Raw genomic sequence first — 110,929 nt, forward strand, 5'->3', positions numbered from 1 at the left:
ATTATTACAATATTTTAATAACAAGGGCATGGTTAGCCTTAAGCAGTCGCAACCAAACAGTCCAGCCTCCGTAGGTCTGTATTCCGTAGCTACAGCGTTGCTGACAGCCCCCGGGGGAGCTCCTGGTGCAGAACGGCAGCGTCCCGCCCCATGACGCTCGCCTCCATCTCTCCTCCCCACCAGAGCCTGGGGCGAGGAAGGGCCCAGCCCCCCAGACCCGCACCTCTGCGCGTTAACCATGCAGGACCGAGAACGAAAAGAAGGCTTTCCTCTTAGGACAAACAGCAACGCGGAAGGCAGAAGAGAGAGAGGTGGAAGGAGACTCCACCGCTTAGCGCCCTCCCTCCGCGCCCGCAGCTGCGCAGGGACGGCCCCCGAGCGCGCAGGGGACAGAGGATGCGCCGAGGACCGGGAGCCGGGGATGGGGAGGCGAGCGGGAGTGAAGGGAAGCGGCCTAATCACCAGTCCCCCGGGCCCGAGGAACCCTCCAGCCGCGCTTGCTGCCCAGGGTACTCCGTTCCGGAGTGATGACGAGTCCCCGGCTCCACACGACCGTGGCACCCCGGGTCCCCTCTGCGCGCGGGGAGTTGGGGGTCGGGAATGGCCGAGCCGGCGAACGGCCGAGAACCAACACTCGGCGGCGCCCACCCGCGCGGCCAGGAGGGATCCGGGGGCGGCGCACGGCGCCGATGGCGCTCGCGGCGAGATGGATGCTCCAAAGCCGGCATCACTCCCGGCTCAGCACAGCATCCCCAGGCCAAGCTGCTGCCAGAGCCCACTCCTGGGAGTCCGGACAGGGAAGGGTCTCTTCTGGGTCATCCCCAAACCCCGGTGGGCCAGCCCCAACAAGTCCCAGCCTCCGGAGGCTGGGCGGGGCGCCGGGACCCCGGGGATCCGCACCTGTAGGGCCAACAAAACCCCCGGAAAGCCCCCTCCTTGCTGCCTTCGCCGTCTCTCCCGTTCCCCCTGACTCCCCGAGTTCTCCCCCGGGGCGGCGAGAGTGGAGGTCGCCTCGGCCCCGAGTACCCGCGATCGGTGCAGGTGTGAGCACATCCGAACAAAGCCCACGCCCAGATGTGTCCGCGGGGACCCGGACGCGCACTCGCCGGTGCGCGCCCGCCCGGCACCTGCGCTCCTCGTCCCGCCGGCACCGTGGCGTGGCACCTCGCGCCCTCCGTGTGCCCGCCCGGCAACCCGCGGTGCCGGGCCCCAGCAGCCAGGCCCAGGGTGGCCCAGACCACCCAGGGACCTCAGGCAGGGCTTCCCGGAAAGCGCGGGCGCGGATGCAGAAGTTGGCCACAGACCGGAGGAGGTGAAGGGCCCGCCCGCGCCGGCCAGTGCTGCCGCATTTCAGTGTGCCCCCGCCCGGGCGCCGGTCCCCCTCCTCCAGCTTGGCGCCCGCGGGCGCGTCCCAGGCCTGAGGGGAGAAAGGGAGTTGGCGACCAGGTTCGCCCTGCCGAAGAGAGAGTGGCGCGGGGCTGCCATCCCGGAGGGCGCTCTGCGGATCCCCGGACCCACGTCCGAGTGACAACACAGCAGCCCCCCGCACCCTCCTCCGCTCCAGCCGTCGCCCCCGAGCAGGACTGAGTGTCACCACCGGACGCTCACTGAGCTACTCACGTTCTTCCGCCGCGCCCACCGCTGCTGAGCCCCCGGAACCCTGGAGCGCGGAGGTCGTCCGTTCCCGACAGAGCTGTAGCCTCCCGCCGCCCCGCACTGTCCCCTGCGCCGCGCGTCTGGAGCTCCGACTGCGGCGCGCGTCCGTCCGCGACCCGGGCGAAGCAGGGCTGGCCCCGCGTCGGCGCGCGCCCCCGCCGCTCCCGCCCCTGCGCCCCCGCCCCGCGCCGGGCTCTTCCCCTTGCCGCTAGCTTTCGCGTCCTACCCCCGCCCCGCACTCCTCCCCCGCCCTTCCCCGGCTGGCCCAGCCCCTCCCGCCCCTGCGGCCGTGGCGGCGGCGGCGAATGGGCTCATGCCGCCGGCGCCTCGGGGACTGGGTGGCCCCCTCACCTGGGATTCCGCGCCGCCGCCGACCCACGTCACCCTGCCAGAGTGTTCCGCGGCGGTTGTCGGGGTCGGGGGCGCGGAGGGCGGGAGCGTTCCGGGGACGAGGGTGGCAGGGATTTGGCTACAAAAGACGTTCCAGAAAACAGGAGGTTTTTTTAAATGCGACTCTCAAGGGCTTAGGTTTCTGTCCGAGGTCTGTGACCTTTCCATTTTCTTCTTTTAAAGCATTTAATTTCTTCGAAACTCACCAGTTAGATGGGTGAGACTGGTGGGCTTGGGGGGAAGGGTCATTTTTATTTTTATTTTTTTATCTGTATTTATTTACTTTGCAGCTGTTACTTTCAAACAGCCCCCAAAAAGGGAGCCTTTGGCGTAAGGTAGATGCTGTCTATTCGCGGTAGGAATTGGGTCTTCTGGTCCCAGAGAACTTCAGATTTGCTTATTTCCAGATCTGGGAGTATTTTGGAGGGCTATTTGTAAGGTAAAAAGAGAATTAAGGTTTTCTAAATGTGTTGTATTTTAGCAAACACACTGCGGGTTCATAGTCCAGGGTCCAGAGGCCCCTCTACACTGTGTCCTAGGTGGTGACAAGATTCTAAATTTGGCGCTCAGGGTCCTCAGTAATCCCCAGTCTGCGGCCTGAGCTCTGAAAGCTTCCTCCCAAACGCCTGGTATCACAAGCTTGCCTGACCTGTTACTGCGGGGTCCAGCTCTCACTGGGCTCTGCTGGAGAACCGAGTTTCCTTCAATTCTCTAGTTCCATTCAAGAAAACACCGATGATGGGGCGCCTGGGTGGCTCAGTCCTTAAGTATCTGCCTTCAGCTCAGGTCATGATCCCAGGATCCTGGGATCCAGCCCCATGTCTGTTTCCCCACAGGCCTGCTTCTCCTTCTCCCACTCCTTCTGATTACGTTCCCTCTCCCTCTGTGTCTCTCTCTGTCAAATAAACAAATAAAAATCTTTTAAAAAGAGAGAGAGAGAAAGAAAACATTGGTGGAGCCCCTCCTCCCTGCTCCCCACCCCCAGGCTCCAGGCCCCCGAGCTAGGGCTCAGATTCTGGAACTAAAAGGCACCGGGGCATCCTTCCAATCCCTGCCCACTCCTCTGCTGGGGTTTTAAGGCTCTAACTTCAGTTCGAAATTGACACTTGAACCCACAGCACCACACACACAGGTGAGCAGCCTTCTTTTCTTTCCCCTCCTGCCACCCTCTCCTCCTGCCTCCATATGTGCTCAGCCCCACAATACCTCTTATCCTTGAAAGCACGGTTCCTGAAACAGTATTCTCACTTGTGGCCACTGGGTCTTTGCTCAGCCCCACCCCTCTTCAGAGCCTGGTCTTTATCCCACCACCTGAGTACTTCTCACTTCTCAATGAATTCTCCAAATTTCCTTCAGAAAGACCTTTCAAAAAAAAAAAAAAAAAAAAAAAAAAAAAAAAAAAAAAAAAAAAAAAGGAGGAGGAAAGAAAAGAAAAGAGAAAGAAAAGGAAAAAAGAATGTGATTTTATGATACCCTTATGTCAAAGTTTGGCCTGGCTCTCTGTTGCCTATAAATTAAATTCCAGATCTCCTGGAGTGCTCCTTCATGATCTGCCCTAACTTACATCTCCATCATCTAATGAGAAGAATTGCCGAAACTCTAAGCCCCTGCACATGAGATTCCTCCTATCTAGAATATTCCTCCATCTTTTCTTCACCTAGCAAACTCTCATTCATCCCTCGGAGTTCATTCATCCCTTGCTCAGTTGTTACTTCTTCTGTGAAGTCTTTCCTGAGTCCCCGTGTGTTTTACTGTAAAAGTACCTGTTATGGGGCGCCTGGGTGGCTCAGTTGGTTAAGCGACTGCCTTTGGCTCAGGTCATGATCCTGAAGTCCCGGGATCCAGTCCTGCATCGAGTTCCTGGCTCAGGAGGGAGTATGCTTCTGCCTCTGGTCCTCTCCCTTCTCGTGTTCTCTCTCTCCCTCACTCTTTCTCTCAAATAAATAAATAAATAAAATCTTAAAAAAAAAAAACAAGTACCTGTCACATTGTTATGTCTGCACGTTTGACTATACAAAATTTCACTTTCTAGAGGACAGTTTGTAATTTACAATTGTGTGAACTTATTCCCTACCAGTACAAATGGAGTCACAGATAATCCTCATAATTCAACTCTCACTGCCTCATCATTCCCACCTGTGCAAAGGACTTCAAGATTCCTCAACCCCCTCCTGACCCCAGTAATTGCTGAGAGTCCTGGGGTTTCCTGCATCTTCCTCTGCCTTGTGCCTTCATGTCCCAAGGGGTCCCCTTCAACCCAGCCACCGTGAGACTGATTTCCTGCTGACATTCCTTTCCAGGGCAGTGTGAAGTGGGAAAATGGCACTCTGCTCTCTTTGGTTCTTGCCCTAGTTTTGTGTAGCAATTTGTCCCATGAGCACTAAAGCAGGACTACCTGGGTCCCCCAGTGTTACAATCTCATAAGGAACTATCCTTAAACAGCAACACCGACTTCTGTGTGGAATCATTCTTTTCCTTCTGGCCTCAGCCCTGTGCACCAGGGTGACATAGACACTGAGCAGTTCTGGTGAGGTCTGGGTCAGTCCTGATTACCTTCGGGGTTGGGGCTGGGGGGCGGAACACAGAGGTACTCAGGATTCTAGAAGGAATATGTAGGGAGGAGGCTCAGGCAAGTGACAACTTCTCCAGGTATGCTTTCCCTTATCTCTACAGGGAAACGGACAATACTGAAGGCCCAGAATTATAAGGGTCAGTTTAAAACAGTGCAGAGTCTGGAACATAGCAGGTACTCAACAGATTCTAGTTTGAAAAGCAATTGTTTCATCAGATCTCTGTCAAATGAGTACACGCTATTAATAATAAAAAAAAAAAGAGGAAAACAGCTCTGAGGGAAATGGGAACAGAGAACACTGAAAATTAAGATAAACAATTTTGGTACGACATATGGCTTGTAATAATGTAAAATTAGTATATAGTTAGGGTTTTTTTTGAGGGGGGGAGCATGAGGTGGGTGAGGGGTAGAGGGAGAGGAAGAGAAAGAATCTTAAGCAGACTCCACACAAAGTTTGGAGCCGGACACGGGGCTCGATCTTATAACCCTGATATCACAGCCTGAGCTGAAATCAAGAGTCGGGTGCTTAATGGGCTGAACCACCCATGCGCCCCAAAAACTAGCATATAGCTTTAATTTCCAGCGTATTACTTCAGCTGCCTTGCAGCCCTCCATTGCTGGGGATTAGTCCCCTGGGAGGATGAGCGACAGGGAGAAGGGAACAGCTGCGGCACGAGGAGCTGAAACGAAGAAAGCGGGAGGGGCAAGAGGACTGATGTGAAAAAGGATTAGAAGGATGCCTGAGTGGGCAAAAGGACTACCCATTCGGTTTGCCTGGCGATGCATGAGGCATTCTGATTTGGCCCCATGTTACCAGGGATATGAACAACACACCTCCTTACCTTAACTGCCATCCCCGAGTCCATCCCTAAGCCTTACGCTGCCCTCTGTCCTCCACTTCACTCCATCCTCCAACTGGGCAAGGGCTGAAAAAACGTCTCTTTTTCCTCACTGCTGGAAAGTAACAGAATTTTCCATTTGCCTGAAACTATTGTAAGCACTTTACATTTATTAGCTCACTTAATCCCATGGCCATCCCATGCAGTGAGATTTTAGAAGTTGAAGAAGGGGGTCAGTAACCTGCAGAGGGCACATGGCTAGGGGCAGAGCTGGGACGTCAGCCGGGGCACTCTGGACCCCGAGTCCTGGTCTTAGCCCCTGCTGTCTGCGGCCTCTCAGCGACAGCACACTAAAAGTTTGTGTTGATGGATGCTTCCGAATTTCACTGCATGGAAGCAGGGACATCAGAAAGTCACGGAGCCCCCCAGTGGTACCAGCAGTGAACATGCATCTGGCCTTTCTCCTTTTCACCCTCCGCAGTCCTGCTTCTCTTCCTTGGAATTCTCCCACTCTTTTCCTCTTGCCCTTTTTCTTTCTCTCCTTTTATTTGCCCTCCTAATTTTCCTTCCAGGCTTCAGGCCTGCCTGGGGAGGCCGCGCCATGGGCCTGCCCTAACCCCCAAGCTCTGCCCCCTTGAACCCAACAGGGGGCCAGCCCTGCCAGGACAGAGTTTTGTGCATCTGGGAGGGATTCCCTCCCCCCCTGGTTTGTTTTCACACTGAGCAGTGAAGGAGTTAGGCTGAGAGAGAATGAGTGCTCATTTTTACCTATGTCATTTTATGAGTCTAGGGACAACCAAGACCACTTCTCTGACTCCTGGAGAACTCAAGAGGACAGCTGGCCACACTCTAGGGAAGAAAGCATGGAACACTAGCGGTAGGATAACCAGGTTGTTGGCTACAAGAGAGCCTGGCACCAGTGTCATCTTTGTCTTCATATTCTGTGGCTGTGCAACACTCATTGGGGTTCTAACCGGGATGTGGTGAATTGGGCAATTTATAAAGCCCTTCTATTTGAAAAGGTGCTATAATCCAATATGGTCAGAAAGCACAGTTGCAAGGGTGGGCGGCTTCTAAGATGGCACCCGGGGAGCCTCTCTTCCTTATATGCAAGTCCTGTGTTGTCCCCTCCCTTGAATGTAGTTGACAACTAGAGACTCACCTCTAATGAACATAATATGGCAAAAGCAGTGGGATGTCACTCCTGATTTTAGGTTACAAAAAGACTGAGGCTCCTTCTCTCCTGCCATGTTGTTCTTCCACTTGCTCTCTGGGAGGGAAGCTGGAGCCGGCTTCTGTGTTGCGAGCTGCCCCGTGAGAGACCACAGGCAGGGAACCGAGGGAGGCTTCTGGCCAACAGCTTATGACAAGCTGAGCTGTGCCACACCAGTGTGAGTGCACATGGAAGCCAGGTGCCCCCCATCAAGCTGTGGGGTGACTCCAGTCCAGGCCTAGTGAGAGGTCCTGAGCCAGAAGCCTGGGAGACTATAAGTGTTTCTAGTTAATAAGCTATCGATTCATCACTATTATGATTGTTTTCAAGTGCATTTCAGAACTCTGAATTCACCTCTGACCGCGCAAATCATGACTATTTTCTGGACGGGAGAGGGCCAGATGAACAAATGGTATTTGGCATAAGTTGTGGATATGGTCTGAGTAAAGAAGCAGCTGTGGAAGACACATGAGACGGCAGCATGACTTGTCCAAGGTTAACCCCGATGGTCCCACACCCCAGAGCCTCGCTTAGCTCCTACAGCCAAGCCCAGGGTCTGCCATCCACTGTGCCCACCTAGAGCTGCGCCTTCCTCCTCCTGGATGCCAGCCACAGCCTCAGCTGGGCCACACCTCTTGCAGCCTCGTAGCAGGTGACTCTTACCCACCATGGATAATAATAGAATGTGCGGTTATGGATGAAACATAATGAAGAAGACGTTGTGCAGTTTCATGCATCGCCTACCCAGTGAGCAGTAGACAGTCTCCACAGGTGCAATATACCAGTGGCTGTCATGCCATCCCTCACTATCTGCCACATCACCACAGAATTCTGTGTGAGTGCCTGGTGCCACTTGGGCACGTGTCGAAAGAGATGTGCCACCCAGTCTTTGCCTGGTGCTTAGCAACACAGTCCCCCTACACCTATCTAAAGAATGTAATGCTCCAGCAGTTGGAGGAAAATGTGACCTTCATGGCTGCCATATGCGGATTTCTTCTCTGGAAGCTTGTGAGTCACTAGGACCTTCTGCTTGGCTCAACCCACCCCCATGGTTAGGGAACCAACTTGGAAAAAGGAGGAACATTTTTAGTCATAATAAGTGTGTTCCTTGGAGCCAACTTCTCCATCTGTCAGTTTCTATCTATAAGAACGTACATAGGTTCTGGGGAATGGATGTCAGACTACCAGCCAAGGTCAATGTGCAATCAGCCGTTGTACATGGGGTCATTAGGGACAGCAAACTGTTGCTCTGGAAAACGGAGATACTGAGAAACACTCTTGGTATGTGCCCTTCATTGCTGGCTTAAGAGGTAAAAGATGACACGTACAATCAAGATAAATTCACTGCAGAGAAATGAAATGTCTTCAGAAATTATCCTCTGGGGTCTAAATGAATGGTTGATCCAAAGGCTTTCTTATTTGGTGTTTCAGTTGAATTTTTTCAGGAAGAAAAAAAGGGGTAAGGTAATAGACACATTGTATGTCCACTTATATTTTCTTTTAGGGCTTGATTTAAATTTTACTTTAAGGTCTTCTAATGTTTTTAAACACCAGATATCCACAGGACATAAGCTCATTCAGTAGCACCCTACTCTGGGCCTTGTGCTTTAGAAGGCCTTGCTCTGGCCGAGCCGCACCCATGTCATCCCGTCCTTCCCCTGACCACATCTGGGGATCCAGGATCCCTGAATCTCCTCAGGGCCTGAGAGGATCTCCTCTTCATGCTCCTGACAAAGGACTGCTCTGCTGTTGGGTAAAATTGCATGGCTGAAGAGTATACATCACAAAAATTGTCATTACAAGGAAAAAACAAATTGTAACTATGTGTCCTGATGGATGTTAACTAGACTTACTGTGGTGACCATTTCACAATATGCAAATATTGAATCATTATACCATACACCTAAGCTAGTACGTTACATGTCAATTATATCTCAGTGAAAAAAAGTAACTGTGTGGAGTGATGGATAAGGATAGGGATCACTACCTTATTGTGGTGACCACGTCACAACAGATGTCATGTAGCAAAACATCTCATTGTACACCTTAAACAGACATGATGTTATATGCCCAACATATCTTCATAAAGCTGGAAAACAGTAACAAAAACGAAAAAAACCGCTGCAAGTCTGATAAGCGGCTGATACCATGGTGTGGACAGAACATGGCCACAAGGATTGGATGTTCACCTAAGTCTGCTTGAGGCCCTTGAAGGTTTATGGCTAAGCCAGAGATGGGCCATGGGCTGGGGTCTGGGGCTTTTCTCGCCACCACATTCTGACACAGAATTACAAGGACTCTAAATTCAAATGTGGATGTCGAGATCTTTATGACAGCATCTTTGTCAAGACAGGAAGACAGAACATATCTTATTTACATGTATATGCGTACCTGCAATTATATTTTCCCCAAACACCCCTCCCCCATTCATTGGGGAAAAGCCTAAAAGAATCTATTTCTACTGTATTGGATATAGTGGTGTATTAAAACATATTGTCAGGGGCGCCTGGGTGGCTCAGTGGGTTAAGCCTCTGCCTTCGGCTCAGGTCATGATCTCAGGGTCGTGGGATCAAGCCCCGCATTGGGGGCATGGTGGGGGGGGGTTTCTGCTCAGCAGGGAGCCTGATTCCCCTCTCTGCCTGCTGCTCTGCCTACTTGTGATCTCTCTCTCTCTGTATCAAATAAATAAATAAAATCTTTAAAAAAAAGAAAAAATGGTTAAAAATTAAAAAAAAAACCACATTGTTAGAATAATAAGGTTACTTCTGCATTTAAGTGATTTTGGTTTAGTAATCGTTCATGCTTAAGTGGATCTAATCTTAATTTTTTTTTTCATGGTCGGGGAGAGGAGAAGAGAGGCAGAATTATTGGTACAATAAAATTTTCTTGATTTGACTAATTTTTTAAAGATTTTATTTATTGACTTGACAGAGAGAAACCACAAATAGGCAGAGGCAGGCAGAGAGAGAGGGGGAAGCAGACAGCCTGCTGAGCAGAGAGCCCTATGTGGGGCTCAGTGTGGGGCTTGATCCCAAGACCCTGAGATCACGACCTGAGCCGAAGGCAGACATTCAACCATCTGAGCCACCCAGGCACCCCTTGAATTGACTAATTTGATATAGGTCCAGAAAGTGCTTTCCTACTGTTCTTCCCTAGTTTGAAAAACTTGCTGCGTTTTCAGCCAAAACCTGCACTTAATGATAAATGTGTTTTTGCCCCTCAATGTTTTGATTATTCAGTTGGTTCCTTGTCCGGGACTATTGGTTTCTTGTTGTTGTTGTTTTTTCTTGTTTTATTTGAGCTGTTTTCATTTACTAAGAGTTTCTTGGAGATAGGAAGAGGTGGTTAAAATCAAATCACTTTACTCTCTGCTTCATTCCACTTGCTAAAATTATAGGACCTTTATATTAATAATTTACCACCTTATGGGTATAACACAACATGAAACTATCATGTTAGAGTTTAAAATATAATAAGACTGAGGAATGAGGAACATATTTATAAGCAATACTCTAAATAAAAATAGTGGAGCACAAAATGATATGTGCACATTTACAGCAACTCTAAAAAGCATACAAGAGAAAGATCATATGCACTATGCTAAGTTATGTTAAGGTGTCAGAATTATGGGGGATTTTTAAAATTAGGTTTAATAAGGTTTGACCAGACTTATCTTTCCAATAAATATTTTTATTTGAAATCTCGGTCTCTTCTCCAAGGCAGTAAGGAAGAAGTAACATTTTCACTATTTGCAGATGACATGATACTATATATAGAAACCCTCAGGACTCCACCCAAAACCTACCAGAACTGATAAATGAATTCAGTAAGGTTGCAGGATACGAAATCAATATAGAGACATCTATTGCATTTCTATACACTAATATTGAAGCAGCAGAAAGAGAAATTTAAAAAACCAATCCCATTTACGATTGCACCAAAAACAATAAAATACCTAGGAATAAACTTGACCAACATGGTGAGAGATCTATACCATGAAAGATCTAAAACACTGATGAAAGAAGTTGAAGAGGACACAAAGAAATGGAAAGGCATTCCACGCTCATGTATTGGAAAAACAAATATTGTTAAAATGTCTATATTACCCAAAGCAGTCTACACATTTAATGTAATCTCTGTCAAAATATGACCAGCATTCTTCATAGAACTAGAACAAACAATCCTAACACTTGTATAGAACCACAAAAGATCCTGAATTGCCAAGACAATCTTGAAAAAGAAAAACGAAACAGCAGATATCACTGTTCTAGACTTTGAGTTACATTATAACCGCAGTAAGTTATATTGTAAGCTGTAGTAATCAAAACAGTATGGTACTGGTACAAAAATAGACACATAGATCAATGTAACAGAATAGAAGACCCAGAAATAAACCCACAATGATATGGTCAATTAATCTTTGACAAAGGAGGAAAGAATATGCAACAGGAAAAAGACAGTCTCTTCACCAACTGTGTTGGGAAAACTGGACAGCTATATGTAAAAGAATGAAACTGGACCACTTTCTTTCACCACACACAAAAATAAACTCAACACGGATTAAGGACCTGAAACCATAAAAATCCCACAAGAGAGCATAGGCTGTAATTTCTCTGACATTTATCATAGCAACATCTTTCTAGATATGTCTCCTGAGGCAAGGAAAATAAAAGCAAAAATAAACTCTTGGGACTAAATCAAAATAAAAGGCTTCTACACAATGAAGGAAACAATCAACAAAACTAGAAGGCAACCTAATGGAATGAGAGAAAATATTTGCAAATGAGATGTCTGCTAAAGAGTTAATACCCCAAATATGTAAAGAACTTACATGACTCAACACCCAAAAACTAAAAAATCCAACTAAGAAACAGGCAGAAGACATGAACAGACGTTTCTCCAAAGAAGATATCCAGATGGACAACTGACACATAAAAAGATGTTCCTTACCACTTAACCATCAGGGAAATGCAAATCAAAACTATGAAGAGATTTCACTTCACACCTGTCAGAATGGCTAAAATCAAGAATACAAGAAACAGCAGGTGTTGGTAAGGATGTGGAGAAAGGGGAGCCCTCTTGCACTGTTGGCAGGAAGGCAAACTGGTGCAACCATTGTGGAAAACAGCATGGAGGTCCCTCAAAAAGTTAAAAATAGAACTATCCAGTAATCCCATTACTGGGTATTTACCCAAAGAATACAAAAACGCTAGTTCAAAGGGACATATGTACCCCTATGTTTATAGCAGCCTTATTTAAAATACCCAAGATATGAAATCAGCCCCAGTGTCCACTGATTGAAGAATGGATAAGGAAGATGTGAACTAGATATGTGTGTGTGTGTGTGTGTGTGTGTGTGTGTGTGTGTGAATATTATTCAACCATGAAAAAGAATGAACTCTTGCCATTTGCAACAAGTTGGAGCTAGAGAGTATAATACTACGCAAAATAAGTCAGAGAAAGACAAATATCATATTATTTCACTCACATGTAGAATTTAAGAAATGAAACAAGAGAGCAAAGGGAAAAAACAAGAAACCAACTCTTAAATATAGACGACAAACACATGGTTACCAGAGGGGAGTTGTGTGGGACAATTGGTGAAATAGGTGAAGGGGATTAATTAAACAGAATTAATTAAACTGAATATTAAACTTATCTTAATGAACATTGGGTAATACATGGAACTGTGACTCACTATACTGTACACTGGAAACTAATATAACACTGTGTGTTAACTATCGTGGAACTAAATATTTTTTAAATGTCAGTCAATGAAAAAGAAAAAACAAACCTTGGTCTCTTTTCTCATTTTTCTTTTCCTTCCCTTCTTTCCTGTCATGCCCTAGACCAAACAGTGGCTCCTGGGCATTTCTTGTCCTTGACACTGAAACTCAGAGCCAAGGCAGCTTATGTTCTTACTCCAAAGCCCAGGGACAGTGTGTCCTATGAATGTGTGCCCTGAGGTGAGAGGGGCCTCTGCATTCTGGTGATCTTTGAAAGACGGTCCCAGAATAGAACTCACCACAATCATCTGACCCTATACTACAGGAGGCACACATTGGTGAGGCACACTAGATGCTTGCCTAAAGAACTCTGGACATTTGGCCCTCTAGTGATTGTCTTTGGAAATGTGTGGTATTTTGAAATGGAAAAACCTAAAGGCAGAAACAAGAAACTACATGTGCTGAGTACTTTGATATGCTTTTGTTCATCACTGCATGCTTCTGTGTAAACGCATACAAATTCTATGTGATAGAGAACGTGTATCTGATCAAAAAGCAGATGAATGGATAAAGAAGATGTAGTGTGTGTGTGTGTGTGTGTGTGTGTGTGTGTGTGTGTATAATGGAATATTATGCAGCCATCAAAACTGAAATCTTGCCATTTGCAAAGACATGAATAGAACCAGAGGGTATTATGGTAAGCAAAATAAGTCAGTCAGAGAAAGATGATTATCATATGATCTCATTGATATGAGGAATTTGAGAAACAAGATAGAGGATCATAGGGGGAGGGAGGGGAAAATGAAACAAGATGAAACCAGAGAGGGAGACAGACATAAGAGACTCTCAATCTCAGGAAACAAACTGAGGGTTGCGGGAGGGGAGGAAGGTAGGAGTGATGAGGTGGTTGGGTGATGGACATTGGGGAGGGCACGTGCTACGGTGAGCACTATGAATTGTGTAAGACTGATGAATCACAGACCTGTACCCCCGAAACAAATAATACATTACATGTTAATTAAAAAAAAGAGACATTAAAAAAAAGGCAGTATGACTGAGGATTAATTTGCTTAAATGTCCAGTTAGATTTTTGTCAACTAAGATAGGTGTTCAATGTCATGGATACCATTTTGTTTGAATTAAATAAACAAATCCTCACAATCGTATGATTTTCCATTGTCAATTTGGTCTTAACAGGTGATAACACTGAGCCTTGGAAGAGTTAATAACTTCCTGAAAGGTCATGTATTTGAACTTGCTTGTTTTGTTCCAGAGGCTCAGTTATTTCCACCACAGTGTTAGTAAAGAAATTACTACTATAAAATTAAACATATACATATATCCCAGAAGTCACCTGTTTTCCATATAATAGAAATCACATAATTTATAGACATAACAGAATGCTTGTATTACATATATAAAAAACTGAAACTATATACAAACCTACTCATGCATTGGCCCAGGAATACAGTTTCAAAAGAGACAGCCCACTGGGAAAACCATTGATAAAACTACAAAGTTTCCCAAAGTGACTGCTTTGGTACTTTGCTGTTTTCTTCACTCTGCCTGTTTTATTATAGTGTGTTGACTATAGCTGGCACATACTCGATGTTTAATAAATATTCGCTCAATAAACAAAGGAACCATCAGCACAGAGAACTTATGGCCTCTGGAAGTGTGGTGTGTATGTGCCAAGGGCAGGAGGAGTGTAGAATGTAAGGAACAATGAGGACACTCTGCTAAATAACAGTAAGTTTAAAAACATGTTAAGGGGGCATCTGGGTGGCTTAGTCAGTAAAGCGTCTGCCTTTTCGCTCAGGTCATGATCCCAGGGTCCTGGGATCGAGTCCCACATCGTCAGGCTCTCTGCTCATCAGGGAGTCTTCTTCTCCCTCTGCCCTTCCTCCCATGGCTTGAGCTCTCTCTTGCTCTCATATAAGTAAATAAAATCTTAAAAAAAAAAAAATTAAGTACAAAGGAAGGACAAAAAAACAAGAAACGAAACAAAACATCTTTCCTCAGGTACAGAGGAAGTTGAAACCTCCGGGCCTGGGACAACAAAAATCAGCGTAGTCTCTGGAAACTGTTCCTTCCCTGCCTGCCACAATTCCTGCCCTGTAAGCTGGACTAAACTCCTTCTACGTGTCTTGAAGGAGTCGTCTCTGCGTAAAGGGAGTAGACTCCCCGGTCGGGATCTGAGATGGGAACACCAGGAAGGCCCGTGCTGCATTTCTTCAAGGCTACGTGGTTTCATTTGCACAGTCACTAATTACTGCAACCGAACGGAACTCTAACATGCGGAATATCTTAAAGTATATTTTTCAGTAAAAATAAAACAAGTAGGGTCTACAGTTTTCATGCTTGTTATTTTATTTTGTTATTTTACTTTTTCTTTTTTAAAGATTTATTGATTTATTTGCGAGAGAGAGAGCAGGGGGAGGGGCAGAGGGAGAGGGAGAATGTGAAGCAGACTCCCTGCTGAGCATGGAGCCTGACCAGGGACTCGATCTCATGACCATGAGATCACAACTCGAGCTGAAACCAGGAGTCAGATGCCTAAACGACTGTGCCACGCACATGTCCCTGTTGTTTTAAAATTAATTTCAGAAATTTGTTTAAAATCATTTGGTAGCAAATCACAGGCAATGTGATGATTCATGAGCAACAAGAGAATTTATATCCTCCATTTTTATCCCCGAAGTATGATACTAAGTATAATAGTATTAATGTGTTTAGCAAAGCAACATATGATACAACTTAGCAGAATAATAAAAGATAGTGCAGAAAAATAAAGAGAAGTCCTATCAAGGGATTCCAACATCCTTACAAGGATTGGAGGGGAAGAGTGTTGTACAACTTCTACCTATGACATTGTGTTTGAGAAACACACACTTTGATGTTAAAACTACATATTTCAGAAAAAATGTTCAATTTAATGTACTTTCCCTCAGTACCTTAATTTCCCAGAACACAAAAATAATAGCAGTTACCCACTAAGCACCTGCTCTATTCAGGCACTTTGATTTACATTGTTCTTAGTGCTCACAACACTCTGCATTTTTCAGGTGAGGAAACTGAAATGGAGGTTAAGGAACTTGGCTAAGGCCTCATGAGGAACCCATTTAAGTTTCAGTAAAGACCTTCATCTTGGGCTGCCCGATGGGGTGATGGGGTGGCTCCATCACTTAGTGATCTGACTCTTGGATCTCAGCTCAGGTCTTGATCTCAGTGTTGTGAGTTCAAGCCCTGCATGGGGCTCCACACTGGGCGTGGAGCCCATGTACATACATACATATGAACATAAAAAAAATACCTTCATCTTAACAAAAAACCTATGAACCTCCCGTGGGCTAGAACCAGGGACTTCGGAGAAACTAGATGGAAATCTGGACATTGCACCAACCTTATTCCAGTGGTATACTTCCAAAGTGTGTAGGATATCACTCACTGTATTTTTTTTTTCTGACATCCAGATCTTCCTAGAATCTTCTAGGACAAATTCCTTAATATACTGAAATCTCATTAAGAGGTAAAAGAGGTACCTGGGTGGCTCAGTCAGTTAAGCGTCCAATTCCTGATTTCAGCTCAGGTCATGATCTCAGGGTGATGAAATCGAGCCCTGCATCGGGCTCCCTCTCAGCAGGGAGTCTGCTTGAGGATTCTCTCTCCCTCCCCCCCACCCCTCTCCCTGCCACCCCTGTGCTCTCACTCTTTCTCTAAAATAAATAAATAAATCTTTTAAAAAAATAAGAGAGTTAACGATGCAAAAGGACACTTAACAAATGTCATTTAGATGATGAGGTGTTCCCATTTTAGAAAAATAAAAGCAAATCTCACAGAAATACAACTCTTGGATGCGCAATACTAGAAAAAGATACAAGTCACTGCCACAACTAAAGCCTATTAATTGCATCTAATCTCCCCACCCCCAGCCATTATTTTCGAAGCAGTGGAAAGAATCTTGGGCTGGGAATCCACTGGCTCAAACCAGCATATTTAACAGGGTGAGGTCATACAAGCCTTTGGATTTGTTGGTCATGTGCCTTTCATATATTCCTTGTGCGGTGACAATGCTGGCCTTGCCAAACCCACAGGACAGGTGTTAGAAAAAAATGAACTCTATTTGAAGGTGTTTGGGGGAAGTATATAAATATATATGCTATATGCCATATACATACATATATATATGCTGTATGCAACTATAAATAAATGCGTACAAATGTGTTACTATAGTTATTAATTCATTGAAGGTACAGAGCTCCTCACCCATAAATTTGCCAAAGTGAGAGGTATCTTTAAGCAGGTAGGTGGCCTTCTTTCCGGGTTAGGGGACAGTGATGAGGTAGAGAGAGATGGTTTTAGGATGAGCAGATACGGATCAGAAAGGTGTAGATAAAAGCTCACATTTTAAACAAACAAACAAAAAAAACCTCTTTTCATTTGTGCCCAGAAGGGTTTTCTTTGAGTCCCTGTAAAGAGACGAGGCTCCAGACAGCAGAAGCAATGTTTACCTCAGGCTGTAGGTGAGAGGAAATGACAGGCTTTGTAATCTGTGCGATTTCTATTGTCTAGAAAGGGTCTGCTCACCCTGAGGAAAATGATGCCAGTCACGAATCTACCTACCAGCACAGGGAACAGCCCCATTTTCAGCTTTTAAAAGTAAACTATCTCAGAAAGTACTTTTAAAAGCATTTTCATGGGGCACCTGGGTGACTCAGTGGGTTAAAGCCTCTGCCTTCAGCTCAGGTCATGATCCCAGGGTCCTGGGATCGAGCCCCACATCAGGCTCTCTTCTTAGCGGGGATCCTGCTTCCTCCTCTCCCTCTGCCGGCTTCTCTGCCTACTTGTGATTTTGTCAAATAAATAAATAAAATCTTAAAAAAAAAAGTCTTTTTCATTTCCCCCAACTCCCCATAATGATTTAAGGCAGGTAATTTGGTTAAGCCTAACTTAAGAAAAATATTAAGGCCCTTGTAAGAGAACCACATGGTAAGTTGAGTTGGCAATGCATAATACAATTAGTTGAGAAAAAAGAGAGCTATGTTTTTTCAATTATGTTACCCATGAGAATTTTCCTTCCTTTTTCTTTCATGCTTGAAACAGACGCACGTCAGAGCTTTATTTACATGTTTTAAGATGTGATCAGATTTCTGCAGATATTATCAGATGAATCCAGGACATACATGATACTAGTTTTTAAAAAATATAACTCTGGCTGTGAAAATTATTCTAAAGAGAGCTGGAGTTGAGCTGATGATCCTGTTTGTGATGAGCTGGGTGGGACAGAGCGCAGTTTTCCGCACACGATTGCCAACATATGGGACACCAAGTCTGAAGTTCAGGACATCGCCACTTATCCAAGCTCACAAAATAAGAATGATAGTAAGCCTGTATTACAAAATTCTACACTAAGCTTCATCAAAACCTCTGAGGCATGAATTTCCTTCTTCTGTATGCATACATAAGCAATTATTTGCATTAACATGGCCAATATTTCTACAGTTTTTGAGAGTCAGCAAGGGGCACTTTTCACATAATTCAAAACAGGAATTGGATGCCTGAGGGCATGTTTAGATATGTATGGATTATTTGTAGCCTGATACCAAAGGTGCATTCAAAATTAGCAGAATAACAGCACCTGTGATTTACAAGAATGTGGCTTTAATGATTGAGACACAGAAAAAAAATAATGATTTTTAAGTGGTTAATTCCAGTATTACTTTTGAAACTTGTGTTTTTAAGAACAAATTCAAAAGGCAAGGAGAGGTGTAGAGTTACACTTGTTTTACCTACCATTTTCAAATCGAGTCTTTTAAGAATTCTTTAGATTGTTCATGCATGTTCAAACACAAAAGCACAACAGCTGTTACCCTAGAACCTTTGTTTTTAAACATGTGGTCCAATTGTACAAAACATAAGAATGATAAGACACTTTCTTTGGCAAGATTCATTCCTATATGAATCCCAAGGATTGTGTATCTTGGAATAGAACATTTGGTGATTTTTGTTTTTTTTTTCTTTTTAGTACTCTGTTCTGTTTGGTCAAGGTGTGGGTTATTTTTAATTGCATTCACAGTTCTTTCTAAATTATTTTCAAAAGCAATTTAATTAAAATGCTGCATTAAATACGATTTTGGAGCAAGGTATGTTGGAAATACAATGTGATGTAATTAACATAAGCTAAGATGACATAGCCTTCCTTTCTTCTCAGATAATTGGATGGACTTTGGGATCGCTGTTAATCATGTTGTCTTTTACAAATTGTCAGTAGTTGTATATGATAAAAGAAAGAGTGCTACCAAGTAGTAAATGTCATACTACTTTATTCTTCTATAAGATAGTACATTTATCTTGGTTTGATCCTTGAAAATTGCTTAAATAATACAAAGCAGGCATTTCAATGTGATGTGCTTTTGATTAGAATATGTGAAAGGATATTACAGCATTTATTTAAAACATAACTTTTAAAAGACTACCACCCACGTTCACACTATGATCTTTAATTTCCCGTTGGTAATGAGAAGGTTACTTGCTTTTCTTCGGGGAAGGATACAGAGACTGAACTTAGCAGCAGTCAAGAAATGGAAGACTTTTTTCACCATCACATCATCTCATGCTAGTCTAAACAGCACTGATCTCATAAGCTCATGATGTTGGCCTTTGGATGGCCATAAATGTCAGCTACAATTATTACTGGAACTCTCAACCATTTTGGACCATGTAAATTGTTCATAGTAATCTGACTGAAATCTTTAAAATATATCTCAACTCTGTATTGTCTAGAGGTGGGAAATTAATCTGAATTAAATTAATGATTTTTATCATGAAGTCAACATTCCAGTTAGTGCTTTATTTTCAACAAATTACCCAAACTAATAATACCTCTCTGTGGGGTATGATGAATTTCAACCCACTTGCCTCAGCTGAATAAAGGTTGTAATGAACAAGGCGATCATTGTGACTTCTGAGAGACACATTTATCAAACCCTTGGACCAGCACATGCAAACCATTTAGTCCAGGGACATCTGTACTCTGTGAATCTTTTTGGGTGGTGGATAGCTCCTGCCAGGAATAGAACAAACTGTGCTTTAATGTGACCTCCCTCCTTCCTATTTCCTAGTTCTGAAATGAGCAACTGCCACAGATTTGGTCCAAAAAAGTGAGATTAAGTGAACAGTTCAGTTGTAATTAAACTTGCCCCTCCCCCCAAAAAAGAAGGGGAGCAATGAACACAACAAGAATTCCTGTTGGGATAAACTGAAAATGGCATTTTGCAAATGGTGTAGGCATCTTAACTCTGGTCCAAGTAGATCCTCAATTTCTTGTGGAAGAAATTCCTTATTTGTGTTTTGTGGATAAGCAGCTCATGGTTTCTGAAAGGAGCAATGTTAGTATTTTGGGCGGGAGTTCATTATGAGGGGCTTTCCTGTGTGCTGGGTCTACTGGATGACATTCACCATCTCTGACTCCCGGGGTACCAAATGCTGATGGATAAAATACTTAGAAATAAATTTAACAAAAGAAGTGCAAGATGTGTATACTGAAAACTATAAAACATTGCTGAGAAAAAGTGCTTTGAATATCAAATAAACAGAGAGAGAGAGAGTTCATGTTCATCATATGCCTTCAAGGACCGATACCACTCAAAGACTCAATAGTAAAATATCAGTTCTCTCAACTTTATATAGTCAATGTAGTCCCTATCACATTCTTGTGTGTGTGTGTGTGTGTGTGTGTGTGTATAAACAAGCTGACTGTAAAATTTATAAGGAAATGCAAAGGAACCAAAAATGCCAAAATAATTTTCAAAAAGAACAAATTGTTAGAATTATATTCCAGACAATCTCTCCTTACTCCCTTACATTTTCAGGGATATGGGTAATCCCACTCCTAGCAGAGAATCACTATGGTAATAAACAAGGAGATACAAGAACTGTGCACGTGATTTGATGTTGGGCTCACACATCTTCACTGACTAAACCCAAGAGGTTAGATTCTGTTTAGTAAATGGGAGTATGAAGTCACTGCAACATTTCAGGAAAGGACATTCTAGGAAAGAGGGATGGAGAGTTGTGGTTAAAAAAAATGGAGCCATCTTAGCTCTCCCACTTCCTAGCTGTGATGTGTTGCCAACTTTAGGGAGGGATAATGATGATCTTCACCTCACATGCTCACTGGAAGGGTACAGAGTGCGGACACGTGTACTTGCTCAGCTCGGTTCCTGGTCAGCAAGCCCTCAAATGTTCCAGCTGTGAGGCATAAAGTTAGAAAAGTGGGAGTTTATGCATTTAACGGAGGTCATTCACAAGGACCAAGAATCTGTCAGAACAATATCCATTGGAAGAAACAAAGGTAAATTAGGGCAGTTTCAGAAAAAAATAAAATAAAAAATTAAGGCAAATGGCAATTTTCTATCACCAGAAACATGTCTTATTTGTTGTCCTGTAAACTGGTAGAGAAAAAATTAGAGTGTATTTTCATAAACCCACAGGGCATGACATAAGCATTCATATTTATTATTTTGTGCCATATTTTATTTACTTTTTAGACAGCGCAGAGCCCAACCGGGGGCTTGATCTCATGACCCTGAGATCACAACATGAGCCAAAATCAAGAATCTGCTTAACTGACTTAACTGAGCACCCCAATTTTATGCCATATTTAAATTCATGATGGACTCCTGTTTAAATTCGTACAATTCAGAAACTCTACACTTGACGGTTCACAACTGCTTAGCCTATGTCAAAATGTTTTGTTCCATTAACTATGAATTCAGTTCAGGAATCCACAATGAATACATATGGAAACATGGAAAGTGTGCGCTCTTATTCCTGAATTCTTTATCTAAAAACAAATGTATTGCATATCTAACATGCTTTTCTTTTCTAAAATAGCTTATAATTCATGTATTTACTGATTGAGATTGAACTCTAAGCCAATTAACACATTTAATCAGATATAAATTCAAAATAAAATGCTGAAATGTCATTCAGTAACTGCTAAGTTACTCAGTGCCTGCCAACAAAAAAATATCATCTGATCCAGAATCCAGGGTCTGACATTTTCTAAATCAACAAAATTCCTAGAGCTCTAAATACCTTTATGCCAAAATAATACAGTAATAATGTGTGATATTTAATACATATACATGTTGTTGCACAATTAATATTAGACACTTTAAAATAGATGTTCACTATCCAAAGATAATAACCCAGAACTATCACAATCATGCATTACCAGTAAGACCATTAATACTGCAATTATTTTTCACAATTTACCACACCCTGTCCATATTTCATGGGCAAGGTCATTGTGACATTACTAGTTTGATAATTCACAAACTGGAAAATCATGTTATCAGAATTGCAATCACTCTATGTATGTATTTCTATATACTAGGACCAATTAGAAAGTGAAATTAAAAAGAAAAATCAGTTCCATTCACAACTGCATCAAAATGGATAAAATACTTAGAAATAAATTTAACAAAAGGAGTGCAAGATGTGTATACTGAAAACTGTAAAACATTGTTGAGAAGAAGTGTTTTGAATATCCAAATAAACAGAGAGAGTTCATGTTCATCATATGCCTTCAAGGACCGATACCACTCAAAGACTCAATAGTAAAATGTCAGTTCTCTCAACTTTATATAGTCAATGTAGTCCTTATCACATTCTTGTGTGTGTGTGTGTGTGTATAAACAAGCTGACTGTAAAATTTATAAGGAAATGCAAAGGAACCAAAAGTGCCAAAATAATTTTCAAAAAGAACAAATTGTTAGAATTATACTCCGCCTTCAAAACTTGTTATATGTCTATGGTAATAAGAACTGTGAGGTACCGGTACAGGAACAGCACACAGATTAATGGAACCGCGTGGAGTCCAGAAGCAGACTCATGAATGTAAGACAACAGATTTCTGACAAACGTACATTTGCAATTCAGTGGTGAGGGGATTTTTTTTTTTTTTTTTCAAAAAATGATGTTGGGACAACTGGATGCCCCTACACACACACACACACACACACACACACAGAGTATTCTTACAATTCCCTAAGAGGCGGCAAATAAATCAAAAGAAAAATGGGCAAAAGATTTGAACATTTTAACCAAAGAACGTCTTCAAATAGCTTGTAGGCACCTGTAAGATGCTCACCATCCACAGTCATTAGAAGACTGCCCATTAAAACCGCCGTGGAATAGCACCACCGATCCCCTAGGATGGTGGTCATCAGACAGACAGACAACACCCAGGTCTGGTAAACGCATGGAGAAACTGAACTCTCCTGCAGTGCTGATGGCGGATGTAAAGTGGTCCAGACATTCTGGAGAACGGCTTGGCTGTTTCCTGAGAAGTTAAACACACTTACCATACAACAGCAGCAGTTACATTTCCGGATACTTGTTCGTGAAAAATGACAATGTATGTCTTCAGGGAGGTTTGTCTGTGAATTTCAGAGGAGCATTACTCATCACAGGTAAATACTGAAGACAGCTCCTATGGTCATCAGCTTGTGAAGGGATGAACAAATGTGGTATGTCCATACAATGGACTACCACTCAACAGTGAGGAGGAGCCAACGACTGACATGTGCCACAACCTGGACAAATCTCAGAAACAGGAGAAGTGAGAGAAGCCAGAGTCAAAAGATCACTGCTGCTCGATTCCAGGTGTATGTAATATGTAGAAATGGTAACTCTCAACTGGCAGATAAGTAGTTGTCTGGGGCTGGGGACAGAAGCAGGGAATGACTATAAACAAGCATGAGGAAACTTTCGGGGGAGGGGGGAATGATGGAACTGCCCTAGAATTGGAGTATGGTGATGGTTACATAACTAGTATAAACCTACTAAAAGTTATTGGATTGTACAGTTACAACGGGTGACTTCTGGTATGAAAATTATACTTCAACACACTGTAAAAAATAAAGGGAAAAGAGACACAGCAAGTAAAATAAGAATTGATCTTCAAATACGGGTGATGTAAAGGGTGAAATCCATCGTGGAATAAAGATGGCAGTCAATATATGTCTGTATAATGGATAACTTTTGTCCCTGGATAACTGGGAGAGTAAAAAGAAAAACTTAAAAATATTTATAATTTTCTTTTTTATTTCGTTATTTAACTTTCTAAATGCCTTGATTTCCTTAGGTGGAAAACAGGAATAATAGTAGTCCAAGGATAGTATAAGGATTCACAGGCATAGAATGAAGCCTACTGAGATGACGAACATAGAGCTTTCATTGTAGTGGTTAGTATATAACTCCTAGGTATTAGCTATTAGCAATCATAAAAACATTCAGTATTTAAGTTTCCTCTATAGGTGTGAAAATACTGAACAAAACACATCTATGTTTCTCTAATTCCACAGCTTTGAAATTTCCCTAAATGTAAAAACAGAACCACAATTAAATCAACTTTGTCGAAGTTAGTTGTAATAAAATTATTGATACTGGATAAATGTTGGTGCTTCAATCCGATTTTAAAAAATCAATCCATTTTCAAGGCACATATTAACATATTTTAAATATATAAAATGGTTACAAAGGAAAAAATCTATTGGCATGAATGAAAACTAGCTGTTTTAAATATAAAAGTTTATCAAGAAGCATAAACTGTTTGCTAAAGACATCAGTTAAATCTTATACAATGAACAAAGAAGAAAAAAATACCCTTTTTATTTCGTGTATCTTATTTGACCAGTTTACTTTTATAAACTACTACAGAATTATAGGGTTTGAAGGAAACTAAAGAGGTCATTTATCTATCTTCAAGAATTTTCTCTCATAAAGAACTTACCCTACTTTAAGAAGAGTGCAATGAAGAATCCATTACCTACTTCGTAGCAAGCGCTCATCTTTCAGAAGTGTTCTTTGCTTCTGTTCTGGAAAGAAATCCACTTTGCTTTTGGAGCATGGAAAGTACTGGTTTCATTATAAAACGACGGTTATTCCAGGTGAATTACACAGTTCTTCAGATAATGAGGTTCAAGTAAAAATGGGGACAAGAATAACTGAACACTGGTACACCATTGAGCTGGGTGTTCTGGGTTCACCCTTTGACAGCGGAAAGAGCTGATGGAACAGGGACGGGGACATGGGGCCATACTCAAGTGCCATGCCATGTACTTTAGGAGAGCAGCAGTGGCCAGAGTACACTGGTCAATTCTGCACTGTTCAGAAGGAAATGATCAGCCAAGTGAGAACAAGGACAGAGAGTTAACTTTGCGGTGGAACGGAGGAGCTGCAGCACGTTAGGGAAGACTGACCTTGTGACAGGTGCCGATATGGTAACTACACACTACTTTTATTGTGCTTGAAATGGTTTATCACAAGCAAAATACTTCTGGGTACTCATTCTGACTGCCAATTATTTGTACTTTTCTAACAGGCAGTTCTAGTTGCATAAAAATATGCAATATTTGTGGACTATTTGACAGTATCTTTAGAAACCACTGGTATTTTCATATTTACTTACATTATGTCAAAACCATGTCATTTGGAGTTTACAGACCTGTATTTTTAGTCATTACTCTTAGTCACATCATTAGCACTGACACTTGTTAATATTCAACACTGTGCCTAGAATTATTTCTAAAGCACAGCAGGTTTGGTAAAAACTTTTAGGATCCTGGCTGCTTCAGTATCAGCCACTCCCTGGAAGGGGAAAGCGGAGGCAACTGTTGGTAGCAGCTAACGGGGAAGCTCCGAGGGAACCCATCTACCCCATCACTGAAACAAAGTTGTGAGATCTCCCTCCCTCCCCTCAGACTGCAAGCTTTTTGTGACTTTCTTCCCTCTCAGAAGATTCCTCTGACATCTTTCTCTTGGGTACAAGGTGTGTGGGAGGAGAAAAGGCTCATAGGGTAATTTTAGCCCAGGCCGTGTTTTCTCCCCGCTCTGGGGGAAATCCCATGCAGCCCATATGCCTCTAGGGACAACTCTATCGCAGGTACTATTTTTAATAAAGAATACTATCTGCGGCGAGAAGAGAACTGAAACATGGCCAGCATACCCTTTATCACAGAAGTAAGAATTTTCAGACACTCCAAAAGGCCTGAGCATCAAAACAATTTTTATTCCATTTTTTTATATAACTGATGAGTTGGGAGAATTTACTACATTTCTGAAACAGACGTTTTTCCCTCTTTGCTTCTTTGAAAAGAGTAGATATTCTACCAGTTTAACACTGGTAGACTAAACACTCATTTTCACATCTCTTCCAATCTTGTGCTTGTACATCGGCAGAATCTGGATTGTCATAAAAGAGTAAATAACATTTTCAAGCTAGCTTTTCTCATTTTATAAACGAAATACCCAAAGCCCAGAGAGGCTGTCGCTCTCCTGGTCACATAGAGGACTTTGCATCAGAGGTCAGATTGGCATCCAGACTCTTAGCTCCCCCCAGCGCTCTGAACCATGCCTCACAGCCTCTATGAATTCACGTTCTGAAGAAGCAATGGAATCATCCAGCAGTGGGGTTTGGGTTTAGCTTTAGCTGGTATGTACAAAACAAAAGGCATTTACCTTTTCTCCTTTTCCTTGACAAATCTACACGTGATGTAAGGATTTACACAGCAGATAGGTAACAAAGCAAAGATGAATGTGGTTGGCATAAACCATGATCTGGGTTGGCATATATACAACCTCCATGAAATCCAAACTGGTTAAAGAAGTTAATCAGATGAAACAAAACTTATTTTTCTAAGCACACTGTTGGCAGGTATATTCAAATGCTTATGAGATAGGAAGCTACATTTCGTATGAACAGTAAAAAAAAACTTTTAAAAAACGACATTAGCCTTTTAACAGTATATTATTTCAATAGTTTATTTTTGTTAATGATAGAGATATCTTCTCAGTAAATTCAAATAATTAATTTTTTAACAGTGAATGATAAGCTAGAGCTAGAAAAGTTAACACCCAGAATTATCTTGAAATTTCAGAGGGAAAAGTGGTTGACTGGAGCTTCACCTATCTTTGTGAACCAACTGATGTTGACTGAAATGAACGTATTTTGAACAGAACTTTATCTGATTCCTTCATATTTCAAATGTAAAAGCCCTCTGACACAGAAAATTCTATTTTTATGTATCTGTTTATATGATAATCCAGTAAAAGTCAACATTTGGATCCTAGACTATACCTTGTGAAAATGTAAGTGATGGAAATTTAAGAAGAAATTAGATTTTCCCCATGGCAGTAAATCAGTATCAAATATATTCCACATGATTATGGTGACTGAAGCAAAAATACCGAGTATAGGACGATGATAGTTCTTGTTTGGCACATATATTAATGAATTCTCAAATATCAAACAATAGAACAGCAGTATTTACTAAAACCAACTAGCACAATAATAAAGACTCCTAGAGCACTGTCATTCACATCATAAAAACCTAATTCCCATATGAATTCTGAAACCCAGCATGCCCTCTGTACCATGCAAGCTGGTCCAAGCACGTACTGTTCCAGGATTTGCTAGTACTTCTAAGTCAACTCATGCTGAATCCCGTCAATTCCTTACGGAACTTATTGATCTGATCAGGCCCTCGCTTATGAAAATATATACATACCCTTATCACAATTTTGAAAAGAATGGAAGGCCTTCATACATGTCAGTTTTTAGTTTTATCCAATCATTAATTTTCTGCAGAGTTGTTTTTTCTTGAGTTAGTATTTTTGCAAGTTTTTTCATTTTTTCTTCATTTCTTTCTATGTACTTCAACCCTTCCAGCTGCAGCTGATTGAGCTTTTCATTTCGGCTTTCATCCAGAGGTATGTTTTCACACATCACAGGATTAAATCTAAAATAGGTGTCAGGAGGTAACAGACCATCAAGCATTACATGAACTTCTGTTGAAACAAAGAGAGAGAGAACAGGGTAGTTAAGAAAATTGATTTATTCTGCAATGATCTAATTTTATCCTTATTTAAAATTATCTTCTTTGAGGGCAAATTACAAAGCTTTATTTCATCATGCCAGCCAATTAACAGTCGGTCCAAGGATTCCATACTAATGACTGTAACTACAAAATGAAATTCATCTCCCAGGATCATTCATGTAACTCTGCTAATTAGATTACTAGCTCCTCTGTTCTCTTTTCTCCGTTTCTGGTCATACTGTTAGCCACTGCTGAAATGCCTTTACAACTTTCCTTTTACTGTTTTATGATTTTTGGTATCGTCTTTACTGAGGTATAATTTGCATACAAAATTCACCAATCTAAAGTGTATAATTTGAGAAGTTCTGAGAAATGTGTATCTTTGTGTAATCACACCAGTTATGACAGAACATTTCTATCACCCCAAAAAAGTTCCTTCATGCCTTTTTGCACTTCTTCCTCTTCTTACTCTTTGCCTTTTCTAGAATTTCATATAAACAGAATCAGAAGTATATAGCTAGCTCTTCTGGGACTAGCTTCTTTTACTTAGCAATATTCTTTTGAAATCCACCCCTGTCACAGTATGTATCAGCTCCTTCCCTTTTAATTGGTGGGTAGAATTCCACTGCACAGACACATCACAATTTGTTCTTTCCAGTTCTGGTTCTCTTCAGTTTTTAGCTAGTAGGAGTAATTCTGCTGTAAGCATTTACATGAAGTCTTCCTGTGGATAACAGATTCTACTTCTCTTGAGAGAATACTTTGCAATGAGACTGCTGGGTCATATGGTAAAAGCATGTTTATCTTTTTTAACTGAAGTATAGCAGGCACACAATGTTACATGTTGATCTTCTGAAGAACTGTAACATTGTTTTCCAGATGGCTGTACCATTCTGCATTCCAACCATTAATATATCAGAGTCCCACTGTTCTACATCTTTGTCAAAACAGTATTGTCAGCCTTAATTTTAGCCATTCTAGAGGATGTGTAGTTTTACTTTTTACCTTGTAGTTTTACTTTTCATTTCTAATGATTAATGGTGTGAAGTCTTTTATGTACCTTTTAGTCATCTGCATATCTTCTTCAATGAAGTATCTGTTCAAATATTTTGCCCATTTTTTAGTGAATTTATTTATTTAAGATTCTATTTATTTATTTGACAGACAGAGATCACAAGTAGGCAGAGAGGCAGGCAGAGAGAGAGGGGGAAGCAGGATCCCTGCTGAGCACAGAGCCCGATGCGGGGCTCGAGCCCCGGACCCCAAGATCATGACCTGAGCCTGGAGGCCTTAACCCACTGAGCCACTCAGGTGCCCCTGAATTTATGTATTTCTTATATAAATATTGTGGGAATTCTCTATATGGTTTGGATCTGCTTATATATTTGGTTCTGGTAATAGGTCAGATACGTTTTGCTAGTATTTTATTTCGGCCTATGGCTTTTCATTTCACTAAAACTGTCTTCTGAAGAGCAAAATCTGTACCCTGGTAAAGTCTAATTTATCTATTTTTTCTTTTTTGGTTCATGCTTTTTGTGTTCTATCTAAAAAATCTTTACCTAACCCAAGTCATTAATATTTTCTCAGGGTATTCTTCTGGAAGTTTAACAGTTTTAACTCTTTAAGTCTATGATCCATTTCAGATTAATTTTTGTATATGGTGTGAAGGGTCAAGGCTCACTTTTTGAATATGGTTACTTCATTGTCCCTGTACTATTGGTTGGAAAGACTATCCCTTCCCACTGAATTACCTTGTCAAAAATCTTTTGAGATTACATGTATGGATCAATTTCTGTACTATTAGGCAGCACTGATCTATAGGTCTATCTTTATGCAAATACCACAGTCCTTTGCTTACAGCAGTTTTATAGTCTCGAGATTAGAAAGTGTAAATCCTCTAATTTTGTTCTTTTTCAAAATTGTTTTGGTTCTTACAGGTCCTTTGCATATCCATATAAACTTTACAGTCATCTTGTTAAATCTCTACCCCCAGAAAAAGGCTATCTGGATTTTTACAGCAATTCCATGGTGTATACAGGTCAATTTGCGGTGTGCCACTAAAACACCACTAGATTTCCAATTCATGAGCATGGTATATCTACTGATTTATTCAGAACTTCTTTAATTTCTTCCAGGAATGTTTTGCAGTTTTTACTGTTCGGGTCTTGCATATACTTTAAAACAAGTAATTCCTTCAAGTGTTTAACATTCTTGTGCTATTATAAATAATATTTATCTTTGTATATATTTAATTTTAATTTCCAACTGCTAGTATTCAGAAATACAATTGAGTTTTACTGACTCTGTATTCTCCAACTTTGTTGAACTCACTTGTTAGTTCTAGGAGCCTTTTAATAGATTGTCAACATAGACAATGGTGTTATCTATAAATATTTACTTCCCTTCTAATCTAGCTGCCTTTTATTTCCTATACTGGATATACTGGAAAGAATCTCTAGAACAATGCTGACTGGAAATGATGAGACACATATTACTCTGCTTCTGATCTTAACACAGAAAGTTTTCCGTCTTTCATCATCAAATATGATGCCAGCTCTAGGAGTTTTGTTTGTTTGTTTGAATAGATGCCCTCTGTTGGGCTAAGGAAGTCCCTTCTGTTCCTAACTTACTATGAGTTTTCATCTGTCAGATGTCTTTTTCTTCATCTATTGATGTCACAAAATTTTCATTTCTTGTCTTAAATTAACATGTAAATTTCATTAATTTTTAGTACATTAAACCAATCCTGTATTCTTGGGATGAATCCTACTTGGTTATACTCTGTTCTCCTTTTAATAGATTGCTGAATTCAATTTATTAGTATATTTTAAGGATTTCAGCATGGGGAGACTAATAGGGAATTGCTATTTTTATAATTTTTTTTTCTCCTCTGGTTCTGGTGTCAGGGTAATACTGGCCTGATAGAATGACCGGGGACGTATTTACCCTTCTATTTTCTGCAAGTTTTTATGAAGAATTGCTGTTAATCTTATCAGCTGTATTTTCCATTTCAAACAGTGTATTTTTTACCTCTAGAAGTTTGATTTGGGCCTCTCGTATCATTCATTTCTCTCCTTATCATATTCCAGTCTTCCTCCAGCCCAGTAAACATGCAAAGTATGTTTTTAATAGTTACTGTAAGACCTTTGCTAATTGCCTATCATCTGTTTCATAGCTAGGTCTGTTCCCACTGACTGGGTTTTCTCCTGGTGAAGGGTGTCTTTTCTTGCTTCTTTGTATGCCTGGTCATTTTGTACTGGACACCAAACATTGTGAATTTTTGTTTTTTTTCTGTGCTGGAATTTGCTGTATCCCTTATAATCTTGACTTTATTCTAACAATGGATGCTGTTAACTGGATTCAATTCCATCTATTTGAGGGCTGCTTTTAAGCAGTGTGAGAGTGGATCCTAAGCAGCCCTCACTCTGGAACTAATCTGATGCTGCCACTGAGACAATACTCTTTTTGAGAACTCCTCTGCACATCTCGTGTATTACCAGGTCCTTGTAACCTACTTGATAAAAACCTGAGCTACTTTGGCTCCTGTGTGAGCTCCAAGAAGAGCTGTGTCTAATTCTTCCTGGTGGTTCTTGGCCCTGCTTTGGGGAGCTTCCTCACATGCATGTACATATCAGTACTCCAGGGGACTCCCCTGCATATCTTTGGAGCACTCTCTCTGTGAAGCTGCCTCCTCTGTAGTATTTTGCCCATAAATTTGAGTTTCCTGGGCCTCCATGAACTCCAACTCTGTATCCTATCCGCTTTTTTTGGGTCCACCCCTTCTTTGCTATCACCTAGAAACCTTTTTTTCAGGTAGCAAGCAGGGCAATTGCAGGGATTACTTCATTTATTTTCCTTCTCGCAGAGATCACGAACCCATGGAACCTCATCTAATGGCTGAAAGCCACTGTTCTATTGTTTGCTAATGGTTTCAGGTGGGAGAGATATATGGCCTCTATTATTTTATCAAGGTCAGAAGTAGCAGTCTTAACCCTCTTTTAAAATCTCTAAACCCTATTATCCTTTAAGACCTATATCAAGTCTACTTTGGTGTTTTGTTTTGTTTTTAAGATTTTTGTACACTTGACAGAAAAAAAGAGGGGGAGAGCACAAGCAAGGGGAGCAGCAGGCAGAGGAGAAGGAGAAGGCTCCCTGCTCAGCAGGGAGCCCAACCCAGGGCTTGATCCTAGGACCCTGGGATCATGACCTGAGCTGAAGGCAGATGCTTAACCGACTGAGTCACCCAGGTGCCCCTAGTCTATTTACAATAACCTAGTTTCATTTTCTTATTCCTCCTCTTAATTCATAATCTTAATAATCTGCAACTCTTCACCATTTATTTAGCAACCGATAATGCATCAGATCGAGCTAAATGAAATTACAGTTTTTATGGGTCAACAACCATCTAGTATCAGCAATTGCATGTGTTTCACTCAAGTTCTTCATTAAGAAGGGTGTTAAGTTATGGAAACAGCATTACTTGTTTCTTGAAAAATTTTAAATTAGCCCATCAGATGATGTGCAGCAGAGACATACAAGCATTTTGAGACTGGCTGATTAAAGCTTTCTTTTTCTCAGCAGATTGCTTAAAGTAAGAATACTGTACAGATCTAGAAATATGCTTTTCAAAAAAACTTTTGAAAAGATTTTATTTATTTACTTGAGAGAGAGAGCATGAGCAGGGTGAGGGGCAGAAGGAGAAGCAGACTCCCTCGCTGAGCAGGGAGCCCAATGCAGGGCTCGATCCTAGGGCTCCAGAATTGACTGGGAGCCATCCAGCTGCCCCTAGAAATATGCTTCCTGGTAACGATGGTGTTAATTCCACAGTTTAATGAAAAATAGTAAGAAATTTTCTTTTACAATTTTTTTTTTTTTTAAGAGAGAGAGAGAGCATGAACAAGTGGGGAAGAGGCAGAGGGAGAGAGAATCTTAAAGCAGGCTCCTTGTTCGGTGGGCTCAGTATCATGACCCTGAGATCATGACCTGAGCTGAAATCAAGAGTCAAATGATTAACTGACTGAACCACCCAGGTGGCCCTCTTTTCCTCTTTTTAAGTCACAGATGAAACACTACTCAATTTTAACTATTCATTTGCATGTACATAAAAATATGCCTCATGTATCACAGAATCAATGTCACATCATCTTTAAGAAAACTGTTTTATGATGCCATAGGCATTTACTTCACGGCAGACATTCAGAAGTTTAGTATTCTAGTTTAAGTCAAATGCATTTGTGCTGTGATCTAATAAAATAAAAATGTGATGGAAAAATAAGAAAGAAAAAAGAGTACTTTGTTGATTTTGACAACAAAACTTCAGATAGTGAAAAATCCAGTATACAAGCTTCTTTTGGGTTGTCACTTACTAGATAAAAGTCCTCAGTGGGGAGTTTAAGACTCTCATGTGGACTAAAGACTAGGCTAGTAACACAATGATATGAAAAGAATGAGATTCAGAAGCAAGGGGTTGGTAAGTGGTAACAATTCTTCTTAAGAACAGAGTAACAGATTTCACATAAGACTTAAAGTAACAAAATAAGCAGTCTAGACTTCAAGGCCAAAACTAGAAATTGGATAAATACTCATTGACTGCGTACTATGTGCAGGCAGCACAGTCAACACAGGTAACTGGACAGCCTCCCACCTTACATTCTCGTGGAATAGAGAGAGTAAGAAACGAAACAAGCCAATGTGTGATACATAGCCATGTGGTGAGAGAACTGCTCTAAAAAAAAAAAAAAAAAAAAAAAAAAAAAAAAAGAGGAAGAAGCAGGGTAAGAGGGTAGAATGACGTAGTGAGGGGGACAGAAAGGAATCAGGAAAGGTCTTTCTGAGAAAGTGACATCTGAGCAGAGGCCTGAATGAAAAAGCGGAGTGAATCAAGTATGAACCTGAGGGAAGAAGACCTCACACTGAGAGGGCACAGCAACCGCAGAGGGCCCAAGGCAAGAGACTTCTGAACCAGACTGAGGGCCACCTGGTAGCGGGGACACGTGTGAGGAATGGGGGAGGAGATGTATTCAAAGGCTAGGTCTCAAAGGGCCTACTAAATTTCAGTGAATGATTTTGTTCTACATGTGATGGGAAGCCTAGAGGCTCTGAGCAGGATAAAGACAAGACCTGATGTATATTTTAAGTCTCCAACTGAACCTTTGTGCTGATCAGCTGTAGAAACTTTTCCAACTGTACACCTAGGCACGGGAGTACTAGCGCATAGAGGAAGAAAAGTCTCTGTTCAGGGGTCCCTTAGAAGGAATGAGTGAGGAGACATGAAAACAACAAAAGATTTGCTCCCCTCTGCTTCCTGAGCCCCCTAGACAAACATAACATATTCTTTTGTAGGCAGCATCAGCATAAGCTACCAAACACTGAACTCTGGAAGTTAAAGTGTTTTAAGGAGGCAAATAGACGGACTGACCTTCTGTATCTGTGGCACTGTTGATAACATTAGACAGTTTGGTCTTCAAGCTTGTGTATGTCACAGAGTTCCTCACATCACTCTCGTAACGCCCAGTGCCCAGGGACACTATGCACTCCAACGGGACGTCGGGCCAAAGACACTTACACTCGTGCATTGCTAGTGCCGAAGGGTTATTCAGAAGCAAACCTCCATCCTGCAAAATGTAAGTCAAGAAAATACAGTGCAGAACTCTTTTTTTTTTTTTTAATAACTTTATTTTTTATAAACATATATATATATTTTTTTTTCCCCCAGGGGTACAGGTCTGTGAATCTCCACGTTTACAAACTTCACAGCACTCACCATAGCACATACCCTACCCAATGTCCATAACGCCCCCCCCACAGTGCAGAACTCTTAAAGTGAAATTCTATTTTGTAAATATGAAGGCAAAAATTGTATTTTAAAAAGGCTGAAATGTACTCAACAAGGAGAGCTTAACAATGTAGTAAATTGAAAAAATGATTTGAAGACAAGAAGTTCCCTTAAAGTGAATTTCTTTTATATACTATAGCTTAAAAAAAGTATACTATGGGAGGACGCCTGGGTGGCTCAGTGGGTTAAGCCTCTGCCTTCGGCTCAGGTCATGATCTCAGGGTCCTGGGATCGAGGCCCGCATCACGCTCTCTGCTCAGTGGGGAGCCTGCTTTCTCCTCTCTCTCTCTATGCCTGCCTCTCTGCATACTTGTGATCTCAATCTCTCTGTTTCAAATAAATAAATAAAATCTTTAAAAAAAAAAGTATACTGTGGGGAAAAAAAAGTGTACTGTGAAAGCTCACTGACCTCATTAAGATCTCTTTTCCTATTATGGAAATTATTTTAACTTCTTTGATTGCTTTGGATATTCTTCTCAAAACTACTAAAATGAACAAAGTTATTTTTAAAAGATATTATCCTTGCTTAGTGGTTACTATAGATTCTATATAAAACCTAACAGAACTGTGGTTCTACCAAACAATTAAAACTAGCTCTCCATTCACAAGTCAAACATAACCAGATAATTCAACAAATTTAACTGCAACTTTATCAACAATACAATTTCAAATTATCGCATTCATTATAATGCAGATATAATCTAAATGAAGTAGGCAAACTTCGTATTTCCAAGCATTTATTATAAACAGTAACTTATTTTGAAGACTTCAGGAGGAAAGAAGAGTAAAACATGCAGACAAATACTGCTAAACTGTAGCAGAATAAAAGCACATAACTAGCCTTACACTGCTGGGATAAACCTCACTTGGTATTAGCACAGCCATTCAATCTTGAAAAGCTACAAACTGCTAGAACTTACTCCTTCTAAAAAGTCCAAAAGCCAAAGTTATCATATGCCTATGGCATTCAACCTCAATGTGTAGCTTTATGATACCTCCGGGCTAACAGAGATACAAAGGGCTGTGTGGATTCTCAGAGAAACTATTTTGTCACATGTCTTCATTGCTTGCTCTATTCTCCATTTTTGGGTGGGTTGTTTGCTGCCATCTCCAATCTAACCTCCACCTTCCCCTGAAGTGCGATCTCCATTGCTCTCTAACTACAACTCTTCAAAAGAATGTGGTTCCTGTTTCCATGTTTGTGACTTTCATGAGAAAAGCTATTCTTTCAAAAGACAACTCTTGTCAATGGGGGCCCATTTATTGATAGGTCCACCGTATTTCAGGTCTTTAGTTCTTTTCATGAAGTCCCTTTGTGGCTGAGATAGGCGTAAGTTGGGATGGTCTCTGAGACCTAGAAGACTGCACACAGCTGGCCTGTGACTGGCCGCAGGCCTGAGATACCCAGGGAGTCCTGGGTTCACGTCATCTGCCGCCTGACTGGCAGTAGGTGTCCCTTGTCTAGACTCAGTAAGAGGGAAATCTGTATCAGAAGCAGAATGACGACACAGCAGCACACATGCTAGCATTATACTTCATACTTCTCTTTATTAGATCCAATAGACTTAATTTTCAGTGTGCATCTTAGTAAAACAGCTAAATGCCACAGTAATAGAGTTCTATCACTCCTCAACTTAAAGTAGCATGGCAGAGGATACAACAACGATCAGAATCCTAAACTAAGAACACATCACAGTGCAAGTTAACACTGTGAGAAGTGAAGCTTCCCTGACACCTAGCAGACAATTTCATTTCTTTTTTGTTTTTTAAAAGATTTTATTTATTTATTTGACAGAGATCACAAGTAGGCAGAGAGGGAGGCAGAGAGAGAGGAGGAAGCAGGCTCCCTGCTGAGCAGAGCCCGATGCGGGGCTCGATCCCAGGACCCTGGCATCATGACCTGAGCCGAAGGCAGAGGCTTTAACCACTGAGCCACCCAGGCGCCCCCTCAGCAGACAATTTCAGTTCATTCATTAAAAACTTAAATGTCCATCTACTCAATGGCAGGCCGAAGAGCAGGCAATGACTACGGCTTTAGGGACCGCGATCCTTGTGCGCTGAGCTTGAGGCAGACGGACTGAGACTGCATCTGCTGGAAATGATCACTGGGGAGTGTGGGCTGTTCTTTAGTGTTTTCAGAGGTACCAGGACCACTCTCCTCAGAAAACCAATAGAGGTTAAACCCATGTCATTCAAAATTCCACTGTCCTTCTGTTCAATTCAATAATGCCATTCCAATCGCTGAGCTTCCTTGCCACCAACAAGTCATCTTCAAAAACCATTCTTCTATCTACTCCCCAGGGTTACACATTAACTCTTGTTATCAAGATGCATGGAATCATACAGTATGTAGTCTTCTGAATTTGGTTTCTTTCACCTAGAATAATGATGCTTCTGAGATCCATCCAGGTCATTGGACAGCCCAGTAATTCACTCCTTTTTATTGCTGAGTAATATTTAATTACGTGGATGTATCAGTTTATCATTCACTAGTTGAAAGGAACTATTTTTAAATTCTGTTATTTTTATGTATCTGTTTAAAGTCTTACATGGGCTATTTGTACTGTTTAACTATGTAAAACCCTACTAGGATTCCTTGAATGTAGGTAGTAATAATTATTTTCTAAAGGCTTCTAATTTAATTTTAATTTAATCCTTCCAACTTTATCTTTTGTTTTCAATTAACAGGACATTAGAATGATACCCATCACATAATAGAGGTATCATTTAATTTCTAATTCAGCGAGAGTTGCCACTTTTAAAGCTTTCATCTTAAAAAAATCTTTTTTAACATTTTACTTTTAAGTAATCTCTGCATCCAATGCAGGGCTTGAACCCAGAGTCCCATGTTCCCCTAACTCAGCCAGCCACGCACCCAAAACTACTTGTATCTTAAATTCCATACTTGTACTCTATATAATAACGTTCAGACATCCTGCTATTTTAGATGGAACACTGTTACACTATTTTATAGAAAAGCCTATCAAGAAGTATCAGCAGAGTCAAACAGGGAAGAAAAAATAAGATAAGGGCAAAAGAAGTTTAGCAAGAATTGAGAATAGTAAAATCACTCCCAAGTTAAAAAGCTGTCAGGTTTCCAATGGTTTTAATAGCCATGGCAGTAAATTCCTGTTCCTTAAACTTTACTGCTTTCCATCAAGTATGGAAGTTAAGATTTTTGGTGCTCACTCTGGTGTGTGGAGAGGCACACTGTCCCTGGAGCTCCCTTCCACTTAGTCCACTCCTGTCCAGGCCTCTCCTATCAGGAAGTCATCAGTGTAGTGGTACGGCCGTGGTGTTCCCTTCACACAGTGTTCATATTCGCTATCTACTTAGTGTGTATTCCGTTTTGCCAGGCCCACTGCTAGATACTGTGGTAAAACAAACTTAAAAAATGAACTAATTGAATAATTTGCTATTTACTTCTCAGAGGTAAACACAGAATTGTGTTTTAATAGCAGTACATTACACATGTACTTAATAGCCTAAAATTTGGATACTTTTGGTTGCTTTTAATGTTTATTTCATCATTTCAAATCACAGAGTACCTACCAGAGAAAATAACCCTTGCACAGCGTGAACTTCTCCTAATGCTCTCATTCCAGTTATGACTTTAAAAAATTCTTTTTTTTTTAAAATGGTAAAATGTACAAAACATAAAATTGGTCCTTTTAAGCATTTTTAAGGTCACAATTCAGTGGCATTAATTACATTCAGAATGTTTTACAACCATAGCCTTTATTTCCAAAACGTTTTTATCACCCTAATCCCGTTTCCATCCTACCAAACTATTCATTCTTTAGATCTCAACTGGTGTGAAATGTCTTTGTAAAGCCAATTCTGAGAGTAAGCCACATCTTCTGTACTACTTCTTAACCCTATGCATATTTTCATTACTGAATTTATTTTTTCAAGATTTTATTTAAATTCAAGTTAGTTCCCATATAGTATAGTATTAAGTTCAGGAGTACAATTAAGTGATTCATCAGTTCATGTAATACTCAGCACCCATCACCAATGCCCTCCTTAATACCCATCACCCAGTTAGCCCATTCTCCGCCCACCTCCCCTTAATCACCCCTCAGTTTGTTCTCTATAGTAGGAATCTCTTATGTTTTGTCTCTCTTCTTATTTTATTTTTCCTTCCCTCCCCCTATGTTCATCTGTTTTGTTTCTTAAAATTCCATATCGAGTGAAATCATATGGTCTTTGTCTTTCTCTGATTTGTTTCACTTAGCATAATACCCTCTAATTCTAGCCATGTTGTTGCAAATGGCAAGATGTCATTCTTTCTGGGGTGCCTGGGTGGCTCAATGGGTTAGGCCTCTACCTTCAGCTCAGATCATAATCCCAGGGTCCTGGGATCCAGCCCCACATCAGGCTCTCTGCTCAGTGGGGAGCCTGCTTCCCCTCTCTCTCTGCCTGCTTCTCTGCCCAGTTGTGATCTCTTTCTCTCTCTCAAATAAAGAAATGAAATCTTAAAAAAAAAAAGAGATGTCATTCATTCTGATGGCTGAGTAATATTCCATCGTGTGTGTGTGTGCGCGCGCGCATGCGTGCACACTGCATGCACACACACACACACATAAACACACCACATTTTATTTATCCATTCACCTGTTGATGGACTTCTGGGCTCTTTCTGTATTTTGGCTACTGTGGATACTGATGATACGAACACTGGGATGAAATGTGCCCCTTTGGGATCATTGTTTGTATCCTTTAGATAAATACCTAGTAGTGCAACTGCTGGGTCAAAGAGTAGTTTTATTTTTAACTCCTTAAGGAGCCTCCATATTACTGAATTTATCATCTTACTATATAACTCTGCTTATATTCTTCTAGTTTTAGGTATTTGAGGGTAGGACCCAAGAAACACAAAAAATAAGCTGGCACTTATTAAAACCTTTATATTCCTCCCAGTTAACACTGCCTCGTACTGAGCAAGCAGTCACTACATTTTTGACCAGCTATACTAAAAATTAATAGTTGTGGCCTGGCAAAGGCATCATTTGCCAGGTGCTAGCCAGGTTCTTTCTACTGGAAACACTATTTATCTGGAACGTTTATATGAAATATAATTCCTCTTAGGTTAATGTTTTCTGAGTTCTGGATATAACCTTTCAAAATGTAAATAAGGCCTAGGAAAAATAATAGATGAGAATCTGTCATCAAAACCTTTAGTGCAGGGGACGCCTGGGTGGCTCAGTGGGCTGGGGCCTCTGCCTTCGGCTCGGGTCATGGTCCCGGGGACTTGGGATCAAGCCCCGCATCGGGCTCTCTGCTCAGCGGGCGGCCTGCTTCCTCCTCTCTCTCTCTGCCTGCCTCTCTGCCTACTTGTGATTTGGGGTCGAGCCCCGCATCGGGCTCTCTGCTCGGCAGGGAGCCTGCTTCCTCCTCTCTCTCTCTGCCTACTTGTGATCTGTCGAGTAAATAAATAAAATCTTTAAAAAAAAAAAAAACTTTAGTGCAAATTAATTTATCAGGCTCTTTCTCCAAAGGCAGAGAATGAATGATTTACTTTTGGAGGTGGAGATGGAAAAATATCAGAGAGAAGGGACATGCATATGTCCAAACTCATCAAACTGTATACATCAAATATGCCCAGTTTTTGGTATATCAATTATGTATCAATGAAACTATTAAAAAGAGAAAGAAGGATTAATTTTGTGTAAAACGTACTATTTCAAGATAAACATGATGCTATTTGGGCAGGGGGGAAGAAGTAATACCTGGAAAGCTACTCGAAAAAAAATTCTTCTCACTTTACAATTTTCTAGGACATGTAATAAACCTGGTGAATACTGTAATAACGTTCTTCTCTTTATAGGCAAAGGCAAATGAGATCTACACGTCTACCTTCTCACACCTCTTAATTATGGCACTGCTTTCAGTAACTGCTCAGAGTATTAGTCTAAATTTATGCTCTACATGGTTCCAAGAGAATGTGAAGTAACTCACGTTAAAACATATGTCAGACATGACAGTTATGAAGAGATTTTAAAAATCAGTCTCAAAATAACTCAATATAATTATTCAAAGAGCTTAAGAGGATTATAATAAGTAAGTACCATATTTTAGTTTTAAACTTCTTAACAATTTCTGAAGGGTTGGAAAGGAATTTCACTCGAGTATTTTTCTGTTTAAGCAATCAAGATCATTCACATGTTAGAATATCCTAATCAATCTTTCACAGCGTCTTGTGAGTAGAAAAATATCCTATTTCTTCCTCATGTTTGTAAGAGAACATGCAGTAAGAAAAATATTCTTAAAAATAAGATTTGCTTAGAATCTAGATTTCATGTGAGTATTAATTAGATGTACAAATCCTCCTGAAATCCCTGATTTACATAAAAGTATATTCTTTTACATAAACTTTATATAGTAAATTATTTTAATCTGTAGCTCAAACCTAAACTCAGAGATTATGGTCATCAATATAAAAATGGCTAAGCATGAAAAGAAGTATCACTAGTCTAAATGAAACGGAAAAAGAACCACAGAATTACTTTGGTTTGTTATTATGTACTGAATTAAACTTTAGAACTATTTCTACTTAGAGAAAGAAGAGAAAGCAAATGAAGTAACTAACTTCTTTTGAAGTCTGGGAGCATATGGTCTTAAAATACAGTAACTTATCATTTGAGACTTTCATTAATACTTGGCATAACTGCAATTCTGTAGCATAACAACCACCTTAAAGATATGTTATAAATCTTTAACTACTATTTTGAATACACTATCTAAATTATTTCTCCATTTACAACCTGGTAAGAATAAGAATATGCAGAAATTTTTGTTAAAAACAGGAAGGTACAGAGAGGAGTCAAGATGGCGGAGAAGTAGCAGCTGAGACTACTTCAGGTTGCGGGAGATCAGCTAGATAGCTTATCTAAAGATTGCAAATACCTACAAATCCAACGGGAGATCGAAGAGAAGAAGAACAGCAATTCTAGAAACAGAAAATCAACCACTTTCTGAAAGGTAGGACTGGCGGAGAAGTGAATCCAAAGCAAAGGAAGATAGATGGCGGGGGGAGGGGCCGGCTCCCGGCAAGCGGCGGAGCAACGGAGCACAAAATCAGGACTTTTAAAAGTCTGTTCCGCTGAGGGACATCGCTCCAGAGGCTTAACGGGGTGAAGCCCACGCGGGGTCAGTGTGGCCTCAGGTCCCGCAGGGACAGAAGGATCGGGGGTGGCTGAGTGTCGCAGAGCTTGCAGGTATTAGAACGGGGAAGCTGGCCACAGAGACAGAGCCGAGGAGTGACTCTCAGCTCGGGGTTACCTTGAACCGGTCGCAAGCTCGGTCAGCTCGGAGCGTGGCCAGAGGCCAGGGTGACGGGAGTAATTGGGCGCTGTTCTCTGAGGGTGCACTGAGGAGTGGGGCCCCGGGCTCTCGGCTCCTCCGGGCCGGAGACTGGGCGGCCGCCATCTTCATTCCCGTCCTCCGGAACTCTACGGAAAGCGCTCAGGGAACAAAAGCTCCCGAAAGCAAACCCAAGCGGATTACTCAGCCCGGCCCCTGGTAAGGGTGGTGCAACTCCGCCTGGGGCAAAGACACTTGAGAATCACTACAACAGGCCCCTCCCCCAGAAGATCAACAAGAAACCCAGCCAGGACCAAGTTCACTTACGAGGAGTGCAGTTTCAATACCAAGGAGAGCAGCGGAATTCCAGAGGAGGAGAAAGCAAAGCACGGAACTCATGGCTTTCTCCCCATGATTCTTTAGCCTTGCAGTTAATTTAATTATTTTTTTTTTCAATTTTTTTTCTCTTCTTCTGCTAAATTTTTTAAACTTTTACCCTTTTCTTTTTTAACGTTTTTTAACTAGTTTATCTAATATATATATATTTTTTTCCTTTTTATATTTTTTCATTATTGGTTTTCTTATTTGTTTCTTTTTTCTTTTTTTTTTCTTTCTGAGCCTCTTTTTATCCCCCCCCCCCCCCGATTTGGGATGTCTTCTGATTTGGCTAAAGCATATTTTCCTGGGGTTGTTGCCACATTTTAGTATTTTACTTGTTCCTTCATATACTCTTATCTGGACAAAATGACAAGGCGGAAAAATTCACCACAAAAAAAAGAACAAGAGGCAGTACCAAAGGCTAGGGACCTAATCAATACAGACATTGGTAATATGTCAGATCTAGAGTTCAGAATGACGATTCTCAAGGTTCTAACCGGGCTCGAAAAAGGCATGGAAGATATTAGAGAAACCCTCTCGGCAGATATAAAAGCCCTTTCTGGAGAAATAAAAGAACTAAAATCTAACCAAGTTGAAATCAAAAAAGCTCTTAATGAGATGCAATCAAAAATGGAGGCTTTCACTGCTAGGATAAATGAGGCAGAAGAAAGAATTAGCGATATAGAAGACCAAATGACAGAGAATAAAGAAGCTGAGCAAAAGAGGGACAAACAGCTCCTGGACCACGAGGGCAGAATTCGAGAGATAAGTGACACCATAAGACGAAACAACATTAGAATAATTGGGATTCCAGAAGAAGAAGAAAGAGAGAGGGGAGCAGAAGGTATATTGGAGAGAATTATTGGAGAGAATTTCCCCAATATGGCAAAGGGAACAAGCAGCAAAATCCAGGAGGTTCAGAGAACCCCTCCTCAAAATCAATAAGAATAGGTCCACACCCTGTAACCTAATAGTAAAATTTACAAGTCTTAGTGACAAAGAGAAAATCCTGAAAGCAGCCCGGGAGAAGAAGTCTGTAACATACAATGGTAAAAATATTAGACTGGCAGCAGACTTATCCACAGAGACCTGGCAGGCCAGAAAGAGCTGGCATGATATATTCAGAGTACTAAACGAGAAAAACATGCAGCCAAGAATACTATATCCAGCTACGCTATCATTGAAAATAGAAGGAGAGATGAAAAGCTTCCAGGACAAACAAAAACTGAAAGAATTTGCAAACACCAAGCCAGCTCTACAGGAAATATTGAAAGGGGTCCTCTAAGCAAAGAGAGACCCTAAAAGTAGTAGATCAGAAAGGAACAGAAACAATATATAATAACAGTCACCTTACAGGCAATACAATGGCACTAAATTCATATATCTCAATAGTTACCCTGAATGTTAATGGACTAAATGCCCCAATCAAAAGACACAGGGTATCAGAATGGATAAAAAAACAAAACCCATCTATATGTTGCCTACAAGAAACTCATTTTAAACCCGAAGACACCTTCAGATTTAAAGTGAGGGGGTGGAAAAGAATTTACCATGCTAATGGACATCAGAGGAAAGCAGGAGTGGCAATCCTTATATCAGATCAATTAGATTTTAAGCCAAAGACTATATAAGAGATGAGGAAGGACACTATATCATACTCAAAGGATCTGTCCAACAAGAAGATCTAACAATTGTAAATATCTATGCCCCTAACGTGGGAGCAGCCAACTATATAAACCAATTAACAACAAAATCAAAGAAACACATCAACAATCATACAATAATAGTAGGGGACTTTAACACTCCCCTCACTGAAATGGACAGATCACCCAAGCAAAAGATCAACAAGGAATTAAAGTCCTTAAAAGACACACTGGACCAGATGGACATCACAGATATATTCAGAACATTTCATCCCAAAGCAACAGAATACACATTCTTCTCTAGTGCACATGGAACATTCTCCAGAATAGATCACATCCTTGGTCCTAAATCAGGTCTCAACCGGTATCAAAAGATTGGGATCATTCACTGCATATTTTCAGACCACAATGCTCTGAAGCTAGAACTCAATCACAAGAGGAAATTTGGAAAGAACCCAAATACATGGAGACTAAACAGCATCCTTCTAAAGAATGAATGGGTCAACCAGGAAATTAAAGAAGAATTGAAAAAATTCATGGAAACAAATGATAATGAAAATACAATGGTTCAAAAACTGTGGGACACAACAAAGGCAGTTCTGAGAGGAAAATATATAGCGGTACAAGCCTTTCTCAAGAAACAAGAAAGGTCTCAGGTACACAACCTAACCCTACACCTAATGGAGCTGGAGAAAGAACAAGAAAGAAACCCTAAATCCAGCAGGAGAAGAGAAATCATAAAGATCAGAGCAGAAATCAATGAAATAGAATCCCAAAAAACAATAGAACAAATCAACGAAACTAGGAGCTGGTTTTTTGAAAGAATTAATAAGATTGATAAACCCCTGACCAGACTTATCAAAAAGAAAAGAGAAAGGACCCAAATAAATAAAATCATGAATGAAAGAAGAGAGATCACAACTAACACCAAAGAAATACAGACAATTATAAGAACATATTATGAGCAACTCTATGCCAACAAATTTGACAATCTGGAAGAAATGGATGCATTCCTAGAGACATATAAACTACCACAACTGAACCAGGAAGAAATAGAAAGCCTGAACAGACCCATAATCAGTAAGGAGATTGAAACAGTCATCAAAAACCTCCAAACAAACAAAAGCCCAGGGCCAGATGGCTTTCCGGGGGAATTCTACCAAACATTTAAAGAAGAACTAATTCCTATTCTCCTGAAACTGTTCCAAAAAATAGAAATGGAAGGAAAACTTCCAAACTCATTTTATGAGGCCAGCATCACCTTGACTGCAAAACCAGACAAGGATCCCATCAAAAAAGAGAACTACAGACCAATATCCTTGATGAACAAAGATGCAAAAATTCTCACCAAAATACTAGCCAATAGGATTCAACAGTACATTAAAAAGATTATTCACCACGACCAAGTGGGATTTATTCCAGGGCTGCAAGGTTGGTTCAACATCCGCAAATCAATCAATGTGATACAACACATTAATAAAAGAAAGAACAGGAACCATATGATACTCTCCATAGATGCTGAAAAAGCCTTTGACAAAGTACAGCATCCCTTCCTGATCAAGACTCTTCAAAGTGTAGGGATAGAGGGCACATACCTCAATATTATCAAAGCCATCTATGAAAAATCCATTGCAAATATCATTCTCAATGGAGAAAAACTGAAAGCTTTTCCTCTAAGGTCAGGAACACGGCAGGGATGTCCGTTATCACCACTGCTATTCAACATAGTATTAGAAGTCCTAGCCTCAGCAATCAGACAACAAAAAGAAATTAAAGGCATCCAAATCGGCAAAGAAGAAGTCAAACTATCACTCTTCGCAGATGATATGATACTATATGTGGAAAACCCAAAAGACTCCACTCCAAAACTGCTAGAACTTGTACAGGAATTCAGTAAAGTGTCAGGATATAAAATCAATGCACAGAAATCAGTCGCATTTCTCTACACCAACAACAAGACAGAAGAAAGAGAAATTAAGGAGTCCATCCCATTTACAATTGCACCCAAAACTATAAGATACCTAGGAATAAACCTAACCAAAGAGACTAAGAATCTATACACAGAAAACTATAAAGTACTCATGAAAGAAATTGAGGAAGACACAAAGAAATGGAAAAATGTTCCATGCTCCTGGATTGGAAGAATAAATATTGTGAAAATGTCTATGCTACCTAAAGCAATCTACACATTTCATGCAATTCCTATCAAAGTACCATCCATTTTTTTCAAAGAAATGGAACAAATAATCCTATAATTTATATGGAACCAGAAAAGACCGCGAATAGCCAAAGGAATATTGAAAAAGAAAGCCAAAGTTGGTGGCATCACAATTCCGGACTTCAAGCTCTATTACAAAGCTGTCATCATCAAGATGGCATGGTACTGGCACAAAAACAGACACATAGATCAATGGAACAGAATAGAGAGCCCAGAAATAGACCCTCAACTCTATGGTCAATTAATCTTCGACAAAGCAGGAAAGAATGTCCAATGGAAAAAAGACAGCCTCTTCAATAAATGGTGTTGGGAAAATTGGACAGCCGCATGCAGAAAAATGAAATTGGATCATTTCCTTACACCACACACGAAAATAAACTCAAAATGGATGAAGGCCCTCAATGTGAGAAAGGAATCCATCAAAATCCTTGAGGAGAACACAGGCAGCAACCTCTTCCACCTCAGCCACAGCAACATCTTCCTAGGAACATCGCCAAAGGCAAGGGAAGCAAGGGCAAAAATGAACTATTGGGATTTTATCAAGATCAAAAGCTTTTGCACAGCAAAGGAAACAGTTCACAAAACCAAAAGACAACTGACAGAATGGGAGAAGATATTTGCAAACGACATATCAGATAAAGGGCTAGTGTCCAGAATCTATAAAGAACTTAGCAAACTCAAACTCAAAGAACAAATAATCCAATCAAGAAATGGGCAGAAGACATGAACAGACATTTCTGCAAAGAAGACATCCAGATGGCCAACAGACACATGAAAAAGTGCTCCATATCACTCGGCATCAGGGAAATACAAATCAAAACCACAATGAGATACCACCTCACACCAGTCAGAATGGCTAAAATTAACAAGTCAGGAAATGACAGATGCTGGCGAGGATGCGGAGAAAGGGGAACCCTCCTACACTGTTGGTGGGAATGCAAGCTGGTGCAACCACTCTGGAAAACAGCATGGAGGTTCCTCAAAATGTTGAAAATAGAACTACCCTAATACCCAGCAATTGCACTGCTGGGTATTTACCCTAAAGATACAAACGTAGTGATCCGAAGGGGCACGTGCACCCGAATGTTTATAGCAGCAATGTCTACAATAGCCAAACTTTGGAAAGAACCTTGATGTCCATCAACAGACGAATGGATAAAGAAGACGTGGTATATATACACAATGGAATACCATGCAGCCATCAAAAGAAATGAAATCTTGCCATTTGCGACGACGTGGATGGAACTAGAGGGTATCATGCTTAGCGAAATAAGTTAATCGGAGAAAGACAATTATCATATGATCTCCCTGATATGAGGGAGAGGAGATGCAACATGGGGGGTTAAGGGGGTAGGAGAAGAGTAAATGAAGCAAAATGGGATTGGGAGGGAGATAAACCATAAGTGACTCTTAATCTCACAAAACAAACTGAGGGTTGCTGGGGGGAGGGGGCTTGGGAGGGGGGGTGGGGTTATGGACATTGGGGAGGGTATGTGTTATGGTGAGTGCTGTGAAGTGTGTAAACCTGGCGATTCACAGACCTGTACCCCTGGTGGGAAAAAAAATATGTTTATAACAAATAAAATTAAAAACAAAACAAAACAAAACAGGAAGGTACATTTTAAAATAAAAATTTTAATTTGACCAGTAAGTCTTGAGATCTATGTCAGGAAAAACTCTACAGCTAGCACTTTCTGCCTTGAGTAGGTGGAAGAAAGAAGAGAAAGGCGAGAAGGGGAAGTGCCTTACATAATTGAACAATGACTGATCTGACAAAGTAAGAAATGGTCTGAATTGACTCCAAAGACAAAAGGAAACCTAGGTTAATCTCATGACTACAAAGATTATGATATTACTTCTAGGAATACAGAAAAAATGGGATAGATGCCCATAATATTTAAAAATAAGTCTAACATACAAGAAAAAATATAGGAGACAATAAAAGTGATAGAGTGTTTTAGCTATTACAATACCGACACATGTGAAGTATATAACTGATACGTAGTTCATATAGAAGATCTATGTATGAGCTTTTGAATGACATCTGAAAATCACTGCCAAAATAGTTTCCTTCTCAACATATATTTAAATACCAAACAGAGCACAAATACCTCACCGACTAGAGAGGACAGTTAAGGTTAATAGCTATATTGCATGGACTGATTTTAAGTGGGACAGCATTATAAAAATTAAGCATCTATAAAAACGTACACTCTAGAAGTATCAGGTCAAAAGCTTCAATGACTTTTTTATCATTTACTGTAAAGTTATGAGTTAACATTTCATAATGGAAAAACTTGACCGACAAAAATTTTTATGATAAATAAGTATACATAACAAAAAAGGAATAAACTGCCAGAAATAATATTCAACTTTATGTATCATTTAGCCATAAACTTAGAAGCAGTATAATTATAGGTAGCATCCCAAGCCTGTCCCTTAACAGCCATGATCCTATTCTAGTTATTTAACCTTTCTCAAGACTCCAATACCTCATTTGTAAAAGTGGGAATAACTCTATCTGATTTGTAAGCAGTGATGATTAAATGAGACAATGCATACAAAGGACTGTATAAGTGTCCAGTACAGAGCTAACTTAATGAGTGTTTACTGTGATTATTTTCTTATATCATCTCCTTCAAAATATGTCCACCCCAACTGTCAAACAGATTGCATTCTGTGTTTTCAAGGGCCGTGTTTTAATTTTTATTGCATTTGGACTTCCAATCCTACATACTATGTTTTCCATCAATAAAATCATAGTTAGGTATGAATCACATTATATAAAATACAAAAATAATCTTTACAGAAGGCTTGTTAATTTAAGAAAAACGACAAATAAAAACATTTGTATGGGACATCTTTTGCCACATGTAAACAAGAAGAAAATCTCGGTTGCTCCCTCTGTGACATTTAATGATTGCTGATTCTTTAATCACAAACTTTCAAAAGGTAGGTAACAGTCAACTTACCTGGTGAAGATCATTTCCCAATGCATACTCTGCAAAGTAGCCGGGAGCAGCAGATGAGGCTCTAATGGCCTGCCACATTTTATACTGACAGCCTCCCAAGTAGTGCGAGTTGATTCCAGGAAAATGACCATAGTTTCTGAACACAAAAGCTTTTGGCGTTATCCCTCTGTTTACTATGGTACTTACTGCAGCTACCTAGTAAAGTAAAAAGTGAACAATGCCCATTGTCAACAGCAGTATTTGGGATCTATAAAAAACTAAATATTGTTTAGTAGTGTGAGCCAACAATCTACAGCTACCCATCAAGATAAATGTAACATAAACAGGATGTTAAGTAAAGGGAATGAGATTTAACTAGGTATTTCTTTACAGGACAGTAGATATAAGGACTGAGACAACTTTGAGAAACAGACGGTAAGACAACAATAAAGAAGACATTATTGACTACATGATTTGAGTAGCCATTTAAAAAGACATTAGGAAGACATACATTTGCAAATCTTTATGTAATAATCGATGCAAGAGTAGTAGCAATGAATACAAACTACTCAGAGAAGAATAAATATACTACTTTCCTAGTATCATTTACAAATGAGTCTTTGCTTCTGTTCTCTTTGAAAACATTATGCCTTTAGTAACTGAATCTAACAAACAAACTCCAAGGCTTTCTTATCATAGTTAATAACTGGCAGCTGGGTAATTTTTTATTAAAATAACTAATATTGACCACCTTGGGTCTCAGACTTTATCGATGTCAGCCGAATTAATGTAAAGTGTGCTGTACTGGTTAATGACCTGCAACGTAAACTTAAAGAAGCTGAAAGGTATGGAGGAGGCCAAAGTTACTGGGGTTCTGTGTTGAGCCCTGCCAGGGGCTTGTCAGCTCTGCTGTTTAATAAACCAAAGGAGATATCCCCAGACCCTGTGAGTGGTCAGAGTGTCAATAGGCCACCATGGTAAGAGCTGGTCAAACACCAAAATCCAGGGGGTCTCTCTATTAACTGGACTATAGACAGGCAGAATTAAGAATCATGTGGAAAACATGATAAACCCATTCATAACGAGTGAATTACTCTTTGAGGGGGCTAAAGTTCCCTTACCCCTAATTTATCTAGTCTTTTATTTAAAGTTGGCCACTCCCATGAATGAAAAACAAACAGCTCTGAAGATACAGGGGAACAAACAAGCACCACAGAGTACATCCTGGGATCTTCTCTGAAGTGTGCATCTCATTAGCATGGCCTCCAAGGCCCTGCTGGTCTGATTCACCTGCCACTTCAGTCCCATTTTGCATGCCGCCCTTGAATGCTGGGCTCTGGTCTCCTGGGGCGCTCAGTTCCTGTGCCTCTCCCTGCCTCCTCCCTCACAGGTCCTTCCCTTTGCCAGTACTGCTCCTACTCTTTGGCCTGCACACTGAGATCTCAAACCTCCTTTCCTCAGAATAGCCTTCCCTCCTGTCCCTGTAAATATATGCTTTCAGAGAACTGTTTTTGTACTCCATAGCATTTATTTCAGCAAAACTGTATTTCGTTTGTGTGATTACCTGACAGATGCCTACTTTGCCCTACTGGACTCTAAACTCCATGTCTGCATTTACAAAGGTCTCCAGAGTGCCTGGCACAGTGTTGACACATGGGGTTCAGAATTAATATCTAAAGAATGAATGAAATCTGAACAAGCAAGAGTGAAAGAGAAATAAAAGGAGCCTTATTTGATCTTTCAAGGTTACAGCTTATCATCCAAGAATAAATACAAGCTACAGGGGATTCTGAAGTCTGTAAATGTTATTCCTTAATCAAGTAACAAGTATTATTAAGGAACACAGAACTCAAGCAATACTCTGATTACTGGGTTTCAAACAAAATAAATAAAAAGAGAAGCCATATAAGACACATTCTAGTGGCATTAACATTTTTAAAATTGGGATTCCTTTTATCGTTAATCTAATATATTCACAGGCACATAAAATTTCTTTTAAAAAAGTCTGGGGGAAGAAAAGCTGTAATTTTTCTTGTGTCACTGGATTTGATTAACCTTATGATAAAATAATTCTTCCTTGGTTTTAGTCCTAGTCTTTCATGTTCTTAAACTTTAGTTACACTTTTACTGGATATAGGAAGAGGTCAAATGACCACATCTTACATCTTCATAAAATAGCCCAAAAAGTAAGGAATCAATAAAATCTATTAAAAGAGGTTCCTAAGAAATGTATCTCTTAGAATAAGTGCTTTCACCTGACCTTCAATTCCAAGTTGGGATTATATTTAAGACTCCAAACTTACCTTAGGACATGTAGGATTTCTTGCTGTTTCAATCATTAATGAGGATCCCATTCTATCCCTTTATTAAAGAAGGAAAATGAAAGTACATCAAAATGACTGTATCTCCTAACATTGGGGAACATACAATATTCAAATACTGTTTGCTCAGGGTTTTGTTCAAAGTACTATGAATGACAAAAAAAGAAATATAAAAATCTCCTCTAGGTGCCTGATAGTACAATTAATGCACAAAAAGCAATAGAGAGTTGAGGTGCAGCTTGAGAAGGACACCAAAAGATGACAAGGCAACACATTCAACCCTGTCTGGGGAGTAAAGAAAGGCACTGAGGCAGAATAAACTGCTGTTTTCAGGGTCCTCCTGAGGGATAAAGGAGCTGTGTTGAGATAAAACTACAGAAGTATGTAGACTAGTAACAGAGTAATCTAAAAACCACATCAGGACATTTAGACTTCAAACTTGCTCTAGCAACACAGAGCCAATTGTCACTCCTACAAAATGCTTTTTAAATCATTGGCGCTGGGCTCTGAATTAACTGCAACATTACAGATCTTGTCCTTGGGCAGCAATTTCCACAATTCCATCATAAGGGAGTTTTGTTCCAGAGCAGATTTTTTTCCTGACTTAAAAGTATGTGTCTTTGGGTGCCTGGGTGGCTCAGTGGGTTAAGCCTCTGCCTTCGGCTCAGGTCATGATCCCAGGGTCCTGGGATCAAGTCCCACATCCAGCTCTCTGCTCAGCAGGGAGCCTGCTTCCTCCTCTCTCTCTCTCTCTCTCTCTGTCTGCTTCTCTGCCTACTTGTATCTCTGTCAGATAAATAAAATCTTTAAAAAAATGTGTATTTTCCCCTGTACTGGATATAAGGACTATGGTTTTTTTTTTTTTTTTTTTTTACCAACTTGCCTCAATAAGAAAAACCATGTTTCTAGTGACTTTTTGTCAAACAATATTCATGATTCTCGAATAGTGTATTAGTGAATTTCACATACCAGTAGAATGTAAAAATTAGGCGATGATCTACCCTTTATTGTATTTCATAAATATCAATGTAAAATACTTTCTAAATCTTTAAAAAAGGTATGTATGGAAATGTATACAGTCTAGAAAAAGACTAGAAGACTATACATCGATTGCAAAGTCCACAGCTCTGAATAAGACTGTGGGTAATTTTAAAGGCTTCAATATGTATTTTTGGAAAGTGAGTATTTACAGTATTCTGGAAACAATGTTTAAAAATCATTAATGTTTTAGAAGAATATCTGTTAATGACTTGAAAGAGACTAATACATTAAGTAAAAACAACAGGTGTGTGTCTATGTATAATACGGTCTCAATTTTTTAAAAAGGCAATTGCAATTTCTACATGCAAATCTCACACAGGAACTTAAAAAAAATGACTGGAATTATACACCAAAATATTAACAATGATCAACTCTAATTACTGGGATCAATAATTTAATATTATTTCTAATTTTCTGTCATTTTTCAAATAATATGCAAATATTATTTATAGAATCAAACATTAAAAAAAAAACAACTAGTAACTTACTTAAGAATATTTTCCCATGTTTGACTGTCATAAAATGCATGGCTCCAGCTCATTTTGACTGTTCCAACAATGACATTTTGTGAAAACACATCAGATCCTAATTTTCGGTAAAGTTCCTCACATTCATCCAAAGGCATATGAAACAATCCCAGCATGAATGCTAATATAGCACCTGAAAGAAGGAATGCTTGGTTTTTACCAGTGTCGACATTGCAGTACTTATAAGACTTTCCAAGTCACAGACCTGGTTAAAATTCTAGCTCTGATCTGTACCACCTGGGGACCAACTATGTAACCTCTAAGAGCCCAATTTTTTCATCTCTAAAATAAAGATAATAAATAAATTTATGTTCTTATATAGGAAACACATGTAAAGGGCTTTAACTGGCCTCAATAAGGACTAAATAAACGTTAACCAATGATTATCAGGATTAATTTTTAAGATATAGGATTTTTTTTTTTACATCAAACTAAGTAACACATAGTTTAGATACCATGGTCAATGACGTTATTTCTAACATTAATAAATTCCTTAGTTTTAGTCACAGAATACAGTATATTTGACAACTTACCAATTCACTAAAATAACTACTCCTTTGAGTTGGTCCGGGGAACTAAAATAATTAAAGAAATTAGGTCTCTGGGATAGCCTTTTAAATAGCTGATTTCATGTCCTGGCTACACTTGGTAGGACACACTGCCACCTAGTGTACCTAACTGGTCTAACCCTGAACTAAGGAGAAATGTAGGGGAGAAAAGCTTTGCTGATGGGGGGAGGGGGGCAAAGATCTATACAGCATCAGGGCTTACTCTGAGATTGCCCACAAAGGAAAAACAGGAACTCATTATCGTAATGTATTTTAAATATTGTATGTATTTTATTATACTCAGTCTTATTCTAATAAAAGAAAACAGCTTAGGTTTTAAAATAAATTGAACGGCATTACTAATTTATAACAGAAATTACTTTTTTCAATTTGCAGAAAATCCCTAATTAACACAAGAAATAACTTGCCAAAAAACTAACTGCCTTTTAAGTAGAGCTACTATAAAGATAAGCAGATGGGGTGCCTGGGTGGTAGAGTTATTAAGTGTCTGCCTTTGGCTTGGGTCATGATCCCACCATCCTGGGATCGAGTTCCACAGCGGGCTCCCTGCTCAATGGGAAGCCTGCTTCTCCTTCTCCCACTCCCCCTGCTTGTGTTCTCTGTCAAATAAATAAATAAAATCTTCAAAAAAATTATGTTAAACACATAGATTCTCACATTTACCGATTTAAATTCTGGCTTTAAACAATCAAGAAATATAAGAAGCAATTTCCTGGGCATCTGGGTGGCTCAGAATATTAAACGTCCAATTCCTGGCGAGGCTCAGGTCCTGAACTAAGGGTCAAAAGGGTGAAGCCTTGCCTCAGGCTCCACGCTGAGCAGGAAGCCTGCTTAAGTTTGTCCCTCTGTCCCTCACCCCTACTTGCACAGGACCCGCGCTCTCTTGCAAAAACAAAACAAAACAGAACAACAAATAAACACCACCTCTGAATGGTAACTTATTACCACAAACATTTTATAAAGTTCATTAGGCCAATCAAAGGATTATTCTTCAACAAAACATAAAATACCCATCACTTCTGAGAATGACCATCATTTTAAATGCACACTGCAGGGACACAGGGCTTCTGTTTAACAATAATTACCCGTGCTCACACCACAGATGTAATCAAAGAGCTGATGAACTGGCTTCTGAGTAAGTTCAACCAATTTTCGCAGTGTCTGAAGGGCAACCACACCCCTACAGAAAAAAAAAAAGAAAAATGAAAATTCCCGTTTCAAGGAAATTAAGTCTTGAATAAAACAAGCCCACAAGTTGCTTTTCTAGCTTATATGCTAACAGGGAAACTGATAATATAAATTAATGTCAGTAAAAATGGCCTGTTTTTAAGATCACTTTCGAAACTCCAGTAGCTAAATAATGGAATAAAACCTGTGTCACAGCAGCAAATTTTAATTTATACTAGTATCTCTCTGAACATGACTGTAAAGATGAGAATGTAAGATGTTCTTTTAAACACCCCAGACTGTGGAAAATACTTAAAACCTGCACTCACCAGTTCTGGAACACTGTATATTAGTTTCTTCTCTCTGCAGTAGAAGTTGTTTGCCTATGCTTCTACACATTTTTGTTTTCTGCATTTCACTAGTCATACTTTCAAGCTTTTAATTATTCATCTTTTAAAACTTCCAACAACTTCAAGACAATGCCCTGCCATTAGTACTACTTTATGCAGCTGACTTTGCTCACTTTTGGATCTTAGCCAAAGGCAGAAAAGAGCTTAATGATGAATGTGGAAAATGAAAAGAGGCCAGGAGGTATATGCCAATTCAGGATGTGTGTAACATGTGGACAATTCTTAATGCTGGGAGAATATACAGAAACAATGAAATGGTCTAAACCCAATACAAGATGTGGGGCAGAAGGGTCCTGGCTATAGTTAGGCATCACCAAATACAACCTAGAGTGTCAAAGTGTGCTTTGATACTGCTAAAAGGAAATCACCAGAAAATACTCTAATATTAAAGTAGGAAACCAAAAACGCTGATTTTTTTTTTTATTTTAAGAAGTAATGTCGCTTTGAAGAGAGGTAGTAAAAGATGAGGAGATGGCTTATCAAAGAGATACACTATGAAATCAAAGTGAGACATGAAGAATTAGAGATAATCCCGGATAAATATACTTAACAATGTGACCTCCATTATCTTATAAGAAAGAAATAAAAAAGGCACATACATACTCATGCAAGAAAAAAAAATCTGAAGAAATAAGTCAAAATATTAAAAATCTGGTAATTGTGAGCTATATTTTTTGGTTTGCTTTTCTTTATATTTCTTTTTTTTCTCCTCCAAGTTTTACTTGTATAATCAGGTAGAAAACTATTTTAAAATGCTGTATTTACAAATCAATTCACGTCATATTTAGAAATAAATACACTGGCCAGATTGATTCTCTCTGCCTAACACTATACGGGGCTTTCATACACAAAAGCAATAGAAGTGGGGCACCTGGGTGGCTCAGTGGGTTAGGCCTCTGCCTTTGGCTCAGGTCATGATCTCAGGGTCCTGGGATCGGGCTCTCTGCTCAGAAAGGAGCCTGCTTCCCCCTTTCTCTTTGCCTGCCTCTCTGCCTACTTGTGATCTCTGTCTGTCAAATAAATAAATTAAATCTTTTAAAATAAAAAATTTTTCTAAAAAAAGCAATAAAAGGTATGGGTTCTTTTTCTCCCAAGCCCTTGTATCTTACTCCTCTCAGCACAAACTTACCATCCTGGCTGCATTCTCAAGTTCTCCTCAAGCAAGGTTTCTCAGTTTAGCAAGAGGGACATTTCAGGCTGGAAAACTCTTTGCTGTAGGGCTATCCTGTGCATTGTAGGGTTTCAGCATTAATTGCCCTCTTCTCACTAAACACAAAGTGGCAGTCCCCTAGCTCCAACAACCAAGAATGCCTCCAGACACTGAACTATGTCCTCTAGATAGCAAAATCGCCTCCAATGGAGAACTGCTAATCTACACCTCCCTTCATCCTAACTCACCTTTATATCTTCCCAAATGTCTTCACTCTAATTTCCTCCCTGGATGACTAACAAAACTCCTATTCTCTAAAATCAAATATTTACTGGTCCCAAAGCTCTTTTCAAAATATTCATCACTCTAAATAGATAGCTGAAGTTCCTGACTGTTCCTTCAGAATTCTACTCAAAAAGAAGTCACAGTCACAGGTGGTTGCCAAAAGGGGTGGGTGGGTGGGGTTGACAAAATGGGTGAAGAGATCAGAAGGTATAAACATCCAGTTACACAATAAATAATACAATAAATGCATCCAGGGGATATAAGGTACAACGTGCTAACATAGTTAATAATACTGTACTGCATACCTGAAAGTTACTAAAAGAGTTAATCTCAAATGTTCTCAACTCCAGAAAAAAAGTTATTAACTCTGTGTGGTGACGGATGTTAACTAGACTTATTGTGATCATTCTACAAAATAAACAGGTATCAAATCATTGTGTTGTATATCTGAAACTAATACACCAAGTCGGTATCTCAGTATTTTTTTAAAATGAAAAAAAAGTCATAATCATAATCATGCTCTAAAATAATCATGATCATTCTCTAAAACAGCACTTACTCTTTGCCACTTTGTTTTTTTCTTCATAGCACCCCTTACTATTCAATAATACATTTTTGCTTTTCTATTTGTTCTCCTTCCTCTGGAATACTAGTACCATGAAGACTTAGATTTTGTCTGTTTTGCTTACTGATTCCTGGATCCAAATCAGTGTTAAGAACAGTGTTAAGAACAGTTGACTCAATGAATGAAACCAACTTTTCCATCTGTCCTGATTTTTTTTTTTTTTTTTTTTTTATTTGACAGATCACAAGTAGGCAGAGAGGCAGGCAGAGAGAGACAGGAGGAGGAGGCAGGCTACCTGCTGAGCAGAGAGCCCAATGCGGGACTCGATCCCAGGACCCTGAGATCATGACCTGAGCTGAAGGCAGAAGCTTTAACCACTGAGCCACACAGGCGCCCCTCCATCTGTCCTGATCTTAATGGCAGAGAGGACTGGCTTCTTCCTGCTCCTCAGTGAAATTCCTTACTCACTGAACTCCCACTCTCCTTACTTCCCATCACTTTTAACCAATTCTATAAACTAGAATGATTCTAATTCATTACCACTTCATCTATCGTATGAATGATGTTCACCTTCTTCAGTTATTTCACTTCCATAAGAAACATCCAAAAATTATTCTGAAACTTTTCTTTTCTCAATCAACTCAATCTTCATTTGCCGAATTAGCACTTCTATACTGCTATGTGAAGCCTTCTATTCAGCATGTTCAAAAACAGAACTGTCTTTCTCAATACCAATCACCTCCTCCCATTTCCCTGCAGTTCTGCCCCAGGCATCCATGGGGTCTCCATTTAGGAGTGCTCTCGATTTCCTTCTATATCCAATTCCCCTTTTCTTCAAAGTTTTCTTGCATATTTTTCCTCCCTCCTGCTTCCCACGGCTACCATCTGAAGGCATTATTTTATTGTCCTCCGCCTAGATGGTTAAATAGCTTTTTCCCTTATCACTCACACCATTACTGATACTGGTGTCAAAACGAAAAGAATCTGGCTGACATAGAGGAGCTCAGAATTTAACAAAACAATAAGCACAGTACTTGGACATACAAGATAGTAATTGGCAAAGCAGGTGTATCAGAGAATGTAATCAGAGAGATAAAGTAATCAAAGAACAACAGGCAGGGCATGTACTATCAATTTCAGAGATGAGAGCAGAGATGGCAGGAAACCTGAACCCAAGCTAGAATATCTGGTGTTGGGGGCGGGGAGGCTAACACCAAAGGATCTAACCAACAAGCAGTAAGAGGAACTCAACAAACTAATCAGAAGCAGCACGGATGAACTGCCAGAAGCAAGAATGGAGTCCGATGGCAAAATTACCTCCTTTGGAGCTAAGAATGCACTAAATATCTCTAGTGTGGCACCAGAACTGGCATCTGCAGCTGAGAACGTGGGGACTCAGAAAGTTACTGATATAGACTCCTTTTATAGCAATCTCTTTATTAAGTGACTAGCTGACTGATAAACACCAGTAAGATAAATATAATTAAAGAAAGCTAATGTTACAAAACATTGCCTAGATTTTTTAAGTCATGGTTGATATACTGTCCTAAACTAACAAGAAGGTCTGAAGAGACCAAACTGAAATAAATACTAGGTCAAATTAAAATAAAAGCAAATTCAGGTATATGCTGAAGAAGCCCTTGGGGCACCTGAGTGGCTCAGCTGGTTAAGCAGCTGACTCTATTTTCCTTCAGGTCATGATCTCAGGGTCCTGGGAATGAGCCCCTATATCTGGCTCCACGCTGAGCATGGCTCCTGCTTGAGGTTCTCTCCCTCCCTTTCCCTCTGCCCCTTCCCCCACTCATGCTCACTCTAAATGAAATTAAAAAAAAAAAAAAAACCAAAAAAAAAAAAAAAAAAACCAAGAAGCTCTCAAATGGAAAAAGTAATAAATTAAGAAAAACTATTTCATGTTTTATTTTAAACATTTGGTTTTACAATGATATAGCTACTATTCTTACACAGAATCAATTAAAAAAAATTTCTGGCTGAACTGGATCTATAGGATTTAAAAAATCATTTTTCTAGCTTTACCTTGTTCCTCCACCATCAATTGTAAGAATTCGGATTCCTCTTCCTTTCACGGGATCCACATAGCCAATTAAGGCCAAAATTTCTCTAACTGCAGCCTGAAGAGTTTCATCCTTAATTTGTCTCAATCTTAATAAATATGGAATAATTTTTTCCTGTATTGAGAAAAAAAAGTATTTTATTGCTTTTGTCAAATGAAGAGTGAAACTGTATGATTCCAACATATGTAGACCACATATAATCACAATGCCAGGGTTTATTACTTTCTTAATAATCTTAAATGACATTACTTTTTAACATATAAATGTCAATTAGTATTTAAAATATATTTCTTCTAATATCTAGGTTAAGAATTAACCTCAGTACAAATATTTTCTTTAAAAGATAAAATGCTTAATAATTAGAAAATATATAATTTGTTTAACAGAAATTTACAAAGTATTGTTACAACAAAAGGTTAACATTATAAATTGTATAAACTATTTTCTCCAAATCCTAGAGATAAACTTCTTCATAGTAATTACTGGAAGTTGAACTTGTTATTAAAAAAAAACATAAACCATCTTGTGAATATAGGATATAAGGGTAGCTCATAGTGAAATATAAACAAATGTCAATACCTATAACTAAGGCAGAAGGCAAAAGCTGACGATTACAATAAATAATCCAAATTCGTTACATTTAAGTAATTTGTTTAAACAAAACTAGGACTCTGAGATTCTATGTGTTTAATTTCATATTGGTGACCAGAGGCAAGAGCTTAACTTCTAGGGTTCTACACTGAGTTTATCAGAGAATCTCTAGGTTCTGTGCACAAAAGCACCTTATCCGGTCAGAAGCCCAGGCTTAAGGGAATCTGAGACTAGCAACTAAACTTGTGCTATGTAATCTTCCTTCAATAAATTAAAAAAATAATCCAAATGTATCACTCATTTTGTTTCTTTTTTATGATTATGATAAATCAATGTGAAGTAATATTGTTCTAAATTCTTTTTCAGTTGCTTTTTTGCCCTGGCTAATGTTGAGCTTTAAGGTCCCACAAGAAGAGTCTGAACAACGGTGGGCATGGGAATATAAATTTCCATTTCTGGTTAGAACAGTCTCTTTCCAAGAACTGGAAAACTTTAATAAAAGACAAAAGAAGTTCTATCTGTTCAAAAGCATCAGAGGGCTCCTGAAGCAATGAGAACAGGAGGGGTAAGAATCTGGAGAGAGAAGTGCTAAGAAGTGAGCTCAGGACGCCTGGGTGGCTCAGTTAGTTAAGTGTCTGCCTTTGGCATAGGTCAAGACCCCAGGGTCCTGGGATCAAGCCCCATCTCAGGCCCCCTTCTCAGTAGGGAGTCTGCTTCTCCCACCTGCTGGTGGGCACATGTGCATGCGTAACTCTCTTTCTCCAATAAATAAATAAAAGATGAATTCTTTTAAAAAATAAGTGATCTCATAAACTATAGCTTGTCTTCCCTTGAGGCTTTTGCTTATTTGGGGAAGAAACAGAAGACTGAAAAACTGGGACTGGTTCAGACAGAGGGCCAGCAGAGTTAAAAGGTAACTCCAAGAGTGGGAAAATACATTTACAAAAAATACATAGTTATTGTATATTACTATTATATATAATATTATTTGTAATATATGCCATATATAAAAAACTTTTATAATATATAAAGAAATTCTTCAAGTCAGTAAGAAAAAGTTGGTCAACCCAAAGGAAAAATGAGTAAGATGTGGAAAAGGCACTTCACAAAAGGTAAGCACACAAATGGCCAATAAGCACTGGAAAAGATGCTAAACTTCACAGTTACCAGAGAAATGCAAACTAAAGCCACAATTCAGTATCACTAAACATCCAACACAATGGCTAAAATAAAGACGATAAAGTTTTGGAGAAGAAGTAGAACCACCAGAAGATCGATACAATTTTGGCGGAAGTATAAGTTGGTATAACACTTTGCAAAACTATTTGGCAGAATCTACTAGAGATGAAAATAGGCATACTTCATAACCAAGACCACTATTCTTGGATATACACTCCCAAAGAAATAAAGACCTGTGTTTCCCAAAAGATACATCCCGGAAACACTATTCCTGAATACTCCCAGACTGGAAACTATCCCAATGTCCATCAGCAGTAAAATGGATACATGGTCCTATATTCATACCACAGAATCCATCACAATGTGAATGTTTCATAGCCATACTCCACCTTGAAGGTTCTCAAAAATAACGTCAAGTGAAAAAAACAGATATAAAAGAGCACAAGCTGTACCACTCCATTTATAGAACATGCAGAGAAAGGCACAACTAACCTAGAGTGCTAAAAATCAGGTAGTGGTCAATCTTTTTGGAGACAGTGATTGGAACGGGGCATAAAGAGATGAGGGTTATACAGATGTTTTCAATTTTTGAAAATTCATGGAGCTGTATGCTTACATATACTTTTCTGCCCATGATACTTTTCTAAGAAGTTAGTTATATGAATGAATTTTGGGCCCCTACCAAACAAAGCGGAGATCAATTCAGCTTTCAAAAGAAGAGAGAAGGGAGGAAAAAAATGATCAAAATACGATTTATGAAAACCTAGGGAGTCCACAATGATAGTTTAAAGAAATGCCAAAAATTTCCTGTCACCAATGGGGCAGCTTTAAAGCATCTCTTTACTTTGAAAATTGGTGACTAAGTAAAAGGAAACTAAGCATTTTTCTTGCTTATCCTGTAAAACTGCTCTTTGAGAGTAACCAAATAGCTCTAGCTAGTAAAGGAAAGCTCTACTTTTACAGACGAATGTCAATTACAATGCAGAAGGAGTGGCAGAATTAGAAATTTATCATTTTGCAACCCTAATGAAATGACTAGTTCTGGATTAGGTTAATGGCTGATGGGATTATGATTCTAGCCTAAATGTCCAATGAGAAGATCAGACTGTCATCTCCCTAATCCAGTGGCCAACATATACGTGTTCTGGTATGATGGAAGATGAGACACATGGCAACATATACAATGTGCTCTAACAAAAAGTTTAACTTAACCAAGTCTTTATGTTTATATTCCAGTATTCAGCAAATACAAAGGAACAAGGAATACATCAAATAACACCAATGAGGAGGAAGCCCCATAAAAATTCACTACGTAATCCTTGAGGAGAACACAGGCAGCAACCTCTTCCACCTCAGCCGCAGCAACATCTTCCTAGGAACATCGCCAAAGGCAAGGGAAGCAAGGGCAAAAATGAACTATTGGGATTTCATCAAGATCAAAAGCTTTTGCACAGCAAAGGAAACAGTTCACAAAACCAAAAGACAACTGACAGAATGGGAGAAGATATTTGCAAACGACATATCAGATAAAGGGCTAGTGTCCAGAATCTATAAAGAACTTAGCAAACTCAACACCCAAAGAACAAATAATCCAATCAAGAAATGGGCAGAAGACATGAACAGACATTTCTCCAAAGAAGACATCCAGATGGCCAACAGACACATGAAAAAATGCTCTACATCACTCGGCATCAGGGAAATACAAATCAAAACCACAATGAGATACCACCTCACACCAGTCAGAATGGCTAAAATTAACAAGTCAGGAAATGACAGATGCTGGCGAGGATGCGGAGAAAGGGGAACCCTCCTACACTGTTGGTGGGAATGCAAGCTGGTGCAGCCACTCTGGAAAACAGCATGGAGGTTCCTCAAAATGTTGAAAATAGAACTACCCTATGACCCAGCAATTGCACTACTGGGTATTTACCCTAAAGATACAAACATAGTGATCCGAAGGGGCATGTGCACCTGAATGTTTATAGCAGCAATGTCTACAATAGCCAAACTATGGAAAGAACCTAGATGTCCATCAACAGATGAATGGATAAAGAAGATGTGGTATATATACACAATGGAATACCATGCAGCCATCAAAAGAAATGAAATCTTGCCATTTGTGATGACATGGATGGAACTAGAGGGTATCGTGCTTAGTGAAAAAAGTCAGTTGGAGAAAGACAACTATCACATGATCTCCCTGATATGAGGAAGTGGAGATGCAACATGGGGGGTTTGGGGGGTAGAAAAATAAATGAAACAAGATGGGATTGGGAGGGAGACAAACCATAAGTGACTCTTAATCTCATAAAACAGAGGGTTGCTGGGGGGGAGGGGGGTTGGGAGAGGGGGGTGGGGTTATGGACATTGGGGAGGGTGAGTGCTGTGAAGTGTGTAAACCTGGCGATTCACAGACCTGTACTCCTGGGGATAAAATTACATTATATGTTTATAAAAAAAATAATAATAAATAAAAAAATTAAAAAAAATTTCACAAAGTGAGCCATTCTACAAGACAATCATTTGGACCCAATCAGTTATACAAAAAGCATTTTCGACTTGGGTATACGATGAGATGACAATTTATTGATACAAAGAGGTGTACATTACAAACTGAAAAAAAGAAAATAACAGACTATAAAGCAGTACATATAGAATGCCTTTACTTTGGTATATTATATATATGCACAGAACAATTTCTAGAGAAATACTGCAGCAGACATTACTAATGTTCACCAATATCCAATTTGCTTTTCCTCTCAGGCACACGAAGGCAGTACTTGGGCAGGATAAGTAACTCATGAGTAGAAGAAACCTGTGGCACTTTCTGCTGAAATACTCTTACTCCACTAGAGTGAGATCATGGAGGACACGTATGGAAACATACAAGAACAAGATCAAAGTAGCCACCTCACAGAGGGTCGCTGTCCTGGAGAGTCACCCAATGCCCAGGTGACTGCACAAGGGACAAATAAGCCTCTGTTGCGTTAAGTCACTGAGGTTTTGATACTATTTATTAGAGTTTAACTTGGCTTAATCTGATACAGACACTAATACATTTACAGTGATAATCTCTGGGTAGTAGAAATAAATATGTTATTCTTATTTTCTTATTTTTGTTTTTATTTTTAAAAAATTTTTACAAAGTTTATGCTGCCCCTTTTTTAAATAATAAAAAGTTACTTTTTTATTAAAAAAATAATGAAAGGAGAATGCTTTCACCAACAATGAAGAAACCAAAAAGGGCAATTTCCTAGATGTGGCTGCCATGAATGCAGAACATCACAAACACACACACACACACACACGGTAACTAATCTACCAAAAATAATTCACTCTCATTTGGCCACCATAAATATGATATACAAAAAAGTAAAATTCATATAAATGTTTTAGAACAAACAATTCTAGCATTTTTCAAAAGCTCAGTTCTTTTGAATAATTAAAACTTCATTGGAAAGTTCACATGAGACTGTGCATGTGAACATGTCTTAATTTATCCAGTTCATTCTTTTTGAGATGCTTCTTATTTAGGGACGTGGTTAAGAACTTTTTACAGACTATCCAGATTTTCAATCATACTTGATTGGAATAGACATTCCTACAACACACTACTCCTTGGTATTGAAGGGTCCTTAGATGTGAGATCAGTAATGCAAAATAAAAGCGCCCTCAAAGTTTCTAATAGCATGACTATTCATAATAGACTAAAACTGAAAAGTACCCAACAATTCATCAGTAGTACAATAAATAAGTTGTGATACATTCACACCATGGAATATGAAAGCAACAAGAATGAATGTTCTACAACAATGAGAACGATTACTACCAACATGATGAATGAAAAAACCCAATCACAATAGTTTATATAAGGTATAAAAAAACCCCTAAACTAATCTAAACTACTTTGGGGAAACTGTGATTGAAGGGGGCATAAAGGAGGCTTGTGAAGTCCTGGTAAATTCTGTTCTTCATCTGAGTGCCAGTTACATGGATGCCTTTAGTTTGTGAAAAATTCACTGAACTTGATTCCAATAACTGCAGGTTGTACTGTACTGCAATAAAACATTTTTTTAAAGTTCTTTAAAGTATGCAAGTCTATTTTAAATCTTTGCTTCAGTATATCCCTGAAATAGTAAATGGACTTAAAAGCTATCTACCTTTGGAAAAATCTGTCTTTTAGATAAGAGATTAAATAGCCATGAAAGATAATCCCCAGTTCTATGAACATGAAATTCTGAAGTTTAGCTTTATAATGTATGAATTATACAATATGAAACTATAGGAGGCTACCTTATATAAGGACTGAGGTAACTCTTCAGCAAAATGGTTGTCAAAAATTGGAATATGAACTAAGTTAACTTAGACTTTTCTGAATGGCGAGTTAAAAACAAGCATTAACAGATCTCTAAACAAATGTTAACAATATCCGTTCATTATATATTTGTAAACAGGTGATTAAATATTACAAATAATTAGTAGTGCAATGGAAAGAGACTCAAGCACATCATTCATATTTTATAGTATTTCTCCGAAAATAGTCTGTTTAAATGGGTCTAAATTACCTTCACTATTTTATATGTGAAAAAATTGAGGTGAAGAAAAGCTAATCATTTTATTAATATAATTATTAATCCAATTATCATTAAGATAATTAAAATGAAGACTTGCAAATACAAAAAGATCAAGAAGTAAAAATTACCTATGGTTTTACTTATGAATTACATCTCCCATCTTAAAAGAGTAGCTATATAGTATCAACACATTTAAGAAAAATTTGGCAACTATTTTGTAATTCAGTGAACACACTGAGACTTATTTTCTATTTTAAACATTTAATCTCAAAGTATAGATAGTAGTACCAACAGCATAATTTATCATCACAGAATAAGAGAATATTTAAGCATAATATATATAATAGAATAAGTGGGCCAATTACTGACTCTATGACACATCATGTATATAATAAAAACCTAAAAATAGTTAAATTTAAAAAATGAAAGGTACTGCCTTCTCCATTTCAGAAAGTGTGTTAGTATTTTTATTCCAAGACAAAACCAAATAAATAAATTAGAATTACCTTGACAGCCACTCCTTTTCCTTCAGGAAATTCTAGAAGATGAAAAGTCAGTTCTTCAACCCTGTTAATGCAGAGCTTTGGGTCAGTTGTTCTTCTCAACGCCTGTACTAATGCCCGGGTTCTGTTATCAATACTCACTCTTGCAATAATCTACAAAGACATATTAAAATATATATGATTAGAATGTGAAACTTCTCTAGTAATACCAACACGTGATTAAGGTTTCTTAGGTCCCATAGGGAAATGGAATTTACACATTTGACAAAAGTTAAAAGGTCAAGCAACACTGATAACGACTTGCCTTTTCTCGCTGAAGAGATAACCGCTTTTTCTCCTCTCCATTTTTGTCTTTGCTGACAGGCTGCTCAGCTTTAACAGCCTCTTCCTGATCTTCTGGCTGACTCTTTGAATCATACTTTAATTTAGGGACAAGTCCACCAATATAACCACCTACTAAAGCTTGGACACCTTCGGTGGGACGAGAAAGAAAGTTAGCAATACTCTGTTTAGTAGAAACTGGAAGAGCCTCAGGAGTCCCGCTGGCACTTGCAGACTTGTCCACAGAATATAAAGAAGATTCTGAATCTCGCTTATCAGTCAGGATGCCAGGGTCTGGAGAGCTCGATTTCTCTTCTTCGACCTTTTTATCTTCAAGTTTGTCCTGGAAATGTTTATTTTCCTTTCTTTGAGACATTCTTTCCTCACGTCTGAAGTATGAATTAATATGATTTGATAAAAAGTAGAATGACTCTCCAAATCTTGTGGTTAAACTACTTGTGTGACGAAAAAGACTTTGTTTACCTATATCTTCATCTTTACCTAGACTATGACTTTCTGAAAAAGAACTCTTCTCTACTGATTTGTCACTGTATTTTTTCAGAGATTTGATGGCTTGTTTAATGCCTGTCTGTTTTAACCAACCACTATCTGATACTTTTCTTAATATGCGAGAACTTGGCTTAAATTGAGCTAAACGTGAGATCATTTCATTCTGAGTGCCAAAAACAGCCTTTGAAACAGAGTTCAAAGTACTTTTAATACGGGACATACGAATGCTCACTTTTGTAAGTCCCTTGGGAGTAGAAGTGCTAAGTTTCAAAATTCCAATCTGTAAACCATGGTTGCTTGGAGAGTAACAGTGCTTGCTCCAAGAATGGGCATCACTTTTGGTCAATTTACATCTTATTTTGCTTGTATGAAAACCTCTTTGTAGACTGGCGTGGCTTACCCTCCAGTAATGTTTAGGTGAGTATAAGAAATGCAGCTGCTTGCTTCTCTGCTTCCCACAAAGACTTCTTGCATTACTAAGGAGGTAAATATAATATATATCTATAGTCAAATTAATAGACATAACTTAAAAATCATTTATTTTCTATATGTTAGGATTTTCACTTCATTCCTGAATGCTTCATTTAAGAAATGCCATAATTCATGGTCTTACCTGAAATAGCAAGAAAAAAAAATTAGGATACAAGGTAAAATTGAAACTGGGTTTAAGATAAAATACTTCTCTACTTGAACTAAACTCAGCAGCTTGTCTCCAAAGAAGATAGAATAATGTATTTCCATTAGAGATACTGCAGATCTCCCTTTTAAGCTCACAGAAGAAAATTCATTTTTCAGTACAGAATTTAGTGAAAAAAAAAAAAAAGTTATAGGATGTTTCATAAGAACTAATTTAAGAAAGCTACCAAATACATAAGTTTTCCTACAACACATAACTGAATATGCAATTTAGATACTATGCTGTTCTTCTTCTCTGTCAAAGTCTGGACTAGTTTATGTGACACCAGACTTTGAAGTCTTTGTAGAGTCAAGTCTTACACCACCTTGTTCATTGCAAACCATTTATAGAATATTTAACCTACATGGACATGGTACTAGATGCTGAAACCACAAAGACAAACACAATATGAAGGAACTTTCAGTCTAAGGCTACAGAAAGCCATGCAAAAAAACATTTCACTAGCTAGTTGTGTTTATTAAATTAAAGGTCCGACTACAAGAAGCTATGTGCCACATCTAACAGACAAGGGGATCATAACCACAATGTAAGATGAATGCAATTAAAAAAAGAAAGATTCAGCTGACAGAAAAATAGACAAAGGACATTAGCAGGCCAGTTAATGTAGAATAAGAAGAAATACAAACAGTAAAATTATGAAAATACCCTTCACCACATCAAAGAAAAATACTAATTAAAACATGTTTTGTTTTTACAATAGGTGATAATGTAAATGGTTGATAATATTCAGTATTAATAATAGGCTGGAGAAATGGGACACATAGGGTTATCTGACAATATCCAATGAAATCTTAAATACCTTAAATACTATCTATCACAATCTTAAAGGCATATTTTTTGATCAGCAATTTCACTATTAAAACTCTATTAAGAATCCTACAGAAATACTTGTATAAGACTGCAGAAGTATATATACCCATTCCCTAATGCATTGACTGAAATAATGAAACAATGAAAAACAACTCTAAAGGTCTTCTAGAAAGGAATGGCTCAATAAACTATGGCATATATAAACTGCAGAATGGGTTACCATATAGTATTCTGCAGCAGTTAAAGAAACTAGATGATCTGCCCATCCTTCATATACACTACAGTAAAAAAGGCCAGCGGCTATAATACATACACTATACACATGTGGAGATACAAAAACGTTAGGTAATGAAAGAGAAAAACCTATATGTGCAGTTTAAATGTGAGGCTGTCCACATGTGGCACATGCATGCGTGCACGCACACACACACACACACACACACACGCAGATTCCGAAAGGGTAAGCACTAGTTTGTTTATTCTTGTGAACCAAGGAGTGGGATCAAAAGAGAACAAGGAGAGGGACTTTTTCTTTTTCCTTTTGTATTATCTGTATTTTCTACAATGAGCAAATAGTACCTTTGTAATTAAAAGCAAACAGAAAAAAGAAAAAAAGCAAATGGTTTTAGAACACTTTAACAGTGCCATGAGAATGGTCAGAGCAGATATCCAAGTAAGTTCAAAAGATAATAAAAAGACACTAAAAACTGGACAAAGTTAAAAAGGAACTCATTAAGTAGAAAGCTGAGAACAGGAGAGAATTTTATATAATAGGAAAAAATACAAAGACAAAAAAAGCATTTAAGAAAGCATAAACAATATGAACAAAAAATGCAAGCAGTCTAGTTTCGCTCCAGGACCTAGAAAGAGTAATGAGAATAATGAGGGACAAGTAGATGATACTGCAAAGATGGTTTTGGGGTCAGATTATGAAGGCTCTTACAAATCTCGCCAAAGAAAATAAAGATCAGACTGTCAATGAAGTATTTTAAGTAAAGGAGTGACACTAGAAAGAGGATTCAGCAGACCTCTGACAGAATGGAACAGACAAGACTGAGAAAGATAGAAACCCAGAACCCACTGTAAATGTTCAGATTACAGTCTGAACTAAAAGCTTTGTAAATCGCATGTATATATATGATTTCAAAATTCCAATTTTACAGAGAGACAGAGAGAAAAGAAACCAACACATCTACCTTCCCGGCTTTTTTGATATCCAGGATTTATGGCCAATGAATAAGTTGAATTAACATAAAAGCCCCACAATCCCCAAACCAGAAATACTTGATAAAATACAATTAAAGTACCTGTGAATAAAAAGCCATGCTCAAAACTAGTAATGGACTCCTACAAGTCAACCAAAAAAAAATCAAATAACCCAATTAAAAAAACTGGCAAAGAACTTGAGTAGAAATTTCTCCAGAGAGGATATACAAATGGCCAACAAGCATATGAAAAGATGCTCAACATCACTGAATCATCAGAAAAATGAGAATCAAAACCAAATGAGATATCATTCCAGACTCATTAGGAAGGCTGTGATTAAAAACAAACAGAAAGGGACACCTGGGTGGCTCAGTTGGTTAAGCAGCTGCCTTCGGCTCAGGTCATGATCCCAGGGCCCTGGGTTCAAGTCCTGCATCGGGCTCCTTGCTCACAGGGAGCCTGTTTCTCTCTCTGCCTCTGCCTGCCACTCTGTCTGCTTGTGCTCTTTCTCTCTGAGAAATAAATAAAATCTTTAAAACAAAAAACAAAAAACAAACAGAAAATAACAAGTGTTGACAGAGATATGGAGAAGTTAGAACCCTTGTGCACCGTTGCTGGGACTGTAAAATGGAGCAGCTGCTGCAGAAAATAGTATTGTGGTTCCTCAAAAATATTAAAAATAGAAATACCATAGGATCTAGCAACCCTACTTCTGGGTATATATCCAAAGGAATTGAAAGCAGGGTCTCAAAGAAGCATCTGCACACTTGTGTTCATAGCAGTACACAATACCAGCGGTGGAAACAACTCAAATGTCCGTGGACAGATAAACAAAATGTATTTACCTACAATGGAATATTATTCAGCCTTTAAAAGGATGGAAAACCTGTCACATGTTACAACAGGGATGAACTCTTGAGGATATTATTTTAAGTAAAATAAGCCAGTCACAAAAGGACAAATACTGTGTGATTCCACTTACACAAAGTATCTAGAGTATTCAAAGTCACTGCTATAGAAAGCAGAATGATGATTTCTAGAAACTGGAGAATGGGGCAAAAGGAGTGTTTAATGGGCACAGTTTTAGTTCCCTAAGATGAAAAAGTACTGGAGATGTTTTAGAACAATGTGAATGTACTTAATGCCACTGAACCACATACTTAAACATGGTAAAGATGATAAATGTTATAATACTTGGTTTTTATTACAGTTAAAAAAAACCCAATAGTGGTAAATCCATAGTTGAGAAATCACAAGCCCGAGATCTTTTTCAGTCACATTGCTTGAATGGTGCACAGACCCCAAGCAAATGAAAACCAGTCAGAGGTGGTGAACCCCAAGGAGTTTCAGTAGAATCAACTAAAAGTACCATTAAAGGGGGCACTTGGGTGGCTCAGTCCATCAAGCTTCTGACTGTTGGTTTCAGCTCAAGTCTTGATGTCAGGATGTGAGACAGAGTCCCATCTCTGGCCGCACAGTGAGCTGGGAGTCTACTTGAGATTCTCTCTCCCCCTCTCTCTGATCCTCCCTCGTTCTCACGCATGTGTGCTCAAGCTTGTGCTCTCTCTCTCACAAATAAGTAAGTCTTTAAACAACAACAAACTACCATGAAAGGATATTTCCAAAACTCAGGGCAAACGGGCTATTTTACTTGACATGATCAAGAGAACGGAGTTGACATTTTACTGGAGACCTCAAATAAGTAACAAAGCAAATTATTAAAATCTGGGAAAAAAGCATTCAAGGCAAAGGAAAAAGCAATGAAAGTGTTGGAGACAGTAATGAGCTCTGTCTACTCAAGACTAAAAGAACCACCAGGTGGCTGAAAGTAAGTAAACACGGAAAATGCTGGAAAAATGGGCCCAATAGTCAAGCAGAAGACAGAGCTATAAAAGTAATGGGTCTCTATTGTTTCTTTCCAATGACATAACTCTCATAACCAATTATGAATACACCTAACAAGACACTGAGATACAGTATATAAAGCAAAAAAAAAAAAAGAGGAATTATGGAAAGACTAGACAATTTCATGACAATATTTTAATACACCTCTTACAAACTACAATTACCAAGCAAAAATCAATAAACACAGAACTATCAACAAAATCAACAAGCTTAGTTTTGCTATTTCCAAATCACAACACTGGTAAATGCAGATAAAAATTTTGAGAGTAAATTCTGCTGGAGACTACAAAAAGATAAACAGAAGTATGTCAAGTGGCAGGTGCCATCACCTACTGAGGAAAGAGCAGGGAAGACTAGGGTACCAACTATTAGGGTAGTATAAGTACACTGGAGAAATAAATAGAATAGGGAGGTATAGACCAACCTCTAGGGAATACAACTGTGTTTTAACTGGAGGAAAATAAGGGAACTGCTAGCTGGAGGCTCAGCTGAGGATAAAAGAATGAATCTACATAGGACTTCCCTAAGGTATTCCAATAATGCAGGCATAAAGTGACAAGGGTTTGAATTAGGCACTGGTACTGTACTAGAGAAAGGATTACTTTGAGCCCCACTTTGAAAGTGGGGAAATAGCAAAACACAGGACTTGGTAACAGGCAAGAATGAATGGGGTGAGGAGAAGATGTCAAAACAACTCAAGTGTTTTTACTCAGAGATACATAGAGAATACCACTTGCGAAAACGAGATGACTGGGGGGACCAATTTAATATGAAAGAAAAATCTCTTGGGTGAGCTAACATGGGACATTCAAATGTATGATAGGAACACAGGCTGTGGTTTAAGTCTGGAGATACCAGCACAGTGACAACTAAAAACCCAAGACTGGATTTACCAGGAAAAAAAAAAAAGTTTATAGTAATAATTCCTGAGAATTGGGGGATCACAGATCCTCTTCCTTGAGAAATGATTATTTGCATACACACACACACACACACACACACACACACACTATATTTTCCATAACATTTCAAGAGTCATGGACCTACTAAAGTATTTAGATTTGAAATTTTGAAACTCTGTTTTCTTTAGAAAGAAGAACAGGGTAGAGCCTTGACTGACATCAAGAGTTAGGAAGAAGTCTTTCCAGAAACAAAAAAGCACAGGTGAAAAGATATCCTGAAAAAATCAGGGTCATGGAAACCAATACAACAGCAAGTTCTAAAAAAACCTCGATAAAGAACAAAGTTAAGATATATAACATGGGAGAGAAAGATTATAACTAAGACATGAAATGACAGAAAGGTGTCCAAGGCTAAGAGTTCTAACTCTGACCTTTTCACAGATGCGTTCCACAAGTGAGGCAATATGTACCCTTCGCGCAATTCCTTTGTCATTAGTGAGCAAAAGAACAACTCAGTACAAGCTGTACTTTTATCCGCTTAGCAAGTGATGCAAATAAATACACCAGTCAACTGATCTTCTCCCTCAACTTCACTATGAAGACATTCTCTCTAGACTTTAACATAGATCTAAGACAGAAATAGGAAAGTAAGATCAACATTGAGAAAAAGTTTGGTAACAGAAATTATGAAGAACATGTTCTTATAATTAAAGTACAAGTAAATGGCGCAATTTAACAAATTAACTACAATGGGCTTGAAACAACTGCCTCCATAAGAGGCATCAATTCTCGGCTCACAGTTTAATACACTTTTTTTTTAACTCTCGGATTTTAAAATGCTTACTATTTCACTGTGTTAACAGCAGTCCCTCAACACGATGAAGCGTACTTTTGTCAGCTGAAATCTCAGCAACAAGGACTATATGCAAGAACCAGATGCAGATGTTACTGGAGATAAAACCCCATTATAAAGAAGACAGTCCCTTATGGACACTTTTGTTTCCCCAAGAAGTCAGCACTTTCAAGTTACTGTATTAGGCGTAGACAGCAGGTTCCCCCCAGCACGGTGACAGAAATGACAATGACGGGGAGCACGGCTACACAACGATTCACACCGCTTCATCTCTGAAAGAGCACACACCTGAACCTGCCGAAGCAACAGCAACGGAGGGAGGGAGGGAGTCAGATGCGCGCGGGGAACCAAAAAGAAACCGCTGGCCACTCAAACACGCAGCGGAATGCGCCGGTGCGCCGACGGTGGAGGACGGTGCAGAAGAGGGAAGCGTTCTCACAGTCACCAGGGAACTGCGGGAGAACCCTCCAGTCCGGGCGCAGCCAAAACGATCGGGGCAACAGGCTGGGAGCTGCGGGGGTGGGCCAGAAAGCGCAGGGCGGGACGAGGTGAGCTGGACCAGGCCAGCAGAACCCCAGGCGGCGGACGGCGGGGGCGGACACCGCGCACCAATCAGCCCCAGATCCGCGGCTCCTTCCGGTGCCCGGATGCCTCTTGGAACCTCGGTCCCGGGACCTCTTCGAAGCCCGGAGGCTCCCCGCCCTCTTCCTCTGCAAGTGCCCTTCGAGGAAAGAGAAGGGCCACACAAGTGCCCGGGGAGGCCAGGCTGCCCTCTTCCCTAACCTATCGTCCCGCCTCTGTCCCCCCAGCCGCCACTCACCGGGATGCAGGCCGCAACTACATGGGCGGCAGCGCGGACGCGCCTCCGGCCCGCACTGACGTCCACTCTGGCCTGCCCGCATCAGCTGAGCTACCAACACAAACAGAAGAGCCGCGGTCGAGGCACCACCCCCACAGCTCCGTCCCGCCCCAGCGGAAGTGACGCACGCGCGGGCCGTGTCTACCCGCCCCGCCCTGAGGAGGCCCTCCGCCCGGCTCCGGCCAGGGCCTCCCGGTCAATAGTCGCTCCCTTTCCCAGACATGCGCAATAGAGTCGGAGTGAGCGAGGGGCGGGAGACGTGCGTGCGTGCAAGCGCCGTTTGCGTCGGGGGAGGTGCGGCGGGGTGGGGCCTGGAGGGGTCGCTTTCTTCTGTGTGTTTGCCTGCGGGCTTCCACCTCGGCGTCTGGGAGGAGCCTGTCTGCGTGCGGTCCAATCCGCGGAGCTGGGCGCGCGTTACCGGTGGCCGAGAGGGTGGAGAGCGGCGTGGGGCGGTGCTCGTACCACTCTGCTCAGCCCTCTTGCTTTCTCAATTTCTGGGCATGGCCACCGCGGCTGCCACTTGTGTCATCGTATTGGAAGGTGGCCTGTAACATTACCACGGATGTCCTGCAAAAGGTCCCACACTTCACACTTAACATTTTTCGAATTCTGACGTTTTGTACATACCAGATGACCATCTGCAGCCTTACGGCAAATATGGCCCGTCGGCTGTTTCTGTACGTCTGTGGGCTAAGAATGCCTTTTACATTTTTCGGTGGTTAAGAAAATAAAGTATTCTTTGGAACACGTGCAATAACATGAAATTCAAATTTCGATGTCCATAAAAAAATAAAGTTTTATTAGAACAGAGCCATGCCCATTCCTCTATATGTCAAGCAACTTTCAGGCTACAGCAGTGAATGCAAGTAGTTAAAACAGCTTCCTTTATTCTCTTGAACTGAGCTTGCATTTAAATCGAGGTTAGGAAACACAAAAGTAACCTGTGCTAGACTGCAACCTCAAAATATTACCAAGACTTGGACTCTTTTCCTTTAAAGCTCACCAGGCTTTAGCACCCTGTAAGATTATTGTAAAATCTTTAAGGAAGTAATTGCATGAACTGTCAAACAGTGGGTATTAAACTGTTTACTCTATCTCTCTTTTTTATAGAGAGGATTTCATATTTATATTTCATATTTATACATGTAAATATATGTAAATATGTGTATATGTAAATATATGTATATATAAATTTTTAAATTATGGCAAGGAAGCCATCTTGTTATCTTGCTAGGCTCTTGGGGCACAGATGGCTGGATTGTGTACATCACAATGCCTGAAGCACATAGTTCAGTCATGTTATTTATTTATACGATAGTTAAAAAAATGTATGCAACAAATTAAGCTTTAGAGATGTTTGGAAGTAACTTTAGTTCTGGAGTGATGCTTCTCCCCATTGTTAAAAAAATTATTCTTACACTTGTTGAAACTATAAGGAAGACCTTATTGAGGGCGATTGTTGCAGGTGTCAAGACTACTGCAGTAGGAGAGAGAGATTAGGCTCAACTACAAATACAACAAAGACAGCTGGAGATGTACAGCTGAAAAGCAGAGTGAGAGGGGTCAGTGGATAGAAAATTAGTAAGAGGGGACATCAAGGGTGGGAATGATTCTTGCTAAACTAATTTCACAGGATTCTTGCAGAGGAGGCCAGTGTGGTCGTACATCCAAGGAGAGGGATGAGGAATTTGATTAGATATCAAGGGTGGTCAGATAGAAAGGGTGGGAGGGTCTCTCCAAACTGAGCTAGCAGGATTCTTACTAAAACTGGACTTGGCCAGCCAAAGACAGGGCCCAGGCAGGCAGCCTACCTGAGAGGAGGACTCACAGATGCCTAAAATTTGGTCAAACAGAAAAGTCTTTGTCGCTATCTATTCTCCCCTGCTTTCCTTTATTCCTTAACTTAGTCAGCCTTCATGAAATATCTAGATTTTCCTCCCGTGTCAGGAATCTTCAAATAATTCTCAAGTCCTCCTTCTCCTTCTTTGCCTTTCCCTTCCCTCCCTGTTTTCCCGCATGCCTTTAACAATCGTGAAGTCTGATGATTCCTACTGCCAAATCTCTCTCATCTTCCCACTGCTCTGCGCTGCCATTTCCATCACATTAATTTAGGCTTTAATCCTTAAGACACAATCTTATCCAGACTGGTTTTCCAGGCTATAACTGACCTCCAGGCCAGAGCCATTCTCTTCTGTTCTGACAATGTAATCTTTCTAAAGTACAAATCCAATCCTGTGTTGTCCCTGATTAAAAAGTCTTTGCTCTCACTTCATCTCCACAGAATAAAATGTAGGGCATGGTTGGCTGCCACCCCGCCACCCTTCCAGCCTTAACTTCACCACAGGCCCCTTGCTCTTTACCCTTTTTTCTGTTAACTAGTAAGGTCTGGCTCATAATACCTGTTCAAAGAATGTCTAGTCTCTCTATTTTTCAAGCAAAACTTAACGTTGTAGCCAAAATAAATGTAGACATATTGCTGGGAAGTATTTCTCCAAATCACTCCAGTGAGGGATATGCCAGGAAATAATTCTAGAACAGTAGGTACTGTGGTAGGCAGAATAATGGCCTCTTAAAAAATGCTTATGCCCTTAACCTGTGAATATGTTATGTTCCCCAAACACAATAGACTTCTCCAAATACCTTGTGCCTTTTTGTACTTCAGTGCCTTTGTTTATGCCTCCTTCAAAACCAGAAACGCCTACAAAACCTAAATGTACTATTACCATACAATCCAGCAATCTCATTCCTTGGTATTTATCCAAAGGTGTTCAAAACTTACATCCACACAAAAACCACACACAGAGGCTTATCGGGCTTATGGCAGTTTTATCCATTATTGTCAAAACTTAGAAACTGCCAAGATGTCTGTCCTTCAATAGATGAATGAACAAGTAACTGTGATACACCCAAACAATGGAATATTAGTCAGTGATAAAAAGAAGTGAGCTTCAAGCCATGGAAAGATGTGGAGGAACCTGCTTATTACTAAGTGAAAGAAGCTGATCTGAAAAGGCTACATACTGTATGATTCCAACCATGACATCCTGGAAAAGGCAAAACTATGGAGGCAGTAAAAAGACCAGTGGTTGCTAAGGGTTAGGATTGGAGGGAAAAAGGAGTGAATAAGCAGAGCCCAAAGGATTTTTAGAACAATGAACATACTCTCTATGATGCTATGATGGTGGACCACATTGGTCCACACCCTCAGAATGTGCAACACCAACAGTGAACCCAAACTATGGACTTGGGCTTATTACGATGTGTCAGTGTAGATTCATTAATTGTAACAAATGTACCACTCTGGCAGATGGGGATAATGGGAAAGGCCATGCATATATAGGGAAGAGGGGATAAGGGAAATCTCTGTATCCTCTGGTCAATTTTTCTGTGAATCTAAAACTTCCCTAAAAAAATTAAATCTTCAAAAATTTCAAAAGAAAACCCAGAAAAGGCTTATCTTACTGCTTCATAGAGTAGATCATTCCTTCCATTGTGCTTGCTTCTCCTAGAGCCCTTGGCTGCCCAGCACTGTATTCAGTGGTCACCAACCCTATAGGCCTGGACTTCTGACCTACAAGACCTTGGAATAATGACTATGAGTTTCCTGTAGGCGGGAAGTATAACAAATGGATTTATATTTGTATCCTCTGGATCTAGCATAGATACCTAGCAAGTAGTAGACTCTCGAAAATTCTGTATTATTGAGGTGCCTGGGTGGCTCTGTAGGTTAAGCCTCTGCCTTCGGCTCCAGTCATGATGCCGGGGTCCTGATCGAGCCCCGAACTGGGCTCTCTGCTCAGTGGGGAGACTGCTTCTCTCTCTCTCTCTGCCTAACTCTCTGCCTACTTGTGATCTCTGTCAAATAAATAAGTAAAATCTTAAAAATAAATAAAATACAATAAAATTCTGTATTATTGAATTGATTTTTTTTTTAAGATTTTATTTATTTATTTGACAGACAGAGATCACAAGTAGGCAGAGAGGCAGGCAGAGAGAGAGGAAGGGAAGCAGGCTCCTTGCCAAGCAGAGAGCCCGATGCGGGGCTTGATCCCAGGACCCTGAGATCATGACCTGAGCCGAAGGCAGAGGCTTAACCCACTGAGCCACCCAGGCGCCCCTATTGAATTGATTTTTAATTTTAGTCAACTTACTAGCTAAAAAATTTTGAAAATCGGTGATTCTTTTTTTGTTGGAAAAACTTTTAAAAGAGAATTTCAATTACTTTTTTTCATTTTTTTGAATTTAATTTCTTTTCAGTGTAACAGAATTCATTGTTTATGCACCACACCCAGTGCTCCATGCAATATGTGCCCTCCATAATACCCACCACCAGGCTCCCCCAACCTCCCGCCTCCCCCTTCAAAACCCTCAGATTGTTTTTCAGCTTCCATAGTCTCTCATGGTTCATCTCCCCCTCCAATTTCCCTCAACTCCCTTCTCCTCTCCATCTCCCCATGTCCTCCATGTTATTTCTTATGTTCCACAAATAAGTGAAACCATATCATAATTAACTCTCTCTACTTGACTTATTTCACTCAGCATAATCTCTTTCAATTACTTTTCAAAAATGTTTGTTTAAAATTTTTATTTGAATTTAAATTACTTTCAAACAAAATAAATTCAGTTTTGTGCAAAATAGGAGATTATCTTGTGTTTTTAATAGGAGACTACTAATATTTAATAGGCTTCAGGAAAACCTCATACTTGGAATAACGCAAAATACAGTAATTGTGCAACCCCATTTTCCTTTGCTGCTAGATAAAATAGACAGCTGCATTGCTCCTGTATCATCGATTGCCTGTTTTCATTCTACTTACAAGATTTACTGATTGTCTATCTTAGATCTTTCCCTCCTGTAAACCCATAGTCAACCTTTTTTTCTATTAACTAGTAAGGTTTGGTTCATAATACCTGTTCAAAGAATGTCTAGTTTCTTTACTGTTCAAACAAAACTTAATACTATAGCCAAAATAAATGCAGACATATTGCTGTGAGGGATTTCTCCAAATCATCTCAGAAGAATAGGTACTGTGTAGGCAGAATAATGGCCTCTTAAAGAATGCTCATGCCCTTAACCTGTGAGTATATTATGTTACATGCCAAAAGCGATAGGAAGAGAATACAGATTTTAAGAAAAGGAAATTATCTCGGATTATCCCAATCTAATCACACATTCCCCTGAAAGTGGAAAACTTTTTCAGGTTGAAAGCAGTAGAGATTTGGCAAAAGAAAAATTGGAGAGATTCATGGGTCGTAGGAGTGGCAGGAAGAAGTGGGGACAATTTAATCAGGAATACAGATGGCCTTAAGGAGCTAAGAGATGTTGTTGGCTGGCAGCCAATGAGGAACCAGGACCTCAGCCCTCTAGCTGCAAGGCACTGAATTATGCTAAAAGCTAAATTACCTTAAAAAAAAAAAAAAAAGATTTTATTTGTTTGAGAGAGTGAGAGTGAGCCAGAGGGAGGGGAGGGGCCAAAAGAGAGGGAGAGGGACAAGCAGGCTCCCTGCTGAGGGCAGAGCCTCATGGCAATCCCAGGACCCCAAGACCTTGACTTGAGCTGAAACCAAGAGTTGGACACTCAATCGCTCAATCACTCAATCGCTCAATGAACTGAACCCCCCAGGTGCCCTGTAAAAGCTAAATTACCTTTAAAAGCGTGTTCTCCCCCAGAGCCATCAGATAGTCACTGACATCCTGGTTTTCACCACTTCACCTCATGAGACCTGGAGCAGAGGTAACAGCCAACCCTATAGGCCTGGACTTCTGACCTACAAATTGTGACGTAATAAATTTGAATTGTTTTACGTCACTAAATGTGTGGTATTTTGCTTCAGCAACAGTAGGAAATCAATACAATTGCCTTTCTGTTGTTTGAATTCACAAAAGCAAGGACTTCTCTGTTTTGATCCTTAGCATACAGGCCTTAGCAAGTAGGCATTTAGTAGGTACTCAGTAATATTGGATGGGTGCATCTCGAGTGAATTAGATTCACTGCCTCAACAATTATTTACGGCATGTTTGGTAAAAGCTTGAAGAACCTTCACAGAACTCATGGAGTAAGTTTAGGTAATTATACTACTAATGTGGAAAGAATTCTAATAGAGATATGCACCCGGTATTAGAAGAGCTCAGGAAAGAGAAACCTAGCCCTGCCCGTGGGGCTAGCAAAGGCTCACTTGGGGAGAAGACTTCTGAGCCGAGTCTTAAAAGATCTGTTAGCAAGGCAGATGGTAGTAGTGAGTGGTAAAGGTGTGAAGACAAGGGAGAGGGTTCACAGAGAGAGCAGACATGGTGGTCAAAGATGATAAAATAAGAATCCATATAGTCATTGAGTGCTCATCAGGGCTCGTGAAGGGACCTACCCTCTGTTACCTGTTGCTGGTCCTGGAAATGGGATGCAACCGTTAGGTGAGCAGGGAGACCGAGGTTGGCCTTGGTCATCTAGGCAATTAGAATCATTGTCAGATGTTAGCAAAAGAGTAATATGGTCACATTAAAGTTTTGGCTTCGTGTGTGTGTGTGTGTGTGTGTGTGTGTGTGTGTGTGTGTGTATGTTTTGAGAGGGGGCGATAGAGGGAGAAAGAGAGAGGGAGAGAATCTCAAGCACACTCCCAGGCTCAATCTCAGGACTCTGAGATCAAGACCCTGAGATCGTCACTTGAGCCAAAAATCAAGAGTCAGATGTTCCACTGACTGAGCCACCCAGGTGCCCCTGGTCAAATTTAAGTTTGAAGTAGATTCATTTTGGTATTGCGAGAAGGCAAAATGTGAAGAAGATGAGGAGCCCTGTTACCTTATGTCCTTTTCTTGTTTAATCTATTAATAAAATCATCCTTTCTTCACCCCCCCTCCCAAATTGCCTTAAAGAATTTGCCTATCTATGTATGCAGTGAAGACCTCTTTATCAAGCTTGAACCAGTTTATCCAACCTCCTGCTGGGACATTCCCAGAGTAGCTAAATCAGCTGTATGAAGTAATTTCCTGAGTGAAGGAGAGTAGTAGTATTCAGAGACAAGTTGTATCACAGATTTTAGCATGAAAGTAATAACACAAAATTACAATCTTAAGGACATATATAATTACGATTTTAAAAGATTTATTTATTTATTTTAGAGAGAGAGAAAAAGAACATGAGCATGAGTGAGAGGGGTAGAGGGAAAAGAAAGAGAGAATCTTAAGCAGACTCTCTGCTGAGCGCATAACCGGACACAGGACTCGATTCCATGACAATACATGACCTGAGCCAAAGTCAAGAGTCTGACGCTCCATCGACTGAGTCACCCACTCATCTCCATAATTATTATTATTTTTTAAAAGATTTTATTTATTTATTTGGCAGAGATCACAAGTAGGCAGAGAGGCAGGCAGAGAGAGAGGGGAAGCAGGCTCCCCGCCAAGCAGGGAGCCCGATGTGGGGCTCGATCCCAGGACCCTGGTATCATGACGTGAGCCGAAGGCAGAGGCTTTAACCTACTGAGCCACCCAGGCACCCCATATAATTTTTTTTTTATAATTACATTTTTTAACTTGGTTTTGAACATAGGTTACATTTGACCTTTTACCTAATGCTTTTGTAGATTATTCCCTGTGTTAATACTTATTTGTAGGATAGTGGGTTTTACGGCCAATGTTTTGTAGCCAAGTATCAGTATTTGTGTTGTGCAATTCAGAATTAATGCAGGGTTGGAGTGGTTGTGAAACTTTGGGCAAATAACCTGTGCAAGCTTCCCTTTCTCATCCGTAAAAAGTTCTTGGAATCTCAGTTCGGTCATCTAAAGGCACTGTGATCTGTGGCCAGGGGCTGAGGTACTTTGACTGGACATCATGGTCAGGCACCCTCAAACTCAACAGTGCCCTAGGGTGTTGGATCTTTCAAGACAACGGCAGCCCTCACAGAACCACAGAATTTGTCTGGGAGAAAAGTTTATCCCAGAAGCAGAGGAATGCAGGGAAGAAAAGGAAAAAGTTGGGGCCGCACAGCAGGCACAGAAGCTCTGGTTGGAAGGTTGAATGAGTCAGTACCCAGATGGGAGAGAGCATGTAGTTCTTTTCCTTCAGTATTCTTTAGGTAGAGTTGGTCAGGGAGGTTGGTCAGGGACTGATACTGTCTGGGAAGGACAGTGCTTGTGGTAAGCAAGGACTCTGAAGTCAGGTAGCCTTAGCTCATTCCAGTTCTAACTTAGCCACCTACTTGAGCAAATTACCTTTTTTTTTTGGGTAAAGATTTATTTATTTATTTTTGAGGTGGGAGATGGAAGTTGCAGAGGGTAGGTCTTGAGCAGACTCCCCACTGAGCGTGGAGCCTGAAGTAGAGCCCAATCCCACAACTCCAAGATCAAGATCTGAGCTGAAACGAAGAGTTAGAAGCTCAACCAACTCATCTACCCAGTTGTCCCAAATTACCCACCTCTAAGTCTTAATCCCAATGCTTGAAAAATGCTTTCTTCTGTTTACAAGGACCTTTTCAAGGGTGCTTGAGTCCAGTTTGAGATAGCATGTCAGTTTCCAAAAGGCATCAATACTTGCTTGTATCATATCATAAAATCCTTACAAGTATGGACTTCAGAGATATATAAACTTTATTGTTTTGTATCTCATGACATCTCTATTTCTTTCCTTTTTTTTAAGGTTTTATTTATTTATTTGACAGACAGAGATCACAAGTAGGCAGAGAGGCAGGCAAAGAGAGAGGAGGAAGCAGGCTCCCTGCCAAACAGAGAGCCCGATGCAGGGCCTGATCCCAGGACTCTGGGATCATGACCTGAGCCAACGGCAGAGGCTTTAACCCACTGAGCCACCCAGGTGCCCCTATTTCTTTATTTTTTAAAAAGATTTTCTTTATTTATTAGAGAGAGGGAGGGAGAGAGAGAGAGAGAAAGAGAGCACAAGCAGGAGGAGGGACAGCAGGACAAGCAGACTCCCCACTAAGTATGGACCCAGATGTAGGGCTCAATCCCAGGACCCCTGAGATCATGACCTGAGCTGAAGGCAGATGCTTAATGGACTGAATCACCCAGATGCCCTTCTCATGATCTCTTTAAATCTTACTTATCTCATCCAAAAAAGAAGTGGGTCAAATAATACTGATCTTATAGGGTTTTACAGAGGTATAAATGACATAATATATGTGAAATGCCTAGTATCTTAAAAAAATTTATCGTACACTTTTTATGACCTGATCATTGTGTAGTTTTGAATATACATTGGTCAGTAAAAGAGATGTGGTTCCCAGCCCTTGTGAACTGAGCAATTCAGTAGTATGCACGTGAAGAATATACTAAGTAAATTTTGTTAATATTAACTTATTAATACCAAATTAATGGGGCTGAAAAGAAGTGTATAGAATTCTAGATATTATCTGAAACAAGAGGCTGCCTGAACCAACATAGTAGAATGCTTAATTCCATTCAGTAAAAATGACATTTATGAGGGGCACGTGGGTGGCTCAGTCGGTTAAGCATCCAACTCTTGAGTTCAGCTTAAGTCATGATCTCAGGGTTGGAAGAATGAGCCCCACCTTGGGTTCCACACTGAGCATGGAGCTTCCTTGAGATTCTCTCTTTCCTTCTTCCTCTGCCCCTCCCCCTATTTGCACACGCACCCATAGGCACAGGCGTGTGCACTCTCTCTCTCAAAAAAATTTTTTTAAATGACATTTATGAGTCCCATTTGCAAAAAAGGGAGATTGCCTTCAAAATGTCTGTCAACTTATAGAAGAGGCAGATCTCTGAATTTGCTGCAAAACAAGGAATAATGAAATATGTTATATAACAAAAGAATTGACAAAATTATGTGACAATTCAGAGGAGGCAGTGACTGATTCCAGAAAGGTGATAGGGATAGGGCCATCAGGTTTGGCAAAATAAATATTGCAGGTGACATACTTATACCAAAAAAAAAAAAAAATAATTGTTGTCTATCTGAAACTCAAATTTAACTACGAATTCTGTATTTTAGAGAATGTGTTGAAGGCCAAAGGTTTAGGTGATGGGATAGAAAATAAAGCTCTAAATGTTATAAAAAGCTAAATCATAAGCAACCTTAAATGGCTAGCCTAGGAATTTGCTCCTTTTGATGACGGTTATTTATACTGGGATATAATTCTGGTGAAATAGAAATGTAACATTTCATTCCATTTTTGAGTATTTACATTAGGGATATAATGTGACTGGAATAACCAAAAACACCATAGAGAGGGCCAGGTAGGAGGGCCGCTCTGGAAAAGAGGTCCCAAGTGTTTACTGGGGAAGAATGGGACCTGAACAGAAGCTGAGAGTGACTTCAGGTTAAACAAACAAACAAGCAAACCAATTGTTAATTAATTCAGATTAAATAATCAATGAAAATCTTCTTCCCAAGGTGTTTTCAGCTTGAACAGCTTGAGAAGAGGAGGAATAGCCCTGTTGAAAAGAAATGGGAAATGAGTTCTCTCCAGGAATATTAGCAAAGGCTTAGCCATGTGAGTCACGGTCTTAAGAGTGGGCGAAGCAAGCTCCTATGCAAATTGAAGTAGTCAGAAACCCTGATGTACCTTCCAAGTCCCCAAAGATCAGGAAGTGAAACAATTCAAGGGAATCACAATGCGTGAGTCAAGAGAGCATCTCATCTCAACAAGGAAGCCCAAATGCTAGAGCTTCCTGATTTTTTTCAGCCAAACATGTACAAGGCCGGGAATTTGGCAGCATGGGAGAAGGAGGGGCCTCGAAAGCTAATATGCCAACCACCACAAATCGAATTAATGATTTTAAGTTAATTAAACTATAGGAAAAAAAATTCCTCAACTGAAGTAAAATGGTACTCAAAATGTGAAGTATAATATGGAAAGAGATGGGGTGGTGGGCGGGCTATCCCAACAATCACCTGATGGAAACCATATAAGGATATTGGGGTCGGAGAAGGTTTGGAGGAAAGGGAACACTTGTGAACAGTTGATGGGAATGTAAACTGGTGCAGTCACTGTGGGAAACTGTATGGAGTTTCCCCTAAATTAAAAATATAACTACTATTCGAGCTAACAATTCCATTTCTGGATATTTACCCAAAAAAGACAAAAACACTACTGAATGATATATACCCATGTTCATTGCAGCATTCATTATTTACTATGGTTAGGATAAGTAACGTAAGTGGCCATTGGTAGATGACTAGATAAAGCAAATGTGGTTATTTGCATACAATGAAATTTTGCCATTTGCAGCAACATGGCTCGACCCTGGGGCCATTACGCTAAGTGAAATAAGGCCGAGAAAGACAAATATTATATCATCTCACTTGCATTTGGAAGCTTAAAACAAAACCAAAAACAACCCAGCAAAAATAGCCCCTAGATACTAAGAAGAGATCCATGGTTGCCAGAGGCGAGGGGCGGAGGACAGGGGAAATCCGTGAAGGGAGTCAAAAGGTACAAACTTCCAGTTATAAAATAAATTAGGTCATGGGGATGTAATGTACAGCGTGACAACTGTAGTTAAAAATACTGCATTGCATATTCGAAAGTTGCTAAGGCAGTAGATTTTAAAAGTTCTCATTACAAGAAAATAATTTTATAACAAAAAGAGAAAAGAGAGAAAGCAATCCATTCAATCTTGGAAAAGGGGAATTTATAGTGTAATAGCTACCTCTGGAGAACAATTAAAAACAAAGGAATAATGTCAGTTCTCAGATCATCTCATTCTATCTGCAAGGAGATTCTTGAGGTGAGGGCTCGGTGTTCAGTACCGGCAAACTCCAGCCCGGACTCTATCTCCAGATAAAGAAAAAGTTTGGTTTTCTAGTTGGGGTGGATAGAGTCTCATAGCTGCTGTTGGTTGGAATAAACAGAGATTGAATCTCACAGAGAAGGTTTAGTTGTGAAGTAGAGCTAGATTCAATACAGTTTTTTCATTCTGTTTTTTTTTTTTCTTCTTATGTAAAATATTCCTTAAGTGCTTAACTGAGCATTCTCAGGCACAGGACAAAAAGTCCGAAAGTTAGGATACATATATTCAGTGTTTAAAAGAAGTTATGTTATAATCCTAGGGGATTAAAATTCTTTAAATATTACCTCCTCCCCCAAAACTGTTAGAATAAGGCATTAACCTTGGTGATTATCCTAAATTGGTTTTCAGAAGCCAAAGTCAATCTGACTTGCTCAGGAGCAGGTCTGAAGCAGACGCTGCTGGAGATGCCACCATCTGACCCAATCTCCACCCCCCTCCATGGAAGATGTCACTGGAGAAGGCCAGTGGGTAGTCTCTGCGCCTGGAAAGATATACTGGGAGTCGCTAAGCATTCTATATTGTTAAATTGCTACTGTGACACATCCTTAGGAAAGTGGCAACAAAATCTCCAACTGCTAATTCCCTAGCCAGTTTATAATCCTAAATCATTAACCAAGACCTTGAAGTGCCAGCTAGGCTGCCCCGTTTGACCCAGAACACCCAGAGGCGAAGCCCACCCAGATACTGGAGGCAGCAGCCAGGACTTGGACCTCTCCCAACTCTGGGCATCTGTGTTCTTGGTCCCTTTACACATGTCTCTCTGTGTGTTCGTGTGGGTGGCTCCCACCATTCTGTCTCATTCTCTCCCAGATGCAACATAACTTTCTTCCACAGAGACATGGGATTTAAAACCAGAAGGGTGGAGACAGACCATCCACATCCCTCCCCTCCATTTCACAGACAAGAGATGGAAGCCCAGGTGGGCTATTCTGTCCCTCTCCCCTGAGGAAGGTGACCCAAGCCAGCATTTCTGACCATCTTTAGGTGCCAAGCAAACTGAAAATCATCAAACCCATATACTTAATTTTTTAAATTTATGTTCTAGCATAGCTATTGTCTCAAATAATGAAACCAAAATCGGCATACAAAGGTCTTGGATGGTTGAGAGTCATACATGCTAGTCTTCAAACATGTATAAATGTGTACTTTGTCCAGGCAGAGTGTTCTCTACATTTGTTAAAAGGATGAATGATTTTAAGTACAGCAAGAAAGACTGAGGTTAGACATTAAGAACAAGCTCTAGGGGGCGCCTGGGCGGCTCAGTGGGTTAAAGCCTCTGCCTTCAGCTCAGGTCATGGTCCCAGGGTCCTGGGATTGAGCTTGGCATCGGGCTCTCTGCACATCAGGGAGCCTGCTTCCTCCTCTCTCTCTGCCTGCCTCTCTGCCTACTTGTGATCTCTGTCTGTTAAATAAATAAATAAAATCTTAAAAAAAAAAGAACGAGCTCTAATGAGGGCAGAGAGACATTTACCCTGGCTCTCCTTTCACATGCTCAACCTTGATTCGTATTAACACTATGCTCCATCCCTGGGATTTGTTTTTTGTTCCTTCAGTCCACCCAGGTCTTCGTGCATTGTGTCCTTTGCACCTGTGGATCTGTCTGCCAGGAGTGCTTTTCCCTCATCTACACATCAGACTGCTTCTTGCATTCAATTCTCAGCACTGATGCTACCTCCTTGAGAAAGCTGTGCGTGGCTGCCACAGTAATAGGCAAATTCTCGGGGACTATCTAATATCTTGTTTGAATTCTTTGCATGTGACTTCCCATCAGATCTTTTTATTGCTTAATTAGGCATCACGGGTTTATTGTCTGCAAGGATACTCTGCCTCCAGCACCACAGTATACTCAGCTAGCTTTTGGACCTTTAGCTCGAACACACCATCCTGACAGGTGTTTCAAAGTCTTGGTCAATGATTGTTAACAGGCATGAGAATTCAGATTTGCTGATTTATTTACCACTTCCCTAAAGATGTGTTTCACCAGACCCTAACTAGATGGTTTATGGTTACTTCCCAGTGCCCAGAACTGTGCCTTGTATATTACACATTGAATGAATTCAACATTTGTGAAATGTATAAATGACATGATCTTCTAAGAGTGGCTAGAAAGAATCCTCCTTTTAAAGATAATTTTTCAATCATTTTGACTTCATTTTTATAAGATTTCCGTTTATCCAAGATTTTCTGGAATTGACCTAAAAGGGGCTCTTTTGAATCCACGTAGATCATTTCACAGGAGAAGAAACTGAAGCCAGAGAGGCAGCTAAGTTGAGGCCACACAGATACCCTAACCCAGAGACCCCATTTCCTGACCTTTTCTGACCTACTCTGCCGCCCTGCTGACCATCACCAAGGCCATTACAACTGGAGGTTCCCATATATTCCAAGGGTCTTGTCTCTTTTGAGGTGACGGTGTCACTGAACACTTTGGAAGCACCCTAGAACATGAAGACATTCAATCGAGAACGAGGAAACATTTTGTTCAACATAAACTTGCTCCATAATCTTCTAACTTCAGACCTCCAGATGCTTTGTATGAATCATCTCTTGTGCCTTAGGGTGCCAATCTGATTCCACTGGAGAAAAAGCCAGTTACCTCTTCAGAGGTTATTAACACTCTGGTTTGATTTTTTTTTTCTGCTTTATTCTACTTTTTTTATGAAATGAAGATAGCATTTCCTCAGAGCACAGAAAAGGAACTGGAGGTTGTACCACCGAAGAATGAGATACAATGCAGGTCAAGAGGTTAAACTCAACTGATTTCTGACATGATAATTATCTGAGTGTCCCAACATCTAGAGGTCATTTCAGTTAGGATGTGGTTAACAATCCATTTGATTAATATGTCAAGGAGGACTTGGTAAAAATTCACAGAAAGAAATTTCTTTAGGTATAATAAGGCCCAGAAGGGGCGCCTGGGTGGCTCAGTGGGTTGGGCCTCTGCCTTCGGCTCTGGTCGTGGTCTCAGTGTCCTGGGATTGAGCCCTGCATTGGGCTCTCTGCTCAGTGGGGAGCCTGCTTCCCTTCCTCTCTCTCTCTCTGCCTGCTTCTCTGCCTACTTGTGATCTCTGTCTGTCAAATAAATAAACAAAATCTTTTAAAAAAAATAATAAGGCCCAGAAGCTGCACGAAGATATGCACAGTGTCAGTGTAATGCTTTAAAAATGAGTCTTCCAAGGCAATACTTCTCAGATTTTATTGTGCTTATGAATCACCTGGAGATCTTGGTAAGAGGCAGTTTCTATTCAGCAGGTCTGGGGTGGGGCCTGAGACTCCGCTTTTCTAACTGGCACCCAGGTGATGCACTGGCTGCTGGTCCACGGGCCACATTTCATGTAGGAAGACTCTATACTGCATTGTCCAATGTGGTAGCCATCTGCCACATGTGGCTATTTTAATTAAATTAAATTAAACTTAGATGTTCACTTCTCAGTTGCATTGGTCACATTTCAAGTGCTTAATTACGGAAAGTTCTATTGCACAGATACACTAAAGAAAGCACAACTTATTAAATAATGCCTAGTCCCTGTGATCTCACCTCCTCTCTTTCCTAGATAGCTTCCAGCTTTTAGGTAAAGAATAGCAAGAATTGGTTGGATAAGCAGGGATAGGTGACCAGGGAGAAGGGTGCTTGAGGAATTCAAAGAATAAAGGTATTTCAAGAAAGGTGTGGTCAACAGGGCCAAATGTTGCCAAGAGGACAAATAAGCTAAGGTTCAAAAACAGTGTGTTGATGATGAAGTTGCAGGGAGTGTAAGAGGGCAATGGTTGGTGGAATACAGGATCAGAGGAGGGTTTGTTATTTTTTTTTTTTTAAGATTAATTAAGAGAGTGAGGATGAGCAGGAGGGGCAGAGGAAGAGGGAGAGAGAGACTCTCCAGCAGATTCCACACTGATCATGGAGCCCAATGCAGGGCTGGATCTCACAACTCTGAAATCATGACCTGAGCCAAACTCAAGAGTGGGATGCCTCAACCACTGAGCCACCCAGGCATGCCCAGATGAGGGTTTTTAAAGATGAAGACTCTGCTTACTTCAAATTGATAGAATTTGAAAATTCCCATCTTGGGCCACAAAGGACTGGCCATGGAGATATATCAGTTTTGGATTTTCAAGTCAAAATGGCTCTTGTGTTGACCTGGTTCATCCTTTAACTATTCAAAGAACTCAAATAGATGCCATTAGCCATCAAAGATTTCAGAATCTCCAAGTCTGCGGAGCGCATCTCAAGCCTTCCTGGAAACCTCACATTTCCTTCTGGCTCAGTAAAAAAATAGTGATTTTTGTCTATTTTCTAGTGACTACAGAACCTATCACTCCTCACATTTTTGCAGGCTCTAGTTAGAATGAAGAGCAATTTCACAAATCACTTTTTATTCAAAATTTCACCAGACCCTTAGCAATAAACTTTTCTTAAGGAGAAGCCAAGCTGTAAGGGATTCTGCTGATCAAAATCTGACACCTTGTTCAGAGTGTGAAAAGCTATTTTAATTAGATGCCCATGCCAACCTCTTTCTCAAGGAAAGAAAACTTCTTGATATTACAGTAATTACCCTGTTATTAGTAAATTTTAAAAAGAGCACAAAAGCTTATAGAAGTCATGATGAGCAAAGCTGAGTACATTTTGCCTATGGTACATACAGGACAAAAGCCCATTCGAGAAGGCTGGGTTGTTACCACAGCAGAGCACAGACAAGGCTTAATTTCCCTGGGGCCGGGCAATACTTCCAGTACTGCCTTCTGGATGGCTCCACATTGCTAACAGACTATTGTGTCACTGCATTATGTGGAGGCAAGGGGAGTGGGCATGGTCCTTGAATTGGACACCTGGGGCAAGCTAGACAACTGGGATTTAGTCTCAGATTGGCACCATGTGATTCTGGGCAAGCAACAGAATCTTTGATTCCCTTTATTTTTAAAATAGGCAGCATGTAATTTTTTCCCTTTCCTAAGAAGGTTTTGTTTTTTTGTTTTTTGTTTTTTGAGAGGAGCACAATGCAAAACTGACACCTCCATCAAAAGCACCTTGAGTTCCAAAGATATGCGTGAACGCTCCCAGCATCTTCTAAGTTTACAGCTTTTATTTTTCTTTTAAGGAATTAAAAAATGTCTGTTTCTTATGATTAACCAATGGATTTCAGTCATGTGGACATGGGCTCAATGGGGACTTAGGGATGTCATAATTAATGTCGGCTTAGTTATGGGCCCTGGGGAGAAAGTTTGAGCCCGGAAAGGTGAAGCTGAGGGAATGCACTCCACCCAAGGGGCTTGCCTCATGTGGGCGGCTGGGCAGGCCAAGGGCATGCTCCAAGGAAGTGACAGATTCTGACAGGTTCAACCTGCTGTGAAGGACAAAGAGGCAGGAGGAATTCCAGGTGGTGGCTGTGACCCTAATCCAAACAGCCAGAGGCAGCGAAGCCCATATCATGTTGGTTCATGAATGGGCCCAGTGAGAAGGAGGCAGAGAGTAAGGCCAAGCTTTCAGCTTCAACCCACATCAGAGTCACTGGGGCAGGTTATTAATAGGGTGCTTCAGGCTCCTGTGTGGGTGAGACGAAGCACCCACACTTTCAGCAAGCTGTTGGGTTATCCTGGTACAATCGTTCAGAGGACCACCCCTAAGGATGGTGAAAGCAGGCCTTATCCTTTCAGGTGTTGGTAGCCCACAGAAGGGCTAGAGACTCCCTCAGGGTCATATTGCTAGAAAGGAAGCTGATGTTCTCAAGAAGAAACTGTAGCCGGGTCACATTCTCAGGGAGCGACCACAGACTGGCAGGTAGGAAATGTTTAACTCAGGGGGTAGTCAAGCGTGTTTACCTCATACACATTGACAAAGCTTCCTGTCACACTTCCTGCCCTGATTATGGTCTGAGAGATATGATCTTAAAGGCAGGGCTTATCCAAGTCCAGGATGTGGGGATACGGCACATCTAGATTAGTTTCACTATGTGTCGGTAGCCCTGGCCCCCATGTCCAGGTGTGGGCACGAATGTCTGATTAGAGTGCTGGGTCAGGTACTGAGCCCTGGCTATCAGTGCACGGAGGGAGAGGGTCTGGCCACTTATCTATTATAGTGGGAGGTTGGCCCAGCTTCGCATCAAAGGTCTATTATCAGGAAATTCCATTACTTCTGAGTAATTTAAGTTATATACAAAACATAGAACCCAGAGTTAAACAATCATATCATAGGAATTAGTTGCTTCTCCTTCAGAGGCAGTGAGGTGTTGTAGAAAGAGCATGAATTTAGGATGATCTTAGGTGTCGGATATCATACACGAATACGCACACACACACACACACGCACACACACACACTGGGGAACAAGAGTTGTTCAGCTACAACTGGTCCTCCCTGACCTTATGAAATCTCAAGGGTCAGTTAGAGGTAGAGAAAATAAATTTAAAAAATCAATTAGATTTTCAAGATCTGAAATAAAGAAAAAGGCACAGTATTTCTCTAGATGCTGAAATGATATCTTCCTTGTTTCTCTGTAAATGGATTTATCTGGCCCCTAAAATCTGTTCTGGCCAGGAAATAATTAGCCATTTAATTTCCCTTTCTTATTCCCAAGTTCTACCCCAAACTGGAACTGTGGTGAGCTTGAAGGTTTTAGACACAAAATCAGATCCCCATGCTTCTCTGTTTCGCGTTCCTACCCATCCAGGGCCAAACACAGATGGGGGTTGAAACTCAGCTCTAACACAGAGGCGAGGCTCAGTGTCGTCAGGTTCCCCTCACTTGTCAACAAAAGAGGCCATACTAGATCTGTGTTGCCTAGCCTACATCATACTGCAGAGCAGTAGGATATCGACATTCTCTGCAGCCCCCTCGGCTTCAGAACAATGGGATATTAACAACTAACTCTGGGGAGGTAGGACAGATGTGGGTGGGGCCTTACTACTAGCAGGTGAGCACATGCGGTCTGGTCAGGAAATGACGTACAAGACATCATCAAGACATCAGGAAATGATGTACAAAACAAGACGATGTTAGGCAGAGTGACCTACTTTACTCCCTAGAGAGATTGAAGAAGAGCTACTCCACCTTCCTTCATTCTCCCAAAGAGGAGAAAGAGCCTTTGTTCTCAACTGTTGGGTTGGCACCATGACTACCCCTCTCTCTGGGGGACTTCGTACCATCGTCTTGACCATTTAACCCCCAGTGCCCCAGCCAGAGCCTTTCCCTCTAGGATTCCTCCTTTTATTTCTCTTGAACATTGTCCTCTGCTATCAGACATGTGAGGTCTACCCGATTCTCCCCCAGATGGAACTGTGGGGTTGCAGGGGTGATTTCTCAATTCAGGGTCAAGCATCTTCAAAACAATCAGACCCTTTCACCTCAAAGAGTAACCACCTCTTAGCATAGCCCCTGTCTCTGTCCTGCACTTGAACCTGTGTCCCTACAGCCTTCCTTCTCTCATCCTGGTTCGAGATCATCCAAGTCCTATCTGTCCTGCCACATCCCTTCCATGGCACCCACAGCTCAAGGGAGAGGCAAACCTGGAAAGACCCCAGTAGGACGGAACCAGACAGGAAGACAGGTCAAGGCAATAAAACTATGATTTGCCATGTGCCCCAGTACTCAGCAAAAGCAGACTAGAGCAGCAGGTTGGCATGAGTAGCATGGGGTCCACTCAGGCTAAAATGGGCTTAAAACTACATAAGAAGTAATGTATTAATTATGGGAGGTAAAGTACTCCAAATTGCAAGGACTTGCATATATATATATTTCCCACATCACAGCTGAGGATTAAAAACCATTATCATATTGTTTGCAGCGTTCAGACTATGATGACAAAGCCCCACATACTCACATGGTTGGAAATACTGATTTTATTCTGGAGTCCCACCCCAGGTCATTTAAAGAATCTCAGGAGTCACTTATAATTCTGTATTAAGTCAGTCCTCCTCCGTGCGTGCCTGCTGATGCCACCTGTCCCGAGAGCACAGAACTAGCTGTCCCCATCACGGCTGACCTCTACCACTGCTGATTTCTGGAAGCACGGACAGGTGCCGGGCTCGGCAGGTATGCTGTGCTGGCTGAGGTCCAGCGCGTGATAAACCTCCTGGACTAGACAGCTCCAAGGCCAGGCTCTTCGAGGCCGAGATATCACCATGGTAACCAAGGGCCCGGCTTCCTTGGAAACAGGGCGCTGTAGCGATCCTGTTTCCGGTGCTGTCCAGTGCTGTTTACAGCTGCTGATCCTGCAGTGTTTCCCTTGACTCTCTAATATATACCCCGTCAGGTGTCACGCAGCAAAAAACACGGTAGACAAACACAACTGCCTCTGGCCTTTAGACGCCAGCTCTCTGAGTTTGTACGCAGGCATCATCTTCCCATAAAAAGAAACAGTAACAGAAACGGGGTCTGCCTCCGAATAGAGGTGCAGTCCCAGCCTTGAATCATGTCTCGATTCAGTCCTCCTCGGAGAATCTTTTGGCTCTGGCGTGACAGCCAGATCACCCCCCAGCTGTCCGGATCACCCTGGACAATGCGTTTGCTCTTTGGGTTTCCTGTTGGCTTTTTATGATAGCTGGTTTCATTGGTGACCACTCCAAACCCTCGAACGTGTTTTCTTTTCTTTTTTTTTTTTTTAAGATTTTATTTATTTATTTCACAGAGAGAGAGATCACAAGTAGACAGAGAGGCAGGCAGAGAGAGAGATAGAGGAGGAAGCAGGTTCCCTACTGAGCAGAGAGCCCGACGCGGGACTCGATCCCAGGACCCTGAGATCATGACCTGAGCTGAAGGCAGAGGCTCAACCCACTGAGCCACCCAGGCGCCCCTCGAACGTGTTTTCTTTAACCGCTTTAAACCTCAAAGAGATATTTGTGTTCCATTTACCTTCCTCCCCTTCTTTGGCTACTAGGAAAAAAAAAAAAAGTTTAAATTGATGTATGAGGGATACCTTTCACCTATCTTCACAGATCAGAATTTTGAAGTTCTGGGCCTTGGCTGAACCATGGAAGTGTGACACATTTCTTTCGGAACAGTGAGTACTTGACCTACATCACTAGAAGGGGTCACTGAGAGCACAAGGGTCTGTATCAGTAAGCACAGACAACTACAGTCCTCCATCCCGCAAAAATAAAAAATCTGGTTCTCCCAAGCCCTAGGGAGAATGCTACTCTGGAAATGTGAGGTTTTCCACATGTGTTTAGGTTCTCCCTAGCAGACGCTCACTCTGTGTGCTCCCACAGACTCCCTCAGACATCATGAGGGAGCAAAAGGCTAGCTAAGGACAAGGCAGAGGCTGGCACTCTACACCCCTATCCCCCTGACGTGTGTGACATTCCTCAGGCCCTCCTGGCTGCCCTAATGGTTACCTAATAGAGATCCCTGTCCTGGAGGACAGGAGTCTCCCTCAGTTTACAGATGTCCTAGTGATTTACAATCACCTGACTTCCAGAAGAGTCCCAACTGACTTCATATTGATCCCTCATTAGGAAAAAAACAAACAAACAAAAACCCCCACAGCTTGGCTTGACAATAACCAGGACTCTAGTGTCCTGATAGTCTTCTTTACCATATGTCAGCCCTTCTGAACACCCCCTTTGTCCGCACCTCCCCCACTCCTGAGTATATAATCAGCCAGTCCTTGGGGTCATGGGGTAGCCGCTCTTTCTGCCCACAGGTCCTGTCTGCATGCTTTAATAAACCACCATTTTGCACTAACGACGTCTCAAAAATTCTTTCTTGGTCATTGGCTCCAGACCTCACTTGCGTTCTAAAACTTCATCAAACAGGAGAGCAAAGTGTAAAGTTATAGCTATAGCAGAGGAAATGTCTCCCACCCTGCAGGCTCCCTGAGCTTTCCCAACACATTTCCCTGGCTCTCAACCACCGAAGACTTTTGCATGCCAACTTTGGTTTCATTATTTGAGACAATAGCTATGCTAGAACATAAATTTTAAAAATTAAGTATATGGGTTTGATGATCTTCAGTTTGCTTGGCACCTAAAGATGCTGGCTTGAATCACTTTCCTCAGGGAGAAAAAGGGAGAGGGACAGATTGGCCAACCCGGGCCTCCTTCTCTTGCCTGTGAAATGGAGGGGAGGGATGTGGGATGGTCTGTCTCCACCCTTCTGGTTTTAAATCCTACGTCTCCTCAGAAGAAATTTATGTTGCATCCGGGACAGAACGAGACAGAAGGAGCCACCCACACGAACACACAGAGAGACATGTGTAAAGGGACCAAGAACACAGAAGCCCAGAGTTGGGAGAGGTCCAAGTCCCGGGTGCTGCCTCCAGTATCTGAGTGGGCTTCGCCTCTGGGTGTTCTGGGTCAAATGGGGCATCATAGCTGGCACTTCAAGGTCTTGGTTAATGATTTAGGATTATAAACTGGCTAGGGAATTAGCAGTTGGAGATTTTGTTGCCACTTTCCTAAGGATGTGTCACAGTAGCAATTTAACAATATAGAATGCTAAGTGACTCCCAGTATATCTTTCCAGGAGCAGAGACTACCCACTGATGGCCTTCTCCAGTGACATCTTCCATGGAGGTGGGGAAGAGTGGGTCAGATGGTGGCATCTCCAGCAGTGTCTGCTTCAAACCTGGTCCTGAGCAGGTCAGATTGACTTTGGCTTCTGAAAACCAACTTAGGATAATCACCAAGGTTAATGCCTTATTCTAATGGTTATTTGGGAGCAAAGAACTACATCTGAAGAAGAATTTTAACTTTCTAGGGTTTTTAAATGTACTTTTAAGGTTCATCACCAAAATAAGATTCTAGATATCTTAGAAAAGATGGGCACTGAAGCCCTGGATTGTTAATGGGCCTCCCAGAAATGATCTCAAGTTCACCACAGTATCTTGTGGTGTAGTGGACATGAGGGCTTGAAATGAGGTTATGTTTGTCAACCTTATCTACTCCCCAACTGGCCCTACTGCCTGTGGTAACTTTTTAAACTCTCTGAATAGTGGTGCCTTCATTGGTTAATGAAGACAGCTGTTTCTACTCTTCCGGACTTGGTGATTTCTAAGCTCTCCTATTAAGGTTTTGTTATATATTTTTTGAAAGTCTGGGCACCACCAAAGGAAAATGAGCTGAATTCTAAGTATAGTGGGAAAAATATGGACTGCACAGTGCTGAAAATACAATATACATACATTTTAGTACCTTGCAATCCTTACATCATCCACGTGAACAATAAATTTGTGTGCTGGCCATAGTTCCAAATTACACCTGAATTTATTTTTTTGTGCAACTCTTGGTCACACCTCCCTCATTTCCTGGTTAGTCCTTTGTAGACAAGCAACTCCTAAATATAGCATGGTTTCTATGGGAACATGCTTTATCTGTGGATTCTAGGAACACATTTTATCTGAAAAACGAGGTCTGCCAGATTGAACCAAGCTTAGAAATTAGAGTTTGTAATTTTGAAGGAAAGAAATTTAAAACTGGTTGAAATGTTGGTTCCGTGTGAAACTTATCCAGCTGAGTTGAGTTGGTATAAATTTGCTTTTGACAATAAGAGTTAGAAATCTCATCTTCTACTGAAAGGTTTTTTTTTTTTTTAATAATTAAACATATGGTTCCATTACTTTAGATTCTTTTGTCTTTTATCTCTGGCCACCAGCGCTGTTGGATGACCATGTAGCAGATAGCACGGGTGGGGACAACACTCACTTTTCCAAAGTCAGTGAGAATTTTATCAGTTACCTAAATGTAGGCAGACAGGAACTTGCTATACAGGTGATTGAGTTTTTATCCTTTTGAATTCCTGTAGTTGAACAGCAAAGTGATTCGGGGCTGGATTTGCCTGCCACTGGAAGTCATGTTGGTCTCTTGCATCTTCATATGTCCTAAACCCAGTGCTTCCTTATAAATATGTTTTGAGGTCTTAGCACAGCTGAAGATGACTATGAGGGTCAAAAGTGAGGTTGCTGTGAGGAAAGGAAATGCTTTTGAGAAAAATGACATGAACCCTCTTGTGGAAATTACAGCACAGAGGTTTGGGCTTCAAAAGAACCATATCTCTAAATACAGTTGCTGAGGGAAGGGAGTCTTTGAAAATTGAAATATAGAGCTATATTTTGAGCACACTGTTGAAGATATGAATGTGTCTGATAGAGTACTCCTCTAGGTCATTCTTATTTATTTATTTATTTATTTGACACAGAGAGAGAGAGAGAGAGAGAGAGAGAGAAGACACTGAGAGAGGGCACACAAGCAGTGGGAGTGGAAGGAGAAGCAGGCTCCCACCTAGCAGGAAGCCCGACGCAGGGCTCCGTCTCAGGACCCTGGGATCATGACCTGAACTGAAGGCAGAGGCTTAATGACTGAGCTACCCAGGCATCCCTCCTCTAGGTCATTCTTATATTCTTCATGTAAAACATGTGGGCTAAAACATACAAGTATGATAAGAGGCAGCTTTTGAAAAAAAGAAAACCATGGAAGTTTTTCAGGTTACTAAGAAAAATTTCTGCAATAATGACAGTAAAAATGAAAGTCTTGATGTATAAGAATGCTCTTTTATATGTTTAACCAAGAGCTGTGGAGACCAACATCCGTTTGTGGCCCTCAGGAGGTTTATCTGGGTCCTCCATCTTGACTGTTCAACTTCGGAAGTCTTCAGTTTGAAGTGTGCTCGTCATTCATAGCTCACCCCAAGATTTCTCTTGATGCTTGTCATTGCTGGAGTCTTGATTCCAGCTACATGTTTTTGTTGCCTGCCCTGATGTGGATGACCCATAAATAAGCAGCGTGCCCTGAGTCTTCCAGCAGAACCAAATCCTAAGAGGAAAAAAGATCACGTAAGTAGTCTGGGGCATCGTTTGTTTCTGCCTAGAAAACAAGCAGAGAAATACCTAGAAATTACAGGCTATTGAAGGATAATGTTTGGTGAGGAGGTGGGGGCTGTGGCCTTAAGTCTTGAGGTGGGGCAGGGAGACCCAGGGGGAGGTAGAAACAGTAGAACATAGTCCCCATGCATTTAAATATTTTTAGGACAATACTGAGAAGTAACTACAGAAGAGTGGGATCTTGCTTTTGTGAAATATCCTTGTGTATGTTTCGGAGGGAGAAGAGGCATTGGTACTTTGATGCCCTATCCTGTGTCAGGAAATCTGTTAGGTTCTTTACAGACACCATGTAACTTCTTACAAAATATGTGTTCTTATTCCCATATTTATAGCTGAAGAGACAGCTTTAGAGCTTAGCATTTGTCCCACAATTAGGCTGCTGGTGAGTGGCAGGGTACACTGTTTCCAAATGTCATACAGCCTGGGAAGGTGTGTGCATTGAAACTGTGCAACTGACAAATAATTTAGATTTTCCTTGCTTTAAAATAATTTCAAATTTGAATCTTGTCTTCTTAGACTTGGAGACTACCAAAATTTTAAACTAAATTGGTATCATATTTGTTCATAAGTTATATGAAACTCTTCTGTTTCACAGAAAAATCACATAAGCATTATATATTTTATTTTATTGAAAAATTTTTTTTAAAGATTCTATTTATTTATTTGGGAAAGAGAGAGGGAGCAAGAGAGAGTGTGAGTGGGCAGAGGGAGAGAGTGAGGTAGAAGCAGACTCCCCACTGAGCAGGGAGCCCAATGCAGGGCTCGATCCTACGACCCCCGGAGCATGACCTGAGCCAAAGGCAGACACCCAGACACTGAGCCATGCATGTGCCCCAGCATTATATATTTTAAATAAGTACTTTGTGAAAGTGCATATCCTAGCACATAAAATTTGATAATCACATTTTTGAGTTGTAATAAAATCTTAATCAAATATGCCAGGTCCAATATAATGTTTCACAAACAAAGAAATTAGTTATTCCCTCTGAGGAGATGCTGGAGTAGCAGAAGAAAAATTCTAAAATATCTTAGACATTTGCTGTAGAATAGCTTCTCCCTCAGATACCATCGTTCAAACTGCTTCTGGCCAGGTTAGTGGTAGATACATGAGAAAAAGGGACACAGATCCTTCAGGACAGGGATGACTGACCTGTTGATGTCTGAGTCCCACACTGTCCAATCAAATGTTTGAAAAAGTTTTTTATTTTTTACTGTCAGATATTCATAAATATCCGACATTCATAATATTCATAAATACTTACTGGTGCCATAACAGTTTTATGTGACTAAGTGTATATCTGCCTAGGTACATAAAGTAAGGAGAAAGGGGTAAATGTCTTTTCGTTTCTGATCTTTCACGTTAAGTATCATAACTTTTACATGGCTTTTCTTGCAGTTGTTACCGAGCTATTTCAAGTGCACTAGCTCATGTAACTTTCCAATAACTGCTTCACGTAGACAGTAGGACCTCTCCCCTCCACAGCTTGAGCTCTGTGGAGCCAGGTGACTCACACACACTCCCACAGCGACCCAGTGACAGATCTGGCACTCGTTTACAGGACGGCAGATTGCTACGCAGTCACTGCTCCTTACACATCCAGCCTGAAAAACTTACATAAAACTTAAACATGGGCATCTGAGTGGCTCAGTCGATTAAGTGTGTACCTTCAGCTCAGGTCATGATCCGAAGGTCCTGCAGTTGAGCCCTGCATTGGGCTCCCTGCTCAGTGGGGAGACTGCTTCTCCCTCTCCTGACTCTCTTTTGCTCTCTCTCTCTCTCTCTCAAATAAATAAATAAAATCTTTAAAAAAATCAAACAAAAACAGAAAACAAAACTAAATAGAACTCACCCATCAACCCCAACTTTTCACGGAAATGTAACATACTAGTCTAAGATTCAGGGTTAGCAAGAAGAAGAGTGCAGGATATAGTGTGGGCAGCTCCCTACTCAGAAGCTATTCATAGAAAATATTATATATTTATTTAAAGTAGGCTCTATGCCCATCATGAGTCTTTTTTTTTTTAAATTTTTTTTTTTTTTTTAATTTGACAGAGATCACAAGTAGGCAGAGAGGCAGGCAGAGAGAGAGGAAGGGAAGCAGGCTCCCTGCTGCTGAGCAGAGAGCCCAATGCGGGGCCCGATCCCAGGACCCTGGGATCATGACCTGAGCCGAAGGCAGAGGCTTCAACCCACTGAGCCACCCAGGCACCCCCCCATCATGAGTCTTAAGCTCATGTTGCCAAGGATGAGAGTCACATGTTCTATGGACTGAACCAATCAGGTACCCCTAGTAGAAAATATTTTAAAATGTCTGATGCATCTTCTTACAATAATTGCAATTTATATGATCTTCTCTATGTTATCCCAAATTGGATTTCTAACAATAGAAAAAATGACCTTTGTAGATCTGAGTGTCACCTGCGTGTATGCTGACTCTGCCTTTATTTAAAATTTTGTTATTTTATTCATCATGAGTTTTTTGCATTAATTTAGATTTTTTTAAAAAATTGCATTAAAATACCATTGATTTTAATTAATGAGTTTTTGGCCTTTCCTTAAATTTTATGCCACAGGCTAACATGTCCCATGCTAATTTCAGCCCTGGCATGTGAGCTGAATAGAATGACTGTCTACAGTTATGAATTTTATACTCAAACAGACTTATTTCTGTGATTTTGCTTCACTCTTTTTCTTCAATGTTTTGGTAATTAAGGGGAGTCCCTGACAATATATATTGGGTCTACAGCTTGAGGTTTATAAACAGTTGGCTAGGATTGTAAAGCTCAATATTATTAGTTAGTCGCTGTATAGTTTCCATATATCTGTTATAATTTTGTGAATCTTTTGATTTAGGAGTTTACGGTCTTCTAAGCATTTTGTGGTGATACATGGAGTCCAACAATATGACCACCCTGCCAAATGCCTCAAACACAGAGCAAGGCCACTGCAAGGGACACTGCAGGCTGATTTTGATAACACTCTACAGCATGGTTTTGCTTGGAGGCACCATGGGGACAGTACTGATGTCACGTATGATGTGCAAAAGGAAAAGCCAATCCATGATTGCCATGATCATTCTCAATATCATAGTGCTACACTCAGTCCTCCTGGTCAGCCTCCCGTTCCGCCTCAGCTATTATATCTTAGGGGTGTGGGAGTTCGGATCCTTTCTCTGCCGACTGGTCAGCAGCATAATATACGGTCATATGTACTTCACTTTTGTTTTCTATGTGGCCATTGTCATACTCCGATTGCTCGTCTATTTTAAGAAACTCCAAATGCAAAAGTTGCAAAAATACCACATGGTAGTATTAAGCATTGTTATTTGGACCACGGGCAGCCTTGTTTTTTGGCCAATATTACTTTTACAATATGGCATACATCCAAGCTACTCAGAAAAACCACGGTGCTTTGAGTTCTACAAAGATCTCAACCGGGGGGATCTCATTATCTTGAACTACTCTATGATTGTCATTATGATCTCAACAGTTGTTATACTCTTTCTGATAGAGATGGGTGTCATCGTTCAACTGATAAAAGCTCTCTGGCCTGACATGTGGGTACATCAAGACTATAGAGCTCAAATCAAGAGCTTCTTCTTCCTCCTAGTAATAGTGGTCTGTTTTATACCCCATCACGTATTCCGGGTATATTTTATTCAAAATTACTCAGAGATAGACAATTCTGAGTTAGTTCTTTATAATGAAATTTTTGTTGCTTTGACTACTGTCTGTTGCCTGGATATGGTGTGTTTCATAGGTGGGGTTATCCATTAAATACTCCTTGTCCCTCACTTTGTAATTGGTTTTTTACCATTGTGACAAAACAGTTTCAAATGAACAACTGCTACCATGATTTCAAAATTTTTCAAATTCTCAGCTCTTAATTGTCACCGGAATTATTTTTCCATGAAAAGGTAATGAAGACCAATTGTCCCCCTCTTCTTGGGTGATCTGTTCTCCCTGAACTATATATTCACTTGCCATAGCTCTACCCAAGTTGACCCCAAACATCCTTTCCAGACTCAACGGCTACCTCTTTTTCATGCAGTACTTACTCCTGCTGAGCACAACCATGGGCCTTTCCTGCTCAACAGTCCAGCCTGTTCTCTTTGCCTTTGTTATTGCTGAGCTTTGATCTTAGAATGTTCTTTCCCTCCTTCTCCAAACTATATCTTCTTTAAGGTCTAGAGAATTTGAAGACATGGACTCTAGAGCCTTAACTTATTCAACTTATGCTCAACCTGATATACGTGCCTCTTGAAAATGACCGATAGTCAGCGAAGATATGGCCGCTGGCCATAGTATTTGGAGGAAAGAACTAAGTTTAGTAGTCAATAGACTTGACTATTGGAAGGAAACACTTCCAGGATTGCTGGAGCATTAATATGGCTTGATTCTGACTAAGACTTTGTAGGTACTCAGGAAATAGAGAATGCCTCCCAGATTGACGTTTCCAGATATGGATCCATTAAGCAGGAAAAGAAATTGGAAAAGGTGGAAAGCAGCTGGTCTTAGTCAAAGCATGCTATACTAGACTATATTAGATTCTATTAGAGCCCAAACTTTTGAGAGTGTGGGACTGTTTTTAAGCTTATCCAAGGCACCCTATATGAACAAGTAACATTACATAATGAAAATCAACTCTGGTATCAGTTAAATGCAATAGAAATTAACCAAGACAAGCAACCTGGATTGAGATAAATAGAATACAAGTTGGTTGTCTTGGTTATTTTTGATAATAGAATTTATCAAATTATTTTTGATCAATAGAATCGCAGTTGGTTGTCTCGGTTATTTTTGTTGTGTTAGTTGATACTTACCTGACATAGAAATTGAAATGCCCTTATTCTTTTCTTATAATAATGCTACCTTTGATATTAAACTTTAATGATCAAATAACCAAACCCTTACTGGCTAACAAGACAGCATAGTTAATACAAAAGGATTTGAGGGTCATCCACACATGTGGATTTAAAGGTTTTTAGTAACTATGGAATCATGGATGAGGTATTTATAATCTCTGAGCCCCAGTATCCCATGTTACAGGGTTTGGGTAAAGGTGAAACAAGACAGAAGCATGTGTTAAGTTGTGTTACAGTGCCAGGCATGTGATCCTCAGGATAACATTACTTATTTTCCAAATCCAGCGACACTTTTTATAAATAATTTTAAAATAGATTCAAAATGTTGATTCATGTAAAAATAGACTTTAGAGGCTCAGATGCTATTCGTCAATGTTAATCTCACGCTTTATGTAATTATTAAGTCAGTAACTTAATGGATGCTTATTCTTATTTTTGCCTATAAACACTTATTATTATTCTATTATTATTTATAATACTTAAAATACTATAGAAGAACCATTTTATAAACCTGCTTATAAAACAGGAACAAGATAAATAGCAGTGCACTTCAATTACATGTAATCACTTTTTAAGGGGATATGATATATCCTGAGTAACTTCAAGATTGTGATTGATTGTGTAACTTAAGGATGTAGTCATTACTCGTTTACCACTTTGTTGGGTTCCATGATTTCCTTTTAATATTGTGGGCAGCGGAGCTAAGGAAGCCTCTGATAAGCTCTACCTGATATTCTTGCCCCTGTGCAATCTCCCCTTTTACTACTGACTTCTTATGAATGAAATAGGGCAGAGCAATGAGGTATCATTTCCAGTGTTAGGTTATAAAAGGACTATGGCTTCCATCTAGGGCATCCTTTCTCTCCTTTGTGCTGTCTCTCCGATTGCTTCACCCTGGAGGAAACCATCTGCCATGTCATGGGGCAGCACAAGTGGCATAGAGTCAATACCTTCTAACAACCACGTGAGTGAGCTTGGGAGTGGATCTCCTGAGACCTGCCAGTAGACATGCAGCGAGCTCAGAAGCAAATCCCCTCCTATTTGAGTCTTGAGGTGATGGCAGCCCTGGCTGGCATTGAGTGCAACCTCACTGAGAGACCCTGAGCCTGAACCACTCAGCTAATCTGCTCCTAGATTCCTACCATGAAACAATGAGACAATGAATGTTGTCTTCACCTAGTAAGTTTCAGAATAATGTATTACACAGCAATAGGTAACAAATAAGTAAGCGAGTTATTTACACCTGTGGAATGCTGCCACATAAGGCACTTGTGTTTGAGATTTACATCCACTTGTTAGTTCCTGCCTGTTCCAGGTGTTCATGATAACAAGAAATATCATTGCCTGTTTTCTGCGTCAATAAGAACTGTGTCTGGTATTGTAAGAGCTTTGCTTCTACCCCTAAAGAATAGATGATATTACATGGAAATACACTGGAGTGGTTTTAGGGTGAAGACTGCAAAGGGGACAGCTGGGGAGTGGGTAGGAATTTCTCTTTGTTAGTCATACTGAGGTATGGATTACGGGCGCTCTGAGTGTGGTTCCTAGATCCCCACCTGCAGGAGCAGTATCTGGGACCTTATTAAAAATGCAAATTCTTGAGCTCTACCTGTGACCTACTGATTCAGAAATTGTAGATGTGGAACCCAGTGATTATGTGTTTTAATGAGCCCTCTAGGTGATTCTGATGGGAGAATCACCTAGATTCTCATGATGTAATATCATCTATTCTTTAGGGGTAGAATTGCTGTCCTAGATACACTTAATAGATTAAAAATGGACACAAATTCTTTGGCATGGCTCCCACTGTGAGATGGAATCTCTTTCCCTTCCCCTTCCCTGGGAGTGGAATTTGCGACTGCGCCAACCAACAGAACAGAGGAGAAAGGACCCTGCCATTTCCAGAAGTGGGCCTTAAGAAACTGGAAACCTTCATTTCCCCTCCCTTGGAACACTTGCTCTTGGAGCCTGAACTGTCATGGAAGAAGTTTGACTTCCCTGCTGGGGAGAACACGTGGAGATGTCTGCGATGGACAGCTGGAGATGAAGGGGAGATGAGCTCAGAGAAGCCCAGTCTTCCGGCCAAAGCACCAGGCATGGGAAAGAAACTGCTTGGGCTCGCCAGACCACCCCGCTGCCGTGGAGCTGCCACCATGTGATCCCAGTCCCCTTCAGACAGTGCGGAGAAATTGCCCACTCAGTCCTGCCTGAATTCCTGATCCACACAACTGAGAGATATAATGAAATGATTGTGTTAACCATATTAAAAAAAGAAAAAGAAACAAGTGAAGTTGAATTGAATAATATGATTTATGTGGCCCATTCTATCCCAAATATTATCATTTAAAGAAACAATATAAAAATTATTAATGAGATTTTTTGCATTCTTTTATTCCTATTAAGCTCTTCAGAATCTGGTGTGTATTTGAGGCTTGTTCTGAGTAGCTGCATTTCAGTGGTCACACATGGCTCATGGTCAATATATTGGACAGCACAGATAGGCATCACCCAGAGATCATTTGGAGATGTACCTGAGGATCCTTTTTCTTACAGGAGACTGGCCTTGTGTCTCTCTGAAATTCACTTTCCTCCCATGTGAAACAGGAATAATAGAACCTACTTCAGAATATAAAAATTAAATGGTATTGTAAGAGTACAGATAGCAGTGCACAGCAAGTACAAATTCTCTGTCTCTCCATATAGATACTATTGGTTCTGTTTCTGCAGAGAACCCTAATGCCTGTGTGAAGCAAGATATCCCTGCTACCACTAGCTTTTGTTTATAGACAAATGTCATGTATGTTTGTATTAAGCAACGGATTGCTCCAGCCCACAGACCTAAGGGCCTTTGGAAGGAAGCCTTCCTCTTGCAAATCCACACACAGGACCATTAGTGCCGCCACCACATAGGTCTGCCCTGTCCTTCCTCTCTTACTCATGCTCCTAGTTGGCAAAATCTTCTCTCCACAAAGTGGCACAAGATCTCCAATGTCCATGCCCAGATTCTCCCGTTCTTCCAGTGTTTACAGTCATCAAAACACAAGAACTCTGCTGGGCTCCAAGTCCATGGCTGGACAGAATGAATTGTCCCCAGTTCTACCTAGGTCCAGAGTCTCTAAAACTGTCTTTCATCCTTCCGTTACCTCTGGCCTTCATTCCATGTCTAAAATTTTTTAAGTCTCTGGATAAACATCCCTATCTGTCCCTGATCTTTTCCCCAACCCTATATGGAGTTCTCTGCCTGGCCCTGCTCCTGAGCACCAGGAATCTGGCCCTGATGCATGGTACTTTGGGTTTTCTTGTTACTGGGCTCCTGGTCGGATCTGACCACTGGGAGTTACCTGCAGGAGAGTTGGTCCAGAGGGAGGAATGAGGATGCAGCCTTGATTCTCTGCCCCTTCCCCACGTTGTTATCATACATCTAGCAGGGCCTGCAGCTCTAGGCTTCAGCTTCTACTTCATGGCCCTGCTCTCCCTGCATTCCATGGAGAATTCCAAGGTCTTTTCTTCCTTATGTCCCTCCAGGCCTGGACTTGGTGCTGCAATCTCTGTTTACATCAGTATCCCTTGTTGGCTCCCTCATTTCTGCTCACAGAAACGTACCTTCATTAATGCCTTTTCAGTTTTTCCATCGGAGTTGCATTCTGCTTCCTGCAGAGAGGTGGCTGATTCCTTAAGAACACAAATCCCTTCCTGAAGCTGGAGTGGAAAGGGGAACTCCCATTCTCTGCATTTGCCTCGGTTTCCCCAATTCAAACGTCCTCTTCCCCGTCTCATGAAATGAAAGATTTCACAAATATCAACAGATTCAAATAAATAACGAGGTGGGGTGAAGAGGCAGAGACACTGACAGAAATATTATCAGGGTAAAAAAGTAAACGTGGCCTTGGATGCATCCATAGAGAGGACTTGCCACCTCTTCCCCATTTCCCTGTGAGAAGGTCAGAGGCTTTAGCTTCAGGCAAGATAACTTCACGCCACAGCACCGAAGAATCCAGCAAGAAGTTCTAATGTGACTCTATTGCCCTCCAACTCATTCTGGATTTTGAAGAGAACTGAAAACAAAACCAAACCAACCAAAAAACCCAATAATTTTATAAATGTACATGTGTCTTGAAACTGCCTTTTGAGTTTCTGTTATTTCCACTCAATTTTCCACTGGGCTATTTCAGGTGGAAATGTCAAGTAGATTGCAGGAGAAAAAAAATGGTACCCCCTTAAGAAGAAATGCTGCAGGGCTATACCGCAAGGTCAGTATCATGCACCTGTGCCAGGGGGATTTTTTTTTTTTTTAACTTTGTTGCATTTGCTTTAGGGCACTAGCCTCCATTCATTATAACAGTGATAGGGATTTTTGTGGAAAGGTATAGGTTTTAGATAGATGATGCCCACACAGGAGTACTAAATGGAATATTTTAGAGTTTTATCTCTACATGACAATAGATAACAATTATTGAGTACTCCCCTGCTGGAGACTGTTCTAAGCCTTACATCTACTTTAAATCATTGAATCCTCAGAAAGTGATTAAATAGGTTCTATTATTATCTCCAGGAAAGACACTAGACTATGAAGAGGATAAGAAACTTGCCCAACGTCACAAAGACCCCCCACTACCCAATACTGCCTCCTCACAGGGATTTCACAAAAAATATGTATGCTGGGGGGCAGTTAGAAAAGCCTTAATGTAATAAGCGTTATATATTCACAAATTACTGATCACACAGAGCAAGGGTGATCCTGCTATTATTACTCAAGGACTTTTGCCCTGTAACTTATTCCCTGGGGAGTCACTCATTCTGTGGATCTTAATAATCCTGATTTAACAGTCAGTAGTGGTGAGACTCATTGGTCTTCTCCTTCCACTGTGTCATCCTAGAATCCCTGAACTCATGATCTCCCCTCCAGTTCTAATAGTTCTTTTTTCCACCCTCACGTGAAAAATATCATTCACTCAGCCAAATCTGAAGCTTCAGAGTTTTCTGTGGATTCTCCTCCTTGCTCACTCCTGTAAAGCACACCTTCGTAAGTCCTATTGACACTAAGCCCAAGATATCTCATGCAAGTCTTTTTTGCCCCTCGGCCTGTGTTCTCTGCCTTCTTGTAGGGCTAACCCCACCCTCCCCTACTGCTACAATAGCTTTCTATTTTATTATCTCTCGTTTCACTACCCCAAACACATTTACTCCAATAGTCACACTGATGTCACAGAGGATTTTTCTTTTTCTTTTTTTTTTTTTTTTAAGAATCAAAACCTTTTAATGTCATCCATCTGTTGTAAATCTTCCCATTTTAAATGCTGAGAAGTTTCCCACTGTTTTCCCATAAAGCCCACACCCTTGATCAAGCTGTGAGATCTTCTGTACGTTATGTAAATGAGGCTTGCGCTTCTCCTGGGGCAGAGATTTTGGCATTATAATGAGGTAAAAGTAGTTGTGTGGCATTCTAGAGATCACTCTACCTTCATTCTGTGCTGGCCTGAGTCAGGAGTTCAGCTCAAACTGGTCTGAGCGGGCTGGGTAGGCTGGAGGTCTGGTCAGCTCAGTTGTTATCTCTGGAAGGGATTTTGCTTTCCATTTGGCTGAGTTAAGAGCTAAACTGGAAAGAAGAGCTCAGGGAACAATGTGGGACAAAGGTCAGTGAGAGCAAGCAAGTATGCAGTAAAGGTCAGGTCCTGGGAGCTGGGCAAGGTTGACTGGATAAAATTACAGCTTATGGATATAGACTTTTGAATGCTAACAGTTTTAAACCACAGGGAATCTCCAAGATACTTGTGTTGGGTCCCCATGTTGGGTCCCCCAATAATGGGTCCGTGATTAAAGGAGTGAGACTGATACAAAGTGAAGGTCAAGCAAAGTTTTATTTCGCACCAAGCATCAAGAATCAAACCGACCCGCTGGGGCCACGCCTCTTACAGAGAGTGCGACCCCTGACCCGTCCCTGCTTCACAGACTAACTTTTATAGAGCAAAGGCCATGTGCTTGGGCCTGGCCACACACAGGTGGCGAATGAGATTATAATACACAGAGAAAGGGAACCGTCATGCTAGGTCACACGTAAGTGACCAACTGAATTACAATTTACCCTATAGTAGACATTTGAATTAGCCTATCACCTTGGTGAGAATTGCCCCCCCCAAAAGGCGGGGCCCACACTCCTTGGTAGCTAGGGAGACAGTATGCGTGCTTTACTGATTGGATGTCTCCACCTGGCCCGACTCAACCCAGAATTGGGGCTGTTACCTCTACTTGACCTGACCCACCCTTGTATTTGGGCTTCTTTACCTGGGACTGGTTTCCCGGACTTGCTTTTAAATAAGTTCCCCTGGTGGGGGGGGCAGGGTCAATTTAAGTTTTACTGCATAAACAACAAAATGGCTGTTCAACCCAGGATGGGCCGCTCTGGCTGAACAGGCCCTTATATTTGTAATAAAAATAATTAAAGTCACTAAAAGCGTAATATATTTTAATAACTTCATAAAAGAGAGGAAAACAGGATACAGAAACATAGTCTTATTTCTTTTGCTCATGCTGGATGGAGCGCCAGTCCTCTCATCTGAGCCTCATTCCCTTCTGTGCCCTCCCATCTCTTCAAGCTCTATTTCTCTATTTCTTCAACCTTTGCTCTCCTGACTTTGAAAAATCACCCTTTCAATACAGTGTAGCCAACCTCTTCCACTTTATTGAAAGGTAGTTAAAACCAGCCCACAGTCTTGGGCAACGTCCCTTCTCTTCATCTTTAGGTTTCTGGAAAGAGCTGTTGATTCTCTTTGCCTCCACTTTCTGACTTGACATTCTCTCTTCCAGCAACTTTCCCCAGAAGACTCCACTGAAAACATTCTCATGACATCAACATTGACTTCTTTGTTGTTTAGTCGACATAAGCAACATTTAATTTGACCTTTGTTTGTTTGTTTTATTTGACCACTTTGCAGCATTTGGCAATATTGACAATTGTTGGCTTTCCATCATCTCATCCTTTGATTTCTTTGACATCACCTGCTCTTGGTTCTTCTCCCATTTTGGCTATTCCTTCTCAGTTTCCTTCATTAGCTTCAATTTCTCTGTTCCTAAATATTGATGTTCCTAGTGCACCCTCTTGGGGCCTCACTTTCTCAAATGCCATACTTTCCTGGGCCATCCAACTCTACTCTTCTGTCCTTTAAATATGCCAATTATCTGCAAATCTCTATCTCCTGCCCAGTTATTTTGTAGACATCTTGATTTTCTATCTAGTGGTCCCCAATGTATTATGCACACCTCCCTGAGGTGTGCAAAATAATCTGTAAGATTCCAAGAAGTGATATTGCTGATTGTGTTTATTTTCTAATCTGAGATACGAGGATATTATGCTTTGTTATTATTTATATATTCATTATCAGCAGTGTCCTTGTTATGGAACTTGGACTGGATCCTGGGGGAAGAACCAAGTGGCACTTGGAGACCTTGGAGGATGGGAGGTTTATTTAACACCGGTGGGCTCAGAGGAGAATGATTTCCAAAGGTCTAAGCCCCAAGCACAAGCAGGGAGGGTAAATTATACCCTTCTACTTTCACATACTTGGTACTTTTGGCGCGAGCAGGAAACGGGGTAGGAAAGAAGAACCCGGAAGGGCTTTGAGTCAGGGACTGGAATTCCCTTGCTGGTTTGGTCCGCCATCTTAGGGTACAGTTTTTCCCATATCATCCTCAATGGCTTCTTTGTCCTCTCATTTCAGTGTTGCACAGTATATGCTTTGTCTCTAGGTTTCAACCACCCACCTATATGCAAAGGCACTGGGATCTCAAGTTCTATTAAGTGTTTCTTATACGGAGCGGGTCACACATGGGCACGTCCCAGCTATGTGTGGCCATTGATTCCGCTCTCACCT

General features: G+C 40.5%; 2 protein-coding genes across 2 annotated transcripts; one reads left to right on the forward strand and one right to left on the reverse strand.

The window, feature by feature from the left end:
- Positions 1–26,938: 26,938 nt before the first annotated feature.
- PNPLA8 (patatin like phospholipase domain containing 8) lies at positions 26,939–73,754 on the reverse strand. Its single transcript, XM_032873414.1, has 10 exons — positions 73,590–73,754; positions 65,870–67,009; positions 65,569–65,718; positions 58,681–58,832; positions 54,155–54,249; positions 52,462–52,633; positions 50,915–50,972; positions 48,633–48,827; positions 33,700–33,895; positions 26,939–27,252 (listed from the first exon to the last, which is right to left on the reverse strand). The coding sequence occupies exons 2-10, from the start codon at positions 66,917–66,919 to the stop codon at positions 26,978–26,980; spliced, it is 2,343 nt and encodes a 780-aa protein (XP_032729305.1). The 5' UTR covers positions 66,920–67,009; positions 73,590–73,754; the 3' UTR covers positions 26,939–26,977.
- Positions 73,755–97,990: 24,236 nt separating this feature from the next.
- LOC116876946 (probable G-protein coupled receptor 141) lies at positions 97,991–103,515 on the forward strand. Its single transcript, XM_032873416.1, has 2 exons — positions 97,991–98,148; positions 101,051–103,515. The coding sequence occupies exon 2, from the start codon at positions 101,086–101,088 to the stop codon at positions 101,971–101,973; it is 888 nt and encodes a 295-aa protein (XP_032729307.1). The 5' UTR covers positions 97,991–98,148; positions 101,051–101,085; the 3' UTR covers positions 101,974–103,515.
- Positions 103,516–110,929: the final 7,414 nt, after the last annotated feature.

Source organism: Lontra canadensis, unplaced genomic scaffold (assembly GCF_010015895.1).
Source record: "Lontra canadensis isolate GAN:19392208 unplaced genomic scaffold, GSC_riverotter_1.0 scaffold48, whole genome shotgun sequence".
NCBI classification, from domain to species: Eukaryota; Metazoa; Chordata; class Mammalia; order Carnivora; family Mustelidae; genus Lontra; species Lontra canadensis.

Excerpts from the sequence above, each read along its gene's own strand:
- PNPLA8 (XM_032873414.1), bottom strand. The coding sequence starts at position 66,919 with ATGTCTATTAATTTGACTATAGATATATATTATATTTACCTCCTTAGT. Across the intron at positions 58,833-65,568 it reads GAAAAGGAGTGGCTGTCAAG|GAAAAAATTATTCCATATTT; the intron begins GTAATTCTAATT and ends TTCTCAATACAG. Across the intron at positions 50,973-52,461 it reads ACATGGGAAAATATTCTTAA|GGATAGAATGGGATCCTCAT; the intron begins GTAAGTTACTAG and ends TCTTTAATAAAG.
- LOC116876946 (XM_032873416.1), top strand. The coding sequence starts at position 101,086 with ATGGAGTCCAACAATATGACCACCCTGCCAAATGCCTCAAACACAGAG.